The sequence below is a fragment of the Gopherus evgoodei genome, chromosome 16 (genome assembly GCF_007399415.2).
Source record: "Gopherus evgoodei ecotype Sinaloan lineage chromosome 16, rGopEvg1_v1.p, whole genome shotgun sequence".
NCBI classification, from domain to species: Eukaryota; Metazoa; Chordata; order Testudines; family Testudinidae; genus Gopherus; species Gopherus evgoodei.
This window is the reverse complement of record NC_044337.1, coordinates 7,033,305-7,167,446: the sequence shown is the minus strand read 5'-3', so window position 1 is coordinate 7,167,446 and position 134,142 is coordinate 7,033,305. Positions and strand designations below refer to the sequence as shown.

Genomic DNA, 134,142 nt, shown 5'->3' with positions numbered 1-134,142 from the left:
ATAGGCGCAGCCAGATCTCTGCCCCCTATAAAACTGAAGATTAAAACGTAGAGGCTGGCTTCGAAACTGTTGCCTTTGCTGGTTTTATTAAGAGACTGCTGCTGCTGGTAGTGCAGAAGAAAAGATAATTTAGGGCAGTTTTAACCAAAAAAAAAAAACCAAAAAAAACTTCCTCAGGTGAAGGAATTTGCTGCATGTGTTTCAATGAGACATTTAAAATCATACCCGGCTTTCCCTCCTCCTTCCCCTTCAAATATACTCTTACTGAATCCTCCACAGCACTGCCAATGCCTTCTCTCCATCTCTACATATATATATATGGGATTACACTGTACCCCTTATATTGAAGGATACTAAAAAAATTAGCAAACTACATAGCACGGCACGCAGAAAATCAGCCACTTCTTGCGTGCAAGGAAGAAACCACCCAGCATGCTGCACAACAATGGAGCATTTGGGCCAAATACTATTATGAACGGTCAAAGGATTGTTAATAGGTCATGTTGAGAATAATCAAAAGAGCACAGGAATGTATATTTTATTGGTTGCTGAGGGCGTTTGTGAGGAATATGCAACAGCTACAGTCAAGTGCATTAGGCGATCATGTCTCTTGTGATCCTTTCTGACATTCTCCAGGTAAATGGCATTAGCTTTGCTGTTCAGACAAAGGTGGCTTGTTATTTAATCATTAAGCAATTTGTGTCCACTGCCCAGATTCAAGTTCTGAGGACTTGGTGCTGCTGCTTTCCCTGTGAGCACCACAAAATGTCCTGAGCCAAGATTTTCAGTTTGGGCTTCTAAATCTGTATTTAGGTGCTCAAATAAGTGGACAGATTTTCAAACGTGAGGTGCACGCAGCAGTTTCTATTGAAGTCAACAAGGGAAAGATGTATAGAATAAAGCAACTGAAAGAAACAAACAGGAACTGGAGAATCTTGGTACCTTAAGGATCATTATTTTTTCAAATAATAAATGTTGAGTTTTATGATTTCACAGCAGGGATTTCCTAGGACACTTGATGCTCAGAATTATTTCCTGTAGGAAGCTCGGTTTTGATTTTTGTACAAGAAAAATCAATCCTATCTCATGCCTGCTGCATATAACAAACTGTCTTAGGATGGAAAATTACCAACATTCCCTGTAAGAGAAAAGGCTGGTGATGTGTTTAGGGGGGAGGGTGAGAGTAGAAAAATCCATTAACCAGATACAGATGTGTTAATGTCTGTGATTAATTAAAGTCTCTATAATTCAAAAATATTTTAGAATTACCTAGTATTAGCCACTGTTTTAGAAGAGGGTGTCCAGCAGAGAGGTGCTAAGGCAGAGGTTGGCAAACTGTGGCCCACGGGACCCTCCTGCCCAGCCCTTGAGTTCCCAGCTGGGGAGGTTAGCCCCCAGCCCTTCCCCTCGCAGCCTCAGCTCGCCGTGCCGAGCTGCCAGCCTGCCCCGGTGCTCTAGACTGCGCGGTGGCGTGGCTGGCTCCAGCCAGGGGCGCATTGCCAGGCCTGGTGTTCTGAGTGGCATGGTAAGGTGGTGGGCAGCAGAGGGGTTGGATAAGGGACAGTGGGTGCTAGGGGGTGGGCAGGGAGTGGGGGGGAGTTGGATAGGCATGGGAGTCCCAGGGGGCTGGCAGGGGGTAGGGGTGTGGATAGGGGTCGGGGCAGTCAGGGGACAGGGAGCAGGGGGGGTTGGTTGGGGGTGGGGTCCTGGGAGAGGGTGGTAAGGGAACAAGGAGCGGGGTGGGGTGGGGTGGATGGGTTGGGAGTTCTGAGGGGAGCGGATAGGGGGAGGGGGTGGGAGCCAGCTGTTCGGGGAGGCACAGCCTTCCCTACCTAGCCCTCCATACCGTTTTGGAACCCCCATGTGGCCCTCAGGCCAAAAAGTTTGCTCATCCCTGTGCTAAGGGCTAAGCAAAAGCTACCACCTATTTAAACCAGAAAATTATCTTCTGTCGTTCAGGACGGTTCCCCAATCTTTTTGTCAAAGACTTGAGAAGATTGAACCTTTGCAAAATCCCCTCCAGCCCTCTCCCTCCCCCACATTATTTTTTTCTTTTTAAAGAGTTAGTGAAATGTATTAATAGCTTCTCCTGAAGAAAAATACAAAAGAATTGCTTGAAAAAACCCACACATCATTTCAGGACCAGGGGAGTGTTGAATAAGATTCTCACCTGCATTTGTCACATTCTCCACAATGGTGGTGTGAAAGTCCCACAGTTAGCAGCCCTCCTGCTGGGAATACCTGAAAGGAATCCCCTAATCCACAGAATTGTAAATCCACTAATGTGAAACAATTAACTCTTTTACAAGTATTGGACAAGGACACTTCAGGTTCTGTAAATAGGGGAATAAAGACTATAAATTTAACAGTTGCATTAGCTCATTGGGCCTGATTCTGGTCTTCCTAACAATAGAAATCAACAAAGTAACACCCATGACAAACTATGAGAGGAGATAGCAGATTCAGCCCCATGAGTTCCCCTGTTGTATGAAGAAACCTCTTTTTCTGAGGCCCTCCAATCTTATGAAGTGAGAAATGTCAACGCTCATTGATTTGAATTTACACATATATCTGCTCTCTTAGGAAACAATATTCCTCTCCCTTGCCCCATAAATTGATCGATTTCCTAGAGCCTGCAACCTGTTGGGGGCAGGGAGGTTCGCTCCCTTGTGCAGCCAACGTGAAGGACGGGCAATATTGTGTTGACGCTTCTGTTTGTCTTTGGCAGATGGCGAGGTTCTCTGTTTATCGCTATTATTATATATTTGTTTCATGGTAGCACCTGAGCCCTAGTCACCAACCAGGACCTCATTGTCCTTAGGTGCTGAACAAACCCAGAACAAAAAAGATAAGTGGCTGCTTTGTGTGTTTATTCTCTTTGCACATTCACATAGCTTGTGCTTTGCCGACTTCTCAGGTTATACATCAAATTAGAAGCTTATCATGGGCCTCCAAACTGTCACCAGCGGTGCTGTGTGAATAATTAATTTAGTTCTATATTGTACAAATTAAACCAAAGAAAAACAACCCCCACCTACCATCTCCGCTTTTCCGGGAGCTGCTGCTCTCCAGTACAGGGTGCTCACTAGAGAGGGGTGCAACCAACAACGTGCAAATTGTGACTCACTTGTGGGTTGATGCAGAGTCAGGGCTTAGGGTCCAATATAGAGGTAAGGGCTCTTTGCAACATTCTGGGCTCTGGCTCATACTTGAAACCTCCTCTCGCTTCCCCACCCCCAAAGTTTAGGAGTGTTAGAAGCCGGAATGAGCCCTTCTCTATTAGGCATCTTTATCCTCCTGTTCCATCTCTTCACACCATCTCTATGGTCTTTCCGGGGTGAGGAATGAGCAGGTACCAGTCCCTGTGACAGCTGCCATTCTGTCACTGAGTTATGATATGAAAGAAATATGTCAGCCAACAACAGACTCAGGCTAACCCCATCTTCTTTTCCTTGTATCCTCTCCTAATCACCTCAGGTTTGAATTTCTCTGGCCATCTGACCTCACCAAGAATTCACTGGGAGAGGAGAAGGCTTTGTGGCAGCTCTTTGTGGCTTTCTCCCTTTCCATTAAGAAACTCCCCATGAATCTTGACAGTTCCCTTTCTACCCTGCACAGGAGAAACTGGCATCTTCTTAATGTAGTCGGTGTTTACACAATAGGGTTGTCCTATCCAAAACAAGTAGCTCTAGAGGAGTGGTTTTCAAGCCTGGGGGTCCACAGACTATGTCTACGATTTCCAAAGTGGTCTTCACCTCCATTTTAAATTTTTTAGGCATCCACAAATTTAAAAAGGTTGAAAACCACTGCTGTAAAAGCATTGCTTGGGTAGGGCCTGCACAGAAATTGCACCAGTTTCATTAAAGGTCATGTGATTTAGTGCAACTGTGTGCGTAGAGCAGAACTTGGTATTATAGGGACAAATTCTATCTCTTCCTATGCATGTGTCTACAATTGTGTTAAAAGGGCCCACTCTAGATTTACACCTGAGTTGCTAAGAGCATGATTGGGTCCATGTTTTCCACCATGATAATGTAAAGAATTTCTATAGAATTTAGATATATCTTGGTAACAAAATAAGGGATACATTTGTTTGTGAATTTGTCTGATTGAAACTTAAGAAGACCCGAAAGATTATGCACCAGTTGGAATTTAACGCAACGGCCAACAATGTGCTCTTGGTGTCTGTGCTGTGGACACAGAGTTCCAAAGCTTTTGATTCAAGAAAGAATTGTTCAAACCGGAGTCCTCTGGCCAATTGCTTGTTTGAGTGAAATCCCAGATTGAACTCAAGTGTTGAGAGATACAAGCAGATTTTCAGTTTCCCCCAATTTGGGGTGCTACGGTTTTGGGGTTTCCACACTGAGATGTCTTCTGATTGATTGTCTGTGGAGCAGATGACTCCTTGATTCCCTAAGACGCACCTCTGAACATTGGGCCCCAGGCCAACTCTACCTTGCAGACTTCTTTTGGCATAGCTGTAGTCAGTCAAGGGTGAGAAGAGGTGTGATCCCTGACTGACACCGCTTTGCTGGCAGAAGTCTCTAGGGTAGGTGCTGTTGTCCTGTCAGAGCTGCGCTTTTACCGGTAGAGCCTGTTTTACTCCTTGGGGGTGGTTTTACTAAACTCACACAAAGCACACAGCTTTGCCTGTATAAGCTAAACACTGGGAGCACTTTGTGGATAGAACTATATCAGTGAAGTGCTCCTAGTGTAAACATGGCCTAAGGTGTCTTAAATAGAGCACCCAAAACTGGGGACACCTGAAATCTGTAAACATTTTCTCCTGAAATGAATAACTGCGTTTTCAGGGACAGTTTGGTGCAATTCTTGTCCCACAACTGCAGCAGTTTACTCAGTTGCTTCTTCCATCTTTTCAGAATCAGAGGGGTCGCCGTGTTAGTCTGGCTCTGTAAAAAGCGACTAAGAGTCCTGGGGCACCTCATAGACTAACAGACGTATTGGAACATGAGCTTTCGTGGGTGAATCCCCACTCTTCAGTTAGTCTATAAAGTGCCCCAGGACTCTGTCATCTTTTCAGTGTGACCTTGGTACTGCAGGGGGCAGAGGTTCCTGAATTGCCAAAGCACTGGGTGTGTTTTGATGGGGCTGCTGCCTTTTCTGATAGCAAGAAGCTCTTTATTCTTTGGGTCTGGGAGATGCAGACAGTGCCCATAGGCAGGGATAGACACCATCACATAGATCATCAGAGAGAAGGGCATCTGTGCTTCCAGAAACAGGAGGTAAAGAAAGGAGCAGGCTGGAAATGAAGATGACTCCGAGCTCTGCACCTGCCTGAATGCTGCTGCAGTCCCCCCCCCCCCCCCGATGGTGGTGTGTGGTGGTCAATCCTCTAATGCAGTCTTTCTAAAAGCCCCAGGGCAACCCCTGTGCGTTCCAGGAGCAGCTCAAACACAGCCAGGTAAAGGGGAGAAAAGGGATTTATTCTCATTCTCACTGTCATTTCCATGGGGGACTCAGCAAAAGCAGAACTGCTATGCAATACTAACCGCTGGCCCCTAAGTAGTCTACAGCTAGGTCTGCTTCCACTGGGTCTAAAGTAGAAATGGTTAGCCAGGAAGGAAAATTATCGGGATGCTTGTTTCATGTGTTTCAAATGTGGCCACCCAAAGGGAACAGCTGAAAACAAAAATCAGATGGGAGTGTTCAATGGAACCATATCCTGTGCTTCTCTGAGCTGCTTCACCACCATTAATGGGTAAAGATTCACAGCTCTCTGGACAAGGAGATATTGTATCCGATTTTTTAGATGGGGCAACTGAGGCACAGTTTGCCCAAGTGATTTAAAGTGATTTGCCCAAGGTCACACAATGAGTCAGAGGTAGAGACAAGGATAGAGCCAGGAGTCTTAATGCCAAGGCTTCCTGCTTTAATCATTAGACCAGTCTGCCTTCTCCTATTTATAGCTAGAGGCAGATTCAAATGTTCTCTGCATTCCATGTGGGTGGGAAGATCCTATGGGTTTGGGGAACACAACTCCCCGCCAATCCCCTTCCTAATCCAAGACTGGCAGGGGGAACCACACTCCAGGCATCAGTCTTCTCAAGGTAGGTCTCCATACAGGGTCTCGCTTGAAGCCCAACGTGGGGCTATTTCCCAGCTCTGGAGGAGTCTCTTTTTGTCTGAATACCACTCAGCCAGGCCTGCTGGGGATGGCATCTGGCCCTGGCTCACCGTGATATTTCTGCAAGTCGATTATCTTGCTTTTCTAATGCACTGGATCCTATCAAAAAGGCAAGTATGGAGGAAAACAGCCCAGGGCGCTTTCCACAGGTCTGGTCACTTAACCCCTGTCACACATCAGCAGCTCTGAGCACCATATCTCTGGCCACGAGCAGATCCTATGGGCCACATCCAGCCTCTGGCGGCTGGTTTGGGGTTCTGAGAGGGAGCTTAGTCATTGCTGCCCCTCTTTGACAGCGCTCATGGCCTTTCCCCCCCAGGATCAGCCATTTCAAAGAGACATAAAAGGCAAACTCAAAAGGCTTTGCAACTCCCACTGGGTTCTTGCATTGCACAGACGTGTAAGTAGGCCCGTCATATGCTACAGGGTGGTGCAGCATCCCTGGGCTTCTGCTTTCCCCTCCACCGCCTTGCTGGAACCCTGAAGAATCCCCAGCCACCGGGCTGGAAGGGGAGAGGAGAAAGCAACCCACGGATCTTTTGCAGAACACAAGACGCACAAAAGCAGAAGGCCACAGGCCTGAGCGCCCCAGCCTAACTAGGCCCCAAGCCCCATGCAGGAGGAGCAGCAGAGATGAGAGGCAGGCTGCTGCCACCCCATGGCAGCACAGCAGAATGAGCAGGGAAGGCTGCAGTCAAAATAAAAGTCCTTCCCTCCCCACGCCTTATTGCAACTGGCAGGAGAACAGGCCTGAGCCTTGCCAGCCGCCCCTCCAGAGCAGGCACGCAGGGAGTGGAGCAAAAAAAAATGGTGAGAGCCCAAGAGAAAGGAGCTGCTGGAGGGCGGTCACTGCTGTCTTTAAAGGGAAGGCAACCCCCAGGGATGTGCATCTTCCCCGGCCTAAGAACCAAGTGTAGAGCAGGACCTGTAGTGCACCAGGAAGTGAAAACACTCTCTTGCAAAGGATGCTCGGGTTACAGGGATTTTAATACCTCCTTGCAGTGTGAGTGGACTGGGCGCATGGATCTGGAGGGCTAACTCTTTGCTCGGCCCCCAGAGAACCATGAGCTTCCTAACACACACTTCAGCACACCCATGCTCTTTTGTTTGCTAAGAGAAGGACATGGAGCCTTAATTACCTGACAGCTGTCAGTTCCGCCTTGGCTGTACAAGGGGCAGGGGAGAAGGGAAGCCAGCTGAGAATCAATGCAAATTGAGGCTAAAAGCGGAACATGACAGATACTGTATGTGTCCGATTCCCAAGAGCACAGGGATCATCTGGTTACAATCACAGTGGGATTGCTTACGCTTCCTCCTTCTGAACTGTATTTATGGAACTGTAGGAAAGCTTCAAGGGAGGGTACAGTAAAATCAATGGAACTGCTGGGGCAAGGGAGCAGGGGAGACAGTCTCTTCAGATTAGATACACATTGATCTTTGCTAATTTCGTCTTCCAAAGATGTGAGTACTCCCTTCAAAGTCCATAGGAGTTTTGCCATTAACTTCAACAGAAACACGTATTTCTGCATAATTCAGATCTGGTCCAATAACCCTTTATATGCTACCGGTCTTATGACCAGATAGAGCTCCTTCATTATGTTATTGGCTCTATAGAATTCTCTCTCCTCCCCACCCCCCACAACCCTCAGACCTTGTAGGTATTTAACATGGGGACTTATCTTATTGGGGTGCCCTGCAGCTTGTAAGGCATCGGGTCACCTTTGGTTCTCATCTCATTGTTATGTAGGCCTAATAGGATCTTGCAGGTATGTCTCTTCTGCCACTCCCCAAACTGCAGAGCATCCTCCAAAGACAATTCTCTGTGAAAGATGCATGCAACAAGGGTCTGTCCTGCCTCATCCAGAGGGAAAAGATTGTCAAAATTGATCAAGGAACCAAAGGCTACACAGAGAAGACCTTCTTGAATGGCCTCTACACCACTGCTACAAGCCTGGGTGCCAATCCAGAGGAAATGGACTTGCTTATTTATGAGCCTAAATTCAGTCTAGCTGGTATTATTGAAACCTGGTGTGATGAGTCGCATTACTGAAGTGTTAAAAATCAATTGTTATAACCAATTTAGGAAGGATAGAGTGGGGAAAGGGAGAGTGACACTCTACCTCCTAAAAGGCATTACATGTTTTTGAGTTACTGATAATTCAGAAGACAGTGATCTTGAAGGCTTATGAATCAGTGTCCTAACATAAAGCACAAGCAGGGGGTCACAGCTGGTGTTTGCTACAGACCAAATCATACTAGGGAACAGGATGACCTATCCAACATGTGTAGGGGAAAAAAAGCTGTGTGATCATGAGGGACTTCAATTTGAGTGACAGATGCTGGAGTTCTCATGCTGCCAATACTAAAACATCCTCAAAATTTCTAAACATGATCCTAACTCCAAAAATATTGCAGCCAGCACAAGGAATTCTATATTAGACTTTGTCTTCATAGCTCAAAAGAAACCGATCACTGAGCTAAAAATTAATGTTAGTTTAGGTACAAGTGATCATGAAGATCACATTTATAATGTGCAAGCAGAATAAAGCCCAGACCAGTAATATTTGGTGTTTTAATAGGGACAGTTTCACAAAGCTGAAAACAATTATGAACCAAATCTGCTGAGAGCAAGAATTTAATTAGAGAAATGTGAATAAACTAGGAATCATTTAAGAACATGTTACTATAGGGTAGTCAATAGGCGAATCACAGACCAAATCTGGATAGTCAGACACTTTTAAATAGACTGCAACATTTTTAGTCACTTGTTATTGCAGTGTGAAAAGTGTTTCTCTGGAGTCTGATTCTTGACCAAGAAATTTGGACCCGGACAAAAAAATAATTGACTACCCCCTACCTTAGGTGCCCACAAAATACAATAAAAATGAAGACCGTAGTGGTTAAAAAACTGACCTGGTTGAGCAGGAAAATGAATGGAACAATATAACAAATGGAAGAAAAGAGAAGTTGATAGTAATGAATATAAATCAGAAGTTAGGAATGGTAGAAAACTGATAAGGAAAGCAAAGAGACACAAGGAGAAAATTATAGCAACAGAGTTAAAGACAATAAAGGAGTTTTTAAAATATATTAGGAACATAATTAATCCTGACACTGGTATTGGTCCATTACTAGATAGAAATGGTAGAATTATCAATAATAATTCAGAAAAGGCAGAAGTGTTCAATAAATATTGAATATTGGTCTATCTTTGAGAATCAAAACAGATAGTATTTTTATTTCATTAGTATTCTTAGCAGGATGTGAAACAGAAACTCCTAAAGTTAGACATTTTAAATTCAGCAGGTCCAGATAACTTGCATCCAAGCATTTTAAAAGAGCGGACTGAGGAGATTTCTGGACCATTAATGTTGATTTTCAATAAGTCTTGGAGCACTGGGGAAATTCTAGAAGAATGCTAATTCTGTGTCAGCTTTAAAAAGGGTAAATGGGATGTGTGACATTCTATAGCTTGGGGGAGCATCCTGGAACCCCATATTCCTAATTTTTTATAATCATGATCTTACGTATAAAGCAGGCCTTGTAAGGTATCAGGGGAAAGGTTATGATCTGCTGAAAGTCATTTCTCTATCCATAGATGTATATCATTAAAGCATATGAAGTTATAATAATTGTGTTGCATGGTGGTCACTAAAACATGCTGTAAGTTGGGGAACCAGCCAGATATTAGCTCCTCAGAGACAACAGCAAGAAAAATACCTCACCCAGGTGTTGGTTATCAATCAACCACCATTGTCCAGCATGGGAGCTACAATGCAATGACTCAACTGTATGAGGCCACACCAGGGGAATTGCTCAACCTTGCTGGGAGACTCAGCAATGCCCCCGACATGCCTGGACTGACGGTATAAAACAGACAGAGTGGCGACATGCTTGGCCCCTTCTCCTGCCCCAACCTGCGCTGCAAGCAGCTAAGACAGTGAGAAGACGACAAGATTCCAACAGAGGAGATTGGCGCAGATTACAAGGGTGAAATCTGTATACTAAGGACTGCAATATCCTGTGGGGTGAGAAAAACTGCTCAATCTAGTTGTTACCCAGTCCAATAGGGCTGAGAGTTTAGACCGCTTGGTTATATCTTATATCTTTTGGTAACTAACTCTGACTTTTTGCCTATCACTTAATGTCACTTAAAATCTTTTATGTTAAATAAATTTGTTTTGCCTTTTATCTTTACCATACCAGTGAGTTTGTATGAAGCGCGTGGCAAATCTGCTCAGGTGTGACAAAGACTGGTGTACGTCCACTTTCCATTGATGAAGTGGTGAATCAATTAATAAAACTGCATTGCTCATCTTGAGCAGTGCAAGATGGTATATTCCTGAGGTACAGTGCTGGGAACTGGGGGGGATTTGGCTCTGGTGCCTCTCTCTGTGTGATTCATGAGTGGGTCTGGGAGCATTCGTGCAATATAGCTGTGTGTGGGGCTCCACATGCTGTTGTGCTGAGTGATCACAGCACCTGGAGGGGTTTGCTGCTGGTCACTAGCAAGACATTGTGAGAGACAGCCCAGGCTGGAGAGAGTTCAGGGGGTACAGCAGCCCCACTGCCCCAGGCTGCTCCCGTCACTGGATGAACTGAATAATTATAGGCCTGACAGCCTGACATCAATTCCAGGCAAAATAATAGAGCAGCTGATACTGTACTTGATGAATAAAGAATTAAATTAGAGTAATATCATTAATGAAAATCAACATGGGTTTGTGGAAAATGGAGCCTGTCAAACTAATGATTTTTTTGATGCGATTACAAGTTTGGTTGATAAAAAGGTAAGAGTGTTGCTGTAATAGACTTCTGGAAGGTGCTTCACTTAGTACCACATGACATTGTGGTTTAAAAACTAGAATGCTATAAAATGAACACAGCACACATTACATGTGTTAAAAACTGGCTAACTTTTAGGTCTCTTCCCACCAGGCCCCATCTCTTCTCCACCTCTTCACCCCCCTCCCTCCAATTAAAAAAAAACACAAACAACAACAAAACACAGACATCCAGGATTGTCAAATGGCACCTGGACACAATAGCCAAAACCCAGACTGTCTGGGTGAAAACCAGATGGGTGACAACCCTACATGAAGCTAACAGCTTGGTTGTCACCTTCAAGTGCAGACCTGCATTACACTTGAGCATTAAAGGCATACAATGAACCTTCTACTACCGTCCGACACGAGTTACCTCAATATAGTCACACACAAAATTAAAATAGGCCAATAACTTTCCAGTCACATACTGTGTTCATAAAAGTGACACATCCCCGTGTTCAGAACATTTTTACAGGTCCACCTCTGTCACAGGTACCTGCCTATCATACGGTGGCTTTGGGAAGTTGAATAATCCTTGGCTGAAAAGGTTATGTGAGGGCAAAGTAGGATTATGCCTGTGAAGGATGATGTGCATGAAAGATCCTGTACCCTTAAATTACACTGTACAGTGTTGCAGATGTTTTCCACATATTAAAATTTATAGCTTCTTCTTTCCCCCTCCCCTGCTAAATGCACAAGCCACGAAGTGAAACATTATGGCTGGGAATTGCCTAGGAGCCTGACAGAGTTAGCTCAGCTCCCACTGACTTGTTTTTAATTTAAACGTAGGTTTCTTTGGACAATTCCCGTCACTGTTTCTGCAGACTGATCTCTTTGCCTTGTTTGGACGGAGACATACCTGTCACTCCCAAGGCAATAGGAGCTCTGAGCATGGGCCTGGCTGTTCGAAGCTGCCCACCCAGAAACAGATGTCAAGACTGGAAGCACGGGCTGAAGTGATCTGTGCAAGTCACCCAGTGAGTCTCTGATAGCCCCACAAATAAAGATAATCGGCCTCCTGTTATCAGGAACGAGGGCCTGCAGGTGAGCCTCGGACTAGCTACTTCCAGCTCTAGACAGATGAATGAACCCGATAGACTACAGCAGAACCGCTTTGATGGGCTGACCCACGTGATTGGTCATACTCAAGTCCAGCAGCACCAGTAGGTCATCGGCCGCTCACCACATATGCCCACAACTGCGATTGCTCCTGTGCCTGCCTTGTTCCCAGCCCTGATCACTTCCTGGCTCTGTCCTTTGGCTCAGACTCCTGATTCTGGCTTTGACCCTCTGTGCTGTTCCTGGTCTCTAACTGCCCGCTGCTCTGATCACTAGGCATGACAGCCCATGCCCCAGTCATGATCTAAGCCCTATGCACTGGACCATGCCGCTCACATAGAAGAACATGTTTTTGACTGTTGTGGAAGCTGAAGTGAAGCAACTATGCCAGACCCTGGCAACCAGGCCCAGGGCTAGGTTAGTAACTCTCCAATAGCTCGAGTGACAGGCAAAGTAAGATCAGTAGCTAGACCAACACTGGTGCTGGACATTTAATATCCAGTCCATTGGCTGTACCTTCAGACAAAGTCTGCTTTGAGAGAAACTGAAACCATTTTTTTCCCCCTGAAAATTCTGTCAAATCAAAAATGGAAAAATTATAAAGAAAAAAAAATCAACCCAAGGCATTTCAGGTCAGCTCAATTTCCCACCTCCCCCGCCAGCCTCCAGATTCTCCCATTCCAATTAGCTCGAGTTGTAAGATAGACAGTGGAGCAGGTCAACCTGTTATTGGTGCTAGTGGGTCTTCTGTAGCAAGCAGCAGACCCCACTTGAGGGATCCCAATGGAGCGTATCGGAATTTGCACCATGGTTCTATAACATTTTACATATGGCGCACAAACCACCACCGTACCTCCGCTGGCAGATGGGAAACTCAGTGGGCACATTGGCCTTGAGCCAACACACAATCTTACAAAAACCAAGAATTTTATTTACACCTAGAATTGGAACAATATTTACATTTGTTAGTTTAAAAACCCAGGACAAAAATGCTGTAGTGGCTGTGTGAAACTCTGTTCATTTATTTATTTATTTATTAAAAACCCACATAAATGTGCCAGAGTGCAAAGCAGTACAGAACCATCAGAAATTCTGTCATACAGAATCCAAAAAAGGGTAAAAAAGGGTCACTGAAGCATTAAAACCATGAGAATTGCTGTAACAAAGGACCCAGGAGTGTTTCTACTAGATTTTTGAGGGGAGATTGGGGAGGGCAATTCCAACATTTTCTCCATCCTAACAGAGAGGTATTTTAAAATACAGCCCCTTAAAAACACCCCATATATTTTAGGTGATTCTGGAGGTTCAGGGATCTTCCCCTCTTCCCAGTCACTAGCAGAGTATATTTAAATTTACAAAACTACTGAAAGTTCAGTACAATAAAAAGCATTTTTAAAATGCAGTGCCAAGAAATAAAGAGTATGGGGCAGAGGGAGCAGGAGAAGCAAAATCCACACACCCCCAAATTAAAGGGGAAAAGATCAGATTATTTGAGTGCACTGATTCCCTAATAGCTTAAGATGAAGAGATAAGGTTAAAAATCCAACCCCCGTCAAGCAAGCAAGATTACAGTTTGACCACACAAAGGGGAGAGGCGGAAAGCAGGGCCGTTCTAAATACATTTGGAAGCATGCACATGCTGAATAACCAAAATTGCTCAATTAAGGAGGAGAAAACTGATCTGTGAGATGAGGACATCTTCCCTTCCCTCCTCTCCCCCCAGATGTGTCCCTCACACACAGAGGGAAGTGACAGGTGCCAAAACAGCGTTTAGCAGAACACACAACCTTGAAAGGGCTGGAAGGATGGAGACTCCACAATTGGATGGCAGGACAAGAACAAACAAAACAAAAAAAAGACAAAGGAGGCAGCAAATAAAAGAAAGGACAGATGAGCTATTTTTGGTATTCTCCAATAAATGCTCAATATAGAAACAATTAGCTTGCAGGAAAAAAATCACTATGCTCCTACCCTCCGTTTAAAATAGAACGGTTACTTAAGAAGTTTGCTCTAGGAATTTAAATGAATCACAATGCACTAGGGTGCCATTCTCTGTCCAGAAACAGCAATGGGCAAGGAACAATCTTTCACCGGCTCATTTATGGAGTTCAGAGACTGGAACGGAAGATGACCAAGGGCCTGGATAAAGCCAGAATGGAAAGCTATTGAAAGGATTGGGACTGATTAGAAAGGAGACAAATAAAAGGGTACAAGATAAAAGTAACAAACTAACAAATGGGATAGAAGCGGTAGATCTTCCGTTCACCCTTTCCACAAAACAAACTGAAGAATGAATTCAAAATGGATAAAAGGAAATGGGCATTTGTGTGGAAAAAGTCTATTTACCCTGTGGAACTCACTGCCACAGGATATTGCAACTATGACTATAGTAGGATTGGAGACTGGATATTCTCGTTGTTCAAACACGCCCAGAGTTCTAACAGTAAAGATTAAACAAACAAGAACCTTGAAAGGGAGCCAACTCTGTTGGGAGTCAGGAGAATGCTTCCCCTGGGGTCAGGGTTATCCCACACATGTGGGCTGCAGGGTATCTTGCACCTTCTTCTGGAGCATCTCTTGAGAGACAAAAATATTGGACTGAATGTACCATGATCCAGTCTGGCAATTCCTATGAACCTTGATGCTGCTTTAGAAAATGCTACACTAGGTTAGGGTGTCATCCAGGGGAAACTTATGATCCAAACTGGCTCCCAGTGATTTCAATAGCAGCTTTGCTAGCGGGCTCCAGTTAGGGTTGCCAACCCTCCAGGATTATCCAGGAGCCTTCAGGAATCAAAGATTAAACTTTGATTAAAGAGAATGTCATGTAATGAAACCTCCAGGAATTCATTCAACCAAAGTTGGCAACCCTAGCTCCAGTGGAACAGGACTAGGCCCTAAGCAGTTATAAACTGGAGCAGCAAATAGCCTACCCCAGGAGCAAGTGCCCCTCCTTGGGAACACGCAAGGGGAGTCTCACCCAGGTTACCTGCCAATTCTTTGATAGTCAGCTTGCTGCTGCTCAACCGGGGCACCCAGCAGAGTAAAGGCTCCCATAACGATGCATCAAGAGGCGTCGGATTTTCCTGGCAGCAGCCATCAGAGATCAGATTCCGCAGCACCCCCCCTCCCCCAGTGCAGCGGGTGCGTGGAGATGCCGCTCAGCAAGGGGACGCCACCTGCAGCATGTTCATCTGCTCCTTACTGGGAAAGTAGACACACATTTAAAGCAACGGGGCTTTTAAACCAACACAACATGCTAGAGGACCTAGTTGGGGTGAGCAAGCTCCAGCACATGGGAGAAGCCAAGTGAGACGAAGGCCCAAGCAAGATGTGCTGACTAGGGCAAAGCAGGCCCCTTGCATCTGGTGTGGCTGGAAGCCTATGCCGGATGTCACAGGTAGAAGGCACAGGCATTATTTAAAAGGGAAAACTAGAAGGACAAGTGCTGGCTGAGTAAGCAGGAGGGCTCAATTCTGCAGGGGCCCTGGTGCCACAGTTCAATCTCACGGTTCAGCTAGAGGCAGGAGGCGCCACCGACACAGGAAGAGCCCATTGAGCACCAGCAAAGGAGCTGGTAGAGAGAACCTCCCTTTCCCTCTGTGGCCAAAGAGAGGGGAACAGAGCAAGGAAGCTCTTCACTACTCCTCTGTGTAGGGAAACAGCTATCCTCCCCCAGCCCCAGCCTGCTTTTCCTCCCACAAGGGCCATCTCAGACTCTGCTCTGTCACCCCCATGACATTTCAACCCCACTGAGCACACAGGGGGTGTATGGGAGTTCCAGAGCATGGCATTTAGCTCACCAGCTGCAAACAGCTCTGCCAACATAGCCACCAGCCCAGTGAGCAAAGCAGCACACCCACATATATGCAGCACACTGTTGTCATCTTGGGTCACAGCAGCCCTTTCGCTTCACGTATTCCCCCTGAATAAGGAAATATTCCCCTGGGACTCACACTGGATTCGTCTGTTCAGAAAACACAGTCCTGCTGCACAGGAATTTGCCCAGTGCTTTGGTTCTAAGTCCAGAGGCAGCTCATACTGCCTTCTTCCAAACCCATAGCTAGAGAGAGACCTGGGGCATGGCCAAAACTCTGGTTAATCCAAAACCCATTCAAGTCAATAGGTTTTTCCATGATCTTGTTTGTACAGCACCTGGCACAAGATGATGCAGCTGGAGGGCTGCAGCTGGTTTACAACCAATGTTTTCTCCTCCCACTCCCCAAATATATTTTCTAGGAGTGTTGTCCCTAGAACTGATTAGGCTCCAACCTTTTCTCCCAAGTCATGGCTATTCCATTTCCTGGAGATGATTTTCCTCCTCTAATTCCCTAACCTGTGTTGAGCCTCCACACTAAATTGCAGAGAGCTCTGACTACACCAGGGATCAAACAACACCTGCTGGCCATTTTGATGAACTGTACATTCTCAGCACAGCAGTGCACATAATAGACATAGTGAACTAAATCTAGCAGCTACTCCCCCGCCCCCACCCAAGCTGATCCAAGCCAATGGGAGTTGAGGAAACCCAGCATCTGAGGATCAGACTCTTTTTTAAAAATATATAATATACCTTATATTATAAGGTAGCTTGAGGGCAGGCAATTCACTAGTGACTAGGAAACGTGATTTAGCCATTAAGACACATACCCGCTCCCCCATCTCAAAATTGTTAGGCTACAGAATGAATAGCTGTGTCTGCAAACATCAGACCCTTGCTGGAAGCACAGAACCACTCCTAGGAAAGCACCTCCCACCCAGCCATTAAAGGGCCATGCACATCCCCTGTAGGGTGACCAGACAGCAAGTGTGAAAAATCAGGATGGGGGGGAGGGGAGGGTAAAAGGAGCCTATATAAGAAAAAGACCCCCAAATCAGGACATCTGGTCACCCTAATCCCCTGTGATCCCAAATCACACGTGCAGAGTTCTAGGCCATGTGTACATACAGAAATGATCATTTTGCAAGAATCACTCCATTTTTCTCAGAATAATTTATTAAATACAGCATTAAAATTTTATTGGTTATGAATTCAGTCATTAAAAACAAGTTTGTATTTCATATCTTTATAGACCTGGACAATCATTTTATAACTATCGGTGCAGAGAGAGACTGACCAACAGTGCCAGCGCTGCTAGGGAATGGTTATTTCCCCATCCTCCCTTCCCCCAAAGCAGTTCCGCACAATTAATGACATTTGCACAGAAAAGTGAGTGCTGTCCCACAGCAGCCAGCCCTGGGTTAGGTAGAGGCAGGTGGAAGCAGGGGTGATAGAAAGGTTTTGGCTCTCAAGAATTGGCTTCTGCTATTGGGTGCACAGCTTGAGACCCCTTATCTTGGGTTCAGCTCTCACAGGTGAAAAATGACTGCAGCTCCCGTCAACGTCAAATGCCACTGTAGGTCATCAGCATTTCTGACATCACACTGGTAAGTAGTCAAGATGGGCACCCTCAAAAAAAGGAGGGCAGAGGCCCCCTATTGGAAAAAAAGTTGCCCCTAAATGCCACTAACCTCTGCCCCTGGAGCATGCGCATTTGGTTTGGTTTTGCACTGCAGCTTGTAAAGCTAGTTTTCCTTATGAGCCAGGGAACCCTACTCCAGTGGCAAATCAGCCTTTTCCCCAGGACAGTACAAGCTTGTGGGGCAAGCTGCAGCCAGCTTTGGTGTGGTGAGAAACAGGAGCAGGCCACAGTCCAAGGGGCCTTCCTGGCACTCCCAGCGGCTGCACAGCAAGGCTCTTTGGGACAGCATTTTGTGGTATAGGGTTGTTTCAAAGGACACGGCTTCTCCATCAGACGCCTTGGGAGAGTTCAGAGGTAGTGTTAGACAAGTTTGAAGCATGATTGTCAGTTTCCAGCTGGCTGACAGCAGTAGAGAGTGGGAACGAAGAGGTTATGCCCTCCAGCTGATTTGACTGGCATGGCAGAGCTTATCCCCTTTATACTAGAGTCCTAAAGCATTTAAAAGGGATGAAGCCAGTAGGGTACTGCAGGTGGTGCTCAGACAATCCTATAAGGTTTTTCCTAGACAATTCTATTCCTACAGGAGACCTCTAGAGACTGGCTTTAAAAGTGCCATGAAAAAGGTATTGAATTGTATAGCACAGTCCCCTTCCCCCTCACCGGCAGGGGCTGTCCCCACTATGAACCCTGCTAGGGTTACTGGTGAGGGCCTAGGTCATGGCCCTGGCGATAACAGGCCCCCTTGTCATGTGCTGGCAAAGTTTTAGCTTTCAGCTGTTGGAAGCTGGCCAGTCGCTTAGCAGCATTGTACTGCAGAGAACCTGGCCTGTAGGCCCTTTTTACCCCATCACTGCTGTGCCAGTACCTTCTGGAGATCTTCTGTTATTGATTTGGTGTAAAGTGGGGGTACAGAGCAGGTAGGAAGGGCTTTGAGGAAGTCAGCTACACCAAAGGCCCTTGTGGAAGGCTGACTAAGGCTGCTGAGTCCAGTCCCGATTAGAAACAGCACTCAAAAAACCCACCACATGAAATATCAAAAGAATCCACACTAGCCCGCTATTGCAGACAGTAGAGACAACAATTCAGTAGCATTTTCCATAAGGCATCACAGGTGCTTCAATAATAAAGCAGTAAATAAAGTGTTGGATTACAGTACAGGAACACAGACCATTGTGCAAGGTGTCCCGAGGGCAGGCAACGTCTCCGCCCTGCTGCGTCAGGAGAGCAGGTGTGAGGGGGCTGTACAATTCCCTTCCCCCTCTCCACCATACATACACACACACCATGCCCCACACTGCTTCTCACCACTCGATTTCTTTTAAAAAGGACATAAAAATCTCAGCCCAGGAGTAGCCGGTGGCCCCAAGTGGAAGATGCTTTGCGTGGTACCAGACTTGGCAGCAGATGAGGGGCCATGGTGCCTCGGGGCCAGCACTGGCAGGATTCCAAGCACGGGTCTAGTTGCCATTGCTGAGGCTGGAGTTGGCGCTGCTGCAGCTTTGTTCATAGGAAGGAGGGGCTTCTATAGGGGAGAGAACAAAAAAGAGTTTAGGAGTCAGATTGTACAGCTTACTTTGAAGGTTTCCTCCCCACCACTCTGCTCCTCCAGCTAGAGCCAGATCCAAATCCCACTGAAGCTAATGGCAAAAAAATCATCATCTCCAACTTTACAGAATTAGAGCCCATAAAGAGACGCACAACTGAGTATCAGAGGGGTCGCCGTGTTAGTCTGGATCTGTAAAAGCAGCAAAGAATCCTGTGGCACCTTATAGACTAAGACGTTTTGGAGCATGAGTTTTCGTGGGTGTCTGAGTGTCTTTGTGGACAAGCTGCAGTTCATGCCCTGACAGGAGCAGAATGGGAGGACAGAGAAGCCAGGAATGACCCTGTGGACCAGAGAACACCGGAGATGCAGCCCCCAGCCCTGCCATCTGACCTGGAAGTACATGATCTGGTCACTTGTGAGGCTGTAAAGAACAGTCTGCAGCTACTGAAAGACTCTTACCCCTAGAATGTGTCTGTTCATGCAAGAGAAAGTACTTTCAATTAGGTAGACAGTCACCAACACAGGCACGTACACAGTCCTTCGGAGCTCTTTAAATGTTGAGCTTCACAACTCCCTGGTCTGGTAGGGATTAACACTCAGTTATACAAGTGGGAACATACTCAGTTTTACAGGTGGTTCCTATCTGTGTTTGACATGTGCGTACAGAAGCACACTGTGTGCCAGAGAGAAGAGAATTCTAGCGAGCACATCCATTGGTCTGACTGCAGTTTTCCTCCTGCTCTGAACCCAGGGGATAAGAGAAGGTGCAGACCAAACACCTCCCCCACTCCTTTATTTCTGCCAGTCAGATATAATGCACAGCAGAGGGGAAGGAGGGTGGTAGTGCAATACTAATAGGTTCTTTGAGATGTGTGGTCCCTCTAGTAACAGGCAAGTAGCCTCCATTATTTCTTAAAGTGTGCATTCCTAGGTGTATTCCACACAGGGGTCATTGGTAAACTGTGTTTGAATCAGGTGTGCATGCGTAGGGGTGCAAGGATGCAGCTGGTATAGAGGTTTAATATGGCTGGCCCTGCTCCATCTGCAGACAAGGCCTGGACAAATGCCTAATGTTTCACAAAACTATGAATGGAGCTCCAGGTTATTGTCCAAAATGATCACAAGAGTCTTTCATGCCAAGAGCTGTGAACCACATTCCCTCCACCAGGAAGAGGATTATTTATGCCAGGTTAACTAGCTGGCATTTTGATTTGCCAATACAAACATGTAATGGCTGAAGGTGGAGAACAGGTCTCCATCCTCCATTTTTCTTGGGACCGATGGAATATGGGGAGTAGAAACCTCTCCCTTGGTACAGAGGTTGCACTTGTTCTATAGCCCCTTATTGGATGAAGAATCTCCTCCTGAGTGGTCCCCAAAGAGGAACAGGAAAGGGAGAGGTTTTCTACAGAGTAGCCGCAGTGGATGATTTCTAATACCCACTTGTCTGTTGTGATTACCACCCAGTTGTGGGCAAAGAGGATGAGGGGGCCACCAAATGCTCAGGGGGCAGAAGTGGATGGCATCAGTAGGGGTAGGAGGTTCTTGATCATTCCATCAAAAGTAATCCCTGGGGGGTGGATGTGCTGGAATATTTGCAGTTGTAGCACAGGGAGATAAATACCTACGTCTTTGTATCCTCCGACATTTGCATGGTGGTTCGAAAGAGTGCTGGGTGGAGGAGGCGGCAGATTTAGCTCAAGCACTTGTGCTCTCTCTTTGGGGCAGGGGTGTAAATGCCTGGGGAGCAGAGGATTGTCCTAGAGTCCTTCAGTGTTTGTAGAGACCTAGACTTCACACTAGATAGAGAACTTGCCCACTGAGTGTAATATAGGACATTCTGAACCTCCTGGGGAAACCCAGAGGAGTGTAGCCAAGACTCATGCCTCAGGAGTATTCCTGTCTCCATCCCACTAGATGCCATGTCAGCAGCATCCATGGCAACTTGAAGAGATGCTTTTGCCACCAATTTGCCATCCTCCATGAAGTCTCAAAATTGGGCCCTGTCTTCTTGAGGAAGATTTTGGACTTCAGGGACAAACACCCAGTAACTGTTGAAGTCATTCTGCCAACAGAGCCGGGTAGTTAGCAATATGAAACAGAAGGCTGGTAGAAGATAATACCTTCCTCCCTAGAAGGTCACGCCATGTAGAGCCCTTGTCCACAGGTGCTGCTTTAGAACGCTGCAGCCTAGATCTCCCGGAAGCTGCTTGTACCACCAGGAAGTTAATTGCTGAATGTGTGAAAAGGAACTCCACTCCTTGACTGGTACAAAAATCTCACCTTTTGCCCTTTTTGGGGCAGTGCACAGGTGGCTAGAGAATGCCTACCCTGGCTGGTTCCATAATGCCCTCATTTACTGGGAGGGCTACTTGACAGGAAGCAGAAAGCTGCAAGATGTAAGAGCATGTGCTGAGCATCTTGGACATCAAGTGAAACCTGGAGTTCATTCACCACTCTCTGCAGGAGCTCCTGATATTGCCTATGGCCATCATGCATAGGGAACCAGGGGCAAATTGCATCATTTGGTGAAGGCGAGAAACACGCATTGGTACTTCCAGATCCAGCTTGAATTTCTTCTCCACCAACCAGCTCCATTGTGTAGTGTAGAAGAGGGTCAGTGGGACTCTAGACACCCTGGAGCCATCCATAAGTAGGGTTCCCATAGACCTCAAAAGGTCCAATATGAAGGGCTGACCAGTTGTGGGGGATCCCAAGGAATCACAACTATCCAAGGGACTGACGGTATGTATCTTTGGGGGAGGATGGACTCCAGATCCTTGAGTCTGTCTGAACTCCCCTCCATATGTGGGGATGATGGTTCATCTAGAGCTTCCAACCCACCTAGAGAGAAAGCTAGTTCCTGTTCAACCAGCAGTCATCTGCACTGGTGGGGGTAAAGCTCCTGCCTCTGGACGGGAGCATCTCCATTTCCTCAAGGTTTCCTCCTCCAGTGTCAAAATGTCTCAAGACCTGAAAGACGGGGAGGGTGAAGATATATACTACAGTAGTCGTCACCACCCAGTCAATCCTAGAGGATCTCTGGTGGTGTAATGGGGCTGCTGCTAAGGCAGCCTCCCTGCCTGCCCCAGCCCCATGCTGGTCCCAGAAGCAGCCAAAGCAGCCCCACTGGCCAGGAACAGGGAGCTGTTGCCAATGGGAGCTGCTGAGATGGATCTTACAGAGGGGCAGCACACAGAGCTACATGCCCCCACCTGCCGCCAGAAGCTGGAGGGGCATGTTGGCCCCTTCCGGGAGTGCTGCCTGGCAGGAGACTGCACCCTAATCCCCAGCCCTTAGCTAGCACCCCAAACCCCCTCCTGCACCTCACACTGCCCCAGCCCAGAGCCCCCTCCTGCACCCAAACTCCATCCCAGAGATTGCACCCCTCACCCCCTCCTGCACCCCAACCCCCTGCCCCAGGCTCAGCCCAGAGCCCCTTCCCACACTGTGAAGCCCTTGGCCCCAGCCCAGTGAAAGTGAGTGAGGGTGGGGTAAATCCTGGCTTGCCCTTAAATTCAAAAGTGATCTTGGGTGTGAAAAGGTTGGAGACCACTGCTCTACAGGGAGGTGTAAGTTTTGTCTGTCTTTGAAGGATGAGGTATTCCTATACTTGAGACTAGCAGATCTGGCATGTCCCTAGTCCAGGAATTGGTTGGTACCGCCAAAGAGTTTAACTGGGAACTCAGATGGTCTTGGTGTGCTGATCCTTAGGCTTATCAACTGGAGACGTCGTCAGTACTGGCAAATCCTTTCATCTTCACGCCTTATCCTCATGATCAGAGAGTTCAAGGCTTTAGCCAGCTTAGGATCTGGGCCCAAAGATTCACTTGACTTAGATCGAGTCAGGGAGGGATTCCTTCTTTAGGGAACAGACCTGGAAGGACGACATCTGTCCTTGTACTTAGGAGTGCACCCCTTACTCTCATGAGCAGCCCTAGCTGATGATTTGGGTTTTGCAGCTCTGGAGCTTTTGCTTGGAGGGACGTTGCTTGTTGGTGGAAGCCGATGTACGGTGTGTGGGGGAGGGTAGAAGGAGTCTCCCTGGCCTGTACCTGACTGAGGTCTCAACCACCTCTGTAAGGGTGTTTCCTCAGATGGAGATCTCCCTCCTCACAAAGGCAGCACCGTTGTTTGAGGCTCAAAGAGAAGGAACGGGGATAGAGATCCAGTTCTTCAGCTAAGCTAAACTTACTACTAAAAGACAAAATGAACACCCAAGACTGCGTACAGCATATTTACAGGTTCTGAAGAAAGAAAGACAAAAACACAGGGGTATCTAAGATTCCAAACTCAGGCAATGGGGTGGTAAGAAGGAACCAGAGAGGTTTCCATCTGCACCAACTCTTATTCCCTCAGTTTGGAGCACAAGGAGGGCATCTGCGCAGGATCGGACCGACCAACAGATACTATTGGCTAGAAATCTCCAGTCTCAGGTGCATGGCATGTGTGCAATACACATAGGGACCAGTCTTCGAAGTAGTAATCACGGTTTTGCTTACCTGTGCCGCGATTAGGTTAGTACTCCTAGATCTCACCCCCTCCCCATCCCAGTCAATCAGCATCCTCCCACTCCCCTTGCAATTAATCCATCCCTTGTTTGTGGATGTTTGGCCTCAGAGAAACAGCTTGGGTCAGTTTCACAGCCAAGATGCTGCCTAGTGCCTCAGTTTTTATCCTGGGCACGAAGGGTGTTATTGCCTTAGGATATTGGTTTGGTCTAAGTCTGTTCTCTCACAGACCCTGTATGGACAGTTCTGGGATAGGCAGGGTTTCATGGATTTTCTCCTCATGTATAAAGGAGTTCCCAAATTCTTATATGCTGGACCATCTCATAGAACTTCCCCTCTGAACCAGACCTAATGCCCATTCACATCAAAGGAAAAAAACTCCCGTTAAAGTAGCTTCTCCAGCTCTGTTGCCAACAGCATCAGCACGGGCCCAGACATTTACACCATCCTGTTGGATCAATACCATCATCTTTTACAAAGATCTTCTCCACTTCCACAGCTATCTCCAAGATAAATGTTGGCTGTGGGTAGGTAGCGTCACTCATCGTAGACATGTGACATGACTGTCATGGCTATAAGGGGGGTGGGATTCTTTACAGAGGCTACTGGACACAGAGACCCTGTTGTTTTCCTGACTGGCCATGTGGCCTTGTCTCCTCCTACATGGCTCTCCCCAGGTCTTGGCCTGGCTCAGCGGCCATGGAAAGAACCACTACACCACATGGCAGGGGTTCAGCCACTGCTCTGGAAGCAGAGGGATAAAGGACAATTCTATACTCCCAACAGCCGCTAGATTAATTTCTCCTGAGAACCGAGACAGTGGCTCTTTTAGAGCTCTGGGAGGGAGCGCTCACCATAGGGGTAACCCCACGTGCTGTACTCCGGTGGCAAGATGAGAGAGCTGGCAGTAGGAACTGGAACCACTGATCCCTCAGCATAGTAAGGGACCGTCGCTCCTGTCGCCAAGCAAAGCGTGGGGTGGTTTGGGGAGGCAGTCTGGTCTGAGTCCAGCCTTAGGTCCTGGAAGCTTAGTCCTGGAGCGTAGCTGAATGCCTGAATTTGGGAATGGCTTTTGGTGGGGATTGAAACGTTGTCCATTGGGTGATAGCCACTAGCAGCTTCCTCCTCTTCTGGTGGGGCGGACGGGACCACAACGGACGGAATGTGCTGGAGAGACCTCGCTGGGGTCAGAGGAACCCGGTTCACAGCGATGTTGCCAATGTAAATAGGCAGAGTGACTGAAACCTCTGGCAACTTCAGGGAAACCTGGGGAGAGGGGGAAAACAAGAGGCATCCAAGTCGGTCAATCCAGGTTCTGCCAAAGGACCAGTTGCTCCAAACACAGGCAGTTCCAGCCACTGAGCAGAGATTAACGACACAGCTACAGCTCTAGGCCCAAATGTACCAGAGGAGGAGAGAGTTTCTGGGAGGTCCCCAGTCTCGCACTGGAGAACCCACATGATCTTGTTTGGTGCCTTCTGAGAGCTCAGGGCCAGATTTCCAAGTACTCAGGATCCCACGCACAGAGCTCTGCTGAAAGCTTGGCCAGAAACATCACCTTAATTCCTATCTCTACCCGGCTAACCCCAGACTTGCTGAAGTGTTGAGTGCTCTGTTAGGCTTGCTGCTGAAAAATGCTACGTAAAGCTGGGCATCTATGGGTGGGGAGTGTAGTATTCACCTGCACCAAAAACTGGGAAGCAGACTGGAGCTCTGTAACCCAGGGAGCTGCAGACATACATCTGCTGAGCAGTCCAACAGGCAAGGTCTACCGCATGGGTGTCTCCTCCAGAGCAGATGGTGTTGACTCCCAGGAGCACAGTAGTTTGGAGAGCTTCCCCCAGACAAAATCCTCTGGCTCCATCCTCCCCAAGGACTTTGGCTCCTCTGGCCCAGCCCATTGGAAGCATTCATAGATGTTCTGCTGTTAGCAAGGGGCAGGGCAGTACTTACTTGGATATAGTAATCAACATGTATGAGGCTGCAGCCGTGCAGCACAGACTGCGGCAGCGCGGGGACAAGGATCTGCTCCTTCCATTCCGCATGCTTCCAGGCCTTCACCCCTGAGCCCTCCACCTCCGCAATGGTCCTCAAGTCATAAATCCAGCGCTTGGATTTATAAGCAACCTTCTAAAGAGAGGAGCGAAGACGGGATTAAGCAGAAAGATCTCTACAAGGTCCATTTCACTAGGCTTCCAGCATGGCAACCCTGAGCAAAGAACTAGAAACCCCTTAAGCATTGCTGAGTGAGTGTAAGCAGAGGTCTGGCATGACAGACAGCAACATGGAGTTTCTGCCCTGTTTCAATTATGTGACAGTCACCATCTTGGTGGACACTCTGGAGATTAAATTAAGGACTCCAGAGCTGAAAGCATGGACAACTACAGCTCTCTAGCTGGTGCTGCAAGAAACTCCGTGGAGCAGGTGCAGAGTAGGGGTGAGGATCTGTAACCTGCCCTCTGCCCGCTCACTGAGTTACACTTGGACTGCATTCACAGGGGCTTCTCTCCTCCCACCATACAAGTCAGTTAATTCTGCTTCCCCTCTAAGGGTTTGGTTTCCACCTAACCCCCAGGTGCTCAGTAGGTGGTGGTGGGAGGAGAAGGGAGATGCACAAGGATTTAGAGTTTAGCAGACCCCCCCCCCCCGCACTTAACAGGGAAAGCAGGTCTTGAGACACTGCTCTCAGCACCTGTCTGGATGTGGCGCCATCCAAGCCAGCCCAGCCTCGGTCCCAGACTCTGCCAATGGACTCTTACCTGGAGGAGGCTGGCTACCACCGTGCCAGTGTCCCGGCCAGACTTGTTCTCGATATCCGTGCGCAGCTGGATTGCCTGCCCCACAATATACCCTTTGAGGTCCGAGGTGGCGGTTAAGATGATGTTTCCACTCTTCACCAGCTTGTAGTTGAACTTCTTGGTGATGGACGTGGTGTTGGGTTGCTGTGGGAGGACAGCAGGTGGTCAGACGCAGGAGCTCAAGAGGGAATTTGCAGTTTTCAGAAAAAACAGTCAAAGGGAATGAGGGTTTGTTCCCCCCCCCCCCCCCCGTCCAAATCCTAAACACCTGGTCTTCCAACAACCTTTGTATCCTCCGCAGTTTGAATGAGGCTGCAAGTGCCTCTGGATGGATGTATTTGTCCACATGTTGGAGATGTGGACAAATACAATGCTATGAGCTACTGTACCCCACAGATCATCTTCCAGCATAGGGCAGACTTCACTGGTCCCCAGAGGGCCGTGCAGACCACAGGTAAATGAACATAAAGCAGCTGCCTGTCCTGTACGTGCTATACGGTGATCTCAAGGGCCAGTGCCCAGGGAGGGCTAGTCTGTGCAGACCTGGAGCATTCCTCTTTCACACCAGCAGTGACACAACCACCCCAGAACAGGATCTATTCATCAGGAAAGATTCCAGGCTGGCAAAAGCCAGATGGTGTCATTAGACCCAAAAGGTCATTACAACCAGCCTTAGGATAAGGCCTACATCCAGGGGATCACCTAGAAAAAGGCTGGTTCTCATGCAGATCTCTGCAGCCCACGCATGGAGGTGACTGTGATAGCCAGTGGGGCAAGGAAGCTCTTCTGCTGGCGATTCTCAAAGCAGGAGCGACTGTGAGCCAGCTATTGTTCCTCTGCTCTTAGCAGCCCACACAGCAGCTGTGCCGTGTCCACCCACTGGAAGCGCTCCCCTCCCCACCCAGGTAACATGGGATGGATCATGGAGAAGGGAGGGGGAGATCAGGGGCCCCAGGCTAGGGGAGAGGTGGGGTCAACACAAGGAGGTCATGTGCCCCCCACTCCCCCTTTAACTGGGACAGCATACTGGCAAGAAATGAATACTACTTGCACCACTGGTGCTAGTGGAAACAGGCCCATGGATTTCCGGCCCAGACCAGTGATGCCCTGCAGTGCTTTGGGTGACAACGTGCTCACCCCTACTGCATCTCATCCCGTGCAGCACGCTCCATGAGCAACCCTCTCCTCCAAGCTCGAGTTACTCCCCTGGCTTTGCAGGGGCACACTGGATAGGGGAGAGGAACGCTTGGCTTCCCCTTTCTTCCAATGGGAAACGCTCCAGGGTGCGAGAGCCTCTTGCCCGCCCCCTTGCTGCTCTCTTACCTCAATGTCAGGGATGTCATTCAGGTTGAGCGGGCAGAGAATGTAGAAGACCTTGTTGCACTTGTGGTCCTTTGCGAATCGGGGTGTATCTATCACGGCTTTGACCTGATGAACCACCTTCCCAAAAGGGCCCTCAAATGATGTGGGGGCTGACGCTGGATTCACAGGGGAGAAGGCAGTCAGAAGAGAACGCCTCAAGCCATTGAAAGGGGAGCTCGGCCTTACCAACCGAGCCTGAAACACTTTCCTGTGGCTCAAAGCAAGAGAAGAGGCCGAACCATGCAACTATTTGGAAGTTAGGGTCTCCCAAGTGCATTTGAGCCTGTGCGTGAAGAATCTGCAACCAAATTTGGTCCATTGGGATCATGGTCGCCTCCTTTTTACTGTAGGGGCAACCTGTGCCATGCAGCCATGGTGTATGGAGAAGCAGGGACAGCACTAACTCCCCTTATTTGTACTATGGTAGTGCCTAGGAGCTCCAGTCACTGACCTGGCCTCACAGTGCTAGGTGCTGTACAAAACAGTGAACCAAGACGGTTCCTGCCCCAAGGAGCTGACAATCTTCCTCCCACTCTGCTCTGGAGAAGTTTACAACTCAGTGTTCCCACCGGTGCTCCCACCAGCTCTGGTGAGGAGATGGGGGTCGCTAATGCAGGCAGACTCCAGCAGCTTCCAGCTTATTTCACTACCGTGTGGTTTAGTTAATATGGCTGTAGAAGCACCAGAGAGGTTCCCAGAACCTCAGCTGCACTAGGCAAAGAAGAACTGCATAGTTCCTTTTTGGGTGAGCCAGCAGTGGGGTCAAGAGGCATGACAACGCAGCTTCTATCACCACCACCACCAGCAGGGGTGTAGGGATCTGAATTTGGCCCGCTGAAACACAAGTCAGGGCTCCCATCAGTACTACAGCTCCCGAGGATTAGATTCTCTAATGGAGACATAAACCTCCAGAGGGATAATTCCTTAAAGGGCCAGTTTACTCAAAGTTGCTCTTCTAAAGAGCCGGTGTCAATTTAAGACCAACTTCAGCTGTGCATTGAGAGGCTGCCCTGAGGGCCTCACTTTAATAGAGGCTATGGTCTAAATGCTGGCACTCGCCAATGCTTAATATGCTCTTAGGCCTGGACTAGTCCAGGAGAATAGCTCTGGTTTGAAAACATTGGCGGACGCGACCTTAAAATGTGACTTTGCACCTGGCACGGACACGCTTTAATGCCATCAAGAGTCACTAGCTGTTTGTGGCTGACTCTGGGCTCCCAGCAGCGTCTCCAACAGGTACAAAAGTCACGTTTAAGAAAATCACATTAGCCAGCCAGCTCTGAATCATCACCCCATCTCCCAGCAGAGGCACGGTCTTGGAGGCTTGACAATAAAGGTCCTTTCCCCACTTGGCCAGCATGGGATTTTTACCATATAAGCCAGAGTAGAGAAGAGTCTCTCTAGTCATTAAGTTTTCACAACCCTGAGCCCCAGAGAGCATCCCAAGCAGTCAGCAGTATCTCCACCGTACCTGGCAGCAGGAACTGGAAGGGAAAGCTGTGCTCGCCAGCTGTCAGAACGCCTGCAAGAGACCGAGCAAAAGGCAAGTGAGACAATCTGGAAGCATCCTGGACACTAGTGGCCTGAAACAGGATCTAAGTGCATTAGCACGAGGCTCCCCCCGGAAGACAAACTGCCAGCTGAGAGCACGTGTACAGGACTCATCCCCACAAAGCCTTCCTCTCACACTCTGCACGCAATAGGCCCTTCTCCCTCTCTACAATTCCCTGATCTTACCCCTTACTGCTTATTCTTTGATCAGGGACAGCAAGCCCCCAGGGCACGCCACCCTGTTACAACGCCAAACAGATTTCATTCACACCTCAAGGCTGGAGGAGTTTGAATCAAGGTCTGCCCGTTTGCCTGTCTAAACACTAACAGGGGAGATACGGGGCATGGTCCTTGGGGCAGCGGTCAGAGGAGCACGGTCTATAGCTCCTGGCTGGCCACAGGTGACTGGTGTGGGACCCAGGAAGGAGATTATGTGAACAAGGCCAGGATGTGCAGCATGTTCCGCTGGTGTCCTGGACTTGGGGAAAAGTTTGGCGGTGTCAGGCCAGTATAATCTTACTCTCTCCCACAAGGAGCCCATTCACCTAGATGGGACCAAACTCCTCCCCCTTCAGCCAGGCTGCTTTGCATTCTCTGGTGCTCATCAGCGATGTTTAGGGTGACCAGATGTCTTGATTTTAGAGGGACAGTCCTGATTTTTGGGTCTCTCTTATATAGGCTCCTATTACTCCCCACCCCCTGTCCCGATTTTTCACATTTGCTGTCTGGTCACCCTAGCAATGTTCCAGCTTTGGCCCTACTGAGCTCCGTTAGGATTAAAGGCAGAGTCCAGATTCAGACTCTGGGACCCTACGGTTTTGGCCCTGGATTTTTCAAAAACATGGCTGAGATCTCACCAATATCAGCTTGAAAAGACTTCAGTGCAGTCGACTGGATTTGTACCACAGCCAAGTGCAAGGATCATACTGTGAACAAGGCCTATAATGAAATAATTAGGCCTAGAGACTGCAGATCCTAGACATGATCTTTGTGCTTTCAGCATGGCAGGCAGTCTCCCCTCCCTCCCTTCTGCCTGGCACCTACACCCCAGGCCCTCACCTAAAGAGCTGGATGGGCTCCAGCAGGGGTGCAGAGAGCCCTGAGGTGCAGAGCCATGGAACCACCCTGGATATAATGGAAAACACTTCAAGCCAGGGTGTGCGGCAGCCCCCTCAGCACCCCTAGTTCCAGAACCTATGGCTCCTGGGTCCCCTTCTCTCCTTTGAGATAGGAACAGAAGTCAAGAGACCGTGGCATGAGGGACTTGCCGGTCTGGTGCTTTGCCTTAGCAGTTACAGGTATTAAAGACACTTGGATTTGATCAGGCATTGGGAGAAGGATTTAGATTCTGCACCAGAGACTTCATTTTGTTTGGGATCAAGTCCTCTGCTTCAGCATGTGCTGCCCCCTTTCCAAACCAACTACAGTGGCCAAGCAGCAACTCTAGTTAAATGTCTTTGGACCCCTTTAATGTCATTGTAACCTACCGTGAGAGCACTTCTTTGCAATCTGGAGAAACAAGCAGCAAATGGCCACGATTAGCTTGGCTCAGCTAAAGCAATTAGCAAATCCCACCTTTTACATTTACAAGCCAACTGCAATGCTCTGTGCACCGTTCTCACTTCTAGATTCCAGCCTAGTTCATCAACTTATCATCTGCTGTAGTTAAAAGGCAGATAGTAAGTACAACAGTATCGCTTATTTAATCTCCAGCAACAAACAGCAAGAATGAAGAGGGTTTTACAGAATGGTTGTTTACATGTACACCTGATGTTTTCAATTGGCAGCATAGCAAGAGGAACCTGCTACCTATTAACTGAAGCTGTGCAAGTTCTGCAGGTTACTTCTACCAGCAAACCAGAGCCAAAACCCAGAACTGAGCGAGCTAGTTTGTTGATGCAAGAAATGGACTACAAGACAGGTGCCAGTCACTCTGTTAGCACAACAGCAGGACCCTATTTGTCTGCAGACTAAGCAGATTAATGAAGGCAGATGGGAAAAGAGAGACAGACAGCAATGGAGTTTCTCTTCCCCATTTGCAGGGAGACATTTTTTGCAGCATGGAATCCTGTAACAGGGTTGGCAACTTCCTGAATGCCTGTTTGCAGTGAGGTGCCTCTGCTGACACCTGCTTCTGTTTCTCCCACCCCTTCAGGGCCACACCAGAACTGCGCATGGACTTCTCTCCAGGTCAGCACCACTCCTGTCTGGAGCCAGTTTAACAGAGGGTTCTTAACAGTCCTCAGGCCCCCAAACTAAAGACCATCGCCGCACAAGATTCCAGACTTCTCACGACCAGAGCTGCTCTTCTGTCCATCTGTTCTCCCAGGCCATCTTCCTAGCTGGAGTTCAGCCCTCTAGGCCCCAGCCTGCTTAGCTCAACTCCCATCTAGGAACTTCCTTTCGGTCATAGCTCCCTTGGTCTCAGGGTCTTTTTGCAGGAGCCCTTCTCCCTCTCTACAAGTTCCTGAGCTCACCCCTTACTACTGCTTCTTTGATCAGGGACAGCGAACCCCCAGGGCATGCCACCCTGTTACAACACTAAACAGAGATTTCATTCACACCCCAAAGTTGGAGGCATTTCAATTAAGGTCTGCCCAGTTGCAAGTTTTGCTAGGAATTCTGTTTTTCATTCATGCAGCTGAGTGGTGAGGGCTGTGCAAGGGGATGGGGGGAGGAAATCAGCTGCACACAGGACTTGGTACATACAGAAACCAACAAGCCTCTCTGATAGTCAATGGAAAGACACAGAATGTGACGTGTTAAGATCTTAATTCCTCCCAAACTCTTCATGACTGAACAAACGTCTAGGCACCTTATCCTTTAGAACAGGAAAAGGAATCTAGACATGCTGTTATACGATTGGTTTCAATCCTCTCCCCCCGCCACTCCCAAAAAACACCTCCCCGCCCCCAGGTGCCAGCTAAAGTCTAACAACTAGTCCAGTCACTAGGTGGTGTTCTGTAGCCACTCTTCAGTTGCAGGCTTACTCAAGCTGCTTGCTGGGAATTACATTAGGAGGTGTCGTCCATGTGGAGTAGATTTCTCATTTCCTTTATTTGCCCAGCACTGGCACACAGCTACAGGAAGTTCAGACCAATCCAGCATAAAGATCATGCCATGAACTTGCTGGACTCAAGCTATTTAAAAAAAAACCACTTACACACCACCCACTACGGCTCTACCAACGTAACTCATACATAGAGTGGCTGAAGCCTAGACCTGGGTGACAGGAAACCTGATTGCCAATCCCCAGCTCTGCCATCAACTCACACCAAGCCTCAGGCAAATTATTTCACCTGCATGCCTCAGTTTCCCTACATGTAAACAGAGTAATTATTCACCTACTACACTGGAGTGGTTGCAAGGATCAGTTATTTGCAAAGCACTTTGGAGATGCCAAACTCTGTATCAAGCATTGATTGCTACAGTCAAAACCTGCAAACTGCTGTGTCTTGGCTTCACAGCTCCAGCCACCCGCAGCTGAAGTGGGGCTGCAGCATCAGACTATTAGCTTTACTATTCTGTAAACTTTCCAAAGAGGATACACAAGAGACAACACGTGGCCTTCCTCCGAGAGGCACCTGTGCCCAGCAGGGTTTCCAGTGGCTGCACACAAAGACTATGTATGAGAACAATTAAAAAGTGTGTGGGGGGGGGGGGGAGAAGAAAATGAAAGTCTGGCGTTTTGTGCCCTCCCATAAGATGGAGGCTAGCTAGCTAGCTCCTGTCCCGGCTGGATGCAGACCAACCCCCCCCTCAGGACAGCTGCACTTCCAAGGGCTGTGCTGAATCTTGAAGTCAGTTATGCCCATTGCTGCTGCTGAGCCACCTTTTGTTCTAGTTTTTGCAAGTGATCAGTGCAGCAGAGAGAAGGGGAGCTTGCATGGGTGGATCTCAGCCTGCCTCAGGAAAGACAGGTGGGCCTTAAGGTACCAGTGACATTTGTGATGCTCCCATTCCAAGGGTTCACTGAATACAAACTATTTGTGCTGTTGCCAGACATTACTTTTCCAGCCCCTCTGCACAGAACAGGTCACTCTCTAGTCTTCGTTATTGCTCGAGGGTGGGTTTGCACCATGCTTGATAAAGTCAAGGGTGTAGGCTCAGTGAGGTAAGCAGGGCCATCCTGCCCCAGTGCCCCCAGCCCTCAGAATGCCACCCTGGGCTCTGCCAACCACAGCATCCTGTCAAGTAAGCCTTTGGAGACAGAAGTTGCCTAGAGGCGGATGGATTAAGGCCTGGCTACTGGCTATGAAGACTAGGGCCTGGTCATTACGCTGCACCAGAAACTGAACGCGAAGCCAGTGGAACGCAACATGCTCCTGACTCTCTGCTTTGTCAAGCAGAGAGGGGCTGCAGGCAGCCAGCAGCATCTTCCCAGTTCAGGTCTGCTCACCAGTGACCCAGGTCAGAGTTGCTCCACCCTGTCCTCACTCTGTCCTGCCCATGCACAGCCCCCTCTTTCTGCCAAGGGTAGGGCAACTTTACGCCAAGAGACCCCCTGCTGAGTGCATGTGTATGTGGGGGTGCAAACTGGAGTGTCTGAAGGATTTCAACTTACATCCCCAGGAAGAGCAACGCATATCCATGCCTTCAAGCCGGGCTATCAGCAGCTAAGCCACCATAGAGGAATGAGCCCAGGCTCCTGGCTGAATGGAGATGGAGCCCACAGTTCTCACCACTGTGGAGTGGGCATCAGGAACAGTAAGAGGCTGCAGGTCACTGATGATTGGAAGGATGTGCCCTCACTAGAAGCAGGTGGATGTTCCTAGTGGATACTGGCTCACGGGAAATAAAAGCCACTGCACCAGCAGCTCTCCCTGGTGCCAGACAAAGGTCAGGGCTGCAACAGCAGCAGGTGTTACAAGGCAGAACTGGGGGTGTGTTAGCAGAGCAGGTAAAGCCTCGGCTGGAAGTGACTCTACTGCAGTCCAGCATTTTCAGGAGCACTCAACTGAAATCCTAGAATAGCAGGGTTGGAAGAGATCTCACAAGGTCATCTAGTCCAATCCCCTGCTCAAAGCAGGACCAATTCCCAGACAGATTTTTGCTCCAGATCCCTCAATGGCCCCCTGAAGAATTGAACTCGCATCCCTGGGTTTAGCACGCCAATGCTCAAACCACTGAGCTATCCTTTCCTCCTCCCTCCCCCCCATGTCAGTTTGGGGAGAAAGCAGGTGGGGTTTATGCTCCAAAGCAAGGAGTTGAAGGTGCATCTTCACTACACCCCTTCCCCCGCCAGCGCAGCAAAGCTCCAGGCTGGCTCTGCTGACTCAGGCTCACGCTATGGGGCTAACAGCAGTAGTGCAGCCATTCCCGCTTGGCCTCTGAAACCCAGTGCAGGGAATGGGTCATAGAGCCCAGGCTCCAGCTCGAGCCACATCTACCCGGCTATTCTTAGCCCCACAGCATAAGCCCCAGTTGGTGGAGCTGGGTTACGACATTTGTTGCTGCAGGGTGAGGTTGGGTTTTTTTTTTTGCAGTACCCAAAGCCACAGGTTTGGTAGGAAGCTTCAGGAGGTTGTGAACCTTCCAGGGGACCCTGCTTGGCAGATCATGCAGCTGTCACAGCGCAGGGATTCCATGGCACTGGCTTGCTGCCTCTCAGCCCAGCGAGAGTGGGGTGTTTAGCAGTCATGCCATTCCTCCCAGATTCCTTGTTCACTATCCTTGGAGGAAGGGACACCCCTCTCCCCCCAACGCACACAGAGCAGGAAGACTCATTCTACTTAGCTGCTATGTCTGACCCATTCAGGGCACAAGCTCCATCCTGCACTACTGCCACAAATCCCCCAGGCCATAAATGGGTGCATCTCCAGAGACCTCAGTGGAGGAACACTCCCCTATCCCCCCCCCCCCCCATACCAGGGAGGGAGCGGAGTTGGGAGGCAAGTGTGGGGGAGCAGCAACAGGCTGTTGCAGAGAAATGTACGAGGGTAATCTCCACTAACTCGTATAGCCTGGATGGCTGGAGTCCCATGACTCACCATCCCACCTCATGCCGGTATGGCTTAACTTCTCGGATCCCTTCACTGAAGCCTCCATGAGATGGGAAGGGGAAGCATCAGCCTTCTTCACCCTGGTGGAGAATGTGCATTAAATAACCTGCCTAAGGGGAGAAAGCTTTGCTCAGGCACTAGTAGACAGCGCGAATGTGATACGACACTGGCCACTCTTCTGGTTTATTCTTGTTGAAAGCAAGTCCACAGTGCAAGGTAGATTTGGGCAGATGCATTCTTAGGAATCCCACTAGGGGAGAGGAAACAGTCCACTGCCCTGTTCCTGGAAGCAGGCAGATTGCTCTCCTCTTGTTGGTGCCACACTGATGAAAAGGCCGAGGTGCCTCCATCCACCCTCTCTGCCAGGAGGAGAGTCCAGGGTCGGTGGTGAAGAGTTTTGTCCTATGCTTCGCTGCAACTTCTCCATCTCACATCCACCAGCACAGCTCAACCAGCAGCTGTCACTCACTGACTGCCAGGAAGTCAGTCTGACAAACCTGCTGGTAGGAGGAAGGCCTGGATGACAAGCACCGCAAGGATCATGAGAGATGGGTGTGGGGGAGAGACAGACACCTCCATTCTCCGCCCAGCTCCCCCAACTGGGGCCTTTGGGCACCACCATAAGAAAATGGTTCTGGATCTTACTTGTATTAATTGTGCTCCCTGCAAACGTTCTAAGAGCCAATTTTAACAAAAAAGGTTTCCCCTTAGATACAAAAAAAGGGGGAGCTTTCCTCTTTAGTCTGCAGCCTGATGTTAAAAAAAGTCTTGTTACATGGAACCAGCAGGGCTGAGAGATGTGTTTCTAGAGCAACATGACAAGCACTCACATGCTGTCTGGTACAAGAGCGTTTTAAGGGAACCGGTGTGCAGACTGTCCCCCCCAGTGTCAGAGGGTGGGTGAAGCTGGTCTTTAAAGCAAAGCCCACAAATTCAACCCCATTTCTTCCCCCTCCTACCCATTCCAGCTTTGATACCCAGAGAGAGTCTCCTCTGGAGACACTCTCTAGTCTGAACGATCCTGTTCTTACTCCTAACAGCAGCTTTAAAATAAGAACTATGGAGAGGAAGGGGTTGAGAGTTACCACCCTCAGCAAGTGATTAACTCAGGATTTCCAGAAGCCTGAACAAAGGGTGTAGTTTGGACAGACACAAAAGCTTTTCCTGAAGTTTACGTGCAGCTAAAAATACCTCTGAGAAAGTCATGACGCAGCAGAGGCAGCTGGATTAGCAGGGCTAAGTGATGACGATTCCACCTGCAGAAGCTTTTTCTTCAGGTTGAAGAGCAAAAACTTGTGGCCTTTGAAACTTCTCCCCTATAGACGGAGGGGAATAAAGGCTTGTCTACACTACAAAATTAGGCCAACGTACAGCCACTGCAGTAATTAAACTGGCTACTGATGTCCACACTACCCTGCTTCTGCCAATGGTGCACGTCCTCGCCAGAAGCACTTGCACTGGCAGCTGTGCAGGGCTCAGTGCTGGACAGTGAGGCTGTGAGCCAGGCACAGGGCTCTATTTCACAGCGGGGAGCCAACCAGCAGTGACAGCATCACTCCTGGTATTAGTTCACATTTGGTCTCTGGCTGGGCTGACAGCTGGAGATCACAGGCTCTGGCGCTGACAGCTGGAACCCCAGACCAAATGCAAAAAACCCATCATCAGCAGCCATGAAACAGACAAGGTCCCCGTTCCAGTTCTCCAGCACAAACCGCAAGGGGCCACCAGAAGACTCCAATGCCCTGTCCATAGTCCTCACGTCACCTCAGGAGCTAAAGCAGTGCTATTATCCCCACTGTACAGATGGGCAACTGAGGCATGGTGAATTTTGCACACCTGAACAATGCAGATTAAGTTTTAAGGGTAGACCAGGCCTACTGGAACAAGAATGTACCAGTATACTGGAGGCTCTCCCCTTAGGGCACAAGGACCCATGTGGCACCAGCACCCCTCCCCTAGGCCAGGTGTGAAAACTACAAACTTCCTTATCTTAACTTGAAGACTGGCTGTGCCTTCATTAGGGTTTTAAAAAGTCTTCATCTCAGCCTCACTCCAGTTGCCCTCTGTCCACTTTACTCCCTGTGTCTCTCCATTGAGAGACCTCTGTCCTACCTACACCCCACCCAATGAATTAAGATCACAGCACTAGCCTGCTGTCCACAAGCCAGCGTGCTCCCATGGTCTAGTCCTCTCCAACCCTTTGCCTTTCTTATCTAGGTAGGCCCTGTCTACATGGGGAAGTGTTACCAGTTACATAGGTAGAGAGAGACCGGGGGACCTCCCAAGTTGTTAACACTCCTCCAGGCAGAAGACTGACTTGTTTTTGGCTTAATTTAAAACTCCTTCCCAAGCAGCATAAGCAAGCAAATCTCCAATCAACCCAACCCCCAAAACACTCTTGTACCAGATTAAGATTCCACACGGGGGAGACACCAGCATAAGTGTAGGAGTTTATATTAAAGTTCACACTTCTCTTCACCAATAAAAAGAAAAGCATAAGGCCTTAGATTGAGGGCTCTTTAGGCAGGACTGCCAACTGCATTTGTTATTTGTACTGCAGAATGTGAGACCCATCATGGATCAGGGCCCCCACTGTGCCCATGAGCGAGCAAACAGAACAGAGATGATCCCTGCCCCAAAGAGTCTTGCATCTAGAGAGACAATAGGTGAACACAGAAGAGAGCAGAAGGAAACAATGAGACACTGCTGGTCAGTAGGACAGGTGAGTTCTACTACTCTGAACAGTGTCCAGTAGTACAACGGGGCCTCAATTCTGGTCCCTACCATAAACGACCAACCCAAGTCTCTAATGCAGTGATACTCAGAACTCAGCGGTTCAGGAGCCCAATTAGCAATCAACATTACCTAGAAGGCCCTACAGTAGTAGCTGGCTATTGTACTACAAACAGCATGACAGGCAAATATTTAACCAATATATAAAAAAATTCTCACAGCAAACAAGTTAAAAATGTAGTGTAAGTTGATAACTTAGTTAATAACATAGTAAAAGCATCTTGATTTAATTAACTACCAATCACCCAGTGTTTTAATATCATGTGCTGCAAAGAGCCGCAGGAGACACATTTGAGCCACGTACAGCTCCCGAGCCTCAGCTGGAGCATCATGGAGCTAAAAATGTCTTTTCATCCCAAAACATCTTTGGGGACACAGGGAGCTGCACAGCGTCTGCATCTGTTCCAGTCCACGGCCTGTTCCTCTGTTCAGCCCAGCCTGATCATGTCTCTGCGTACAATGGACACTGCTCATTGCAGAGAATGTTTGAAGGATGTGAGCGCCTACCCCTCTAGGGCTGAAGCCACCAGATATTATAAATACTGGCTTCTGTAAAGAGCTTGGCACTCCGACAAAGCACTACACAAGTGAGGTGGGTTTCATTACCCTGATTACAGATGGGGAACCTATGGCACAAGGAGATGAAGTCGGCTTCTCAGTCTTACTGACCTTGATTAAATCTGCATTATCCGTTTGTCTTCTACAGGGTCCCCACCACTACTCTTCAAATGCAGCCAACCCCATACCTTGATTTTGCATCCTACTCTCCTCTTAGCCCTGATCTACACCCACAAGGTTGGCGTAACAGCTCTAACTCCTGGTGTAGATGGGGCCAGGCCAATGGAAGAATTCTTCTGTTGATCTAATTACTGCTGCTCAGGGAGGTGGCTTGCTACAAATAGACAGGAAAAAGCCTGTCACTGCAGGAAGTGTCTACATTGCAGTGCTGCACCTGCAAAGTGCTGTAGTGCCCATAGTGGACATGTCGGTATTCATTCCTCTGAGTCACTCCACTTTACACTCGCCATCTTTGGAGGAACTCTCCTCTCTACTGCTTCCAGCCTTCTGAGGTCTGCTTCAGGCTATAGAGTAGGGGGGAATCAAACCAGCATGGTAACATTTTCCACTTCAGTACCAAAACAGACAGTTTAGCCATCCACACTTGTGTGTCTGATTCTGTGCAGCACTTGTGGCTAAGGCACACCGGCTTTGCACATGATCTGGACAGAGCCATTGGGACTCAAGCTTCCTAGGTCCACACAAGATTCTACTTGCTCTACAACTTCATCGCGGCTGCCTTTCAAATGCTTCCTCTAGTACTCCCTTTCCAAGATGCAGCCATTCGGTCTTGTTGTTTATTTTAAATTCAAGGCAATGACACCAATTTTCCAAGTTAGTGAGAAGTATTCAGTGCTGCAGAAACAAGAGCTGAAGAGGTCCCTTCCATAGTTCCAGCACATTTTGATGAAGAGCTGACCCCGGCAGTTTGTCCAGGTGCAAGCATTCTAGACATGCCAGATGAACAGGAAAGCTTGCATGGCAGAAGAGATATCAGCACTGAGCCATGGTCAGAAGAAAACAGCCTCTAATGTAGATGCACTTACTGGGTAATGAGGATCTAAAACAGTTTATTTTAATTCAATGAGTTAACGGTTTAAGCACATCTGCATTAGAAGTTTGCTTTGATGATTAAGCTGGACCAGTTTAGTTATGCTGGTGAAAACAAAACTCATGTGCACTCCACCCGAGAGTAGACCAGCTCTTAAACCACTAGCCTTTGCAAAGCTCCAGACCCTTGAATGAAGGCTGTTAGAGGAGTATTACGAAAGGAGGCGGCCACCCCATGTTGTCACTGCGCTTTGTACAAGGGGAGTATGGAAAGAATTCCAGTAGGTCACTCGCTCTCTTAAATGGGTTCCTGCTACAGCCACTTGCCCTCTTCCCCAGGCAGGACCCTATGCAGCTCTCAGGGTTCACCTATACAAGGATAAGACGACCTGCGGCACACCCATGGCTGGCCTGGGCTCATGGGGCAGGAAAAAAAAAACCATGTGTAGATGTTCAACCCCAGAGGCTGAGCTAGATCCAGCTGACCTGGGCCGGTCACAGGTTCTCTCTCACAGTGTAGACATACTAACAAACAATGACTTAGGGCAGGGGTCGGCAACCTACGGCATGCGAGCCGATTTTTGACGGCACGCGGTGGCGGGCTGAGCTGCTCAGCCCGCCACCGCTCTGGGGTTCCTGCTGCTGGCCCCTTGCCAGCGGAGTCCTGCCGCCGGCCCCACTCAGCATCCGCTGTCAGCTTGGATGAAGGAACCCCAGGCTGGCAGCAGGCTGAGACCCCAGCTGGCAGGAACCAGCAGACGGGACCCCAGAGCTGGGCGGGCTGAGCCACTCAGTCACTGCTCTGGGGTTCTGGCTGCTGGCCCCTTGCCAGCTGGGGTCCCTGCTGCAGCCCCACTCCCCTTGCTTCCGGTTGGAGTTCCAGCGCAAGCCCCCTGCCAGACGGGGTCCAGGCCTCCGACCCTGCTCAGCCCTACCAGCCGCCAGCTCCACTCACCTCAGCTGCTGATCTGGGGTTCCAGCCACTGACCTCCTGCCAGCTAAGGTCTGGATCTCCAGCCTTGCTCAGCCTGCTTTCTGGCAGACCACCTTGGGCTGTGCTCCAGGCCTTGGATCAGTGCTCTGCAGCCTCCCCACTGTGGTCCACTGTCCTCAGACTTTGACAGTGAGGGTTGCACATGAGGCAAGAGGGTGCAGCACAGACCTCCCCCTCCCATCTTTAAATTGCTTACATCAGACCACACTGCATCTGATCTTGTGCCTGCCTATTGCCATCCCCCTCCCCCCAAGAGTTGAAGGGAACATTTGACAAAATGGCAGCTCCTAAGAAAGCAAAGCTAGATGTCCGATCATTTCAGGCTGCTTGGACAGATGCATTTGGATTTATTGAAAAGGACTGTGCTATTCGTGCTTTCTGTTATGTAATGTTTGTCGCACATCAAGTGTTCGATGACATTTTGAAACTAAGCACGAGAAAACCTTGACAAAGCAGACAAGACTGAAATCGGTCAAAAAAGGCAGTAGCAGCCTATGAGAAGCAAAGCAGTGGTTTTAAAAGCTTAAGTGTAAGTAAAAAAAAAAAAGAAAAAAGAAATCAAGCTACAAAAGGAAGTTACAAGATTGTAAAAAAAACAACAAAGCTGTTTACAGAAAGGGAATATATAATAAAGTTTCTCAGCAGTTCAGAGATTTTGTTCCATGATTTGCTAAATATACAAATCATATCTAGAATAAAACTGCCCACCTCTGCCAGAACAGTTGAGAGACACATAAGTGAAAATGGCAGAAGACATTAAGGAAAAAGCAGACAACTGCACTGAAAGACACAACAGCAGTGTTTAGTGTTACAGTTGATGAGCGCGTGGATATAAATGATGTTCCACGTTTGGCAGTTTGTTGCAAGATATTGTGCTTCCGATGAAATCCAAGAGGAACTTTGTTGCCTAAAACCCTGCTTTGTTGGGCCATGCAGGGAAGATACACTGGAAAGTTTTGTAAACCATTTTGAAGAATGAGGAGTTGACATCAGAAAGACAGTGCGTGACAAATGGTGCTCCTGCCATGGTCAGAAAACAGAAGAGATTTGTAAAGTTACTTGAAGATCAAATTGGCTGTCTGACAGTCAAATTTAACGGTATCATCCATCAAGAAAACCTGTGTGCTAAAATTTCTAATTCAGAGCTTAATAATGTGATGAATACAGTGGTGTGAATTGTGAATTTCCTTGTTGCTCGATCTGCTTTGACTCGGACAATTTCAAACACTGCTAGAAGAGATGGACACTCCTTATAATGACGTCCCACTTCACAGCAACATTTGGTGGCTAGGTTGTGGCAAGGTTTTGGTGCACTTTGTAAACTGTTTTGTGCTTTTTTGGACAAAAACGCCTTGATTGCATCAAAACTACCCTGTACTGGACGATGACAAATGGTTGTGTAAGTTCATGTTTCTAACGGATATCACCGCTCACCTAAACAAACAACCTCGGTCTCCAGGGTACAGGGCAAACAGTTCTGGATCGTTATGAAGTCTGGAAAGCATTTGCTGTGAAACTCGCAGTTTCAGGGATATTCAAACTTCTACTTTCCGCTACTTGCGCTGTCAATGTCAATGAGATTGGAAAGTACATGCAAGAACTGGAATCAATTCTGAGAGACTTCAAGATTTCCAGTGATTTGGCCCAATGCTTTCTTTTCTAATTAAAGCTGAAAAGTTCAACAAAAGCGACTCGGGTTTGTCTGTATTTCAGTGGATGGGTGTTGAAGATTTCAAAATGCAACTCATTCAGTTAAAACACTCAGAATTGTGGACACCAAAGTTTGTGGATCTGCAGAGCGCACTTGAAGTTACCGAGAGAGAGCATGGGGCCTCTGTTCTGACCTGCTGGACATCCCTGCCAGTGAAATTTAACTGTGAAGAAAATTACATTTGCAATGGTTTCAGCATTTGTATCCACATACCTGTGTGAACAGGTATTATCATACATGAAATCTGTCCCTCTCTGAGCTGGTTAACAACTGATCACTCAGAAGCCTGTGTGCAGCTTAAAGTATCCAAATACATGCCACCAGACATTGGAAAACTCAGCAAGGAAAAGCAAGGGCAAAGATCACACTAAACTGATAAAAATCTGCATTTTAAATAAAGTTCTGAAACATTTTGAAAACTTGTTTACTTTACACAGAACAGTAGTTTGGTTAGATAATATATAAAACTTATGGCAAGACCTTCTAAAAAATGAATGACTGGCACGCAAAGCCTTGAATTAGAAAGAGTGTCTAAATGATGACTTGGCACAGCACTGCTGAAAGGTTGCAGACCCCTGACTTAGGGTTTCTGTCCAATGTGATGGGGCCTGATGTGCTCACTACACTTGTTGCACTGGCCACTTGCAGTGTGATGCACAAACTACAGGCTAATGACCCAGAGTGACCCCATCATCCACTGGCTGCCAGAGCAATTGAAATCTAATGGCCACTAAGTACCCCCACATTCCCAGAAGAATAAAAGACTGTCTGGTTTTTAGACATACAGGCACCAGAAAAGAAAAAGGGGGCAGGGAGAGAACCTCTGCATCACCCCTTAAACAGGACGACTAGCAGTACTGATGCAGCTAAGCAAGGCTGATCTAGAGGGCAGACAAGGAGTTTAATACAGCAGCCAGAGGACCAATGACAACCCTACTCGCATGGGCCCCCTCCCTTCCAGGGAGGGAGAGGTTACACAGCCTTTTGTCCGGGCAAACAGTTCAGACTGGTTTATAATTACATTAAGCTCCTGTGTTGTGGTGGTTTTCTGGCTATAAACCACAGCTCCTGGACAGAGATTTGTCTGGCAAGGCAGGTGGGACAGGACCAAATCATGGTTTAAAGTTTAGGCCAGCGGTTCTCAACCACAGGTTCGGGGCCCCCTCTGGGGGCTGCAAGCAGGTTTCAAAGGGTCTGCCAAAATAAATCAGAAAGCAGGGCTACAACTGAAGCCTGAGTCACTTAGCTTTCCGGAGACCCCTGTGGAATGGGGCCCCAGGGAACTGCCCTGTTTGCTAGCCCCTAATGTCAGCCCCATGTGACACAGGTGGGCTGTGGAGTTTATAGCATGTTCAGGGGAGGGAGGCACCTCAGAAAGCTAAAAGCAGAGAACCTCTGGTTTAAACCATGATCCCAAGCCATCCTATATACCTGCAAAGCCCTAGGCTTGAGCAGTGTCTGAAGACAGCACTTGGTTCCATCTGCCAGACAGAGCACTGGGGACTCAGGAGCCCTGGATTCTTCTCCCAGCTCTGCCACTTGCCTGGTGGATGACCTTGGGCAAGTCACTTCACTTGTGCTTTCAACTGTGCCTCACCTTCCCCACTCATTTGAGAAATCATGGAGAGTGCAATATACACATAGGTATTGTTATTCCTGTTAGCTATGACAGTGTAGCTGTGCCTGTTTTTTCTCATAGTGTAGATAGGATCCAATATGATCAGAGGAGCCTTTGAGAAGGCTTATTAGCAGGGGAAACTGGCTAACCAATTTTAACTTGAGATTCATTGTTAGTATCAGCAAAAAACAAACAATGAGGTGTCCTTGGGGCACCTTCAAGAGACTAACAAATTTATTTGGGCATAAGCTTTCATGGGCTAGAACTCACTTCTTCAGATGAAGTGGGTTTTAGCCCACAAAAGCTTATGCCCAAATAAATTTGTTAGTCTCCAAGGTGCCACATGGACACCTCATTGTTTTTATTGTTAGTTAAAAGCAACCCCCAACCCTGAGGTACAGAAAAAGTCTCCTAGGTTTGGAGTTTCTGCAACCAATGCTTGTCTCAGGTCTGAAGAACCTGGTCTCACCAGCACACAGCCAATTTTACTGCAGGAACACTGGGGGTGTCCATGCAGCAGGACTGGCTTCAGTCTCCAGCTCTCCATGCCCATTGCCAAGATAACCTCCATGACGACATGTCCCAGAGGGAAGTGCAAGGGCAGAAATGCAGTAGACAGCTACAGCCGGCCAGACATGCCACCGGCGCCTGCCCATTGCTTTGGGTATCGTAGGACTTGGAGGCAGCGTTCCCTCTCATTTCCCCCACGTATGTGTGGAATTAATTTTGTAACCTGCACCAATATGGAGGGAATGTGTGACAACAAGATTCATGTTGTGGGGGTGGGGTCAAGGGGTTCGGAGTACGGGAGGGGGCTCAGGGCTGGGACAGAGGGTTGGAGGTGTGGGCTCAGAGTGCCAGCTGGGGGTGTGGGCTCTGAGGTGGGGCCAGAGATAAGGGGTTTGGGGTGCAGGCTGCCCCAGGGCTGCAGGGGTTGGGGGGGACCAAAATGAAAGAACACTCCAAGCACTCTCCTGCCGCAGCAGCACTGGGACTGGGTGGAAGAGGTGCCCCTCCCCCACCCACAGCAGGTCCAGGCTGGGGGAGGGGCGTTCTAGCCATGGCAGGTATGGGCTGGAGTTGGGGCACCCCTCTCCCAGCTGGGGGGTGCTCCCTGAGTGCCTGTACGCAGGGTCGGCTCCAGCAAAGGAACAAGTGCTTGGGGCGGCCAATGGAAAGGGGCAGCACGTCCAGGTCTTTGGCAGCGGGGCCCTCAGTCCCTGTTGGAGCCAAGGACCCTCTGCCGAATTATGAAGTGTTGCAGATCGGGGCTCCTCCCTCCACTTCGGGCAGCAAAAACGCTGGAGCCGGCCCTGCCTGTACAGTGCTTAACAGGTTGCTGCACAGTTCTAAGCTGAGTTCTCTGCAGCTTCCAGAGAAGTCATGTTAGCATGTGCATCACATCACTAGACCGAGACCAGATACAGCTGAAGTGTTTCATCCTTGTATGTAGCTAGAGCCCAAATGGAACAGAGCCAGGTCATGACCTTTAAATTCAGGCTTCACTGTGTTGGAGAGGCTGGGGGCCAGCCCCCACCACAGGAGAGGAGGCTGTTGGAGACACAGCAGTTAGCATGACATTCTCTCAACAAATGCATAAAAATGCTGCTGTTTTAAACAAAAAACACACAAGAGACTTTCAAGACTTTGACAAACAGCAGGCCTGTCAATATGGTAATTTCTCTCAGGCTACTTATTAGAGAATGATGCATTAACACACTCAGCCGAACCCTCCGGAGAGCAAGAAATTACACAGTGCCTTTTGTTGGTCCCCCTGCCGCCCATCACAATAGCACAACCCTCCTGTACCAATAGCATAACCCTCCTGTATGCTGTAATTAGCCCTCCAGCTCCAAAGATTTCATTAGAGGAGAGGGGGGCTCCTGCAGGCTCCTGGTATTTACTGTGCTGTTAGCACGGCTCCATCCCAGCACGAATTCTCTTCCAGGTCTGGTGGATTCCACTTAAAGCTTCTTGCTTCTCTGTAGGCATCAGAACTTCAAGCTTTTGGCAGGGCACAGAGAGAGCCGGGGCGGGGGTGGGGGAGAAGAGGAGCAACACAGCAGAACTTTGGCAAGACACTAGGGTTTTTGTTCTGGGTTTGCAGGGTGCCTGGCACCATGGGGTCGGAACCTAGGACTAGAGCCCATAGGCGCTATGGTAATACAAATAGGGCATCTCAGCAAGAGTAGCAGCTCTTCTCTAGGTTACTATCATCATGAGTCAGCCAGCGGCTTCCCACCTCGCAGGCTTTCAGATTAAATGTCATCTTCAGCTCATCCACCTCTCCTTATCAGGCTCGTGTAAGTTGCTTGCTGCAAGTTACTAAGGCCATGTCTACATCTAAAATTTTGCAGCGCTGGTTGTTACAGCTGTATTAGTACAGCTGTATTGGGCCAGCGCTGCAGAGTGGCCACACTTACAGCAACCAGCGCTGCAAGTGGTGTTAGATGTGGCCACACTGCAGCGCTGTTGCGCGGCTTCAAGGGGGGTTCGGGGAACGCGAGAGCAAACCGGGAAAGGAGACCAGCTTCGCCGCGGTTTGCTCTCGCGTTCCCCGAACCCCCCTGCAAACTGCAGGGAACGAGACCTGCTTGCTCGGGGGTTCGGGGAACGAGAGAGCAAACCGGGAAAGGAGACCAGCTTCGCTGCGGTTTGCTCTCGCGTTCCCCGAACCACCCTGCAAACCGCAGGGAAGGAGACCTGCTTGCTCGGGGAACGCGAGAGCAAACCGCGGCGAAGCTGGTCTCCTTTCCCGGTTTGCTCTCGCGTTCCCCGAACCACCCTGCAAACCGCAGGGAACGAGACCTGCTTGCTCGGGGGTTCGGGGAACGAGAGACCAAACCGGGAAAGGAGACCAGCTTCGCCGCGGTTTGCTCTCGCGTTCCCCGAACCACCATGCAAACCGCAGGGAAGGAGACCTGCTTGCTCGGGGTTCCGGGAACGCGAGAGCAAACCGGGAAAGGAGACCAGCTTCGCCGCGGTTTGCTCTCGCGTTCCCGGAGCCACCCTGCAAACTGCAGGGAACGAGACCTGCTTGCTCGGGGGTTCGGGGAACGCGAGAGCAAGCCGGGGAAGGAGACCAGCTTGATTACCAGAGGCTTCCTCCTTCCACGGAGGTCAAGAAAAGCGCTGGTAAGTGTCTACATTGGATTACCAGCGCTGGATCACCAGCGCTGGATCCTCTACACCCGAGACAAAACGGGAGTACGGCCAGCGCTGCAAACAGGGAGTTGCAGCGCTGGTGATGCCCTGCAGATGTGTACACCTTCAAAGTTGCAGCGCTGTAACTCCCTCACCAGCGCTGCAACTTTCTGATGTAGACAAGCCCTGAGAGGTCAGGGCTTGTAGAACCCCTGGGGCTTGCTCCCAGGCAGCGCCTTAGTTGCACAGCTGATCAACATGAAGACAGCATCTCACCAGCTCCTCCATCACTGAGCAGACTCAGCCCCCTCTACATATTCTTCCCAGGCCAGAGCTGGAGGGGAGTTTCTAGAGGTGCCACTCTGTTCTTGGTCACTATGGTGAGCAGCCTCACCAGGTAAGGTTTATATGATGGGATCATCTATCCACTCTGGGACTGCAGCTATCAGACAGAATGAAACCACTAGCCTTTGTGCAGCCTAGTGCTGATGGACAGTGTGATATAGGGGAGGTTGGGATCTTTTCCTCCTTTTTTGAAACAGATGGGGAAACCTGAGGTGGGAGGAGATGAAGCAACCTGCCCAAGGTCACCCAGTAGAATCAGTAGCAGAGCTGGGAATAGGTCTCCTAACTGCTAGTCTAGTGCTTTAACCACTGAGCCACACTGCCTCCCATGCTGTTGCTCAGAGGCCTTGGGCGCTTGTTTGATGGAAGGCCTTGGCTACACTGGCACTTTACAGCGCTGCAATTTTCTCGCTCAGGGGTGTGAAAAGACATCCCCCTGAGCGCAGCAAGTTACAGCGCTATAAAGTGCCAGTGTAAACAGTGCCCCAGCGCTGGGAACGCGGCTCCCAGCGCTGCAAGCTAATCCCCACGGGGAGGTGTAGTACCTGCAGCGCTGGGAGAGCTCTCCCCCAGCGCTGGCGCAGCGACCACACTCGCACTTCAAAGTGCTGCCGCAGCAGCGCTGTACAGCTGCAAGCGTAGCCATACCCGAAGTTATTTCTGAGCCCGGAACAGAGACCCTATGTCATTCAACAGCCAGTCAGCCCGCCCTTTAAAACCTATTGAAAATGCATTATACGGAGCTTGGAGAGACTGCTCTCGCTTGAGTGGCATACCCAGGCCAAGAGAACTCCTCCAGGGGAGGAGCAGCAGCACATGACAGGCAATCAGGGGACTGGGCATGTGTGGGGGGCTCTATGCTGCTCCCCCTTGCAGCTGGGGGTGTGAGGAGCATGGCAGGATGGAAAGAAGCTGTACCACTGCAAGGGACAACTGAGAATTGTGCCAGCCAGCAGCATAGGCAGAAGCCAGGCAACGAAAGGGAATTTAAGTCCACCTGTGCCTTCACCCCCTCCCCTCTGGGCTGGGCTGTCTGCGCTCTGTCTCTCAGGACATGCAGCACCAAATCTGCCCAATAACGCTGGTGCAAGGTAGGATTTCTCCAACCCTGCACGGCCACAGAACATTCGCTTGTTCGAGGCGTTGTATTGACCTAGATCAGACTTGAGCTGCCATGAGATGGGGAAAACTGCTGGCTCATGCCATTATCACTTCCCCTGCTCTTCAAGAGGGAATGGTTTTTACACCTGCTGCTCAGAACAGGCATGTGTGGATGCACAGATGTCCTGCACACCTGCTCCCCCCAGCAAGAGCGAGCCCAGAATCACACTTGGACAGCAAGTGGCAGCTGTAGTCCTCTTGGGGATCTCACAAGCAGGCAGCTCTATACAGGCTGCCCAGCTTCATGGGACCTGCCAACAGGCTTCCACCGCCATGATGGATTCACTAAATGCCTCCAATATTGCTGGTTTATAAATACTAGTGCGCTCACCCCCCAGTGCTCAGGGTGTCGTACAAGAGCAACGCCACCCATTTAATGCACACAAACAGGAAAGCAGCGAGAGTCTAAGTCGAACAGACAAACCACAAAAGCCAAACCACGTGAGAGAGTCTGCAAATGCTCCTTCTCCTCACTACTGAAAGCGGACATTTAACAAAGCTCCATTAAAGGACAACATTGTAGTCAAGAGATGACCTAACTCAGTGTGTACTCAAGCAAAGAGCAGAAACCAGAGAGACCTCCGAGAGACGCCTGCCCAATTCCATTCCAAATCACCGAGTTCACTCAGTTTCCAGGGGCTTCTTATGTGAAAAAGCCAAGTCACACGTTAGTGCAAACAGGCCAAGGCTATAGAATGCAGCACGTGATCACATACTCAGTGCATGGCTCTTCAAACCACAGCAAGCCACAAGCCCATTTCTGACCCAGACAGCTACAGAACGAGGGAGTTCAAACCTGCTTTGTTTTGGTGAGATTTTAAGATAGATAAAATTCCAATGATTTCCCCCTCACACCCCCTCCCCTAAGCAGAGCAAGGAGAGTCTTGCTGTGAAAGACAGAACTGGCTTTTTAAAATTAAAGTTTACACATTGTATTTAACAAGCATCTTCCCTGTCACAGTTCAAGGGCTTGTCTATGCTGTTTCTTTACTGCTTTAAACACAAGTATGGTTTAAGCCAGCAGTTCTCAACAGGGGGTCTGTAGCTTCCTGGGGGTCCACGGAGCCCCACAGCTAAAACCCAGAGCCCAAGCACCTCCTGCAGGGCTGAAGCCCTGATCCCTGGTGCCCCCTGTGGGGTTGAAACTGGGAGCAGCAGAGCTGAATTCCTGAACCCCAATGCTCCCCACAGGGCAGAAGCTCTGAGCCCATGGGAAGAGTTGGTGGTTATTGCTCCCCCCACCCCACAAAACAGCTACAGTGCAAAAGCAGTGCAGTCCTGGGGCAGCTCCACTCCCCCACTCCACTTCTCCCAGCCCCCTGGCTGGGTCAGAGGCAGGAAGCCAGAAGCAGGGTAGTGAGGCAGCTGCTGCTCTGGCTTCTGCCATGGAGCAGGCAGGTGCAGGGTTCCCTCATCTCCAGCTACTGCTGGGGGTTGAAGCTGCTCCTCAGCTCCCAGCCATTTTTGCTTATGCAGCCACTAAGAGCCACCTTGGCAGGTGGCCCAGCTCAGTGGCTGACAGAACCCTCTGGGAACAGGGACCACAGGGGAGCTCCCCTGGCACCCAGCCCCTACCTACGCCCCCCACCCTCACACAGCCCCTAGCTACTCCCTCCCCTGCCCCCTGAGCTAGCCCCCCAACCACACACAGCCCCTAGCTACCCATCTCCCTGAGCAGTTTCCAAACTTTTTGAACTGAGCCCCCCCCCCCCTTTGAGTTATAATTTTTGGTTATGCCCCCAAATCCCCACTGCCCAGACAGGCTGGGTGGCCTGCTGCAGTGAGTTGGGGGTGGGGGAGGAAGAGATGGCGCTCCCTCCCCAGAGCACACTGTGTGGAGCTGGCTCAACCCCTGCTAGCTCATATGCCTGAGCCTCTGACCCCCCCCCCCCGCAGAAGAAAAAAAAAGTCCTGAATGCCCCCCTGGGCCCTGGAGTTTTTAAATAGCATGTTGTGGGGGGCCTCAGAAATGAAAAGGTTGAGCTTCCCTCTCCCCCGCCAGTTTAAGGTGTACCACCCTGTAGAATGGATGCAGGGTTATACAGCACCTTTTTAGACTAGTGTATCAACATAATTTCCATGCTATTAGAGAATTTTTATTTTACACACACAAGTTTGGGTCGGTACAGCCACCTCCCCTTCCCCTCCCCATGCCCAGTGTGTTTAAATTAGGCCTAAAGCTTATGGAAATGAGATTTTCAAAATCAGAATATCAGGGTTGGAACGGACCTCATGAGGTATCTAGTCCAACCCCCTGCTTAAGGCAGGACTAATCCCCAGACAGATTTTTACCCTAGTTCCCTAAATGGCCCCCTCAAGAATTGAACTCACAACTGTACATTTAGCAGGCCAATGCTCAAACCACAGCTATTTCTGGGAGGGGTGGTGGGGGTGAGGTTGTGGAAAACAAAGAAGATACCAGGCTAATTACAATAGCATCTTCAAGACTGCAGGCCAGTTTCAATGGTTGTTTTTGCTGAGTTGTTGTGGTTTCCCTAGCAAGGCGCAGAAGGTGGGGGCCTTCCAGGCTGACAGCACCAGTGATCCAAAATATTTGTCCAGTCTAAAACCCACAAGCTTGGGGATTTTTTTTTATTTTTTTTTTTAAATAAAAACAGGGGTGGGTAGGGAAGAGACTGATTGGAAGTGCAGAGGAAGCCAGGGACTTTATTTACCCTACTGAGCATCTCCCTGAATTCATGTTTTCCCCCTTCTGGTCACGGGGAGGGGGGGAGAGGAAGAGGGAAGCATGTGGCTGAACTGTTAGAGAAAACAGTTCCATGAAAAACAGGCAAGATCTGTTTGCAACCTGGCCTTGCAGCCCACCTGCTGGGTTTCCTCTGAATTGGAACAGACAGACATGCTGTCAGGCTTGATAAACTGGCTTCTTGCAAGACTAAGGGCTTGTCTACATCAGAAAGTTGCAGCGCTGGTGAGGGAGTTACAGCGCTGCAACTTTGAAGGTGTACACATCTGCAGGGCACCACCAGCGCTGCAACTCCCTGTTTGCAGCGCTGGCCGTACTCCCGTTTTGTCTCGGGTGTAGAGGATCCAGCGCTGGTGATCCAGCGCTGGTAATCCAATGTAGACAGTTACCAGCGCTTTTCTTGACCTCCGTGGAAGGAGGAAGCCTCTGGTAATCAAGCTGGTTTCCTTTCCCGGTTTGCTCTCTCGGTCCCGGAGCCAGCCAGCAAACCGCGGGGAAGGAGACCTGCTTGCTCGGGGTTCCGGGACCGAGAGAGCAAACCGGGAAAGGAAACCAGCTTCGCCGCGGTTTGCTCTCTCGGTCCCGGAGCCAGCCAGCAAACCGCGGGGAAGGAGACCTGCTTGCTCGGGGTTCCGGGACCGAGAGAGCAAACCGGGAACGCCGCGGTTTGCTCTCTCGGTCCCGGAGCCAGCCAGCAAACCGCGGGGAAGGAGACCTGCTTGCTCGGGGTTCCGGGACCGAGAGAGCAAACCGGGAACGCCGCGGTTTGCTCTCTCGGTCCCGGAGCCAGCCAGCAAACCGCGGGGAAGGAGACCTGCTTGCTCGGGGTTCCGGGACCGAGAGAGCAAACCGGGAACGCCGCGGTTTGCTCTCTCGGTCCCGGAACCCCGAGCAAGCAGGTCTCCTTCCCCGCGGTTTGCTGGCTGGCTCCGGGACCGAGAGAGCAAACCGCGGCGTTCCCGGTTTGCTCTCTCGGTCCCGGAACCCCGAGCAAGCAGGTCTCCTTCCCCGCGGTTTGCTGGCTGGCTCCGGGACCGAGAGAGCAAACCGCGGCGTTCCCGGTTTGCTCTCTCGGTCCCGGAACCCCGAGCAAGCAGGTCTCCTTCCCCGCGGTTTGCTGGCTGGCTCCGGGACCGAGAGAGCAAACCGCGGCGAAGCTGGTTTCCTTTCCCGGTTTGCTCTCTCGGTCCCGGAACCCCCCTTGAAGCCGCCCAACAGCGCTGCAGTGTGGCCACATCTAACACCACTTGCAGCGCTGGTTGCTGTAAGTGTGGCCACTCTGCAGCGCTGGCCCTATACAGCTGTACTAATACAGCTGTAACAACCAGCGCTGCAAAATTTTAGATGTAGACATGGCCTGAGAAGTACTAATGCTGGAGAAGAGCCAGATTTCCCCATTGCTTTGAACGCAAGCGTCTCATCTGCCACCCCACCTCCAGACAGGGGGTGGCAGCCTGACCTCCTGGCCCCACTCAGGAATCTGGAATAAAAATCAAAGAACAAAGCTGGGGGGGGGGGGGCGGTGGTGGAAGAGAGACAGGTTAGATGCCTCGATCAGATCACTTTTCAACCACATTCTTGCTGGTTACTCAACTCCCAGGGGCTTGTTTTCCCTACCCACCCCAGTTCCAGAAACACTCCAAATTAGTACCCAAGCGTCTTAGGAGGGAGTGTGGGTTGGGCAGGAGGGAGACTTTGGAAAGTCTTGTCTCTTGGTTGCTTTCCACCTCCTGCTGCTTCACCACATTCTCCCCAAGCTGCTCCCTGGTGTGTGGGTTTCAGAGGGCTGGGAGTTAAGAGACAACTGGTTAAAGGTCAAGGAGCTTTTACACAGCCCAGTGGCCTGCCCAGCTTGTGCCTTTCCCAATGGAAACAATCCAGCTTTTGTCAAAGGATCCCTAGAGATGGGGGTTATTCTGTAGCAGGGCGGGTAGTGCTGAGCAGCAGGGATGCAGAAAGAGCTGTGACAGAGAACTGAAGCTGTTTTGAAGAGGTGATACAGCATACAGAACAAAAGCGCAGCTACAGCCGTAAAACTAGCTTTCCTCTGCTTGTTTGGCTTTCGTTAGCAATGCAGGGGACTGCATTCATTTTTGGAGAGGCCTGAACAGTGATATGGGAAACCCAAACCTGAGCATCAGCTCTCCCAGCAACCCAGACCCCTAATAGGGTGGGGCAGGGGGAGAGGGGAGCAGAAGGGATGTGCAGTTTATGGTGTAGCTGCAATTCTAGTCCTTGGTTCCAGAAAATGTATGTAAATACATGCCACAGCCACCCCCCCACCCCACGCTTGCATTTTTGCCAAATTCTGGCAGGGGGAGGGGGAGTTGCACATTGGCTGTGCAAAGTCAGCCAGCCCAGAGAAAGAGGGGAAATGCATTCCAGAGCCAAGAATGCCTTCAGGGGAAGGTTCTCTCCTTCTGCCTGCCAACCCCAGGGCCTCTGTAATTTTAAGTGCTATTCCCTTGGCTGAAGCTAAGCTCCAGTCCAATCCTCCCTCCCCACTCCTTAACTCTACATTCCCTCCCTCACCCCCTACAGCAGTGGCTCTCAACCCCCTTGTGGACCATGGGTCACTTGCAGTCCAATCAGCACATAGCTGCAGCCCATGTGACATCCTCAGGGCCACACAAGCGAGGTGCATATGCAGTCCACAAATAGGCTGAGAACCACTGCTTTAAGGGGAGTGTGACAGAGAAGTGGATGCCCAGGCTTCAGCCTCACATGAAGCCACCACTATGGTCCTCCAGAGCTCCAGCTGAAGTCCCCCCACCAGAAGATGGAGATTCAGGCTCAAGAGATCTCCTGATCCAAGAGATGGCTACAAGAACTGCAGGGGCATCTTTGTACCGCACAGGGGAGCATAGAGCACAGGCTGCTTGTCTGCAGTTCCTTTTTAAAAGCTGGGCTGTGAACTGATGCATCTAAAACACAAGGACAGGACCATCCTAGGCTACTCAGCTGTCCCTTCTAGGGTTTTTTTTTTTCTTACTCATCAGGAATAGCTTCTTGTGCACTTCAGCATCCAAGGAGGTGGGGGGGCATTTTCCACCCCCCCTGGACAAGGCACAAAGCATGAGCCTAGTCCAGGAGGAGGAACCCAACCCACCTCCAGATCATGGATTCTGGGCACGCTTTCTGGTGTCCTGAGGCACTGTACTAAGAATAACCCATATTTAGAAGTCACACACTCTTCCTCCAGCACACACAGAAGAGAAAAACAGCCCAACGAATGGAAAATTGGAGATTCCTTATAATATAGGCATTGTTCTTTAGATAAAGAAGGGGACAATGTCTCATGCTGGATCTGCATAGGTATCAAAATAAAAGCTGTATGGCTCTTACTGGCGCACCCACACAGAGGGGTGAGGTAACTGGAGACATGGATGCACGACTTAAAAGGGGAAGAGAAGACGTCAACTTGCCTAAGCTTGAGAACTTGGGACAGCAGAGCTCACCAAGCAAGTTTACTGCACCGTCTGAACACAGAGCCAAGATGCAAATAGAAGGATGATCACACAATGCCAGCCTAGTTCCATTCTCTACCACCTTGAGGCACCAGCTTCTCTTACAGCTGCAGAGCTTCTCTCTGCTGCAATCCATCCTCCGTCGTCGCCCAGGTAGGATGACTAACAGTGAGTCTGCGGTTCTAGCACATACCATTTGTTTAACAGTGAACACCCAGCAAATGTTGCCCTTAGCAAAGATCCTACACAAAGAGCTGTTTGTCCTTTCTCCCTCCCCCATCCACCCACCCATGCCCAGAAGATGGCAAACCACTTCAAAGGGGCCTGTAACTCATTAGTTTGCCTTTGGCAGGCAGTTGGGAACATCACACTACATAGCAGTGTCTCACAATGGAGTAGATTTTCTGCATATTCAAATCTATGGTTTGTTTCCACAGGACTGTACCTGAGCTGCAAACCAACGGACTAGGGGACAGCACCTGAGCCGGAGGTCAGTAGATCTAGGCATTGGAAACCACCACCTGCCTCATCAGAAAGTCTGCTTGGGAAAGCTGGACAGAAGGTCAGGGGAGTAACACACAATGGTGCACATGTAACACTGACAGATCCCGGTCATCAGCGGGCAGGATTAAACCTGGGACCTCTGGAGCTAAATGCATAAGCCTCTATTGCATTAGCTAAAGTCACATGACCCTTAGCAGCTGTAGAGCAGACTCATCATTCTCTCTCTCCCCAAGTGGTCTTGGTGCCCCTAGATGGAACACAGCACCACATCCAGGAGCTGTGGGGGTTTTTACACACACACACACACACACACACACACACACACACACACACACTTTAAAAATTAGGTTGACATAGCTAGGGTGCTCAGAAGTGTGAAAAAAAATCTTACTGCCTGAATGCCGAAGCTTTGCCGATCTAACTTCTGGTGTAATCCTGGCTAGGTCAATGGCGTGAGGGGGGAGAGAAGAGGAGAAAAAAAAAAAAAAAAGAGCCACACTTCTCCTGTGGATTAAACTACAATGATGGAAACACTCCCCATCACTGCAGGAAGTGTCTACAGGACAGTGCTACCACTGCAGTGCCATAGCACTCAGCATAGCCAAGGCCTCTGTCTGACACTTCCTGGGTGACACCAGCTGATGTGCCACTGGGGTTTTGAGATGCAAAAGGCAATAATACAGTTGGAGATCACTGACATGACAGCCTAGTACTCAGCTGTGAATTTCTATTTAAAATAGTACTAAGCCTCTTCCCACAATTGTACTACAAATTCACAAGACAGCAGAGTAAGTGACAGGTGTGTGGGGAGAGGTGAAGTGACTAATGACTGCTTTAGAGTGCAGTTAAATAGCAATAAATAGCTAAACCATCTTATTACTCAACAGATCTGCTGGCCTCACTGACAAAGAACCATTTGCTACTGCTTTTTACTCCCGCTGACCCTGCAGACACAACACAGCTACAGGCGAATAAGCTGCATTCTGTTCATCATGCATCAAACAAAACTGGTGGCAACTGCAAACACACACACAGGCAATTGTAGGCAAGCCTCAAAGTGCCCAGCTTGACCCTCAGATCTCAGGTGGAGTCTGCAGGGCTGGTATTTTACACAAAAATCCACCCTGTGTTATCTGAACAGGTGTGTAACATTTAACTCTGGATGACTAAGATGACAGAGCTTTACAAGTTCAGTCATTTTTCCTTTTGTGAAAGCATGAACTGAGATCAATAATACTTGTTTATCAATAATGGTACCTAGTTTAAGACTTTAAAAAAAATGCAGCCGTTTCAAAAAGGTGGACTTTTTGTTGAACTGTTTGTTCCTGTTCTAGTGTGGAAAATAGATGGGCACCTTCTTGCCAAGCTTTGTACTGGAGGATTTTGAAGGACAGATGCTGGCAGGGGAGACTAGTGCCTAGCACAAGTAACATGCTCTAGGGAAATAAGCAAAAGAGACGGGAGGCAGGAGGTCATGAGTGCTACATTCACCTAAAAATGACTCTACTGGCCTCAGTACTATGCTGTATTTCAAAAGCACTGTACAGCATTACTTATGCCCGAGGAACAGGCGAAGATCACTGACTGACCTTGGTCCAATAAAAAGACATTACTTCACCCACCTTGGGACCAACACAGCCACTACAACGCTGCAAAGAGTGACACACCCACAATTACACAGCAGAGTCCATATCTGAGCTGAGTTTTTACACCCACGTCTTTGTGTCTAATGCCTCATCTGCCAGTCCACACCACCAGCTCCAAGCAAGTGGCTTGACCTTTTTCACCTCTGTTTCCAAATCTATAAAAATGGGGATAATACTCAACTCTCTATGTAGCTGAGTGTGCCTTAAAATGCATCAGATTTCACCCTTGGCAGATATCAGAGGGATCGCCGTGTTAGTCTGGATCTGTAAAAGCAGCAAAGAGTCCTGTGGCACCTTATAGGCTAACAGACGTATTGGAGCATGAGCTTTCGTGGGTGAATCCCCATTTTATCAGAAAGGCAGGTATTTGCTAGCTGTTTTTTTAGCGGCCTTGCTCAGACAGTCCCTTCTACTTAGCCAATCAAGTAACAAATTGTAGGAAAGCCATCAAAATTAGGGTTTGACTTTACTTTTTGGTGCATCCCAAAGCCCATTACAAACACCTAATTGAACACAGACACCCCTGTGAGGTCTGTATTATGCACACACAAAACAATAAGTGAAAGACAGCCCATAAGGTCTGTTTTCACAGGTGCCGAGCCTGTCCAGAGCCCACTCCAGTTCAAGACAGTTTAAGCACTCAACACCTCTGAAGATAAATCAGGTCTTAAGTGAGTTGTCTGTGGCCAAAGCTTGGGACAGACTCTAGGGAGTTCCGACTCCCAGCCCCCTCCTATCCTCTTACCAATGTTAGCCAAGACTTTAGAGATTAAGGGCACCAGCTGGGCTTTTCAGATGAGACCCGGAAGCAGGGCACCCACCACCTCAGTGAGACTCACTGGGAACTGGCCAGCTAACTCTTGAGCCTGGGTTTCCAAAGCAGCTGCAGTCTTTGTTCACTCTGAAGACATTAAAAAGTCTGAGCTGTGTCATGACTCCAACAGTCCATTCCCCCATCTGTGCCAGGGATTTGCATTCCTTCCGCCACCGCCCAGGTTAGTGCAGGGGAGCCCTAATTTAGAGGCTCCAAGGATCCCAAAGGCCACACTCTTTTCATCTACTTTGAGTGAATCAGGACAGAAGCACCCGTATGACTGTTTCTCTCTTGACAATGATGTAAAGATTCCACCCAGGGCAAGTTTCACAGGCAATGCATACCCCCAATGACAGTTCAATCTCCCCCCTAACACCCAGGTGGAGGCAGAAGCCCATGCTTTATTCCAGAAAAATAGGAGGCGGCCTGATTTGCTTTTTTGCCCGAATCCTTCAATTAAACTTCTGGGGTTGGGACACTTCAAAGTTGCATAGTCCATGCAGCTCACTTTCCCCGTCCGCCACTTAGGCTGCTATATGGTTAAGCTTTTCCAGAGCAGCAGACATCATTCAGATGCAGGATCCTCATAGAAATCATTGGCATGGAAAAAAATATTCACGCTCCAATACTCAGACTTCAAAGTGGTTACAGGTTAAAGTGACTTAAATGGAGTCTGAAGCCAGCCAAAAGCCCTACTGCCCAAGTGCAGAAAGCATCCAGCTCTCAACTCACTCAGGGCTGTTTTACCTGGAGTGCTTTATAAAGCCCTTTGGGATTCAGCAGCCTAGATAGTGCATACACCAGGCTGGTGAGTGTCTGGCTTTGTTCTGGGCCATTTCCAAGGGAGACAGGGCTTTTCCTACTCCCCCTCCCACGCTGCATGTGGAAAACAAAAAAAGTTAATGCAACCCACTCCTCCAGCCTATTGATCTGTGTGGCAACCCAACAGGAAAGTAGCCCTGATGGTTCCTCGTCACCCCTAGGTCTGGGCTGGAGAGATGTTTATCCCAGGAAACACTGCAGGATATAGCTGACCTTTCCCCAGCATGTGCTAAAAGCTATGCTTGTAGACTGCTGACTTAGCAAAAGCAGTCAGTCGTGTTTTACTGCCTCTTACCCATTTCCTATGAGGAGACGAAGCCTCTGAAGGCCCATTAGTTTTTTTCCTTGCCGCACACACTTCAGTATATAAGTTACGACTCCATACGCTGCTGTTGCAGGTGAATGCTGGTACCGATCAGTTTCAATGGAAGCCTAGATACAGCGTGAATTATTTGTGGTGTACTGACCTATTTACTGGCTGAAAGGCGGCATTCATTCAAACGCAGAGTCCCTGGAGCACACCCAAGTCATTCTGACTTGTGGCAGGAATATATGGCAGGAGCAAATACACAGCTCCTCACTGGGTGCGCATCTGCCAAGCAAGGGAAGCATTGCAAGGACTTCGTTCTTACAGTCCTAGCACAGCTGCTCTCGACTGAATTGCTACAGTGCACCCCATCCCTACGGGTAGGCCAGAGCACTCTCTGGTTCCTGAAGCACCCTTCCTATAAGGGCCAGCACTGAGGCGGTAGGCAGGGCCTTTGTAGTCTCTAAAGACATGTTGCAGCTGCACCAGATTTGCACAACCTGTACACTGACTGCGCCAGACAGCTGCATTGGTTTTAAGTAGACACGAGCTAGAGACCTTGGCCCAGATGTTGCAAGCAATGTTTGAATGCCGCATAAGGTGGGTGCTGTGTTGTACTGGCATTCCAAGACCTTTCTGCATAGTGTAGACAACCCCTAGCTGTCTTGCATATAGCCCCGCTAACATGACATCACCTGTACTTGGCATGCAGCTGAGCCTGTTTCAACATAGGGGTATTTCAGGAGATGGCGGCATTAGGTATTTTGTTGCCGCGCACACATGCAGAACCTGTATCGTAATAAAAACAGCCCAAAACAGGATCGAAAGGGAAGGACTCTTCCTACTAATCAGACACAGTTCTCCATTCACCCCTTGCTGATCTTACCTTTATCCGCGAGCGAGAGCGTGCTGTTAAAGTACTGCTCCTCTACCGTCCACGCGGTGTCATTGGCCTTGTTGGACACGCCGCAAGAGCCAACACAGCTCACTTTGATAGCTAGAGGAAAAAAATGCACATCTACATCAATACTGCAAGAGAGTTTTCAGTCCTCTTCCCAGGCCAGTCAAATAAATCCCATCTTGGGTCTCATTCCACTGCCTCCTGTGGGCTTCCTCCTCCACTGAGGGTATGGCTACATTTGGAATTTCGGAGCGCTGCCGCAGCAGCGCTTTGAAGTGTGAGTGTAGTCAGAGCGGCAGCGCTGGGAGAGAGCTCTCCTAGCGCTGCATGTAAACCACATCCCTTGCAGGTGTAGTGTGCAGCGCTGGGAGCCGCGCTCCCAGCGCTGCTGCCCTGATTACACTGAGGCTTTACAGCGCTGTATCTTGCAGCGCTCGGGGGGGTGTTTTTCACACCCCAGTTGCAGCGCTGTAAAGTGTGAGTGTAGCCAAGGCCCCAGACACAGCCAATTTACCTTTAAGTAGAGCATCCATGCACTAGTTGCTGTGAAAGTGTTCTCTCTCACACACACACACACACACAGAGTGGAGATGAGACAGAGGTCAGTGGCTCTCAATTCAAAGGGTATTTTCTCCCTTTACTCGAAAGTTATTGCTCTAAATGCAGCCTCTCCCCCCAGCAAGCCAGGACATTTTCTAAGCTAGTCTCATCACACTTGCTAGGCAAGTTAAAAGCCTCTGGGTAAGATTTTTCAAGAGCAACAAGGAGCTCAAACCTCCTAGAAAAATCAATGGGACTTAGGGGCCTTTGAAAATTTTACCTGATCTCCCATTTCTCTGGCTCCCTTCCCCTTCTGTTCAACTAATCCTCCTCAAACACCCCCACACCAGGTAACTTGCTGTTTCAGCCCCAATTCTTGTGCACAGGCAGCGCAACCACTGATCCAACGGTGGGTCATTCTCAGCCCCAGAAGGACCTGTTAATGCAGCGAAGGGAGCAGAGAACTGCAAGAGCTCCACAACCTTTGAACACCTCAGGGAAAGAGGGCTTTGTCTTCTGTCGTTTGAAGAGAGTCAGATGCACCAAGCCCACCAATAGCTCCCTCTGCCCCTGCACAGCAAGGTCAGGTCACACACTAACCTAGCAGTCATATGAAGAAAGGAGAACCTAGTACACCACCATCTGGCCTACCTGTTCTCAAAGGGGCAGCGACACCACTCGCTCAGCGGGACACAAAGTAAAACTGTTTAGGGGACGGGAGCTGAGATGGCCTGTATAGGTACTTACAGAACTCGCTGTCCTATCTGAGCATCTCACAAACATTAGTGGATTTTACCCTCATCACACACACCTATGGGAGGAGGGGGAAGGGTTGCAGAGATGGGGAACTGAAGCACAGGTAGCTGAAGAAACTTCAAGGTCACACAGGGACTCTATGGGAGAGCAAGGAACCGAACCTGGTCTAAGCCCACTCCAACAGCCTAGCTGCTAGAGCAAAGTAACCCACCAACTGCACTGTCTGTTTTGTGATCCACACAGGGTCCAAATTCATGGGGGGCTCCCCCAAGATCACAGGCCAGTGTCCTTCTCCTTGCCCCACTGAGGGGGCACCAACCACTTGCAGCAGCGCTCGCTGCCCCTGCATTGCAGACCTAATCCCAGCCCAGAAGGGAGGCTGAGGTGGGTGGGCTTGAGCAAGTGGCATTGTGACCCTGGAGCCTAGTTGGAACCAACTGAGGAGCAGGAGAATCAGAGCCAGCCCCACGGGACAGGAGTTGCCACTGGAGGATGTGTGCGCAGGATGGGCTTGCTCTCCACCCCCCACCTCCCTGAGGCCACTTGTCTGCACCTGGCCTATGACCTCCCTAAAACCTTCCCACCACTCGGGAAATGCTGCACTACACCATCCTTCCGACCCTGGTGGTTTCAAAAGCACAAACCTTTCTTTTCTATGAGGGAAAGGGAGTAGAGGTGGAAAAGTCTCATGCAGGCAGGCTAACATTCAGCACAGCACCAGGCAGGATGGCTGACCAGGCTAACCAGTGCTGCCACACACGAAATGGAGTCAGAAGGAGCCTGGGTCCAACTGGCAGTGCCTCACACCATGCCCCAGGGCAGAGTTTATGACCTTTTCACCCAAGGCAGAAATCCTTTTGCTAGGCTGTGGGGAGGGAACATGGAGAATTCTTGGGGGCAGTAAGAATCATGACTGAACACACTGCAATTAGAATGAGGAGTCCTTGTGGCACCTTAGAGACTAAAATTTATTTGGGCATAAGTTTTTGTGGGCTAAACCCCACTTCACTGGATGCATGCAGTGGAAAATACAGAAGGAAGGTCTATATCCACACAGAACATGAAAAAATAGGTGTTGCCATACCAACTCTAACGAGACTAGTCTATTAAGGCCACAAGGACTCCCTGTTCTTTTTGCCGATACAGACTAACACGGCTACCACTCTGAAATCTGCCTTTCTGGTTTCTTGAAAAGCACTTTGGAGGGGGGAGGGAATTTTCCTCACTGCTGATTCCTTACAGCTCACTCACCCGCCAACAGTTCAGATGGCCAGAAGACAGTTCCCTGGCAAGGGAAGTAAGTGGCTGGTGTTTACCTTGGCCTCTCTTGAAACAAAGGCTGGTGCTTTGTGCCTTTTGTAAAGGGTTTTTGTCAAGTCAAGAGCCCTTGTGCGGAGTTTCAGGAAGGTATGATCAGACACTAGGGCGGTATGCTGAACTCCTCCCTCTCACCCATAGGGTTTATGGATGGGCCTATGTAGGGAGTAGATCCTGGGCTTTACAACACAGCTATGGCTGGCCCAATTTGGTGTTTAGTACACACCAATTGAGCGCGCGCGCACACACCTCCCCCAACCTGGAAGGAAGTAACCATGCTGGAGACATTCTCCTCAACAGGATTCTAGAAGAACAGCTTCACAGCTACAATCTGAAGTCCTCAGCTGCACTAAGGATGTAACCTGATCTTTCCCAGATTATAGTATAATTAGATCCATGTTTCTAGACTAAGCTTCTGGGCAGCATCTCTGAGATCAAAGACTTTTTAAACCAGAACATTTTCACTTTGGGCTTTTGGCGGTTATGCCTTCTGGGCTGCTCTGACAGAAGGCATCAGGCAGAGCAGTTAGTCCTGCAAAGTCATAGCGGAGCTGGAGTCAAAATATGGCTTTATATCCTGAACCATGGAGAGAGACACACAGACATAAAACAAGCCTGTTACACAGAGATAGCAACCTCTCTCTGCTGGGTGGAAGGGTGTGCATGTAGACCTTGATACAAGATGATGGGACTAGGACTACATCCAATGTCTTAATATGGTCCTCTCCTGATTCTCCTCTGGTTCCCTGGCAGCAACTTTAGCTCTTTTTTGAGGTCCTCATCTTCCCCCACTCTGAGGCTTCCACAGGGGTTTCTCCTTTGGCAGTCTCTCTGGGTGATCCACTCATTTGAAGTAACTGAAGCCACTAAGTATCTGACTCAGATCTACCCGGCCCTACCTGAGGTGTCTCCCTTGTGAAAGTAGAATGAATTATATTGTAAAAGTAAGAATGGATTAAAGAAATGCTGTACTTTAAGCAGAAATAAATGTTGAAATACAGGTGTCAGGAAAAGAAACATTAAGGCATAAACAATGAGCCCACATAAGCTAATGGTGAAACATTAACTGGAGATTGGTAAAAGTTAGTAAGGAAATTAACTATGCATATCTAGCCCAGGTAAACTTCTCAGATTCTGCTCCCTTTATCATCTTGTTACGTTTGTGCCCTTTTATCTGTACAAATACAATAGTTTGTGTCCTGCATGGTGCTCACATTTTCTGGGTGTTATTAGCAGAGCGCTGTGCTAATAAGAGTGGTCTGACAAACTGAATCCTGAGTTTAACTTTGACACCCTCCATCCAATCTCGCATCTAAACCTGCCTCAGACATTGCCTGCCAGGGGGGAGTCTTGCCATCTTCACTCATCTTGGTGTAAACTTACTCCCCTTTCACTGTTGTGATCCCACCATCCTCCCTGCCATGCAGGCCCATAACCTGGAAGTCCTCAGCTCCTCCTCACACAGCAAAGCAAGCAGTGTCCAGATGTGGCTATAAAATTTTGGTCCATGCAGCTCGATTTCTCAGCCAGGCTTTTCAACATTCACCTTATTGCTGTAGTCTCCTGCCCAGTGTCCCTCACGCCAGTGTCACACCCTCCAGTCTACAGCTCTGGAGATCATCTTGCCAGTCCTCTGAGCATACCACTCGGAATCATCACCTTCCCCATTGCACTGCATTCAATTTTCTAGTCAGTTTTCTCCCCCATTCAGACTCATGGTGCTAATTTACTCCATTAGGTTTCCTGTGCCTGCAGGGCCATAGTCATCATAGAATGAAGCAAAGAGCAACCACCAGAAGAGCCACTGGTTACCAGTTTTTTCCAGCATTGACCAGTAGTTAAACAGAATACAGCCCCCCCTCTCAGACACACACCCGGCATGGAGATTAGCATGTGTACGTAACTCAACTGGCTTAATCCAGAAGAGTTCTTTTATATATATCATAAAGGGCAATTCTCATTAAGAGTCAATACAATTGGGAGTCCAATGCATTGGACTTCCCTTCTTAGCTCAGAGGCAAGGCCTTTTGTAAAAGGCTACCAGGCTGGTTTGAGGGCTGCCTTCACACTACAATATTTCCCAAGCAGGTGGCCAAATGAGAGACTAAATTGTCTGGCCATCAGTTGTGATCTCTTGGTCAGTCGTGCAGACAGCCAGCCCTCAGTCTATGAGCCAGTACAGGTCACCTGATAGGTCCACATTAGAAATTAATGGGAAGTGGGCTTCCAAATTTGCTAGGCAGCTTTGGAAAAATCCAACCCTTCTGCCCTAGCAGGAAGGGGTGCCACAACAGGGAAGGGAATTTGAGGCTCTGCTACAACCGGCCACTGTTCACCAGAGCAGATAGCAGCGGAGGGAAGCCCAGGTTTACTGCAGTCAAGACCCCAAAGCACATCAACCAGATGTTGAGTCACTCAGTCTTTGCTCATCATTTTGGAGTAGAGGAATTCCACTATACAGCTGCCACAGTCTCTGGTCTAGTCCTTCCCATAGGGGGAAGCTTACACCAATTGCTTAGCCAGCCCATCTGTTACAGATGAACTGTTCCGAAACCCAACCAGCTCCTCTCCCAGCGCAGTTACATTTTCCCCCACAATGAAGATAAATTTTCCTATCAAATTCTTAATCTTCATAGTCCCAACGGACACATCAGAAAACCTCCACGGGCCACTTCAGACGCTCATAAGCCATCAGCATCTGTTGCTATGCCCAGTTTCAGAGGATTACTGCCTGGTAGTTAGGGCCTGCCTGATCGGAGAGGGCACTCTGCAAAGTGTTATCTAGGCACAGACGGATGCATGTGGAACATGGGGGGACACAGCCAAGCTTGCAGTTTGCTTTAGTCTAGTGTACAGCTGTGGATGCTTGAGCTCCCTTTATCACAGGCCAGAACCTGTGGCACCTAAGGACTCCTCGGCTTTGTCAAGAAAATGGGAGCAAGTCTGTGGCCTGGTTAGGCTACTGTACTCAACTGTCTGCCATTTATTCCATTTTCTGTAGATGGAGTGAAATCTGGTTATGGTCTCCATTACAGCCATATTCCTTCTGAGAGTTCTAGCCCCACGCCCGCCACAGGAAGAGCGGTTAGACAGCAGGGTGTCCAGATCACACAGGCACTGGCGTTTCAGCACCAGCTTGCTCAGGTTAGGATTGGCTCACCAAGGCCTAAAATCCCTTGCCTGGAGCTGAACAGCAGTTACACAGGTGGGAAAACCCTCCTGCCTTTGAAAAAGTAAAAAAGGAGGAAAGCTAGCGCCGTCCTCATCCTTTAAAACCAAATTCCCTAATGAGCAGTAGGGGCTGGTGGATGACAGAAAAGGGCTTTGGAAAGGTAACTGTGCACCCCCTATATTGCCAGCTCTCACCATTTTATCATGACTAGTGATTTGGGATGCTTAACCTGTCTCGTGAAAACACAATGCCAAGTGCCCACTCTGGAAAGTTCTTATTCAAAATGGCTACCACATGCTAATCCTCTCAGTGGGGCTGAAGCCAGCAACATAGCCACTATGGCCCTACGGCCTGCTTGTGGAAGTGATGCAGCCCTTAAAGATTACAGTGGGGGGTGGCAGTGTGGATAAGATTGGAGTTTGCCATGCCCACAGGCAAAAAAACAGCTGCCACTCTATGGCTCAGGGTGGGGGGCTGGAAAGCAGAGACAGATTGATGGATGGGAGCAGGAAGGAGAGGAGCCTAATATAGGCAGAGGTAGGGCAGAAGTGGGGGTGGGGTGAAGGAGTCCTGCTGCTTAGGGCTTGGCTACACGTGCGAGTTACAGCGCAATGGAGCAGCCCCAGGTGCCTTAGCTCACTCCCCATCCACACTGGCAAGGCACGTAGAGCGCTCTGACTCCGCGGCTACAGTGCTGCTGGTTCTCCACCTCGGCGAGTGGAATAATGTTTGCTGCGCCCCCGCTGGAGCACTGCAGCGCCAGTGTGAATGAGGTGTTGCATTATGTGCTCTGATCAGCCTCCAGAAGTGTCCCATAATCCCTTTAAGTCAAGTGGCCACTTCTCACTGCTGTGAAATCGACTGCAGAAGTGTGGACGTACCCTTTTTCAAAGCTCTATTTGGAAAAGCGGGCAGCCCCAAGAAAAAGCAATCATTTACTGTTGGCTTTGAGTGAGTGAGGTGGGGGAAAGGAGGGGGGGTCTGAGCTTACAAGACAGCATACTGCCATGCTCTCAGTCCCCCAAAAACCCACTCTGTCCCCACATACATATATACACACACTTCCTGTCACACTCCACCCCACCCCCACCCCCACCCTATTTGAAAAGCACGTTGCAGTCACTTTCATGCTGGGACAGCTGCCCATAACGCAGCAGCATTGGGAGTGGTGTAAGGGCTGTAAATGTGGCCACGCCACTATGCTTGAAGCTGACAGTGTGGACAGACTGCAGCGCTTTCCCTACTGCACTCTACAAAGGCAGGTTTAACACAGTGCTCCACATATGCTAGTGGAGCCATGGCCTTAGTATCAGGCAGAGAAGAATGTGAGGGGCCAGGAGGTGGTGTTCAGGGAAGCACTGCTTCTTGCCAAAGGTTAAGCCAGCATCACTTGTTTTAGGGGCTACCACCACCCATAGCAATGACTGATGGTCATTCAAAGTTCTAATGTGCAGCTGTAACTCATCAACCCTGTACCAGCTTGATGCATCAATCACCTCTGTGGTTCTCAAGTCATTTGCCATCCAGCCCTTTTATCAAAAAGATAGGGAAACTGCCAGGAATACTCCTGGCATATTTCCCTATCTCAGGAGGGGAAGGTGAGGGTAATGGAGTCTCCATCCGAGCAGCCAGGGAGAGGCAAGCATTTAAATTTGACTTTTCAACCTGAAACCACCACACACTGGCAGAGCAGAGGGGAGTCAAAGTCAGACAGACTATACACGATCTGGATCATTTTGGGGACCAGCCTATTTTTGGGGTGGGCTGACTCAAATTTTTAATCTCCTGAGATCAGTATTGTCTATCTGTAGCACAACAGAAGTTCCACTGGACTGTTACCTAGTGATGGATGGGAAGGTGAGCAGTCATGTCCTGGGCAGAGAAGTTGTATTTCTCACTGCTATGGCTCTAGGCCACTGGGATTAGCATCCCCCAGTCAGCAGTGCTGTACTGGAGGGGCATACATGGGTGCAGAGGTTCCAAACGTTCGGCCTGGGTGTACTTCCCAAGGAAAGGAAGGATGTGGGTAATTTCCCCATCATGCTATCCAATTTCAGCTATTTGAGCCTCATTTACAACAAGCAAACAAAAGCTGCCTGTAAGGTGACACCAGCAGCCCCATATTTCTGCACTTTCCTGTTCCACTGGGTGGACTTGATATTCAAAAAGTAAGAGCTCCAGGGTTCAACAGAAAAGATACCCAATCACCCTACACGTACATAGAACAAAATCCAGAAGTACCCTGCACTTGCAGAACAGCCACACCTACAAGATAGGCAGCGGTATCTATCTGCATGCATGTTATGTGTCATAGAAAGAGACAAGTGAGATGAAGGCAGACAGATCGGCCACATCTAGCCACGTATTAAGAGTAAACAGAGTCAGCAGAGGAGCCTGAGCACATTGGCCTCCCCTCCAGGTGATGTAGGAGAGCAGCCAAGTCCTGTTCAAAGCTCAAATTGCTTGTCTCTGTTGGTTCAGAGTGTTGCAGTGTCTACTCTCAGAGAAGCTCAATTTCCATTATAGGTGGGGGAAAAGCAAGGACAGACGTGTGAACGAGAAGCTGCATACAGCACGCTCCCCTGCAGGAGATGACAGGGCAGAGTAGCAAGCAAGAGACAGAGGGCTAAGATCTCTTCCACTTCCCAGAGCGCTAACCAGATGTTGTGAATGTGCACAGAATGTCACACGCTGTCCTGCATGAGGAGTGAATACCAGGCTTAGCAGGAAGTTTGGCAACAAAATAAAATCCAGAAGGTCACAATCCCTCCCCCACCCCAGCTACTCAATCACCTCAGAGGCAGGTTTTCCTCCTACGGCCACTTCTTTGTGAATGAGGATCCCCATGACAACAGGGCAAGGCATCAAGAGACCAGGGCTCTGTTCCCAGCTCCGCCACTACCTAGCTGTGTGACTTTGGGCAAGTCACTTCTCCGCCGTGTCTCGTTTCTCTGCCCACCCTTTGCTTGATTTTAAGCTCTTCAGGTTAGCAAGCAGCTCTCAGTATGTCTACACAGCGCCTAACGAACAGAGGCCCCAATTCTGATTGGAGCCAGGGTGCCATTCAGGGAGAGCAGGAAGGTAGTTCTCCCCCCAACCCAAGTTTCATACCACATTTGGGTGAAGTTTGCAGTAGGAGGGAAGACGCTGCCCCCCCGCCATCCCATGGAGCTGTGGCTGGCCGCACTGCTAGGGACCAGGAACCTGCCTCCTGATCTGCTGCACAGAACTGGGTGGAGGCTGATGTCGGAAGTGGCCTCCATCATATACCTGGGTGGGCAGAGTGCATCCCTTGCTCCAACCCTTGCCCTGCCAAGATGCCTGGAAGAAACCGTACCTACCCATCCACTCCTTGTGCTGCCCCCTCTTCTGGCACACAGCACTATCCCCTGCCTGCTGCCTCACTGGTTTTCAAACTTTGAGCTGAGCCCCTCCCCTTTGTGAGTCCTGAGTCAAGTGCCCCCCTACCCCCCTCCCAGACAGGCTGGATGGCCTGCTGAAGTGAGTCAGGGGATGGAGGTGGTGCTCTTACTAGGCCCTAGCATATGGAGCTGGCCCAAGAAGTCAAACTATTTCTCCTGCCCCACAGTGCTTAAGTAGCCCCTGGGATCAGTTACAGTTACCCCCCTCCCCCTGAAAGTCTGAAATAGCACCCTGGTTGGAGCATCTAATACAACCAACCCCTCACACTGATGGAGGAGGCTGGAGATTGCAGGGATCCCCTTTAGGGGATTTCAGACAAGGTTCAGGTCACTAATCTGGAGGGCTGAGGGCAGGGAAGCAGCTACAGTGCCACTACCAAGGTTAAATTGGAGCCATTGTGGTGAAGGGATGGGGAGTGGCCATGGGTTGGTGGGATGGAGGGGAAGGGGAAGCATGTTTAATAAGTTTGTTCTATCCCCATTGCTTTCAGTGCAGCATTATCCAAGTAAACGCTGGAGCCTGTCTACATACAGGGGGTCTGTAAAGTTTATCCAGAGTGGCCAGAGCTTGGGATGCTCGCTCTTTAAACAGAGTTGTTTAAATTGTCTGAGCTACAGGGTGCTGGCCTCTCCAGCCATTGTGTCATGTTAAAATGGGACCATGCTCCCTCCCTATCACAACTGTCCCAGGAGCTAAAGAGGGGCCTTTCCCTCATGACACAGGGAGAAGGAGAACGGCATTTTTCTCAGAGTCTGAGTGAGCTGCCCCTAAATTCTAGGATCCAGCAGGGAACAGCAAGTGCTCTGGGAACCTAGAGATTCAGCTTTGAGACATGGAGATTTATCTGAACATCAGCCAATTTTAACTTGGAGGGAGGATGAGAACTGGGCCCCCATTAGAGGACAGGGTCAGCCAAGCATCATGTTTTAATTAGATTCTCCATGTGCGTGCGCACACACACACACACACGAGACCAGGACTGCCTCCTCACATATCTGCAGCCAGAGATAGGCTTTCAGAAGAGTCAGTCAATAACTGAAGGCACCAAAAATAGCAATAGCCAAGCCAAGCTCTCCCGAAAGAGAAAGGAGATAGTGATCCTGAGCACCCATGCCCCGATCCATGAATAAAGTAGGAGGAAGGCCTTCATAACCAACACAATGTTGGCAATAGCAACAGTACATCCGGGTCCCATACGCATTAAGACTGGGCCTTATAGCAAAGGGGGGTTGTCAGTAAGTTGATCCTTCCCCACTCCAGTTCCAATAGGGTAATAAGAGCAAATTTAAGTGCTAGAATAAGATAGCACAGGCTTTTTTCAGATCCTGAGCACCATTATAGCCAATGTGATCGACTGGCTTGGGAGACATGAGAGGAGAGTTCTGTGCCCAGCTTGGCCATGGACCAGCTGGGCAGCCTGGTGCAAGTAACATTGCCTCTGGTGACCCTTTCCATCCTTGGCTTGCCTAGCCAGACTGAGCTCTGAAGGGGTGGCAGGGTCTGATCTCACTTGGATTCTCAACTCTTGTGCAGTACATCTACCAATGTGATATGCCATCACGTGCCAGCAATGCCCCTCTGCCATGTACATTGGCCAAACCGGACAGTCTCTATGCAAAATAAATGGACACAAATCAGAAGTCAAGAATTATAACATTCAAAAACCAGTCTGAGAACACTTCAACCTCCCTGGACACTCAATTACAGACCTAAAAGTCGCAATTCTCCAACAATCAACCACCAAATGTCAAACAGACTCCAATGAGAAACTGCAGAATTGGAATTAATTTGCAAACTGGACACCATTAAATTAGGCTTGAAGACAGACTGGGAGTGAATGGGTCATTACAAAGTAAAAAACTATTTCCCCATGCTATTTTTCCCCTACTGTCAGTCACACCTTCTTGTCAACTGTTGGAAATGGGCCATCCCGATTATCACTACAAAAGTTTCTCCCTCCTGCTGAAAACAGCCCACCTTAATTGATTAGTCTCATTATAATTGGTAAGGCAACACCCATTTTCTCATGTTCTCTCTGCATCTGTCTCCCTACTGTATTTTCTACTGCATGCATCCAATGAAGTGGGTTTTCGCCCATGAAAGCTTAAGCCCAAAAAAATTTGTTAGTCTCCAAGGTGCCACAAATACTCCTCATTCTTTTTACAAATAAAGACATTGTCCCTCTGTCTACACTAGCAGCTGAAGAACCACATTTAGCACCAGTTGATGGGATTCAAGTGGGATGATCGAATGATAGTTCAGTAACATGTCATCCATCATTGCCGGCAATGGGTCAGTTATCTAGCATGGCCAAATCACAACAGGGGACTTGTCACACACACCCTTCTACACCACCTCTCAAGAGTGAGCATCAGTGATCAGAGCTGGCTTCAGAAAAACAAGGCCACATCGATTTGCCGAAGCAGAGGCATGAGATTCTGTATTTCAAGACATGTAGCATATTATCAAAATGCCACAAAGGTCTCAGCAAGTTGCTGTAACAAGCAGCATGTGTGTCAGTACATCAGCAGCTTGAAGGATTCATCTCGAGACAGAAGTCAAAGCTCAAGTGTGCTCGAAGTTCTTGCCGGCCTGGTTGGGTGTATGGTAGGCCTCAGCATTGTAGGGAGGGGACATAGATGGTTGGAATTTAATTGAGGACTCTGGGTGTCCATCTACCAGCTGTAAGACAAGACTTTGGGAAGCTGGAAAGTTTGTGAAGAACTACAAAAAAATCTCTAGGTAAAAAAATGAGTTTAGCCTCTGCTCAACGTGTAGAAGAAAATTAAAATGGAGTACATCTTTAAAAGGTCAGTGAAAACTTCACTGGTAGCAGAACAAAGGGGAGGAACTTTCAAAGGTGAAAAGCACCTTTAAGTTCCCACAGATTTAAAAAATTCAACCCCCTCATGTCTGAGGAGCAAGGAAAATCGATTGGAGAAAGGGCTGGATAAGTGTCAACAGAAGAGCTGGCAACCTTAGCTTAAATACTTAGCAATTTATGCAAAAGTTGGGGAAAGAGACACTCCTAATTAACCAGCTACTAATTAATTTTTAGCTGTCCCCATCCTGCTGGGGCTGTCCTATTAATTCTTGTACATTTACACACACACACTCCTATAACAAACAATAGAGCAAGTCATCCAAGCAAGGTGAAAGAGGAAAGGGTAAGCTAGATACCTATACTAAGAGGTGCTGAAGCAGTATTTTGGTTTTGCAAAAGCAAGGAGTAGTTTGGATCCAGATTCTAATTTGGCCTACCCTTCATTTGCAGGGGTGGGGGGGAGAAGATCATTCCCCCACTTAAAAGTATGCTCTGGGAAGAGAGTTTATGATTCTACAAAATAGGGTGGAAATGCTTAAGACTGTCAGGGGTCCATGGGGTAATCAGGCCCCTAGCATGGCTGTTTGTAATATAGAAGGGGATTCAGATTCTACTGGTCTGGAATAGATGCTTGTCACCCATACTGATGACAGCATTAAAAAGGGTGGGAGAATGTGACTTCTTGCGGTAACTGAACTTTGATCATTGTGACCAGAGGGAGAGCACACTTCCCAGGAGCTGGATTTGCGTCAGATGTGATCACATGAATCATGGTTGAAATAGTTCTCTAGTCAGAGAAGTGATAAGAGACAAAACACCCTATCACCTGTGGGTGAACACTGTCCACAAAGCAATCACTCCCTAGCCGACCTGTCTCCATCCTCAGAGGAAACCTGCACAACATTTTCAAAAGTCGAGCCTGGAGGATCTTAAATTCAGAACTCTGCTGGATACTAAAAATCATGGACTGAACAAAGATCCTGGATTTATGGCTATTACAACAGTCTGTAACCCACTAACCCTCGCTTTTTGTCCTATGACTGCAGAGGTGTTACCAGGCCACTCAACCTTGAACAGTCCTTTAGCTGAGGCGCTCTGAGTAGCTTTCCCAGACCTGAAGGGGACCGTGTAGCTCAAAAGCCTGTGTCTCTCACCAACAAGAGTTGGTCCAATAAAAGATATGACCTCACCTACCTTCTCTCTCTATTCAGGGTCAGAGTTTATAGTCCAATGACACAGGGCTGCCCTGGGGGCAAGGGGGGGCAACTAGGGCAATCTGCCCTAGACCCCAGGCCCTGCATGGGCCCCTGTCATAAACAGAGAGTTAAGGGTTAATGTCTTACCTGTAAAGGGTTAACAAGCTCAGTGAACCTGGCTGACACCTGACTAAAGGACCAATCGGGGGACAAGATATTTTCAAATCTTGGTGGAGGGAAGCCTTTGTTTGTGGTGTTCGTTGTTCTCTCTTGGGACTAAGAGGGGCCAGATGTGCAACCAGGTTTCTCCAATCTTTCTGAAACAGTCTCTCATGTTCAAAATAGTAAGTACTAGCTAGAAGGAGGATTAGTCTTTTGTTTGTTTTCTTTATTTGCAAATGTGTATTTTGCTGGAAGGATATTTTTACCTCTGTTTGCTGTAACTTGTATCTTAGGCTAGGGAGTCCCTCTAGTCCATATAAGCTGAAGACCCTGTAAACATTTTCCATCTTGATTTTACAGAGAATTTTTCCTTTTTCTTTCTTTAATTAAAAGCTCTCTTTTTAAGTACTTGATTGATTTTTTTCCTTTGTTTGAAACCCAAGGGGATTGGGTCTGAACTCACCAGGGGATTGATGTGGGGAAAGGAGGTGGGGGGGAAGTTAATTCCTCTCTGTTTTAGGATCCAAGGAGTTTGGATCAGTATCTCTCAGGGTAACCCAGGGAGGGGAAATCTGGGAGAAGGAAAGAAGGGGGAATGGTTTATTTCCCTTGGTTTTAAGACCCAAGGGGTTTGGGTCTTGGTCCCCCAAGAAAGATTTTGGGGGGACAGGGAGTGTACCAGACACTGGAATTTCTGGTTGGTGGCAGTGCTATCAGATCTAAGCTAGGAATTAAGTTTAGAAGGGTACATGCAGGTCCCCCACTTTCTGGATGCTAAAGTTCAAAGTGGGAATAATACCTTGACAGCCCCCTGCAAGAATATAGTATTCTACAGTATTGCAACTTGCTTTTATGGAAGGGGCCCCCAAAATTGCTTTGCCCCAGGCCTCCTGAATCCTCTGGGTGGCCCTGCAATGACAACATTAAGTTGTGGCTCTTACCCTGGCTACTTTCACTCCCAATTGGTCTCGGCACTTCTACTCAGACCAGTTATGCTCTCTGCTCCCATTGTTTGAATTACTACACCTCCTCAGAAGAGCCACAAAGGGTGATGTTGTAACACAACCTTGTTCAGAGCACAAAGACAGTCTGGTGCTAGAGAGGTATAAAGATTTCCAAGAGCCAGATAAGTATAGTTTAGCGAAGGAATGATCAAGCCAAGGATAGCAATCTTTAATTAGATGAAGAGGGAGATTAGCCTGGGTGGAGGCCAAGGGTCCTACATTAATAGGAGTTAAAGAGGGAAAAGGTAGGCTGACTATCAAGAGAGTGATGGGAGAGAAATGCAAATCTGAAGTACTCGTGCCACATTGCTTGGGAGAGTTGGAAGTGCACAGAACAAGGCACTGGAAAAATATAGTTTAGAGAACAATTGTGTATTGTAAGGAGAGGGACAGACCAAGCCCTAGAGGTTCCTTTTCCGCTTGATGTTGAGGAAAACCTTATGGTCAGCCAAGAGGCCACCGCAAGTATCAGCACACACCAAAAGCCATAGCATGCAGTGGAGCTATTGGGCACTTAAGAAGCTGCTGGAGAACAATCCTCGATTAGCCCAAGATGGAGAACAGACAATGTACATTTTCCTGCCATTTATATTATAGCAGCAAATCCTAGGAAGACACTGCATAATTCTAGTGTGGTAACTTTAGAGTTCCTCTTTAACCCAGTATCATGGGTACTGATCTTCAGCGGTGGGGAAAAAAGCCTATGTAGGTTTTGTACACTAGGACCAGGAGGTACACCCTGTAAGGGGACACAGGCCATCACAAGAATGGCTGGGATCAAAATCAAGCTGAAAAATTCGTGAGTCTAGAACAGCTATTACTCCAGCATGTGACTATAAACTGAACTATTCAGTGACCTTCTTGGGTTAAGGATTCTCTTATTTGAAGGTAGAGAAAGTCAGACGGGAATGCAATGCTGCCCAGTGTTCCCAATGCCTCTCATATAACAGCTACCAATATGCTCAGGCATGAAACACTGTTCATTAGAGCCAGAGTCCCTCATTGAATTCAGCAGGGAGTTCTGCCCCATGACACATGGCCCAACAGGACATTCAAGGTAGGACAGCAGCTGCAAGATAGAATGTCCTTGTTTTGCAAAATGGTTGTGTTGGGCACAGAATGTCTCCTCCTCTACAATAACCCCCAACCACAATCAAATCCATAACACACACCCACCCACCCCTCCCTACGGAGCAAGAGAAGCAGCTGTAAATGTCACTGTTTTCCCTCTGCTTAGGTAGCTGACTAGGGTGACCAGATGTCCTGATTTTATAGGGACAGTCCTGATATTTGGGGCTTTTTCTTATGTAGTACCTTATTTCCCTTCCCCCCCCCCACTCCCTGTCCTGATTTTTCACACTTGCTGTCTGGTCACGCTACAGCTGAACAGATTTCTGACGACAGCCATGCACACATGGATCGACAGACATTCAAGCACACGGCTACCAGAAACACACACTGCAGTCAGAGTACTGTAGTTTGCAGGGACCAAAGCCAGGGGAGGTGGGACAGAGAGAGACCAGTCCTAAAGATAAGATGTTTCTCAGAGGACGGTTCCTATACCCCATCTCACCACACTTCCCTCCAGGAATCCCACCACCCCGGGTGAAGATTACTCTGATGCAGAGAGCCAACACAAGACCTACACATCAACGATCCAGTCCCACTTTGAGGGGATAAGTAGGATTTTGCATAGACTTGGTGCTAGACCTCTGGATGGGTGCAACGTTCAGCCCATGCAGCATGTATGTTGCATCATGCCTTGGGAAACAAGGGAGGTGCTCAAACCTCCAACCTACACAGACTGCTTAAGAGAATCAGCTGAAAGCTGCTTCTGGAAAGGGATTAGGGAAGACAGTTACTCTTAGAAGCCCACCAGTTAACATGGAACAAACTGGACTAGCTAGTGGTTGGCTACAACAAATAGTGATGGCCAAGGTAGTTGCATTCAGCACTAACTCAACACTACGGCTGGCCTGTGTCTGCAGAAGGGTTGTAGAAAGTTCAGATCAACTGCCAAATCCAGCCTGTAGCTTCCCTCCCTCTGCAGAATTGAGCTGCAGGTCCGTATTGCTTGTGAACTCCAGACAGTTTGAGTTTGTCCCACAAGCGAGAGAAATAGGAGCAAGTATTCTGGCAGAGTAAATTTGGATAATACATGCAAATATTCAAATTAGGCACCACCCTGGGGCTACAGGCAATTTGCTAGTCCAGCCCAAGGGGCTGCATTTGGGTTTGTGCAGTCTCTGCATTAGCAATATCCAGACCATCTTCCCCCTGGGTTTTACTTCAAAGGAATCCTAAAGAGTATCCCCCTGGCCACACTTTACCCTTCCTTGGCCTTTCAGCACGTTGCTGCAAAAGGTTACACAGCCCATGTCCATAATGCCAAGAAGCTGGTCAGGTAGAGTTTTTATTTTAATTTGTTTCTCTGGGTAACTGCCTCCATGCTAAGGAGAAGTTTTGATTTAAGCAAATGCAGCTTTTTCCTCAAAGTGCTGTACAGATTCTTCACTGTGGGGCTCTAAATACAGTTCACTTGTCCAAATCTCCCCCATGCGACACATGGGTCGATCGTCTCCAGTCTGCAAGGATTTTCTTCCATCACAGACAAATTGAACATGACAAGAGGACCTGTTCTCTTTCCCCATCAGGGATTTTGTCTGCATGCATCCCAGGGGAGAGGAGTGGGGGGGGGGGGGGAGAAATCAACTGCCAAGTTCATTATAAACAAGAGTCCATGTGTTTAAACATCAGGCACTTTTCCCTACTTAGACAACACTTATTTATAGCACCTTAGGAGTTATCAGTACACTAGCTGCCCCAGGAGGAAGGGGAAAAAAATGAGTCACCTTGCACAGCTGGAACAAAACCCAACCCGAGAATGTTTACCACACCTGGTTCTTTACACATGCTGCAAGGCAGGGAGTGGAAAGTGAACCAATGCATCCCACTTCGACTTTGTTTTGGTGGTTTGGAGGGGGAGGGGAAAAGAAGAAATGAGAGTAAAGTACAACCAATGTGTGCTCATAATTTTCAAAAATCTGCCAGAAGCAACTGTAGTTTCTTAGCAACAGGCATTAAGCACCTTACCTTCTGGGACATGAGTCTAGAAATTGACATCCAGCAGCTTTGTGTTAATATCTCACTTTTAACCCCCTTCTGTTACTCCACTGGCACAGAAGCATCTGTCTTCACAAAGATTTCCCACCCGCCACCCCCAGACATACAAGGATTTCTGAACTCAGACTGTGGTTTAATTCCAAATCCTGCTTCTGTCAAGTCTTGTGGAATGGGGAAGTTGCTTTCCCCTGATAACTCTCGTTATCTCCCTTCATCTGACACACGCACAGTGGGCATGTTGGGTAATTACAGAGCCATGTGATCAGCTGCACCTTTGATTTACCCTTCTGCCTAATAATCCTGACTCCTGGAGACTTATTCCAATGCTCCAGATCCTCAAGTAGGTTCATGGGCTTTTAGGATCAACCTGTTGCAAAGATGTTTCCTTTACTCTCCTCCTCCATAAAGTTACCCTAGACTGAAGTCTAGGAAGGACAATATTCCTAGACCTTGGCTTGCAAAGATAAATGGGGGGGGGGAAAAGACGGAAGGAGAATCTGTAGGGCAACTTATGGTAGCCCACCACAGTGCCAGCCTTTCCCCAGTGGGTCACTGTTCTTCTCTCAAAACGTGTACGGGGGTAGGAGTGCAGAATCCCACCCCTGGAAAACAAGTAGGGTTGCCAACTTCCTATCTGCAGAAAACCCAAACCCTTGCCCCACCCCTTCTGAGGCCAAACCTCCTGCTCACTCCATCCTCCCTCCCTCACCAACTTTGCTCATTTCCACCAGGTTGGGGCAGGGGGTTGGGGTGTGAGTGATTCAGCTCAGTTAAGCCAGTGTATACTGATAGGGCCCTTATCCCTCTCAGAGAGCTGCACATACACCGCCACACTCCTGTGAGCCAAGGCAGTGCTGTTACTTCCTGGTTTTGGAGGAGCAGAGGCACAGGGAGATCAAGAGTACATCTGCAGCAGTAATCGTCTCAGAACCAAGACCAACCAGCTCAGGCTCATGCTACGGGGCTAACAGTTGTGTAGATGTTCCTGCTTGGCTCTGAAACCCAGCAAGGAGGGTATGCATGCCTACACTGCTAGGTCAGTCTACTCAAGTTATGAGACCACAGGTTGCACCTTTTTTGTTTGGAAGCCACAGTACAGACATCCCCCTAGTGACTTACCCACTGTCACACAGGAAGTTTGTGGCAGAGCTGTGAACTGAACCCTGGTCTCTAGAGTCTCAGGCTAGCACCCTAGCCACTGAGCCAGGCATCTTCTCATTTCAGTTACCAATGGCTCATTCAGATTTAGCTTAAATCTGATCCTAAATGGACTTTAACTAGACCAAAACAGGTTGTTAAACCTGAAATAAGAGTGTCCACACCACAATTTGCACTGGTTTTAATTCATACCTCAAATTATTCTGGTGCAAGTTTCACATTTAAACAAGCTCTAATGACTCTTTAGGTCCTGGCAATACTCCCCACAAGGTGCTTTAATGCCTGTCAAGTCTACAGCCTAATAAGCTGCCCCTTCAAAATAGGTTATCCATGTACTGTTTCTCTGTATGCACAAAGCAAACCATCCCATCCCTGTCTGGCTGCCAGGGCAAGCCAGCAATTCACTGAATGAGCGAGATCAGCAATAAGCAGTCTAAGGCCATGTCTACATCTAAAATTTTGCAGCGCTGGTTGTTACAGCTGTATTAGTACAGCTGTATAGGGCCAGCGCTGCAGAGTGGCCACACTTACAGCAACCAGCGCTGCAAGTGGTGTTAGATGTGGCCACACTGCAGCGCTGTTGGGCGGCTTCAATGGGGGTTCGGGGAACGAGAGAGCAAACCGGGAAAGGAGACCAGCTTCGCCGCGGTTTGCTCACACGTTCCCCGAACCACCCTGCAAACCGCAGGGAAGGAGACCTGCTTGCTCGGGGGTTCGGGGAACGAGAGAGCAAACCGGGAAAGGAGACCAGCTTCGCCGCGGTTTGCTCTCGTGTTCCCTGTACCACCCTGCAAACCGCAGGGAAGGAGACCTGCTTGCTCGGGGGTTTGGGGAACGAGAGAGCAAACCGGGAAAGGGGACCAGCTTCGCCGCGGTTTGCTCTTGCGTTCCCCAAACCACCCTGCAAACCGCAGGGAAGGAGACCTGCTTGCTCGGGGGTTCGGGGAACGAGAGAGCAAACCGGGAAAGGAGACCAGCTTCGCCGCGGTTTGCTCTCGCGTTCCCCGAACCACCCTGCAAACCGCAGGGAAGGAGACCTGCTTGCTCGGGGAACGAGAGAGCAAACCGGGAAAGGGGACCAGCTTCGCTGCGGTTTGCTCTCGCGTTCCCCAAACCACCCTGCAAACCGCAGGGAAGGAGACCTGCTTGCTCGGGGAACGAGAGAGCAAACTGGGAAAGGAGACCAGCTTGATTACCAGAGGCTTCCTCAGGTATGCTGGGATACCTGCTTATTCCACGGAGGTCAAGAAAAGCGCTGGTAAGTGTCTATACTTGATTACCAGCGCTGGATCACCAGCGCTGGATCCTCTACACCCGAGACAAAACGGGAGTACGGCCAGCGCTGCAAACAGGGAGTTGCAGCGCTGGTGGTGCCCTGCAGATGTGTACACCTCCTAAGTTGCAGCGCTGTAACTCCCTCACCAGCGCTGCAACTTTCTGATGTAGACAAGCCCTGAGAGGCCAAGAGACCTAGTGCTCAGACATCCTGGGAGCAGAGTCCTTTAAATCTGGCCAATACCGAAGAAAACAATCAGCCATTGTGTACACCACAGACATTGGGTCAAAGAGTTGTGACCCCATATGGCACTGAGACTCCTGTGTAAAACTCCTGGGACCGATCAGCATTTCACTCATCACCACAAAGGGCATTAGTCGTTGAACAAGCCTGCTGCTTTTGCAGCCTCATTTTAGAGAAGGCTTCAATAAGGAAAGGAAATTTACACTTCATGGCTTTATTTTTATATCCAAGTAAACAATGGTTCATGTCACCCCTGATCCCTGCTGCTCTGCGCTTGTAAGTTGTCCCCCCACTTTTTTGACAGCACCATGTAGTGTCTGAGATTTAACTAGCAACTACTACAGTCCAGGAAATTGTACACACCCAGCTCCTTCATTTATGTTCACTTTTGCATGGCCTCCTTTTCCAACATACCAACTTGTACCTACTATGCTCAGAAGCTTACATGCACCTGAAACGCTAGTTAACAGAGGTACAGAGCAGAGCGATGGCCCATTAAACACTTCTTAAGTTAGCCCTTGTGAGACCTCAGATTCTCATTCCTGCCTGCTGTTTGGGCACATTCATAGAATATCAGGGTTGGCAGTGTGAAAGTAGAGTGAATTATATTGTGAAAATAGTAATGATTAAAGAAATGCTGTCTGTACCTTTAAGCAAAATTGTTGGAATGCTGCAATCCAGGTGTCAGGAATACAGACATTAACATAGAACAATTGCACCGTTTAAGGGCAATTGGTGAAGTATAGCCTTAGGTCGATAAGAGTTAGTAAGGAAGTAGGATATGCATGCTGTGCCCTAAGTGAATTTTACTGTTTTGCTTTCTTTGTCCCTTTGTCTAATTCCCACTCTTTTATCTGTATAAATAAAGACTGTTGGGTCTTGCATGTCCACTCACATTATCTGGGTGTTATTAGCAGAGCGCTCTGCTAATAAAACAGAGTGGTCTGACAAACTGAGTCCTGAGTTTAACCTTGACAATTTGGAGGTTCCACCAAGATGGCAACCGTCTTCACTGGGGCCGCATGATTCCTGGCTGTTTTTATAAGATGACCATGGCAGCCAGCACCTGGGCATTTGGCCCGAGCGGTCCTCCACTAGAGCGGAAAGGCGTACAATCACAGTGAAGTCTACGCCATCGAACCTGTTGGTTCCCACTCTGTTCTGGTAGGGAACCTGGGATCTAACATCAGGAATCTGGTCAGGTAATTATTTCTGTGTTTTGTCTGGACTGAGGACTGTCCTGTCTCTGTGTCTATCCTCCTCTTGTGGAGTGTTTGAGTCTTGGTGTCATCTCTGTCCGGGGATCGGCCAAGCAAGGGGTTCCTGTCCCCGCGGTCTGAGTAAGTAGAATCTGCACAATCGCAGCTGCACTGCACTTTTGTGTAAAACCCCTGGTGTGAAAGCAAGGGCAATAGAGGCAATAGCCTGTAGGCTCCTTTTGTGTGTTGCAGCGGGCATCGCTCTGACGAACCCGAATTTCCTTCTTGTGTGATTGGTGTGTGAAGTCCTCCTGTATGGGTAACCAGACGTCTAAGTCGGGACAGTTCCCTAAATGAATGCCGGCTCATTTTATGTATTTAGGATGTGTCCTGACTCCTGTAAAAAGGGTCCAGACTCCCGTAAGTTTCTGGAAAAATGGTCTAGGCTAACTCAGGGGGATCCCAAAACTCAGTGGCCACTGTTAAAATCTTGGAACAAAGACTGAGTGGATGTCTTAAAGGACAAACTCAGCCAACCTAAAACTAAATTGGCTAAAGGAGAGGTTAATTGTTTCATGCAGTGGTGGCAAGAGGCAAATTGTAGGTGGACAAAATCAGAACTCGCCTCTCTCAAATATTCAAATAAGTTAAGAGCTTTATTAAAAGCCTCCTCTCCCACCACCAGACCGAGTGCTCGCTCCTCTTTACCCTGTTCTCCAAACCCTGGATCGATCCCAACCCCCTTCATACTCCCATCTCATTGTAAAAAGGACAAAAAGCCCCTTGTTCTGTTCCCCTTTGTTGTCTGCCTCAAAAACTGATTCTTTAGTGTTGCACTACCAATTCAGCAAGGAGGCTGGGCTCCTCAACTAGCCCCCAGCCTTCCTGGTCCCTTTCCTTGAACATTTCTTTCAAAATTGTGAAGTGACCACAATAGCACTCACAAATGGTTCATTGGAAAAAGGAGGATTGGGCCCAGACAAGCAGGAAAGCAACAGATAAACTGAAAAAACAGGTTGAAAGCCCTAAGGGAATAGTGTCAGGAGTAAGAAAAGCAGTAAGTGCAGGCATGAACCCCTGGAACAATACTTAAAATGGTGAAATCTGAGGTGATAAAGGTGTCATTTTGTGATAAGTGATTTAAGGAAAGAGTGAAAAGTTAACTCTACAGAGGCTGGAGAGAATTAAGCAGTTAAACTTTGTGGAAAATGTTAAGAAGGACCATGTTAGAGAGAGAATTCTTGGTTTCTTTGCAGCCATTCTGAAGGGAAAATGGCCCCTTTTCCAGAAGAATGCCTGTAAATAATCCAAATATATATACAGCTATGTAAAAACAAAGCAGTGTTAAGGAAAAGAAAATGTGTATGTATCTATTTGTCTGTGAAAATATGTAAAGTTTGACTCTTAATTAAAGTTGCAAAACTGACAGACCTATTTGCAAGACACAGGTAATTAGTGCTGTTTGGCTTTGGGATTTAGCATTTAACCCTTAAGGGGTAACTTGACTCTTTACAAAAATTAAAATGTTTTTAAACAAAGACCAAGTCATGGCTGCAATAGGGCAGTCAAAATCAGAATAGGTAGAGATTCTGGAGTCTGTTTTTGTTTTTTGTAACAATAGCAGATAATAGCTGTAATGAAAGAAGAAGAAATTAACAGTGATCCTCTGAAGCAACGGTCCCGGAGCCAGCCAGCAAACCGCGGGGAAGGAGACCTGCTTGCTCGGGGTTCCGGGACCGAGAGAGCAAACCGGGAACGCCGCGGTTTGCTCTCTCGGTCCCGGAGCCAGCCAGCAAACCGCGGGGAAGGAGACCTGCTTGCTCGGGGTTCCGGGACCGAGAGAGCAAACCGGGAAAGGAAACCAGCTTCGCCGCGGTTTGCTCTCTCGGTCCCGGAACCCCGAGCAAGCAGGTCTCCTTCCCCGCGGTTTGCTGGCTGGCTCCGGGACCGAGAGAGCAAACCGCGGCGTTCCCGGTTTGCTCTCTCGGTCCCGGAACCCCGAGCAAGCAGGTCTCCTTCCCCGCGGTTTGCTGGCTGGCTCCGGGACCGAGAGAGCAAACCGGGAAAGGAAACCAGCTTGATTACCAGAGGCTTCCTCCTTCCACGGAGGTCAAGAAAAGCGCTGGTGAGTGTCTACATTGCATTACCAGCGCTGGATCACCAGCGCTGGATCCTCTACACCCGAGACAAAACGGGAGTACGGCCAGCGCTGCAAACAGGGAGTTGCAGCGCTGGTGATGCCCTGCAGATGTGGACACTCTCAAAGTTGCAGCGCTGTAACTCCCTCACCAGCGCTGCAACTTTCTGATGTAGACAAGCCCAAAGAATCATCAGGCACTGCTTATTACCCCGACAGCTGTTAAAACTGTCTGGCATCTCAAACTGAGTGGATACATGCTTCGCAGTGTAAGAATGCACCACCCCCAGTGAACCAGCCACCACCTCAGGACCACGCAGAGTCAATTTTGACTCCAGAAGAAGACGTAGAGGAACAGCCTGCAATACCTTACAATCTACGCTCTCGTAAGGGTTGCCAGAAGCAGACAACTACATAAAGCAAGGCCCAAGAAGCAGTAGTGAGCCTAGCGCCTGCTGGGCATAAAAAACTGTGACTGCGGTTTCCTCAGTTGAGGTTGTCAGAACCAGAAGGGCCCTGCCTCCAACATGCACCTCTGGTGGTGCCTGTTCCTCGGCTGTTGGTGTCTTAAGGTCTGGGGAGTCCACAATGACAATTCTTTTATCCAGCAGCAAGTCTGGATAGCTCAGACCCTTAATATTTCTAAATGCTAGGTCTGCAGCAACATCCCAGCCCACTCTCAAACTGATGTTCCTGTCCTGGTTACCCATTCAATCCCCAGACCTCACTGGAGGACCTTGTCCGTTTAACCACAATATGGAACAGTAATGACATCTGGGAAGAGGCTATTGGCAGTTCCTTTATCCCACTTGGGGGAGTAATACACCAGGCAAAAAGGCTCCTGAGGTTACAAGCAGTAGTTAAAATAATGGCAAATAAAACCGGAGAAAGTTTAAGAGCCCTGGCCAAAGAAACAGGGGTGATCCGACAGATGGCCCTCCAGAACCGTCAGGCATTGGACATAATGCTGGCGTCCAAAGGAGGGACCTGTGCTCTCACTGGAAAACAATGTTGTCTGTTTATACCTGATGATACCAATGAGGTAATAGATCGCGCTAGCCACTTAGAACAAATCGCATATCTTCCCCATGTAGAGCAGAGTTCTTTATGGAAGTGGCTAAGTAACCTGTTCAATTTCTCTGGCATAGGAAACTGGTTGTTTCAGGGAGCCCTAAGTATCCTGTTTGGAATCTTAGTGATTTTTGTATGCTTTCAGTTAATCTCCTGTTGTCTCCAGAATTGTGTCACCCAGGTGACTGCCCCAGAACAGAGTGCTAATATGATGATTTTGAATATTGCTGATGAACAAAGATAGGGAACAGTTAATATGTGGAACCCAGTCCAATGCTGGTCATGGCGAAGCGTGACCAAAAGGAGGGATTGTGAAAGTAGAATGAAGTATATTGTGAAAATAGAAAGGATTAAAGAAATGCTGTCTGTACCTTTAAGCAAAATTGTTGGAATGCTGCAATCCAGGTGTCAGGAATACTGACATTAACATAGAACAACTGCACCATTTAAGGGCAATTGGTGAAGTATTAGCCTTAGATCAATAAGAGTTAGTAAGGAAGTAGGATATGCATGCTGTGCCCCAGGTGAATTTTACTGTTTTGCTTTCTTTGTCCCTTTGTCTAATTCAGAGCGGGAATTAGACAAAGGGACAAAGAAAGCAAAAAGCCGGGGGGAGAGATAGCTCAGTGGTTTGAGCATTGGCCTGCTAAACCTAGGATTGCAAGTTCAATCCTTGAGAGGGGCCATTTGGGGATTGGTCCTGCTTTGAGCAGAGGGTTGGACTAGATCTACTGAGGTCCCTTCCAACCCTAATAATCTATGATTCTAAATAAGACTTTGGGTCTTGCATGGCCATTCACATTATCTGGGTGTTACTAGCACAGCACTGTGCTAGTAAAATAGAGTGGTCTGACAAACCAAGTCTTGAGTCTAACTTTGACAGAAAGGACCTTAGGAGGTCACCTAGTCCAACCCTCTGCTCAAAGCAGGACAAATCTACAGACAGAGTTTTACCCAGATCCCTAAATGGTCCCCTCAAGGATTGAACTCACAACCCTAAGTTTAGGCCAATGCTCAAACCACTGAGCCATCCCTCCTGCCTCAATCCACTTCCTGGAGAAACAGGGCCTGCTCTGAACTTCAGCCATGTCTATGCTAGGAGCACTTTACTGGTACACTATACCAGCAATGTACTCCTAGTGTGGATGCAGCTATACCAGCAAAGCTGCACTTCTACTGGTATGGTTTAGTCTATTCCACACACCCACTAGCAAATCCAAGCTATATTGGAAATAGCACCTGACATAGCTGCTTCTACACTAGGGGTATCGTCAGGTCAGGGAATCACAGCTCCCTGCACTTCTGACAGACAAAGCTGTGCCAGCCTGTAGTGCAGAGCCAGCCTTAGAGAACATATGGAGCTGAACTTCCCCTCTTCAGGCTCTATTCCCATTAGTGAGCAGAGTCTGACTTGAGTCACTGGGGCACGGAAGACTGGGAACAAGGACAGCCTGCACCTATTTTGGCAAGGAGTTGGTCAAAGGTTGAGACAATGTATTTGTTCACCTACACAATTTAAGTGTATGACTCACTCAATGTGGACATAAAATGCTTGTTATGGATATCAGAGAAGCCCAAGGTTTTATTCTGAGCTGAAAGTCAATTACGAATTGTCTGGAAGTGGCAATCTACAGCGAATTTATAACCCCTAAATTCTTATCAAAAGACATCCCTTACTGCACTGTAAGTATCCCTCTGCAGCCATCCAGCTTTCTCCACAGGCTTTATTATAGGGTTTCAATCAGGCCCTACAATTCGACCTCATGTACATCTGACTCCAGCAGTGGTTGCATGCAGATATCCAAGGGCAGTATTTGGTCTGTATTGATCCAAGAACTAGTTACAAATATCGCCCCTACCATTAGAGTAAAACATGTCAATTTTGGTGGCAGGCCTTTACACCGCAAATTTAAAAGACACACCCAGCAAAGTCAAGTCACACCAGATACTGGAGTGTCATCTATTTTTAACTGGGCAAAGGAAATTCAGGATTGTGTCAACTTGGGAAGAGCATCTTTGTGGTCAGACATCACCTCTGCTTTCAGATCCCAGAAAGCAATCGGAAATGGGAGAAGAGCACATGCACATACATACACACACAAGTCTGCTAACTGGAGGCAGTTACATCTTTTGTACATTTCTTCTCTAAGCACTTTTCACTTCCACACAAAAGTAGTTAGAGAAGCCACACCAAAGAGATCATCATCTTTCACAGCAATCCAAGGCAAGAGGTCATGGAATGGCCTGACACACAGATTTGCATTAAAAAAAGATTAAGGCCTTGGCTACACTCACACTTTACAGCGGTGCAACTGGGGTGTGAAAAAACACCCCCCTGAGCACTGCAAGATACAGCGCTGTAAAGCGTCAGTGTAATCAGGGCAGCAGCGCTGGGAGCGCGGCTCCCAGCGCTGCACGCTATACCTGTAAGGGGTGTGGTTTACATGCAGCGCTGGGAGAGCTCTCTCCCAGCGCTGCCGCTCTGACTACACTCACACTTCAAAGCGCTGCCAGGGCAGCGCTTTGAAATTCCAAATGTAGCCATACCCTAAGACTGACCCACAGTGGGGGATTGATTCTCCCCCATTCTCAGTGAGTGCACAGCAACTTTTGAGTATCTTGCCCTCTAAATTTAATAAATAATTAAATAAAAGACGTAAATACCAAGGTCTAACACCAAGAGCCCAGTTGCCACTTCTTTCTATCCATTTTCTGTTCACTTCTGGTCTGTTTCTTTACCCTCAGCCTCCTTTCAATCCATTCTGCACCTCTCCCCCCCTTTACTTCCATATCCTCTGCTCTCCTTCTCCCCACCTTCACTCCAACAACCCTCCCCGAATCACACCAGTTCTCATGGAACTGAGGAGAGCCAGCATCACTGCTTACCAAGAAATGGTTGATCACCCAACTCCCTGCAAAATACTTTAGATGTCTGTCAGAGGTTACAATACAATACACCAACCGTCCACTTCCAAGTCTTCCCCACCACTATGGAAAAGTGACAATGAATAAACAGACTGAACCCTATAGCAGAACATTCCCTAGATCAGGTGGACTGCAGGATCCCGATATGAACTCTGTCTCCCTCTCCATGAAAGGATATGGATTTGCAAGTGGTAGCCAACAGTAAAAAAAGTTGCTTCTTCAAGCCACTAAATCCTCTCCCCTGCTTAACAACTGACATGCTGCAAAACAGTCATGCCCCAGTGCCCCTTTGCCACACTTGGCAGCATAGCAGATGCTGGCCACTAGCTCTCAGGTCTACATTCCATGTGCCCAACGATGCACCAACCACCACAGATGGCTCCTGTTCTCATGTTTCCATCAGCAAAGAGGAATTTAACAGCAAAGCTTTGCCCACAGGTGAGGCTGGGGGAGGGGAGGGTAAAAGGAGTGCACCACAGACCAATCTTGAGAATTTACATGGCATTTCTGATCCACCAGTGAACTAGCCAGAGGGGCAGAAACCCCCTTTTGCTCCATGTCTCAGCAGACAGACCCCACCACAGAGCTAAGGTGCTCTCATCCCACATATGCTGAATTGGATTCTGAAAGTGAAGTAGGAAACAGTCAGCCTGATAAACTGACACAGAATTACACTGTTCATTGATGTACAGGAGCATGCAGTGGTGAGTGTTAGGTCAGCAAAGAAATACCAGGGTAGTTTGAATAGCTAGCTGGGTTTTAAATGCATGGGGAAGGGGGCCCGGGGTGGAGGAGGGGCAAGAGGGCTTGGATACTCCCCCTGAACAGGACACTTGCACGCTTCTGGACAGTAAACCTGTTTGCTCTGTCCCTGACTTGCATTTTGCAAAAAAGAGGATCCACTGCTTGACTGTCGCATTCAGAACAGTTTTCTAGAAGCGTTATTTGGGGTGACCCAGGAGCTATGTAGTCATCTGTACATATTCCAGATCCACTCTTACTGGAGTTAATGACTATTTGCATCAGTAGGATCCTATCTTAGACAGGGCACTGCTTCAGATGCCATCTTTTCAACATCATGTTACCATGTTCAGCACAGCGATAAGGAAACTGGGCCACTGACTGCCTCCCTCTGCAGTGCCACAGGGAGAGAGGAGATAAGGCTGCTCCATAAGCTGCTGAGTCAACCAGGACTCCTCTGCCTAGAGCAGATGCTCATGCCTAAGGCCATCCCTGCATGCAATTAAAAATAAAACTTGTCCAGCAGCCCTTATCAGCTAGCACTTTCCAACAAGTTTTACAAAACCCCTGCTCAGGTCCCATTACAGCCCACGGCTCAGTTTGTTACCAAACACTACCCAAGTACTGAAAGGCCGTGGGCTGGTGAAAAAGTCTTCCTATCCTCGTTGCTAAAGCTTATGCAAGACTCCAAAATTTCCTAGGCTCAAGTCCACATAGGTTGCTACAGCGAGGGGGGGGGGGGCGCGAGGAGAAGAGGACGTTTCCAAAATGAAGAAAAAAGGGCTCATACAACAGATCTTGAGTGGTCAATGAGGTTAAATAAAACTGTAACTGAAGCCAAGTGAGAAAAATGGGGCGGAGGAGGGGGAGAAGAGACTCTCTCCAGAAAATCTAATTGCCTCTGGCTGCCCCACAGGCAAACAGCAGTCAGTAGCCTGGTGTAACCACAGTTACCTCACAGCTGGCCAATGCATCATGGCTAGTTGGACTAGCTCAACAGAATCCTGTGATACTACAGCTCTGTCCATTATTGGGAGCAGGTTCTCGGGAAGAGAGAAGAGTCAGTCCACAGGCTTGGATAAGGGGAGAAGGAGGAGAGAGAAATCAGGGACTACTGCATTAGAAGTAGCATTTCCTAATAAGAATGGTGTAAAACACCACCATCACCAAACCTCTAACAAGTTCTTACAATAGCCTTCAGAAGCCAGAAAAGCCAAAGCCCAATGGGAGAGGTGTTTAAGACAGGCATACTTGCTTCTACAGCAACTGCGCTTTCCAGACAAGGTCAACAGAACAAGGTCCTGGCCCAGAAGGAATAAATCTTAATACTTGGAAATAGTCCCAAGAATCAGGGACAGAGGCAATGAGAGCAGAAGATGGAGGAGGAAGAGACTCAGCCTTAGGGGAAGCAAGAAATAATCATTTGCATTTCTGAAGCACCAGGGCTATCAAAGCACTCTGCAAGCAATAACGAAGACAGGGAAGATGCCAATATCTATTTTTTTTTTGCAAAAAAGGAGAAACAGGTACAGCCAAAAGTGGCTCGCCCTGAGTCTCACAGGAAGCCTGTGGCAGAGCTGAGATGGGGATAGAACCAAGATCACTACCCCCATCCCATTAACCATCCCTTGTTTATACAGGGAAGCCCTGTTTACGCTAAGGAAATTCTAAGATAACTTTCCATCACTATCAGGTCAGTTCCATGGGTGTCTGCAAGTCTAGGGTCCCCAACCTGGCTAACACTGGCAGAGCTGAACTAGCATTAGCAATGATGGGAAGGGGTTTAAATCTTTTTTAAACAGTTTTAGAAGATTCCCCTCAGCACAGACTGGGCCATAGAGTTTGGAAGTTTTCAGAGGAAGATTCAAGTCTAAGTTGGGGTTTCTCAACTGGCAGAATTCCAGTGAATTAAAACAATATAGGATTTGCCTACTCTGCTATGACGAGTTTTGCAATGGTCAGATTTGCTAACAAGGAGGTGCTCCAGTGCTCTTCCAGACTACAGCCTACCTCCTCATAGTCTCCTTACCCTCCCATCCCCACTGTCACAGAAAGCCTCAGTTCTCCCTCTAAGTCACCACAGCAGCCATCCTCAGACAGCAGCAGGCCGGCTTGTCATTTTCATTAGGCAGAGTCCAACTGGACCCAAGGGAAGATGTAGAAATCCCACTTTCAACTGCACTCTGGACAGCAAGCCCTTCACCACGGAGCTGCTTCTCACCATTACATCACAAGAGTCCCAGGATCACCTGGACCCAGCTCTGCTGGGCTCTGCCTCCAAGCTAGTCAGGTTGCCATCTCTTTGACCTCATGTTTGAGTAAGCATCAGAGTCAGAGCTGTGTCAGCATATTGCTGGCACTTCTGTGAACCAAGTGGTATAGATTTATTTTGTTGGTTTGGGTTTTCTTTTTTTTTTTTTTGGGCGGGGGGGGGGGGGGAGAAGAGAAGATATTCAGGGGGAGAGAAAGAACCTTCTCTGTGCAAAGTACCTATACACAATCTCTTTCCCCACTCCCCTGACCTGGTCCTTTACAGTCAGTCAATAATTCTATGAAGAGTGTCTTGGTGTGTCTTTTTTTTAAACAGTTCTCTCCAAGCACCTTCCATATCAGAAACAGGATCTTAGCATAAATCAAAATCAGTTACATTTAACTGCAGGTGCTGAGAATTCAGATTTTAGGGCAAGTATCTATGTGGCCCTCCCTCCCTAAACACACATTACAGTGACAGCTGAGTTTAATCCTTCCTCACACCTGCTTGTTTCAAATATCCTCCACTATGGTTTGGCCTCTAAACAGTCATACCAAGTTAGGACCAAGCACATAACACATGCTCCAGCCCAGCTAAAGACTTTAGGCATGGCTGTGGACTTTTAACTCACTTCAGTCCTATTCACACAAGCTGGGACAGACTAGAAACAGGCCAGAACCCAGATGATATTTAACTTCACACTTCTATAATGAAGAGATCTAGTGAGGGGGGGGCGGGGGGGGAAAATGTGGGATAAACTGCCCTTTCACCCATTAGTTTATTGTGGGAACCAGGGTTGAAGACAGCGTAGTGGAGTAGATTGATCCTGGAGCTGAATCCATCTGACAATTTCTATGCTCCAAACCTTGGCAATTCCCCAAACTTCATGGGGAAGTTCAGACTGCCTGTGCCAACGCCTATCTCCAGAAAGATCACAGCTGAGCTTTAGGTCAACACTCCCTGTCTGTTTTAGGGTTTCACACTGTCACCCATCACCACAGCATCTGAGTGCCTGCCGCATAAAAATCAACACTTGTTAGAGCCATGCCAGCAACAATGGAATCTGAGCAATTGTTTAAAAGGGGGTCTAAGCAACTGCTCCCCAAACCAGGGATGTGGGTGGGGTGGGGGAAACACCCACTTACTTTGACCAAATGGATCTCACATCTGAAACAGGTAGAGGAGAAACCCACAGTTACCTTGGACAGGGAGACTGTTGCCAGAAGCCTGCTAGTACCCACTATGCTTAAAACACAGCCTGTTACCAAGGCCATTCCACCCCCACATGCACACACCCTGAGCAGAGCAAGTTTTGTTCCTGCCACCCATGATCCAAGGAGGAAACTCCTCCATCCCCACCCCCTCCCTGAAAGGGGAGGGGAGGAGGGAGAATGGAGCAGAGGATGGGGGAAGGTGGTGAAATATTAGTCACACTCCCGCTGAAGCCCACAGGAGGCAGAAATGAAACACAACAGACAATGTAATCCAAGCCCTACTAGTAAGGAGAGGGGCTGGAGGGTCCAAAAAGCTGCCCCCCCCGTAACAGATCTCTATGAAAACAAGTCTCTTGAAAGTCACAAGCAATGAAACTCCCAGTACAAAGGGGAGTGTGTGTGTGGGGGGGGGGGGTTTCCCCAGATGTGGCTCAACATGGTCATTACTGAACTCAACCTTTAAGTGCAGGGGCGGATGGACCAGGGGTGGCCAGCAGGCACGGTGGCCGGGAATCCCACAGCCCTGGGGAGCGGGGGCCCTACACCCGGAAGTGCAGTGGACAAGAACAGCGGAATGGCACTGCGGCAGGGAAGCTCACAGCCCGAGGAGAACACTATTGTGGGAGAGGAGCCCGGGGTGCGGGGGGCACGTGGGGCGGTCTGGGTCTTCGGCGGCATTTCGGCAGTGGGGGGGGGGCGCTTCAGTGCCGCCAAAGACCCAGGTGAGTACAAGCGCTGCAGCTCCCCCGCTTTGCCCCAGGTCCCGTGAATCATCTGGGCAGCCCTGGAGGAGCCCCGCCGCCCGGGCACCTGGCACTGCGGCGGGGAAGCTCGCAGCCCGAGGAGAGCCCTGTGGAGGAGAGGGGCCCCGCTACCCGCGGATGATGGGGGGGACTGGCACTGCGGCGGGGAACCTCGCAGCCCGAGAGCGCTATTGGGGGACAGGGGCCCCGCTACCCGCGGACGATGGGGGGGCTGGCACAGCGGAGGGGAAGCTCACAGCCCGATGAGAGCGCTATGGGAGGAGAGGGGCCAGCACTGCGGCGGGGAAGCTCGCAGCCCGAGGAGAGCGCTATTGGGGGAGAGGGGCCCCGCTACCCGCGGATGATGGGGGGGCTGGCACTGCGGCGGGGAAGCTCGCAGCCCGCCATGCGGGGCTCACCGCGGTACGGCAGGCTCCCGGAGAGGCGCACGGTGACAGTGCCGGCCAGCGGCTCCCCGGGGCTGTAGACGACCCGGCTCTCGCTCAGGCGGATCTCGAACAGCTGCAGCTTCCCCATGGCCGGGCCCCGCTGCTGCTGCGCGGCGGCGGCGGTAGCTGCTTCTCGGGGGCGGCTCTACCTGCTGCCAGTGACGCGCCGGCCGGGCATGTCCCTGCCTCTTAAAGCGCCAGCACCGCCCCTACCCCCGGGCCGGCGGACACCGCCTGCGGCGGGGGGCGGGGGGATGCCTAGGCGATGTGGCCCCAGACGGGGTGTCCCGCACCCTGCAGCTAGACGGGGAGGGACCCCGCTTCCTGGTCTGATGCCCTGGGATCTGGATCCAGCCAGGAAGAAAGCCTGTGTCCAAGCAGGGATCTGTTTGTGTCAGAGTGGTAGCCCTGTTTGTCTGTATCAGCAAAAACAACTTGTCTCTCTCTGCCCAACTGCCCGCCTGTCTCAGGGAGATAAAACCAATCATCTGCAGCAGCTAGGGGCAAAGGGACTGTGATCCAAGTGCACCATTTCCTGCCCTGAATCGTAAGGAAAGGGGAAACAGGGTGGGCAGGTGCCCCTTACAGATCAGAGCCATCTGTCCTTTATTCCCTTGCGGTGCAGCCAGTCAACGTGCTAGTGGGGAGGATTAGGAAGAATCCAGCCTTCCTCAGTTAGCCAGGGGTGGGCTGCACCTTGCACCGGAGGTGCCCGGTTGTGAGAATGCTCCGTCCTCAGACCCATCTACCTCCCTCCCTACCTCTCCTGTGTCTCCATCCCTGTTGGATGTGCTGAGCAAGTCAGTGCAGTCAAAATATCATTTATTTAGCAATTAAGTGGTGTGGCTTTAGTGCTAGTGAAAGGCTCCTCCTGGAGACTCAGGGTGGGTGAGGACAGGCAGGTTGTGGACACTGGAACAATGAATAAGCCCTGTTTATCCACAGAACAGGGATAGTATAGACAGCAGCCCTGCAAGCTTCCCCCTACACTGCTCCGTTTCTCAGCTCAGACTTTTAAGAGACTCCAGTTGATACGACCCATTAGTCTGTCCTGGGTCTCTCTATGATGAGCCTGCCAGTAAAGAAGGGGACAAGAACTGTCAGTCCTGATGGTAGTTCCTGTGATGAGAATGGCTATCCACTAGAAATGGACTTGAAATTCCAATTAATTTCACCTGGACCCCTTAGCAGCCATTAGCTGGGAAAGGGAACAGCGGTTGGTTACCCTCAACCTGCCTGGGTTCACACTGGTGATTAAGACCTGGGCTTTGCTAGCACTTTTCTTAAAGTCTCCTGCCATTGCACTAGCATTGGGACAGTCTTGCTAGTACTGTAGTAGCAAAAGTGGGAGTGCTCTGTCCCACTAATGATCCCATCCCTAGTGGCTTTCATCCAAGGTACTTTACCAATGCTAATAATTAAGCTTCACCACAACTCTCTGGAGTCAGTTGGCCTAGAATTATAGGGCTATAAGGGAGCAAAGGTTGTCTAGCGCCAAGAGACAGGATTTGCATCTAAACCGTCCAAGACAGTTGGCTCTCCAGCCTCCTTATGAAAATGTCCGGTGAAGGAGCTCCCACAACCTCCCTAGGCATCTTGGCCATTGTCCTTCTGTTCTTACAGTTAGGAAGTTTTTCCTGAGATTTAATCTAGATCTGCTGTGCTGTAGTTTGAACCGATTGCCGCTTGTCCTGCCCTCTGTGGCAAGAGAGAACAACTTTTCTTCATCTTTTTTAGCCTTTCAAATATATGAAGCCTGCTATTGGGTCCTCCCTTAAGCTCCTCTTTTCCAGGCTTTCCCTTTCACCATCTTTGTCACTCCCTCTGGATCCTTTCCAGTTTCTCTGCATCCTTTCTACACATCGGTGAACAAATTTGGACACAGTACTCCAACTGAGGCCTAACCAGCGCTGAGTAGAGAGGTACTATCACTTCCCATGACTTGCATGCTATGCCTCTGTTAATGTAACCGAAAATTGCATTTGCATTTTTTGCAACAGCATCACATTACTGATTCATGTTGAAGTTGTGACTCCCAGATTCTTCTCAGCAGTGCTGTCACCAAGCCAGTTATCCCCCATTCTGTATTTATGCATTTGGGTTTTCTTCCTTAAGTGTAGCACCTTACATTTGTCTTTGATTAATTTCATTTTGTGGTCTATAGCCCAGTTCTCCAAGGTGTCACCCTCTGAATTTTAGTTCTATCCTCCAAAGTATTGGCAACTCATCCAGCTTTGTGTTATCTGCAGACTTGATCTGGACGCTTTCTATTCCTACATTCAGGTCATTAATAAAGATGTTAAACAACACCGGACCCAGAACACATCCCTATGGAATCCCACTTGAGACCTCCCTCCAATCCGATATCATTATTATCCCCACTTTACACAAGGGAAACTGGCACAGAAAAGTGAAATGACATGCCCAAGGCCAAAATGTGAATAAGTAGCATAGCCAGGAATAGAACATAGGCACCCTATTCTCTGGTCTATCCACTAGGTATGCTCCCTATGCTGTAATACAAGTGCAAGATGTAAATTTTATCTCTTTCTGGATAATGAGTATTTTTCTAATATGGATGGTTATGAAACCTCAGAATTGACTCTTTTGCCAGGAGCTACAAGGATCCATGGTTGCAGTTTGCTTATCAATTTACATGACATAACTATATGGACCCAATGTCTTACCACTTGAATGCCAACTCACTCACCATTCCCTACTCCTCAGTTCTTGGTTGATTATGTTCTGCCTATGGGGTATGGACTCATAGGCTATTTACATACCTAATTGTCTGCTCATCTGCAGCTACATGTATGCACTGAAAGTACAAGTCTTATCTAACAGCATATAAAGAAGCATGAGGAATGAAAATCGCAGCTAGAGTTGGTGAAAAAAAATATGTTATATTAACATTTTAATTAAACTATTTTTGTTTAATTTGAATTTTTACAGAATTTTTTGACAAAAAAGTCTAAACACAAATTTTAGTTTTTTAAAAAAATTGTTCTGATATTTTTTCATGGGTGGGGAGGTGTAATCCCACTTTCTCTTACTTTTCAAAAATCTCTCTGCTGAAAAAAAGATACATTTAAAAAGTATGATGAAGTGAGAGTCTCCCTACAATTTTAAAACAAATTTTTTATTTGGAAAGTTCATCAAAGAACTGAACGTGTTAAGGAATAGGAAATTTTTCCTGGAAAAATGTAAACGTTGTCAAAATCCAGGTTAAAAAACAAATAACCGCATCTGTTCTTCTTTGGGACCAAAGACACCAGCCTCTACCTGGGGAGCAAAGAGTAGCTGTATTTATGAAATAAAATAAGGATACCAAAGTACATATGCAGGGACCAGCAGTAAGTGCAAAATATTATTAGTATATAATATAGCTATCTGTACGGGGGAAGGTGTAATGATTAAAGCACAGGAGTTTTCTTCTGAATCAGATCTAAGTTCCATTCCTTAGCTGTCTCTTCCTGGGTGACTTGGGCCAGTTGTGTCACCTCTCTGTGTCTCAGTTTCTCCACCTACAAACTCAGGATGATAACACTTATCTTGCCAAGGGAGGTTGTGATGCTGAATTTGTGAGGCAACTGGTGACTTCAGTGAGAAGTGCTATGGAAATGTCCCTAAATAACTATGTAATGACTGATATGCACATACACATAGGCCAGTTATGTGAACACATCAAGGTGAGGAAACACCTCTTTATCTGCAGTGCAATTGCAGATCACAGAACCAGTTCCAGATATTTGTGGTTCCAGAAGCGTGTTGTGGGAGCCAGGCATGCGTTGTGGATTTCACATTCTCATAGATTATTAGGGTTGGAACAGACCTCAAGAGATCATCTAGTCCAACTCCCTCTCAAAGCAGGACCAATCACCAAATCCCTAAATGGCCCCCTCAAGGATTGAACTCATAAACCTGGGTTTAGCAGGCCAATGCTCAAACCACTGATGAACACTGTCACAATTCCTTGGCCTGTTATCTTTTCTAGGCAATGTATTACCACTGGAGAGAAAGCCATCCAGAGTAATGAACCTCCCATAATGTCATAAGCCAGGCACCTGAGCTACAGCCATGGTGGGAGAAGAAAATACTAGTATAAACAAAGCCAAGGTAGCCAAAGCTTATATTTATATTAACAAGAGTCAGACGGGTAGCCGTGTTAGTCTGGATCTGTAAAAGCAGCAAAGAGTCCTGTGTCACTGTATAGACTAACAGAGGTTTTGGAGCATGAGTTTTCGTGGGTGAATACTCACTTCGTCGGATGCATGCAGTGGAAATTTCCAGGGGCAGGTATATATATGCAAGCAAGAAGCAAACTAGAGATAAGGAGGTTAGTTCAATCAGGGAGGATGAGGCCCTCTTCTAGCAGCTGAGGTGTGAAAACCAAGGGAGGAGAAACTGGTTTTGTAGTTGGCTAGCCATTCACAGTCTATGTTTAATCCTGAGCTGATTAAGAGATCAAGAGGTGACTTGATTATACTGTCTAAGCACCTTCACGGGTACTAAAAGGGCTCTTTAATCTAGTGAAGAAAGGCATAACAAAAAGAAAACACATACCCCTCAAGCCAGCTAAAGTCTGGATCTTTTCTACTTCTGTTGCAGCCATTTGTAGACAAAGTAGCAAATACCAGAGTATTCCAGGTGAAGTCACGCCACGGATTTGTTTCTATACTGGTATTATAACATTTCCCTCACCATTCTCTGTCCTCTTCTCAGCACACTAACATCTTAGCTGATTTCTGACCACCACACTCAATTGTTGTTATTTATTTATGATAGCACCACTCATGGCCTAGGACCCCACTATGCTAAGCACAGCCCCAAAATATAACAAAATCAAGTGGATGTCTTTATTGAGCTATTCTCTGTGACTCAGAGGTCGCCACTAATCTTTGACCCATCCGTTTGTTATTTGTACTGCCATAACATCTAGGAACCCCAGCCACCGAGTGGGATCCCATTCAGAGATTCACAGAGTTTAAAGCCAGAAGGGACCATTAGATCATCTAGTCTGACCTGTATAGCACCGGCCTTTAAATTTCACCCATTTACCCCGTGTTGATCCCAGTAACTTGTGTTCGACTAAAGCATCTCCCAGAAAGACAGCCAGTCTTGATCTGAAGACGTCAAGAGATGGACACGCCACCACTTCACTTGGTAGTTTGTTCCCGTGGTTAATCACTCCCATTGTTAAAAATCTGTGCTGGTTTCTAATTTGAATTTGTCTGGCTTCAGCTTCCAGCCAATGGTTTTGTTTTGCCTTTCTCAGCTAGACTGAAGAGCCCTTTAGTACCCAATATTTTCTCCCTAGGAAGGTCCTTATACACTGTTATCAATTCACCTCTAGAGCTTCTTTTTGATAAGCTAAAGACATTGAGCTCTTTAAATCTCTCACCCTGAGGCAGGGGTGGGCAAACTTTTTGGGCTGAGGGCCACATCTGGGTGGGGAAATTGTATGCAGGGCTGGGGCAGGGCGTCGGGGTGTGGGAGGGAGTGCAGGGTGTGGGAGGGGGTGTGGTGTGCAGGAAGGGGCTCAGGGAATAGGATTGGGGTACAGGAGGGGTGCAGTGTGCAGGAGGAAGCTCAGGGCAGGGGTACAGGAAGGGTGCGGACTGTGGGAGGGGCTCACGGCAGGGGGTTGAGGTGCACAGGGGTGCAGAGTGTAGCAGGGAGCTCAGGGCAGGGGGCTGGGGTGCAGGAGGGCCGTGGGATGTACAAGGGGGCTCAGGGCAGGGAGTTGGAATGCAGAAGGGATGCGCGGTGCAGGCAGGCTCCCTGCATGCCTCCTGCCCTGTCCCCGGCCCTGTGCCGCTCCAGGAAGCGCTGCGGTCCCTGCGGGTGGGAGGGAGGGCTCTGCGTACGCTGCCCTTGCCGTGCCTCCAAGTACCTCCCCTGAAGCTCCCATTGGCTGCGGTTCCCTGTTCCTGGCCATTGGGAGCTGCGGAGGGCAGTGCCTGGAGGCAAGGGCAATGCACGGAGCCCTCTGTCTCCCCACCCGGCGGCTGCAGGGATGTGGTGCCAGCCGCTTCTGAGAGCGGCGTGGGGCCTGCAGCACCACGGGGGGCAATCCCACCCGCCGGATCCAAAGCCTCGAGGGGCCGGATCTGGCCCATGGGCCGTAGTTTGCCCACACTTGCCATAAGATCTCCAGCCCTCAAATTATTTTTGTGGCTCTTTTCTTCACCCTTTCCAATTTTTCAATATCCTTTTTAAAATACACAATACTCCAGGATTGATCTTACCCATTCTGTATACAGTGGTAAAATCATTTTCTCACTTCCCTGTTTAGCCATACAAGGATCACCCACTTTTGCTACAGCATTGTACTCAGGACTCATTAGGGTACCAGATGTCCTGATTTTATAGGGACAGTCCCGTTTTTTGGGTCTTTTTCTTATATAGGCTCCTAGTAATCCCCACTCCTTGTCCCAATTTTTCACACTTGCTGTGTTGTCACCCTAGGACTCATGCTGAATTGTGTGTCTACTATGACCCTTAAATCCTTTCCAGATACAGTTCTTGCTGCTTTCCAAGACCGGGCCGCCCAGAGTATTCAGGGGGCCTGGGGCAAAGCAATTTTGGGGGCCCCTTCCATAAAAAAAAGTTGCAATACTATAGAATACTATATTCTCGTGGGGGCCCCTGCAGAGCCCGGGGCAAATTGCCCAACTTACCCCCTCTCTCCCGGGCAACCCTATTCTAAGATACAGTTCCCCATTCTGTAGGTGTGGCCTGCATTCCTTTTTCCTAAACGTGAAATGTTGCATTTGGCTGTATTAAAACATATTGTGTTTGAATGGGCCCAGCTTAACTAGTGATTCAGCTCCTTCCGGAGGAGCCCCTGCAGCTGGGGTTAGCCAGCCTGAGCCAAGAACACGCCCCTCGTTCCCTGCAGGGTGCAGCTGCACAACAGCTGCAGGTGTAATCTTCAGTTCAGGCAGACACACGTGCACTAGCTGTGGTCCAGCCAGCACTCCAAAAATACTAGTGTAGCCCTGGCGGTGTGAGCGGTGGGATGAGCTAGCTGCCAAAGTATGATCCTGGCTGAAATGCTAAGTACATACCTGGCTTGGCTGGACCCTCCCACCATCCGTGCAATCACAGCTGCACTGCTGTTTCCATCCTTTATTCACAGTGGGGTGAAATTCACACACGTGCAAAAGCCCAGTACAAGGTACTATGCTCTGCTTACATCCTATTTTGAGGGTTTAAGTGGGGTGTCAGCCCTCAGCACAGGGGTGAACTTCACCTATAGATGATCTCCTACTCCCACCAGTGATTCAGCTGGGCCTGCTCCTGTGAGTAAGTGAGACTTGCACAATTGGCCCAAAGTTAAAAAAAAGAAGCTAATTTAAAAGTCAATTACATCTGCTCCTCCCCACCCACCGAGATTTAAATACGTATCAAACTTACAACAAACAGTGCTCAAGGTTGACTGTTTTCCCCACTGGAGAGAAACTCTTTCCATTGCAGTTCAGCCTTTCCCCCGGAAAGAAGGATGATCTAGAGGTTCAGGAGTTTGCCTTCAATGTGGGAAGCTGGGATTCAATTCCTTGAGTTTACGATGACCAGACAGCAAGTGTGAAAAATTAGGACGGGGGTGGGCGGTAATAGGAGCCTATATGAGAAAAAGTCCCAAAAATCGGGACTGTCCCTATAAAATCAGGACATCTGGTCACCCTACCTAAGCCACTACAGACTTCCTGTGTGATCCCGGGCAAGTCACTTAGTTTCACTGTGCTCAGTTCCCCAGCTGTGAAATAGGGAGGATGGTACATCCCTATCACTCGGGTGCGGTGAGGCTAAATACAATGATGAATGCAAGGTGCTCAGGTACATATGGCCAGATAAGTACCTAATATAAATAGAGACATGGCTGCCTCCCTCAATTAATCTCCCAGCCACCCACCGCCAGAGCAATGGTGAAATTGCCACAGATGCCTGCTGTTTGTATTTATATTCTGTCCCCTGCGTGCTGGCTTCCACCTTCTTCTATTTTCTGCTTTACGCCCTTCCTGAATCCCCCAGGGGTTCCACTTGCTTTCCCAGCACAATTAACCCCCTGATCCCTACCATCACTGTCACCGTCAGAAGCAGCACCTTGGTTCTCAGCAATTTATCTGTCCCTCCAAGAGTCCAGACTACAATCGATCTCCAGCCCTGACAGGCTTGTTCACGTAGCTATTCTCACCATTCCCTGACACACTCACAACAAGCCAGAGTCACCAGTGCCTTGGGCACAACCTAAAAGCAAAGCCCTGACTGCTCATGGTCATTAAAGAGTCAACCCTCAGCACATACTGTACGAATCTTACTCCAGGCCATGCTGGCCCTGATGGGGCCTAGTCTTCCTTGCGCAGCTCTGGTGGCACAAAGCAGCCAGAAACCCAGCTTAGCTGGCTACCTGGGTCTGGGGTGTCCCCTCCTGTATGAAGAATGGCTTAGCCTGTCTCCTGAGCCCCCAAGCACAAAGGTGTGGCCAGGAGAAAGGGGACATAGGTGCATCCCCCTAGTGATAACTGCCTGTCAGACCATCTCCTCGGGGCCAGCTCTGAAGCCAATCTAAGTCTGGACTCAAGATCGGCAAAGCTGTGTGTGGTGCCCAGGAAAGGGTTAATTTCTCAAACAAAGCCGCTTTCAGAAGCTGGAAGGAACCCTGTTCTGCCTTCAGGGCAGGATCAGCCAATGAACATTTCTCCTCATGAGGTAATGCTTCTAGAGTAGAATCGTGTTGGGGGGTATCTGATAAGTTCAGAGACCTTCCTTCCCCGCTGAGCAGTTCAGCTGAGAGCCCCAGAGGAGCCGGAGAGGGAAAACCCTGACTGGGCCCTGACTAGCTCATCCACCTGGCCACAGCAGGGTGTTGTTCCCCACAGGACAGTTTGCTTTGTTCAGTAATCATTTGATTTTATTTTACATGACGTAACATGAGAGATGAAAAGGTCATTGGAACCTAGTTCAATTGGACTCATCATGAGACGGATGAGTAATGCCTGACGAACCTGTACAACTAGCCACAGGAGGTGCAATTAAAAGGTATGCCTTGCCTTGACACCGGTGATAAATGCACCAACAGTTCTCACATGGTGGATTAACCTGCATGACTACTGCTTGCGGAGGTCCCTGGTCTAAAACGAGTGGCCAGGCTAGGCCCTGTCTACACTATAAAGTGCACCAGTGATTTCCTAACCAGCTTGGGACATCAGCATCTGACCTGGTTACAATAAAATCGACTGAGTAGTGGCCACAGCCGCTTGGGTTTGTAGCAGTGCCTTGTGGGAACATCAGGTCTGCTCTCCCATTGTGCCTTAGCAGGGGGCACATTGGCCAAGAAGGGCCATGCACAGAGAGCAGCCCAGAGGGCAGTGCAGTCTGTGAGGTTGTATCGCACAGAGATCTACACGGCAGCAGGACCAGCCAAACGGGTTACACAGGGTTGCGGTACAATGAGTGGAACTGGAGAAAGAGGGTCAGGTTTCAGGAGGGATCGGGAATGCATGCTGGGCCATGCTCTTACCAGACAAACATGAGTCTTCCAGCGTAACACTGGCCTCTGTGGATGTGTCTACACAGCAAAGAAAAACCAGTAGCTGGCCCGTACTAGCTGCCTCGAGCTCGCACGGCTCAGGCTGTGACGCTGTTTCATTGTTGTATAGGGGCTCAGACTGGAGCCCTCGCTGTGGGACCTCCCACCCTGCAGGGTCCTAGAGCCCAGGTTCTAGCCTGAGCTCCAGCATCTACACAGCAATGAAATAGTCCCACAGCCTGAGCCCCGCAAGCCGAAGTTGGCTGACACGGTTATTCTTTGCTGTGCAGACATACCCTAGGTGTGCTCGGTAAAGATATTGTCCCTCCAACTCTGCCTGCCTGTCGCATCACTTGTCACCAATGAAACCAGGAGAGTCCGTCTCCGCTGAAAACGAATAGCGTGCCCAACTGCCTACAGGCCACAGCCACGTACCAGGCTTGGCCATTGGCAGGGATGAAACACTGCAAGGTGCTATGGTTGCTGGCTGTGCATCAATCGTGTTGCGTGTGTGTTAGAGACAACTATGTCTTTATGGTTTATTTCAGCAGTGACTATTGACCCACCAGAGCCTCTGGGTTTGGATTTGGATCTGAATCTAAACTTTGCCAAAGCTCAACCTATTATATAGGTAGCCCTGAGCTGAGAAGTTCTGATCCAAATCAGAGCTTCTGGGGCCACATCCTCAGCTGGTGTAAATGGGTGTTCCTCTACTGAAGTCAAGGGATTGACTCCCATTTACACCAGCAGAGGATCTGGCCTCTCAGCATTCTGGTTCGAACCCTTGTCTAACAGAGATTCTATCTAGTGTACCTTCTCTACTGAGTCTAATCTGGGGCTTGGCCTGCCCACGACCCCAGCAAGTTCACTGTAGATCAGAACACTTCTAATTGACCTTCTAATGGGGTAACTGAAGCATGCAGCCGACTGTCTGCCAGCGACGGCCTAGGTATCTTTGGTCCTGCTCCAGCACAGGAGGATGGAATGGATGACTTCTCAAGGTCCCATTTCTGTGATTCCATGGCAATCATTGTTTGCTATATTTTTTTAAAAGAATAACAACACATGCATTACCTGGGGGTTATCTATTCCAGTGACCCTCCACCTTTCCAGACTACTGTACCCCTTTCCGGAGTCTGATTTGTGTTGTCTACCCCCAAGTTTAACCTCACTTAAAAACCACTTGTTTACAAAATCAGACCAAAAAATACAAAAGTGTCACAGCCCATTGTTACTGACCAATTGTTGACTTTCTCATTTTTACCATGTAATTATAAAATAAATCTATTGGAATATAAATACTGTACTTACATTTCAGTATATAGTACAGTATATAAAAGAGTATAAATGAGTCACTGTCTGTATGAAAAGTTACTGCTTTTCATGTGGTCTGTTGTAAAACTAGGCAAATATCTAGATGGGTTGGTGTACCCCTGGAAGAGCTCAGAGTACCCCCGTACCCCTGGTTCAGAACCGCTGATCTGTTACCTTTTGCTCCAAGTCACCTTGTCTCGTTAGCGAAGTTAATGGAATTGTAACAGCTGCCTCTGTTGTAAGTCAGGCCAGCACCATCTCTAAGCACTGCCTTAATACACCATCCAGTTCTCCAGCCGTAAAGGTTCCTTCAGTGCTTCCCCGGGTGCCCACGTGTATTTCCTCCATCTCCATGATGACAGCAGCCACTGATTCACTGGCGTACGTTAATATATAGACATCTTGCAGTTTTATAAACTGTGCAGATTACAAACTTGTGGCAATTAAGAGTTGTGGAACTGGGGATCCTGGCAAGAAACTGCAGCCTGGTTTAGGTCCCAGGCTGCAGAACGACTGAGAACTCTCTCCTCTAACAGCCCTTCCCAGTGGATCTGGCCTATGTTCTGCTGGATTCTAATAGTCGGCTCAGTATGAAAGTGACTGAGTTGGACCTTTGTCAGTGACGGGACTGGATATTTTTAAAGCAATCAGACCCTCTAATGTCAAGTAGATTCTGCCTTGAGTTACTGTGTGTTCTGCTCCTGCCAGTTCCATCCCCATGTGTCCAGCGATGACGTCTCAATTGCCATGGTCCTGCCCCCTCTTGCTGTCCCCACTGATGAGGCTAGTCAACGTCACGGATGTTTTTCATCGCTGTTACTGTCAAAGGTGGAAATTCCAGGTGAAGGCATCTCAATACCCTTCGCAGAAGACAACGTGCAGAGTGACTTCTTCCTCACTCTGGTTGAGCGGCGGGTTGGTAAAAAGGCCTGCAGCTGAGATATGCCATTATTGTTTCTTGTTTGTATTACACTAGCAGTTAGAGGCCATAGCTCAGTTCAGGGCCCTAGTGTGCCAGGTGCTGGACAAACCCACAGGCTTTGTCTAGACTAAGATTTAAAGGTGTGTTGTTAGACCATATTAGCTAGCTTCATTGAATGCCTTTTAAAACACTAATCAAGACAAGGCAAGGTGTACTGTACTGTAGCCATAGATGCTGGAACTAGGGGTGCTGCTCCCCCTGGCTTGAAGTGGTTTCCATCATATACAGGGTCTACAGTTTGGTTCAATGGCTCTCAGCACCCCCACTATACAAATTGTTTCAGCACCCCTGACTGTAGCTGGTTGAGTTTAATTAAAGGGGGGGGGAGGAGAGTGCTAGCACATAGACCCTCGAAGCTCTAAGGCAACACATAATAATAATATAGCAGTTGATCCTCTATTGTGAGGGAGATCGGAGTTGGAAAGAAGAGAGCAGGAACGAACACTCACTGTTAATTCCCTCTGCCTCTTAGATGCAAGAGCAAGGAATGGGGAAATAGCCACTTGAGCACTATTTTGTCACAGCACAGCATTCCTGATTTAACGCTTGCCAATGAAGTGAGCAAGCATCATTCTTCCCATGTCACAGGTAGGAAAACTGAGGCACGGAGCACTTAAGAGTCTGCGCCATAGTGAGTCAGTGCCACTGTGATTAGAACTCAGGAGATCCTGGCTCAATCTACTAGCCCACGCTACTTCTGACAGCAGCGACAAGTGCCGGAAGTGGTCCTGGTGACTCAGCAGGTGATGTTCATCCCCACGAGTCAGCACAGGTAATGCCTTTACAGGACTCTGAAGGTGCCAAGTATTATGTAAGCATTAAGTACTGGGATTAGCCAATCATTGGCCCAGAGCGTATGATGTTAAGACATTGTGCCACTGGAAGCACTGGCTTTGGCATGAGATTTAAACCAAAGTTCCTGACCCCTTATGGGCATTGGACATCATGTGAGATTTTCTCACGAGAGTCGAGGTTCTAGTCTCACCCTGCTAGCCAAATTCCAGGCAGGGTGACTACCTTTTGCATACCTGAAATTCCCCCTGCATCTTCATGAGAGGTGATGTTCCTTCATTCCTCACCTAAAGAATTAATCAGTGCTGTTGTACACTGCTGTGTTCCACCCCAGGCATGGCTGCATTTCAGTGGCAAGCAAAATGCTGCTGATCCAGCACGTCTATCTTGTAAGCTGTTTTGAGAGCCTTTGGGATCAAAGGTGTTCTAGCAAATGAAATATTCTTATCGTAGACCTTTAAAGGCAGCAGTACGCTTATGAAGAGAGAGATCTGATTTTCAGTGGGCCTAGTTTGGAGCAGTTGCAATGCTCATTAACTTCAGCTGAAAGAAAGAGCCAGTCAAGCTGTACAGCCAGGAATATGGACAAAGAAGGTATTATTGACATTTTAATTCAGGTCTTTACCCTTAACACTCTCTCCTGGCCAGAGGCTTTGACTAATGCTATTGTTAAATCTAGTGTCCTCTGTATAACCTGCTTTTATAACCAATGATCAAGTGAATTAAAAGGAATGGAATTTATAGTTATGAATAGCACCCAACGTCTGAGGAACTCGGAGATGTCTGTTCTGTACCCCCCCGCCCACCCTTTCATCTGAACATTTGCAGGTATGTTGCAAGGCTACATGGAAAAAAGGCTTGACTACCGCCCCCTGGTGGTCACAGACAATATTACAACCTACCTGCGTTTATGTTGCACTAGCCAAAGACACCATTTCCAGGCCTGATGGGGGCCAGGGGTCTCGCTGTCGTTGATAGCGATAGGCGGCAGCTGCCTCGGCCAAGATGGTGTCGTGGATGATTTCCCGAGCGGTTGTGATGCTGATCAGGTGGTTCCTGCTGAGCTGCTGAGCTTCAGTTCATCTGCAAATTTGACACCATCAGCTCAGGATTAAACAAAGACTGAATGGCTTGCCAACTACAAAACCAGTTTCTCCTCCCTTGGTTTTCACACCTCAACTGCTAGAACAGGGCCTCATCCTCCCTGATTGAACTACCTCATTATCTCTAGCTTGCCTGCATATATATACCTGCCCCTGGAAATTTCCACTACATGCATCTGACGAAGTGGGTATTCACCCACGAAAGCTCATGCTCCAAAACGTCTGTTAGTCTATAAGGTGCCACAGGACTCTTTGCTGCTTTTGTCTGACTTTCTGCACCTCATCGCACACAGGTGGCAGTGCTGAGTTACTGCCAAGTGTTTTGCAAATCTCACTCCTGCCATGCAGCCTATGGGATGCCATTGGCTGTCATATTCAGCTCTCGAAGCAGTAACTTGGACTGAGTGGGAGCAGTGTGCACGGTGCTGACCCGTGCATAGAGAATGACGAGCTCCCTGCCCCGAGGAGCTTACGGTTTAAACTCTGGGTCATGTGTGCTGTCACCAATACTCAGCGCAGGCTTCCCTCCAGCTTGGAAACCCTTTCTGTTGCAAAGCTAAATATCCCAGGAGGTAAATGGGTTAAGGCACGGGGGGAAAGAAGTTTGAGTTCTTGAGTTAGTTTGATAAAACCTGTAAAAGTCAAGTCTGCAAACCACACTCCACAAAGATCCCCCCCATCCACCCGTCCAAAATAAGGAGCCGGGGTGACCAAGTGGACAGAATATTACACTGGGAGTCAGGAGGCCTGGCTGCTGTGACTAGCTCTGCTAGTGGCTTACTCACGCCTAGCCGACAGTAGGAAAGGTTTGTGGGTGTATGTGAGGGGTCACAGTGGATCATGAACTCCCAATGTGATGCTGTGGCCAAAAGGATTCAGGTGACCATTGGCTGTATAAACAGAGGAATCCTGAGTGGGACTGGAGAGGTTATTTTGTACTGGCCACTAGTGCGCCTGCTGCTGGAATCCTGTGGCCAGTTCTGGTGTCCACTCTTGAAGGATGCTGGGAAACTGGAAGAGGTTCAGAGAAGAGCCATGAGAATGATTGAAGGATTAGAAAAGCCTACAGGGCACTGACAGAGAGCGGACAAGCAGAGCCACTCCCACGGCTGCAAGGGCTGCCTCCGCTAAACGAGGAGTCACTGCCTTCGGCACGTCTCCTCTCACTTCTCACTAGCAGCTTCTCTTCTTAGGCAAACTCCCCCCCAAGCTGTGGCCAGCTTCACCTTTTTACGCTCCCCTTCTCCAAGCAGTGTCTGCACTCCAGGTGCACCTAATTAGCAAGTGCAGGGGCTTGTTAGGCTCGCTGCCAGCAGCGTGGGGTGTGTCCCATCCCAACTGCCCCGTTTCTGGTCCCTGGAGGAGCTGCGGTGACCCAGCCCATGGTGTTGCAGACAATCCCAGCCCCACAGTGACACATACACCATTCATGGACTTAATATAATAGGTTCCCCCAAAGATATTGCCTGGCACAAAGGTTCAAAGGTGACTGGATTATCATCTATAAATAATGACATCGGGAACAGAAATTTGATCCTGGAGGGCTGGTCGGTCTAGCCGACAAAGGTGTAGCATGATCCAATGGCTGGAAGTTGAAGCTAGATGAATTTAGACTAGAAATAAGGTGCCAGTTTTTAACAGGGAGAGTAACTGACCGTTGGAACAACTCACCAAGGGGCGGGGTGGATCTCCAGCACTGGACATTTTAAAATCAAGACTGGAAGTTTTTCGAAAAACTCTGCCCTTGTTCAAACAGGAATTAACTCAGGGAAGTCCTGTGGCCTGTGCCATGCAGGAGTTCAGACTAGATAATCACACCGGTTCCTGCTGATCTTCTCATCTTCCCCTTTTTACCCTTTTGTTTAAATGTTGTCTTTGGGTGATGCAAGTGGAGGGACGGGTGTCAAAAGAAGAGGCGGCAGCCACTTGATACAGTGATGGGCACCCGGACACACTGGAACAGCCTGGCTGCTGCCGGTTCCCTGACAGCTCTTACAGAGACGCCAGGAGCTAAGCGTCAAACCTCACTCCCTGCACTTTTTGCAGAGGCAGGGTCCTGCGTCCTCAGCTGCACCATGGATCTGCTGGGCCCTGAGGAGGAGCTATTTGCAGTTCCCTGATTCTGGAGCCAGCTGGGCCACTGGCATCGTTCAGAGCCATTCTTGTCTCCGAGGGGCTGTCTGCCAGCCGAGGATACCAAAGTGTAACAGTGCTCTGGTGGTGTCCTCCTACCTGGGAATGCCCCCGCATGCTCCCTCTGCCAGGGGCTGCAGGGAGCCGTGCAAAGTGATGAGAATGGGGCTCAGGATTGACATTGTATAGCAGGCAGTTACTGATGCTCTCTCCTGGCAAACTAGAGCAATCACAGCCAATTGGGCAGGGTAGGGTCTCAGCCATTCAGGCTGCCCTATATGAATGGCCGCATCTGGATTCCATAGGATTTGCCTTACCAGATCAACCCACTATCCAAACAGTATCCTCTGGGAGTGCCCACTGCTCAGAGGACGGTGAAAGAGCCCAGCATGCTGCTGGCCAGTTGTGCAATGGATGCTGGGTGGAGGAGGGAAGGGGATTCCTTCCTGATCCCCCATGGTGGGGATCCGAGTATGCCCTGCAGCATGGTGCCTGATCACTCACCCCTTTTACCAGCACATGCAACTGTAAGTTATCCAGCTACAGTACCTGACTCTTTGGGTGGGGAGGGGTAAGTTACATCTCCTGCTAGGCTGGCCATCACCTGGTCTCTTGGAGATGCTGTTCGGAGGACACATTGAATGGTCAGATCTCCAATGGCCCTGGCCACTTCCCATAAAGTGCTATAAACATAACAGGCAGCTTGGTCCCATGCACATCCCACACTTGTTTTTTGCCAACATCCCAGGGACTGAACCAGGGTTCTGCAGAGCTAAAAGCACAAGCTGCTGCAGCTCAAGCAAAAGAACTAATCTGGGACTGGAACAACTCATATCCTCTGAGGATCAGTACAGAGAGGGCCCCGTAACACACTCACAAGTGGGTTACAACTACTTCCCATCTCTGTAACTCCCCCCCCACACACACACACTGGGGACCTCCTGTCACAGAAATGAATCCTGTCACAGAAATGGACCTATGACTAGAGATAAGCACAGACCTAAACCTCAGATCCAGGTACCCCAGAATGCTCAGGGAGCTCTGATCTGAATTTTAAACCTTCACAGTTTGAGACCATCTGTCTACCACATCCTGTGGTGGGAAGTTCCACATGCCATGGGAATAGTTTCTTGATGTTTGCTCTGAATTTGCCAGCTGTTCATTTCAGCAAGGACCCCCTGGTTCTCGTACTGCAGGCAGGAAGAGAGGAGGAGGGCTGGACACGGCAGGGGCTTCTCTTTTCCACAGACTACTGGTCTCTGACAAGCATTACTGAGAGAACCACACCAGGCAGGAAGCTGCCACCCAGAAAGGAGGCCTCTGCTGGGGTGAGCGAGAGGACTCACTTGACAGAAAGAAGGGGGGCTGAGGGAAATCGTAGCCCCTGATGGGAGTGACTTTGAATCTGGGCCAAATATAGAAAGGGAGGTGCCTGAGCTTACATAGGGAAGCATGTGTTATTCCTGTCTGCACCTGTTGGGGGCAGCAAAACATCCAGAGAAGCAGGTCTGTAAGTAAGATCTGGGTTAGACCTGCTGGTGTCCTGCTAACAAGCAGCCTGACTAGGCACCTACAAAGTAAACAGCCTGCCTTTTCCTTTGCCAGCCGCCAGGGCAAGGAGAGCAGTCAGGCCTGCAGCAGGGGGAGAGGGGAGCGTTGCATTTGAGAGGCGCTTCTTGCAGGGTCAAACGCAGGCTAGGGGGACCTGAGCTGGCTTCAGAGGAGCCCACCTAGTTCTGGTGGCCGAATCCCAACTGTGCTGCCCCTGATGTAGGAGAGGCAAGCGCCCTGCTCAGGCTGCAAGGACCAGGCTCATGAGACACTAGCCAGGAAAGGAGATATGTTGTGCAACCCGGGACTGCACCCTTATCGTCTGAAAGCTGGTGGGAAGATCTTGGCCCAGGCAGGAGGCAGAGTCGCTGAAGCCCGTGAACAGGACGGATAGGTGCAGGCTGGGTGGGTGGCGGCCCGCTTCGACTGTGCTGAAGAGCAGCTGTCGCTGTTAAAACAGAGATTCTCCCTTCTGCACCTCACATTCAGCCGAGTCACTGCTGGGGATACAAGACCCACAGGTGTCTATGGGGAAAGGCTAGTGGCTAGAACACTAGGCCGGAACTAGCCCGGAACGGGAACAGCAGTATTTGGACCCAGTTCCAGATGGCAGTGTGCACAGGTGTGTAGCTCTGTGGTTTTGCTGGGGTCTCACCTCTGCTCAATGCAGCTGGCTGAGCAGGGAATGCTTGAATGAGCAGAACATTCTGAACTCTCTCCAAACCCATTGCTATTTCTCACTCTCCAGCATTTCACACACAGCCAGGCAGGGCTCCCAGCACCTAGCAACGGAGGCAACTCAGTCCAGAAGCCTGAAGGGAATCTTCAGCTTCTTTGCATAACTGCATGCAGGGCTAGTCACTGGTCAGATGGTGCCATTGGCTCCCATAAGCTGGCACCGGGCTACCCATGTTAGTGACAGCATGGTTAGAGGACTTGGGAGCCAGGAACTCCTGAATTTTAATCTTAGGTCTCCCACAGACTAGCTGAACGAGCCACTTCTCTCTGAGTGCTTCTGTTCTACCATCTGTAAAGAGGAGGTAATGATGCTTGCCTGCCTAGTGCATGGATTAGTTAGTTCAGACTGCAGCGTTCACAGCAAACACGCAGAGAAGTTAGATAACATTCCTTGCTGGCAGGTTGCGATGTAACACTACTTTATTTCTTAGCATTCAGAACGATAACACACAAGAACCCCCCAAAATCAGAGCGAGAGACAACAGGCTGCTCCCTATGGCAACAAGACACAGCTCACTCCACCTTGTTTTAAACTGTCTCTATCCAGACTGGTCTGGCTGTCTGCTGACCCAGATCACCTGGCTTCCCTCCAGGCACCCTAGCCTGCAAGCAGGACCAGGAAACCCATTACACTTAAAGCGATAGCTTGTCCTTTTTAACCACTTTCCAATACACCCCAAAGAACCATATTAAGTATTAGCAATCTGCACTTCTGCTTCTCACTGGGGCCGTTGGATGTTACTGCAATATAAATAATAGAAGATAAATATTCACCTGCAGCTCCAATTCCAAGAGATTCCAGTGCTAGGCTGCATTCCTACCCCTCGTCTGGACTGGCCTTAAAGCTGTCTATTGACAAGGAGCATTTGCTTTCACTGACCTGGCATGCAGTGATCAGCAGAGGTGGATTAACTCTGACTGCCCCAAAAAGCGCCCTGGCCTCAGAGCTGCCATGTTTGTCTCTGATCTCCACAGAGGTGTGGCCAGCCTGGAGGCTGGAAGCTATTTCTCCAAGTTCCTCTGTCTCCTGCCAAAGTCAGGGAGAAGTTCACACGTGTACAAAGGACACGAGGCTGCAGGCAGGAGTGTTGCAATGTGTGGGAAGGTTACTTGAACCAATTACAACCTGGATGCCCTACCTGGCAGTACCACACCCAGAAGAAGGTGCTCGTGGCAGTGGGTGGCGATTTAGGTTCCAGGCATATGTGAGCTGGGAAGTTCCCTGTAAACAGCTGGCCCTATGAGGGAGCAGTTGAATTTAATACTTAGCTCTTCATCTGTAGATCTCACTGCCTGTCACAAACGAGGGTCCTGTTTTACGGATGGAGCTATGGAGGCACAGAGACGGGACTTACCCAGACTCACACAACGGCTCAGTGGCAGCGATGGTACAAGGATGCAGGGGACCTGGGCTCTCTCCTCGAGGCCCTTTCAGGCCTGATTCAGTCCTCAGCAGGGGGTTCTGCCTTCTGTGTGTCACCAGAACAAGCCTCCAGCTCTTGAAGCACAGAGAAGACACAGACATGAATTGAAATAGGAGCCTGCTGTGTCTGGCTGAGGTGCTACAGCCATCGCCGGGGTGGTACGAGCGCTGCTGGAAGATGTGGGATGAATGGCTGCAGCTGACTGGTTTTCCCACAGCACAAACAGGAAATGATAAGCATCATGGCTGCACCAGTTCAGCATGTCTCAACTTCTATGTAAATGATGTAAATTACCCACAAGCCTCTGCTCTATGGCACACACGCGCCCCAACCTAGGTTTGCTGTGCAGCTGTGCATAAAGCCTTGCACAGGACATTTCATGCCATTGGTGTCCTCGCAATAGCTCCTTCAAGTGTTGGTAGTGCCCGGCTATGAGGGTGAAGATCTCTTCAGGTTGGGGGGATCATTCCACCATCAGTTCTTCTGGCCGTTTTGTGGACCAAAAACATGCTAGAACACAACATCTCTGGGAAGATTTTCAAAGGCACAAATAACAGGTACAGGCCAGGTCCTCAAAAGTATTTTGGTGCCTAACTGCCATTGAAATCAATGAGAGAGAGGCACCGAGCTGCTTTTGAGGATCTGTGTGTAGGTGCTGAAGCTACCAGTAGTTGTCCATAGGAGCAGGTTGGTCAAGTAGATCAAGGACCCATATGGGCTTCAGAAGACTTGGGTTCAATTCCTAGCTCAGCCACAACCCCCCTTGTAGGATAAGTCACTGAATCCTCTCTGTGCCTCAGTTTCCCCAGTTATACAAGGGGCATATTACTTCCCTAGCTCACAGGGATATTGTGGCAAATAAAATCCACCAGGGACTGTAACAGAGTGGAGGGAGCTTGCAAAACAGCTTGACGTCCTTTTGAAAAATAAGTCTGTGTGTGTTTAGTGCCCCTCTTTCTCCCCCCACCTCACCCCCAAAAAAGCTTAGCCACAGGGAGCATAACAATGTTGGGTGAACCTGCTTTCCCAAGTGCTCTCTCAAAGCTGGTGGTGGGTGGCCAGAGATGTGATTATAAAGAACCTCTCTGTTCTGCGCTTACATTTCTTTATTCATTTTTCCAAAAGTAAATAACATTCAGTACATTGTTGAGAACAATCCCTTCCTCGTTAGCACAGCATTGCATGCTGGCAAGGGGGGAACATTATACTCATATTTGCTCTTTCGCGTTAGGAAGTTACAAAAAATTAGTAATGGGAAATTCTGGTAGTGTCCTTTTCACCACACCCTAGCTGGAAGCTTCTGTTGTCAGGCAGACCAGGGTTCTCCAGGGCATTTATTCTAAATTTACTCCAAGCACATTTGGCCCTTGGATGCTTCTGTTATGTCCAGAACCAATAGGAAATTTTTGCACTGCCACACAGTTTTTGTATTTCCGATGGTAGCATGCTGTGCCAGGTTGCTTAGTAGAGCCCAATTCATAGTTCCAGCCTGGTGTCACGCCATCCACACCAAGGCAATGTCTCTTGCTTTACATGAGCGGAATCAGGCTCTTAGTTAGCAGACACCGAGTCACCAAAAGATATTCAAGGCCAAAGCAGTCAGTGGTGACTGGATCCAGTATTCTAGAAATCCCACAAACTGCCCTGCAGGAGCCTTTTGAAACCACACAGCATTTCTGTAGGGTGGCTTGCAATGGCCTGTCGTTTGGACAGGTGGGGTTGCTGCTCTCTGGTTCACAGATCACTTTGATGTGCAAAAGCCCTAGGTTTTGTACCATGGCCTTACAGTGTGCTACTTCCTTGGCCCAAGCAAGGCTGTAAGGGTCTTTGGAGACATGGGGAGGCCCCATCACTGCTAACAGTATGTCTTAAGCAAGGCCAGGACCGCTTGTGTTGTACCTGGGTTCCCTGCCACACTTCTGGTGTAGATAAGCCTTGCGGGAGTCCTGCATGCGTTCTGCACCCTCAGGGTTTCTTTCACAACTGGCCTGGCTAGAAACTTAGTATCTTTAAGCAGAGAAGCTTCAGTTCCGCCAAAGAAAAACAAGCTGATTGTGGGGGGAGCTAAGTGTGCAGATTTTTATTGCCTGTCTACTGTGAGCCACTCAGCCCAGCCCACAGAAAAGTACGTGTCATACATTTGCATTCATCACCTACATCAGATCTGTGTTTCCCATGCCCAGCCTTTCAGAAGAGGCAGCAATTTGGAGCAAGGTTGGATACCTGAGGCATCGTATAGCCAGGGGCTTGTCCTTCAGCCTGGGGGCCCCTCTGGGTACTCACCCATAGTCAAATGCTACCCCTCCAGCGAGCTGGGCGAGTGATGGGCATCCAGCTCCGATGCACTGAAATGATCCTGCTCAGGCTTTTAAACTGCCTTTTGTCAATAAACTCTGTAGGAGTCAAGCTGCAGGCAGCCAGGTAAACATTGCTTTGAGCCAAACCCCAGGGCCTGGCCCTAATTTCTTTAGTGGAGTGTAAGGCAGAACCTACCTTGACAGTGACGGGTTAATGGATTTTCCCCAGCTGTAACATTTATGCATTTAAGCCAGAGGTGTCAGTGACATGACTAATCTTGGAGTGATGGGTCCACCACCTCCTCTTCCTCACCCCTAGAAATACCTAAATCACATGAGTAGCACAGGTAGGTGCACAAGCAGCCCCCGAGCCCCCTCTTACCAGGGCTCATTTGTATGCTTCAGGCCCAGTTAAACTCAGTCTGACTCTGGCTGTAAATGGAGCCCTGCACCATTAACTAGGATACTTAGGAATCAGGCCACGGGGATGGCTGCTGAGTCAGCCGGCCACACCCTGCTGCATAAACACCTGCCAGCTGCTCAGCCCGTCCCAGGCATGTTTGCTCAGGCTGCATGTGCTGTTTGTCTTTCAGAGAATCACATCTCAGGTGGATGGCTTTCAGCTTCCGGAGTCAGGGCAAGGCGGTCGCCCACTGCCCAGCCTGTTTTAGGGATGGAAGCAGGATGCACAGACCCTGTGCATGCTTGCACCAGCGACATGCCGCCACCTGTAGGAAATGCAGTAATGATCCAGACTGGAAGAAGGCAGTTATGGAGCCCATGGCAAAAGAATCCTGTGCAGCAGGGAGAACACTGAAACTCTTCTTGCTTTCTTCCAATGAGGCAGCCTGATGTACTACTGTACCAGAGACCCAGACCTGATTCCCACAGCCCAAGCACTTGCTCCATGGGGCAATAGGTTAGTACAGGGGTAGACAACCTATGGCACGAGTGCTGAAGGCAGCACACGAGCTGGTTTTCAGTGGCACTCACACTGCCTGGGTCCTGGCCACCGGTCTGAGGGGGCTCTGCATAATTTAACTGAAGCTTCTTAAACATTTTAAAAACCTTATTTACTTTATATTCAACAATAGTTTAGTTATATATTATAGAAAGAGACCTTCTACAAACATTAAAATGTATTACTGGCACATGAAACCTTAGATTAGAGTGAATAAATGAAGACTCAGCACAGCACTTCTGAAAGGTTGCCGACCCCTGGGCTAGTAGGTGGCTCTACTCAGGACAGCCCCAGCTGATCACAACCATGCTGGACACCTAGGGACATGGGCATGCAGCCTGAGTAGGGACATCAGTATCACTTGCTAGGCATGCCCATGCATAGTTGTCTGAGCAGCCCCCCATGAGCTGTGTGCTAGGGCACATTCACAAACAGCATGGGGGTGGCAGGGATAGCTCAGTGGTTTGAGCATTGGCCTGCTCAACCCAGAGTTGTGAGTTCAATCCTTGAGGGGGCCATTTAGGGAACTGGGGTAGAAATCTGTCTGGGGATTGGTCCTGCTTTGAGCAGGAGGTTGGACTAGTTGACCTCCTGAGGTCCCTTCCAACCCTGATATTTTATGATTCTCTAAGGCCATCCACTGGTCAGCATAAAGGACATTTGCTGCCAGAGGATCACAACAGTGGTTAAAAGCACAGTTAATAATAGGGCTGCAGGGGAGAAAGAAATCCACAAGGCTCTGCCGATTTTGGGGGGGAGCTACTGGGTTGGGACAGGGCATGGACCAACATTGGGAGTGGTCTTGTTGCCCCAGGAAGCAACATCTTCTGTGTGAATGGGATTGCATCCTGGTCCAAGAGGTTAGGCACCTCCTGCCTCAAGTTACTTTCCAGCAGTCACAGGCATTGTGGTAGGTTGCTGCAAGCAACAACCCAAGCAGCCACCAAGGTCTGAGATACAGGAAGCATCACACTAGACTTCATTGCTCTTGTCAGGTCACATTGTGTAGCGATCCCACCAGCTGTCCTGTCCAGGGTAAGCAGGGTCAGGCCTTGTCTGGCAGCCCTCAAAAAACAGAGGAGCAGCAGGAAGCAGTTACTGAAGGTTTACAGGACCAACACCCCAGCATGGAGCTCTACTGGTGCCTTCCAGCCAAGAAACACAACTAAAAGGTCCTGACCACCCTGGTCATTAAGGATCCCACACTTATCTTCACGGTTGCTTCATCATCTTGGCCAAATTCCATCACAAGCAGCCACATACAGCTATCTAAATTCCCCTCCAGTCAGCAGTTTTGCTTGGAAGAGGTATCTTCTCCCCTGCCAAGTTTCCTAACCAGAACTATTCCTTAGGGCCATCACCACTGCACATTACTGAACAGCTGCCATGTCTCACCCCACAGGTGGCTGCTTATCAGTAGTAGATTAAGTGATCCCAGAATTAAATCTGTGGAGAAACTACAGGAAAAAAGAAAAGAAAATTTATAAGAGAGAGCAGCTGACATGTCAGCCAATAAGACTATTTATTGTTACCTTACAATACAAACATGGCAGAGGGAGGGGGAAAGAAGAGGGCTGGGGGGAGCAAACATTCAACAGCAGCAGCTTTTACACAGAAGTCTATGTACATCACAGTATAAAGTCAATTAAAAAAATTAAATCCAAGTTTTGAAAACCCCCATGTGTGATCTAAAAAACACCCAGTAACCAGGAGTCTGGCTGAGAACCATATAGATTCTGCCTCCCCCTACAGATACATCTAAAAATATTTTTCTAAGCCACCATTTCACAAGACCAGAAGCAAAGTTCTAAAGAGTCTGGACTTTACAGCTGACCAGGTCACATGTTCATAAAACCCACATGAGACACTAGGTTTGAATCAAAACCCCCACCCTCTTCAAGGCCTCATTTGTCTGCATAGTCTATCGTTTGCATCCCTGTCTCGTTAAGACACGTCGTCCTCACAATGGCCTCTGTGACAGCATACGGGTCGCAGTTGGCTGCAGGCCGGCGGTCCTCGAAGTAGCCACAGCCATCCTGGCCGACTTGGCGGGGGATACGGATGCTGGCCCCTCGGTTGGCCACGCCGGCAGAGAACTCAAAGATGCTTGAAGTCTCATGGTGCCCGGTCAGTCGCCTGGAGTTGTCCCTGCCCCCTCTGGGGTCGTACACACAGATGTGGTAGTCGTGTCGCTTGCTTAGCTTCTCAATGGCAGTTTCAATACATCTAACCAACAAGGAGAGGAACAGTTTAAAACACAGATATGCGGCACAATGCCCAGTGAAGGTCTAGGCCATGGTGGGGGCTCCCAGGCACTACTGCAAAACAAGTAAAGAGATTGTGTTGAAAATAAGGGCTCTGAGTGTGGGGTGTTAGCATGACTGAGAAGCCTGCCAAATGCTGTTACTCAAGCAAGACACACACAGGGCTTTAGGCACAGGTAGCACCTTGGTCTCACCTGTTCTCTGTCTGGGGCACACAATAGTGGTCTTCCGAGAACCAAAATGTCTTAGTTTGACTGAAGTCACTGGGCCCAACATGGGGCATCTGGATGAAATTCAGTGCAGCTCACACTATATCAGGGGTGCCCAACCTACAGCCCACCAGAGCATTTCATGAAGCCTGTGACCAGCTTTAACACAATACGCGAACGGGCGATTCATTAGAATTTTTTTGTTGTGTGCAAATTTTAGGCATGGATTTCTTTTTGTTTTTAACTAGACAATGCTATCTGTAGAAATCACCGAGCTAAATACATACAAAACAAGCCAAACTTAAAATACAAATCAACACAGGAGACCTTAAATCTTATGTAGAATCTGTTTGGCCCATACAAGGTTGGGCTTAGGTTTGTGTGACCATCATGTGTAATAAGGTTGGGCACCACTGCACTAGATGAGCCAATGGTCCCTTTTGGCCGCAAAACTACAAAACCAGTTTTCTGTTCAGCCTCACGCGGACACTGTGCATGGGGTTGTGAGGAGGGATTTCACCCATTATCTAGAAACCATGTCAGCAAGCCCCTTACAAAAGGTGCTACTAACCACAATGACCCAACAGACAGACTCCAGCTTAGCAACACCATTAACTCACTTGAGACCGCCCTCCTTCCTCATGTCTTCTGTGCTGTAATTGGTGTGGCACCCAGCTCCATTCCAGTTGCCAGTCATCGGTTTGGGGTCCAACGTGGCCACGACCCCAAAGTCTTCACAGACGCGGTGCAGGATGAACCGTGCCATCCACAGGTGATCTCCCATCTCGATGCCTTCACAAGGCCCGACCTGGAATTCCCACTAGAAGCAGAAAGATGAGCATTAACGCTAAGGTTTGGGTTTCTCCCTTAGCCACTTGCTTTTGACTCAGTCGATCATGGCAGACTCCTGCCAGGTAGTCTGGCACGCATGCCAGTGAGCTATTTATCAAGGGTTTAATCATCCGGCTCAGGGGGCAGGGATGGGGGCGAAAAAGCCAAATCAAACAAAAACGCCAAACGATTCATCCTGGGTGTGCCAAGACTCAGGCCTTGTCTACATGGGAAAGTCACACTGGTTTGACTTAAGGTGTGATTTTAAAATGGGTGCAACCCTCTCTTGCGGAATTAGGAATTAATTTGAGCTAATCTGAAATAGGAGTGTCCATTCAGGGGCGCCGCTCATTTAAAAGTCACACCTTCAGTGAAGTGGTGCAGCTTTCTCCTGGAGACCAAGCCCTAGCTATACGAGGTCACTCGACTCAGTAGCAAGTGACCGTGCTGGTGTAGAGGAAATCTAGCCTGCACAGTGACTCTGAAAACCCCTGCTTCCACCTTTCAGCACTGGAGACCAGGTTCTCCAGAAGAACACACTGCCCCTGGTTGGAGAAGGAGCTCCTGTCTCCCCTCTATGTAGTTTTGCTGAAGACCACAGATATTCAGTGCAGACAGCTCTCTTTGGTACCAGGCAAGAGGTCAGATGCTGCAACAGCTGTGAGTAAGTGGGGCAGAGGGAAGCTGGAGACTGGAAGAATCAGATCCCCAGGGAGAGCACTGCAGAGCTAATGCTCGGGGCATTGCAAAGTAAATATTCCAACTCCCAGTCAGCTTCCTGCCTCAACGAATGCTCCCTTGACAGGAGCAATGAGAAATGCTCCTTCCGTACATACCTGGGAGGGCATGACCTCAGCGTTGGTGCCACATATCTTCACCCCGGCATAGATGCACGCCTTGTAGTGGGACTCGACAATATCTCGCCCGTACACCTTGTCTGCTCCAACCCCACAGTAATAAGGCCCTAGAAGGGAGACACAAGACACCATGTCATCAACCAAGGCAAGTTCAAGGGAGGAGCAGTGCCCCTTCATTTCCCATCCCAGAAGCTTATCGTCTAGCAGGCATTAAGAACTCAGACATTCCCAGGGCTCTCCTTCCAGCACAAGAACCCCAACAGCCACGGAGATGCAATGGCTTCTCCGGCTCGGCTCCAGATTGAGCTGAAGGGACTTCATCGAGGAGCAAGAGCAGTTCAGTCTCCCTGCTGCATCCAATTTCTGGCCTCCACTGAGGTTGCCAGCAACATAACCAACTGAAAGGGCTGTTCTGTTGTGTGGATGTCTGCCCATTCTATGGGAAAGGTATTGAGACCAAAAGCTGCTCCATGTGAGCTGTTCAGTCCCCTCGCTGATCCTGTCCACCGATTGGAACAGCAGCTAGGAAGTGAAAAGCTCCATAATCCACTCCCAACACTCTGGGCCATTTAGTCTCAGGCTGTTACCCAGTATTCCCACTTAGGGAAGAAAGGAAGTGAAGAACTGCTCCATTACAATGAACTCCAGCCCTAATGCTAAGGCTGGCTTTGAGATAGTTCTGACAGCTACCATTGCCTGTGTTTATTGCAACAAACTTGGAACCCGAATGAGTATTAACCTGCAGCAGTTTGCTTTGCAGGAAGCAGTTAGCTCTGCAGTACAAACTCAGAGGGAAAAACGGAGATGTTGAGAATCAATCCTGTCAGGGGATCTTAAAGAAAAGAAGAAAACCCTCTAGTGTCACTAACCCCACACAATCCAGTCTAGGCAGCCGAACCAGTTTGTGTGTAGGGGGTTGGGGAATTTGCTGGAGTGCCCAGCCTTCACATGGCCAGTCTTTATATTAATAACCACCTGCACTTTTTTCCCCCAGACAAGTTCTCAAACCCTTGACAAACAAGTTCTAGAATGGAAAAGTTGTTTTCATCTCAGGCAGCGTCAAGAGAGTGGTACCACTGCAGGGCACAAAATAGAAAGGTGTGCCACTGGGACTTAGCTGAACAGTGCTGCCTGTAATTTAAGTTTCAGGAAAAAGCTGCACCCATTTGCCTAAGTGCTAATTGGTAGGGTGATTCAGGGGAGAAGCCCATGGTTGGATCAAAACCTTTAGAAGGAGTTCCGGCTGTCTGAAGTGAGAATAGCATCTGAATTGAACCAGCCAAGGTAATCCACCCACCACTACCACTTGGGATGGAAGATCTTTTTCGCTTGGCTTCACTCACTCAGCAAGTTAAAAAAGCCTTGGATGTAGGTCCTGCTGTGAGAACTGCATTGGAGATGGGGGGAGGGGGGGAGTGTGTGTGTGTGTGTGTGTGTGTGTGGGTACACACACACACCTGCACCCACACAGTATATGAGGCTCTGTCCACATGGTTCTCGTTGCAGGACAGGAGCCTCACTCATGAACTGCACAGGATTCAGCACTGATCCTGTGACATGCTGAGTGCCTTTGACTGCCATTGAGGTCAATGGGAACTGCACCTTGTGAAGTCAGTCCTTTTGGTGTAGAAGAGGTGCGTGAGTTGGGTAGCACTGTGCTAGCTAGCAGAAGTCTGGGAATACTAGTGGGGAAGAGGGCATTCAGAGGCAGGGGAGTCTCGCTCTTACCTTGTGGACCTGGGAACCCATTATCAGGCCAGCCATACGGGTGTCCATTGATGCCCAGCAGTGTGTACTCCTGCTCCATTCCAAACCACGGGTGGCTGTCCTTAACCAAGTCCATGACTTTTTTACATGTGTTCCTCAAGTTAGTTTCTGGAGAGAAGAGAAATTCCTTAATTAGACCTGGAACACCTAACCTGGGGATCAGGAACCCTCCAGAATTTCATTCAGCCCATCACTTGAGGGCCTCTCTTACTGGGGAAGACACCAGTTGGTGCTTTTCCTTGCACAGCCCTCTATGAGATAGAGAAAGTTCTCCTCCAGCCAGCCTCTCTGTTGGGAATCTGCAACCAATATTGTCGTTATGAATTCATGACACTGTATTGGTTTGCACCGCGACAGACATGTCTCAAAGACAGGACTAGGATGGCCCTGGCTGTGGAAAAGCTGGGCTGACAGGCCAATAAATCCAGACCAACACAAGATGTGTTCAACAAGGGGAAAGGGAATAAGGAAAATAGCTGGTTACACAAGGTCACCTCCCTTTATCCATGAGGAAAATGTTCTCTGCTCACCCACCATTTGCTTTAGCATTGGAGGAAGACAACAGTGCTTGATTTCAAAGGGTTTGTAATTTTATATACAAAGTGCAAATGTAACCCCCTGCCCATTAAAACTGATCCATAAAAATCCATAAACATCTAAGTAGCCATATACCCTGCTGCCTTCCCCCATCCTATCACCACAGTATCTGGCCATCTGCCAAGTAGGTATGGATTTAGACCACCACCAGTAGGAGGCAAATAATCTTCCTATTTTACAGATGGATACAGTCCCTTAATCAGAAATCCATCTTCCCACCCTATGTATGTGTCCCCAACCAAGCTTCCCTGAGCTCTCTTCCCACCTCACTGCCCCCTACGTTCTGGGCCAGCATTCGAGCTGGCTGACAGCTTGCAGAACTCACTGAGCACCAGGGCTAGTCTATCTGGCTTTCTCCCCGATGGGAGTGGCACAGAAACCCAGCAGAACAGTCCTGAAGATATTGTTGGCCCAAGTGAGACCTGGACCAGAAGAATCCAGGTAAAAGGGAGAAGGAGGAAGTGAAATAACAGGTTTTCCCTGTCACACAAAATGGCAGCCTGCAGGAAACAAGTTGCACTTTTACCCACAGTGTTCATTGAAGAGACCCAAATGCTGCTGCGACAAACCCCAGGGATTTGTAAATAATGACAAAGCGCCAGCAACTTTTTCTTTTAAAAGTCACACTTAGAACCTTAAATGGTGGAGAGAAAAATGAAGAGACCCTCTAACCACGTAAGCTGAGCACCTTCAGAGAAAAGTCAGTTCAGGGATTGGCACTCACTGAGTACTAGGTAAGTGCTAAGTGTTATGGGCAACGCTGGCTGCCATATTCCCCTTTGAATCTCTTTAGCTGTACTAGGATCATGAACATGGTACAATAGAGGCATTTAAACAAGCTTCAGAAACTGAGATATTGTCTCCTGAAGCTCTAGCTGGGGGAGAATTTGGCTCTGGTTCAACCCCCAAACAAGCCACTGCTTTAAAGATACAGTTGAGCCCCAGGCTAGCTGCTATGAATCAGCTGATTCTTTTGTCTGTAGAGGATGGTTGGCTCATTTAATGAAACAAAATATTGTAACCACAGGAAATTTGTTGTGCATGACACAGGACCTTTCTGCATACTTTTGCCAGAAAAGCCTTGCCTTCATTTATCAAGCTAAATGCCCCTTGATTCAAGTTAAGGAATGTCTCATATTTAAGAGCTTGTTTAATCTATTAAACTGTACTACTTTAAACACAATAACATGGATAACCTCCCTGTTTGACAGAATACAGCCAAGCGCATGGAGTTAAATGCTTTATTGATTATTTTAAGTCATAAATTCAGTCATCTGAGATCACAACAGTTGCCTCTCAGAGCTGTATTACTGCTTGATGGGTATCCTTAGCCTTGTTTGCCAGAAGCTGGGAATGGATCACTTGATGATTACCTTATGTATGTTACAAGAACTAACTTAAAGAGCCCAACAACAGAAACGTACAGGTAGAGACCCAGAACTGAGCTTTCCAGCCACATCAAGCCGGCACACATTATTAGACGTGTGTCTCAAAAAGTGGGGCGATTTTTAAAGAAAGCCTTTGTCAGAATGGAAGTACAGAAGTACCTGAGAACACAGTATTTTTAAAAGTCCAGAAATCGAGATTTAGACTACGGTACTTCACACAAAAGTGAAATGCCAGAGTCTTCGTGTTTTTACAACCAACCACCCTATCTTGGACCACCACATCCCTCCACCATCCCAGCAAAAGCTTTGCATACCAACATGTGGTCCCCACATGTAGGGGATCACCTGACTTTCCTTTGCCCTCACAGGAGCCAGGAGACTCTTCATACATAACTACAGCTCGTTCACGCTCAACAATGATCTGAGATCACTTTAGATAAGGTCAGGAATCAGCTTCTCCACAATCACCCTGAACACACAGGCCTGATTCCTGCTGTGTGCCTGACAGATCACTATACCCAGCTATAGGCCAGGATCAAGGATACAGATATCATAGGAGAGAAGATCAAATGGTTGGAAGTCAGAGAAGCAACACATGAGATACAGATTTCCTTTCTCAAAGTAACCAGTGGACCTTTCCAGCAGCAAGGGGGAAGGAAGTATGGGTGTGGTGCGAAGTGAAGGTTCCAAGTACCTTAACCAAGCTTTGCTTACTGGCATATAGGTTTTTATTTAAAATACACAATCATTTCTATGTTTTCAAACCCTAACTTCCAAGTTTCTGTCTTAACGTTCAAGATGCTACATTCTAGTAATCAGGTTACAGTAAGCATTCAGGGAGATTGTATATTTGAGCACTAGGTTAAAATTACTTGGTGCTGGCCTGGTCTATGAGGCGTGTGGCGACCTGTGCTACTTTTTGACCACTTAATAGAATTCTCCTTGTCTTTCCAACACTTGCTAAGATGGGTTTCTGCAGATAACCAGGACCAGCAACAGGGTTTTTGCATGCCTAGGTTAACAGCAAATATAGCTCAGTCACAGATTAGCACATGATCACTTGTAACTTCCCACCGACCTCAAGTGGCATCGTGGTGCCCTAATATTTTGATACCGATGGCACTTAGCTGGTGTGTCTGTCTGGTAACACACTGGTTCTGGTAACAACCAGCAACCTCACCTGCATGTTTTCTGTTGTATTTCAGGACCTCACACAACACTAGCTTGTTTGGGTCCAGACAGAAGGGGTCTCGGAACATCCTGACTGGTATCAAGAACATATCGCTGTTGGAGCCTTCAGCTTGGTCTGTACTGGATCCATCGAAATTCCATTCTGGGACATCTGGGAGCAAGAGGAAATGGAAAAATCCCTAAGATTAAAAATCCCTCAATTTGATCATGTCAAATGTTCGAGAATATTAAGATGAGAGCAATCAAGAGCCCAGGGGGGATATACTCTGCAACATGCCACTGAAAACTGTTTTAGAAGGAAATCCAAGAAGCTTCTCACTCCCCTGTACCTACATAAAGACCAGTCCTGCAGCTACTACCCCCATCACTGACCACAAAGGGGACAATAATCCAGTAACACTTACAGGTGCCAGAACTGGGGATGCGGCAGCACCCCCTCATTTGAAGTGGTTTCCATAATTTATAGGATTTAGTTTTGTAAAATGGCTTTAGCAAGCACCACCACTATAACGCCCCCTAACCTCTTTGATGGTTCAAACAAGATACTAGATTTAGACTTCAAACAGCTCACAGCATTCTTGGTGACTAACACCAGACAGGGTTAACATCTCCATTCCAGCCATAGAGGTGCCTCACAAAGGCCTCCAGTCCTTTGGCTCTATGTCCACAGCACCTAGCCAAATCCCATTACAAACCACTTTTGATGGAATTCCATTTAAACACGCTTCTTGGAAACAAGCCCTGCTCTTATGAGGCAAGGGCAAGAATGCTTCCCCCTCACCATCCTAGCACTGATGGCAGAGAGATTATGGATAGCAAACACCATCATCCTGAAGAATGCTGGCTATTTACCATATCACCTTATATACCCTGGTGATAACACCCACAACCCTGTTCATTTACTTTGTATAATCCACAGGGAAAAGAGATCTGTTCTGTGCATTATGCCACCAAATGAGTCAAAAACATACAGCAGCTCCTCATATAATGTTATGAGTGTCACAGGCCTTGGATCTAACACTTTGACTTCTATATTCTGCTTAATGTACAGACAAGAGGGTGACTGCTCCAAACAGCTAACAGGCCCAGCATTACCTTCTATGCACTTTGGTTCCTGGTCCATGGTTCTAGTTTTACAGCGGACTCCTTCTCCACTCCCGTCAATCCATACATAAGTCACCAGGACCTTGCCCCCCTGGGGAAGCCTCATGTACTGGTCCCTGACCACCTTGTTCAGCTTGGAACTGTGTGACACAGACATGTTGATGGATCTAGAGAACGGAGGAGAACAGAGAGTCCCAGTTATAGAGACTGTTCCAGAACAAGGTGGACTCACTCTAGCCATGGGGAGAGCAGGAAAAAGCCCCCACAGCTCACTCCTTCCCAGCAGGCAGATGGGAGAGCAGGCAACTTATTTCTGTTACAGTGGTAACAGTCTCAGCGGATGCACGGTTTTATGATCTTGCCCCACTTCCTTTCCACTGCAGATGGTGCTTTGGCGCCATTTCCTATTTAAATTTTGTGACTGAGGAACGATTGAACATAAACCCCCAGCAGTTCCACCAGTGCATGGGGGGGGGGGAGGAGAGAAAGCCGCCCCTCCCCCACAATAAAGCTACTCCCTGCAGACCTGGGTCGCTTGCGATCAGTTCTATTACTGCACAAAGAGACGGTCCTGCCCTCAAGCGCGGCCTTTGTTAAAAAGATTCATTTACAGAAGCCCGAGGAGGGCGGGCAAAGGGCCGAAGCGCCACAGATCTGCGGCCAGGGACACAGCGCCGGCCTTGTAGGCTGTAAGGTTGGCGCAGCCACGCGGGGCTTGTCCACACACAGCTGGGGCGGTTTGGCTACACCGGTGCGGCCCAAGCGACGCGCACGAGGCGTGCTAGGGATAAAAGACGAGCCCCGTGAGGCCGGGAAGCGGCCGGGACTCCGGACTCGCCGCATCCCCCGACCCGGGTTCAGCACGATGCCGCCAGAGCGGCCCGGTCCGGGCAGCGCAGCCCCAGGGAAGAACTGCCGGGCACGTCCTCCCCCGCGGGATCCCGGAGGCGGCAGCAGGGGAGCGGGAGCAGGGCGCAGCTTCCCCCCGGAGATCAGCGGGGGCAGCCCGGGCCGGAGCACGTGGCGCCCGCGGCCCCCACTTACCGTCCCCGGCCGCGCAGGAGCCCAGCGCCGCGATGCAGCTACCGCCGCCGCTCCCCGCCCGCAGCCCGGCTGCGGCCGCCGCCCGCTCTTATAGGCGCCCAGCCAGGCAGCGGGGCCGAGAGCAGAGTGGGGCGGCCGCTCCCCAGCTGATGCAAGAGCCGGCAGAGGGTTGGCTCCCTTCGCCCCTCCCTGCGCTCCGGGCCGGCCTCACGGCCGCGCTGGGGTGAGGAGTCGCTTTGCGCTCTAGTTCCCCCTTCCCGGGTACGAGCGCAGTTTGCGATTAGTCCCCGCCCAGCCTGCCGGAAGTTTGGAACGAGTTTGGTTCTTCGGCCGTGTTGTTTTCTGTTTGTTATTGTAGGGTCGCCTGGCCTGAAAGGCGGCTGGGACGATGACTTTTGTGCTTGCACTGGGGCCAGGCTGGGGGCTGCCTGGGGCGGAGAGGTGCACAGAGGGCAAGGGATGGATTTTTGAGAAGGTTTAAGCGCGGGGGGTGGAGGAAAAAGGGGGTGTTTGGAGCAGTAAAGGTGCAGCAGTTGTGACCTGTGCATGGAGTGTGCCCAACCCTCTTTTAAATACTCTTTTTAAAGCCTAAGTTCCTGGAGGCAAGTGATATAGAAATAGCAGCTTGCTTTTTAAAAGTATGTTTTATTCGTCTGTGGTGCAGAGAAAAAATAAGACAACTAGACAGCAAATAAAAACACACAATAATCTTAAAAAATCATTATTTTTAAGCCAAGATTATATTTGGGGACCTGACTCATGAATTATGGATGCATGCATGACCTTGGCAGTACTACAGGATGTACATCCTTTCCGCACAATCTCCACTTTGAACATGCTTTTCAGGACAGGTTCTAGCCTGGGCTGGGTTTTGGGTTGGTGGAAGCATGGATGGACCTTAAACTAGGGAATGACAGAAGCAGCTGGAGAAATTATTGAATAGATCTGCTTGAAAAGAAGCTTGCCATTTTAAAGTTTTTTTCAGTTTAAAAACAAAAAATGCAGATGAGACTGATCTAACCCAAAGCATTTTGGGGAGGGGGAGGCATAGCTCAGTGGTTTGAGCATTGGCTTGTTAATCCCAGGGTTGTGAGCTCAATCCTTGAGAGAGCCACTTTGGGATCAGGGGCAAAATCAGTACTTGGTCCTGCTAATGAGGGCAGGGGGCTGGCATCAATGACCCTTCAGGGTCTCTTCCATCTCTATAAGATAGGTATAGCTCTCTATATTTATCAGATTCCAAGCCTCATCACAGTGGTATAAATCAATAGGTGACACCAGTGGGTGAAATGGCAATGTTGGCCAGAGCTCTGCCCACCTATAGCACCAAAACAAGATGCTTTGCACAGGGATCATGAGCTCATTCAGTTCAAACTAGATGGAAGGATAAACAAAAATAGATCTGGGACTAGGGTTTTTGATTTCAAAAGGGCTGACTTTAAAGAATTAAGGAAATTAGGGAAGTGGATTGGACTGAAGAACTTGTGGATCTAAAGGTAGAGGAGGCCTGGAATTACTTCAAGTCAAAGTTGCAGAAACTATCAGAAGGCTGCATCCCAAGAAAGGGGGAAAAATCATAGAAGTTGTAGACCAAGCTGGATGAGCAAGCATCTCAGAGAGGTGATTAAGAAAAAGCAGAAAGCCTACAAGGATGGAAGATGGGCAGGATTAGCAAGGAAAGCTACCTTATTGAGACATGTAGGGATAAAGTGAGAAAGGCCAAAAGCCATGTAGAGTTGGACTTTGCAAAGGGAATTAAAACCAATAGTAAAAGGTTCTATAGTCATATAAATAAGAAAAAAACAGAAGAAGTGGGACCGCTAAACACTGAGGATGGAGTGGAGGTTAAGGATAATCTAGGCATGGCTCAATATCTAAACAAATATTTTGCCTCAGTCTTTAATGAGGAGCTTAGGGATAATGGTAGGATGACAAATGGGAATGAGGATATGTAGGTAGAAATTACCACATCCGAGTTAGAAGCCAAACACAAACAGCTTAATGGGACTAAATCGGGGTGCCCAGATAATCTTCATCCACAAATATTAAAGGAACTGGCACATGAAATGCAAGCCCATTAGCAAGAATTTTTAATTAATCAGTACACTTGGGGTTGTACCATATGACTGGAGAATTGCTAACATAGTTCCTATTTTTAAGAAAGGGAAAAAACGTGATCCGAGTAGCTATAGGCCTGTTAGTTTGACATCTGTAGTATGCAAGGTCTTGGAAAAAATTTTGAAGGAGAAAGTAGTTAAGGACATTGAGGTCAATGGTAATTGGGACAAAATACAACATGGTTTTACAAAAGGTAGATCGTGCCAAACCAACCTGATCTCATTTGAGAAGGTAACAGATTTTTTAGACAAAGGAAACATAATGGATCTAATTTACCTCAATTTCAGTAAGGCAATTGATATTGTTCCACATGGGGAGTTATTAGTTACATTGGAAAAGATGGGGATCAATATGAAAATTGAAAGGTGAATAAGGAACTGGTTAAAGGGGAGACTACAACTGGTCTTACTGAAAGGTGAACTGTCAGGCTGGAGGGAGGTTACTAGTGGAGTTCCTCAGGGATCGGGTTTGGGCCAATCTTATTTAATCTTTTTATTACTGACCTTGCACAAAAAATAAAGTTTGCGGATGACAGAAAGCTGGGAGGTATTGCTAACACAGAGAAGGACCAGGATGTCATACAGGAAGATCTGGATGACCTTGAAAACTGGAGTAATAGTAATAGGATGAAATTTAATAGTGAAAAGTGCAAGGTCATGCATTTAGGGATTAATAACAAGAACTATTGTTATAAGCTGGGGAGGCATCAGTTGGAAGTAACAGAGGAGGAGAAGGACCTTGGAGCATTGGTTGATCACAGAATGACTATGAGCCGCCAATGTGATATGGCCGTTAAAAAAGCTAATGTGGTCTTGGGATGCATCAGGCTAGGTATTTCCAGCAAAGATAAGGAGGTGTTAGTACCGTTATACAAGGCACTGGTGAGACCTCATCTGGAATATTGTGTGCAGTTCTGGTCTCCCATGTTCAAGAAGGATGAATTCAAACTGTAACAGATTCAGAGAAGGGCTACTAGGATGATCTGAGGAATGGAAAACCTGTCTTCTGAAAGGAGACTCAAAGAGCTTGGCTTGTTTAGCCTGACCAAAAGAAGGCTGAGGGGAGATATGATTGCTCTTTATAAATATATCAGAGGGATAAATATCAGGGAGGGAGAGGAATTATTTAAGCTTAGTACCAATGTGGACACAAGAACAAATGGATATAAACTGTATACTAGGAAGTTTAGCTTGAAATTAGACTAAGGTTTCTAACCATTAGAGGAGTGAAGTTCTGGAACAGCCTTCCAAGGGGAGTAGTGGGGGCAAAAGACATATCTGGCTTCAAGACTAAGGCTACGTCTAGACTACCCGCCATATCGGCGGGTTAAAATCGATTGCTCGGGAATCGATATATTGCGTCTCATCTAGACACGATATATCGATCCCCGAGCGTGCTTATATCGATTCCGGAACTCCACCAACCCCAACGGAGTTGCGGAATTGACAGGGGGAGCCGCAGACATCGATCCCGTGTGGTGAGGACGGGTGAGTAATCCGATCTTAGATATTCGACTTCAGCTACGTTATTCACGTAGCTGAAGTTGCGTATCTAAGATCAATTTCCCCCCCCGTAGTGTAGACCAGCCCTAAGCTTGATAAGTTTATGGAGGGGATGGTATATTAGGATAGCCTAATTTTGGCAATTAATTGATCTTTGATTATTAGCAGGTAAATATGCCCAATGGTCTGTGATGGGGTGTTAGATGGAGTGGGATCTGAGTTACTACAGAGAATTCTTTCCTGGGTGTTGGCTGGTGAATCTTGCCCACGTGCTCAGGGTTTAACTGATCACCATATTTGGGGTCGGGAAGGAATTTTCCTCCAGGGAAGATTGGCAGAGGCCCTGGAGGCTTTTTGCCTTCCTCTGCAGCATGGGGCACAGGTCACTTGCCGGAGGATTCTCTGCTCCTTGAGGTCTTTAAAAACCACGATTTGAGGACTTCAATAACTCAGACATAAGTTAGGGGGTTATTACAGGAGTGGGTGGGTGAGATTCTGTGGCCTGCATTGTGCAGGAGGTCAGACTAGATGATCATAATGGTCCCTTCTGACCTTAAAGTCTGTGAGTCTATGAGTAAAGTGTGTGCAGATTTCTGTAATAGGCTCACCCCATTTGGGTGCATGCTTAGATCACTACCAAAATGGCTAAGAACATTGACATTTAGCATCAGTCAATCAAAAAGAAAGATCTGCAGCCGCAGGTCTCAGAGCCCATGTCTTAGTGCTAAAAATAGCCATGGAGGTGTTTATTTAGGCTCAGAGACCCAAGGGAGACCATCCACCCGATTTTTAATGCCCTAGCTCAAGCTCAAGTCAGTAGGTCTAGGCTCTGAGACTTGCTACCATGTTTTTATTTTTATTTTTTGCAATGTGAACAACCCTAATAAGGCTTCTGCGTCATGAGCGATACAAATGGGGAAGTTCACATTTCTCTGGGCTACTGTTTCAGGCTGGCGGCAGACGTATGTTCGGGTCACAGTCTGAAGGCTATCTTTAGAATCAAAGGCACCAGGGACAATTTTTGTTAAAAAAAACCACAACAAAAACTAAGAGCAGACTGGAGTAAAAGAGGGATAGCTGTTAGGGAAAAGCACTGCAAACTTGCCACATTCACCCTGTGGCATATGGGCACCATTTACAAGTTAAAACTGGACACTTAGTTCAGGCCTCATGCATAGAATAAAACCAAGGGCTTGTTTACACACACAAGTTAAGCATTGGTTTAATTTAAGCACGTTTACAAACCAATTTAGCTGAACAGGCTTGTAGCAGGAACAAGTGACCAGCTAGCCTCATGGTCAGCTCATGGCCTTACAGGTTCTGTCGGTCTAGTCTGCCCAGGAAGGCCCCAGCTGTGGCCTCAATTACTGCCCATGCTCCAGTTGCTCTCTCAGAGTTCATCACTATAAAGGCACAAGGAGGGGGGGAGGCAAAGTAGGGGGACCCAGACCCATGCACTTCACCTCATGCTGAACCAGGAGTGTCCTAAACTCTCCAGCTCATTTGCTGAGCAACCTCAAATTACCCCCAGATCACTTACTACTGGTCTGGAGCGCCTCTGTTTGGGACACAGTCGCCGGCTTAGCAGCCTCTCCTCACTCTCTTAGCGTCTGTTCAGTCAGTTTCTTTCTGGGCGTTCAGCTCCCAAAGAAGAGAAGGAATCCAAGTCCCTGATGCTAAAGCAGCCCTCACAAAGCAGTTGCCGCTCTCAGCATCTGCCATCTACAGCTCATTTCTCCTCTGGCCTGTGGTACCAGTGTCTTTTTAAAGCTGTTCCTCCACTAGGAACAGGCCTGGTCCTGTTGAGGAGTGAGGCCTCCCTAGCCCAGGATTGCTCCCTCTCCATCCTCATTCAGTGTGGGGCCTGCAGACCTCATCACAAGGTGCAACCCATGTGTAAATGATTATTTCAATAGACGAATGGCTTACTGCAGTTTAGCTTCAATCAGTTCCTAAATCGATTGAAGTTAGACAGATAACCCTCTTTTCACTCCAAAGAAGCATGTCCACACAGAGGTTTGCACCCATTTAAATAAGTTGGTTTAAAACAAAAAATCACATTGCAAATTAAGCCTGTGCAGACGTGTGCAGACCAGTCCCCAGCGCAGAGGACCAGCATTGCCCACTCTTGGAATTTTATTATGGGGCTTATGATAGTTGGGGTTTTGTTTTCTAAAAAAAGGCCCAGCTACTGGACTCGTGGGATTACAGCCTGATCTGCACTTAAAATGTAGGTTGACATAGCTATGGGGCTCAGGGGTGTGAAAAACCCATACCCCTGAGTATTGTTGCTGTGGCGACCTAGCCCCTAGTGTAGAGGCAGCTACACTGAAGGAAGAATGCTTCCATTGACCTAGCTACCATCTCTTGGGGCGGTGGAGTTCCTGTAGGGATGGAAAACCCCTTTCCATCGCTGTAGTCTGCGTCTACACTACGCGGTTACAGAGGCATAGCTACGGTGCTGTAGCATCCATAGTATAGACACGGCCTACATGGGACTCCCATCTTTAATTAAAAAAGGTAAATTCTAACCCTCAGAGTTTCAGAGAAAAGCTTGATAACATAAAAGCTCCCCTCCCCTCCCCCAAAACAACCCAACAACAAAAACTCAAAACTCCAGCGGGCAGAGAAGGACCACCTTGACATTTTTTTAATCTCATGATGTTTGAGGCCTGACTCAAAGTCATTTGACTGAGCTCACGTTAGTGAAACAGTAGTTAAATATCTCTAGGCCATTGCTTTGCCTTGACAATTACAAACTCTAGCCACTAAAACACAAATTACCCCTTACTGCTATGGATGGGGAGGCAAATAGTAGAGAACTATAAAGCAACAATCATGTTTTTTCCTCGGAAGGTGCTTTGATCGCCTTTGACGATAAATGTTTAGAGACAAGCTGGGTGAGGTAACATCTTTCTTGGGCTAAATTTAGCCGGATGAGACACAGAAGCGTTTGCTATTGCACAAGAACCAGGCAGTGTAGATGCTGACCACAACAAAAGCAAACCTGCTTAGTGTTTTGGACAGCAAGACTATACTCAACTGTGAGCCAAAAATCAACCCTGCTGTAAGCAAGTGCAGCTTCATTGGAGTCATGCCCACTGACAAGGCTCAGATAATGTGAGAGCACGTGGGAGTGAGGATTTGCACAGGCCCTGAACGAAAGGCTGACTTGTACTGCATCAGCTGTAGTACTGCTGTGGTAACGTTTGCACTGAGGTCTCCAATCTGAACTCAGTTTCAGAACCTCATTTATTTTGAGTCGCATCAGTGCATTTATATTAACAAGGCTGCAGTCCATATGCAAACAGGCAGACTCCAGTGGGTTTTCTGTCAAACCTGTGATTTGATTAAAAAAACAAACCAACCAATAAATATTGTTAGAGAGGTTTCAACATTCCTGTGGTAGAGAATGTCCCAGGGACTCCCATCCTCTCTCTCCGTTCCAGATTAAATGTGCTGTTGGTCTGAACATTGGATGAGTCAGTCCTATTTTGCATCAGTCTCCTTAACTTGTTTATAGCACTCCCTGATTGAGAAACTTCCTTGTTTGATTTCTGTGGTGCTTGTTATGTTGGAGGTGGAGCAAAGCAGAAGCTGGAATAGCAGAATAAATGAAACAGGCCCTGTGGCTGGCTACCCTCCAACCCAGATCTCAGTGGGGAAGAGAACTTATGTTCTTATGACGATCGAAGGGGAGGAGAAATGGGGGCAT

The 134,142-nt window shown here is 48.7% G+C and overlaps 2 protein-coding genes across 3 annotated transcripts; both read right to left on the bottom strand.

Annotated features, from left to right (window-relative positions):
• Positions 1-18,853: 18,853 nt before the first annotated feature.
• On the bottom strand, positions 18,854-93,135 carry ARRDC1 (arrestin domain containing 1). Of its 2 annotated transcripts, XM_030535784.1 has the most exons (8): positions 92,699-93,135; positions 59,790-59,900; positions 29,181-29,231; positions 27,671-27,825; positions 26,309-26,491; positions 25,503-25,679; positions 24,404-24,815; positions 18,854-19,014 (listed from the first exon to the last, which is right to left on the bottom strand). In XM_030535784.1, the coding sequence occupies exons 1-8, from the start codon at positions 92,814-92,816 to the stop codon at positions 18,950-18,952; spliced, it is 1,272 nt and encodes a 423-aa protein (XP_030391644.1). In that variant the 5' UTR covers positions 92,817-93,135; the 3' UTR covers positions 18,854-18,949. The 2 variants fall into 2 exon arrangements, with proteins under 2 accessions (XP_030391644.1, XP_030391646.1); XM_030535786.1 differs by lacking the exons at positions 59,790-59,900; positions 92,699-93,135 and adding an exon at positions 58,892-58,914.
• A 23,904-nt stretch (positions 93,136-117,039) lies between these two features.
• On the bottom strand, positions 117,040-126,894 carry LOC115636102 (glutamine synthetase). The gene is made up of 7 exons (XM_030535805.1): positions 126,808-126,894; positions 125,755-125,930; positions 124,649-124,810; positions 121,445-121,591; positions 119,696-119,823; positions 118,649-118,848; positions 117,040-117,781 (listed from the first exon to the last, which is right to left on the bottom strand). Exons 2-7 carry the CDS (start codon positions 125,918-125,920, stop codon positions 117,460-117,462), a joined length of 1,125 nt encoding a protein of 374 aa, XP_030391665.1. The 5' UTR covers positions 125,921-125,930; positions 126,808-126,894; the 3' UTR covers positions 117,040-117,459.
• Between the last annotated feature and the right edge of the window lie 7,248 nt (positions 126,895-134,142).

What these genes read in the sequence shown, in the direction of transcription:
- ARRDC1 (XM_030535784.1), bottom strand. Translation starts at nt 92,816, where the DNA reads ATGGGGAAGCTGCAGCTGTTCGAGATCCGCCTGAGCGAGAGCCGGGTC. An exon ending in ATGACATCCCTGACATTGAG is followed by an intron (nt 26,492 to 27,670) that starts GTAAGAGAGCAG and finishes GTCCTCCCACAG; the next exon opens with CAACCCAACACCACGTCCAT. An exon ending in CACGTGGGGTTACCCCTATG is followed by an intron (nt 19,015 to 24,403) that starts GTGAGCGCTCCC and finishes TCTCCCCTATAG; the next exon opens with AAGCCCCTCCTTCCTATGAA.
- LOC115636102 (XM_030535805.1), bottom strand. Translation starts at nt 125,920, where the DNA reads ATGTCTGTGTCACACAGTTCCAAGCTGAACAAGGTGGTCAGGGACCAG. An exon ending in GGAACCAAAGTGCATAGAAG is followed by an intron (nt 124,811 to 125,754) that starts GTAATGCTGGGC and finishes TCTTGCTCCCAG; the next exon opens with ATGTCCCAGAATGGAATTTC. An exon ending in CTGAGGTCATGCCCTCCCAG is followed by an intron (nt 118,849 to 119,695) that starts GTATGTACGGAA and finishes TTCTGCTTCTAG; the next exon opens with TGGGAATTCCAGGTCGGGCC.